Below are 144,179 nucleotides of genomic sequence, written 5' to 3'. Positions count from 1 at the left end.
CTTCCTCATATTTATCGGGGCCATATTTCGTTGTCTGGCAACCGTCTATTATTAAATTTGTGCGAGGGGAGTAAAGTGAAAACGTACCTCTCTGTCGTTAACAACCCAAAAGCTAAAATTGTAAATCCCACGCGGAAGTGGAGTTTATCGTACCATATAATATTTAGTTCCTAAATTGTCAAAAATATTCTTTTCAGCGTAAAAAAAACATTTTTTATTTATTTATTTATTTATTTTGTTTGTACGGACTTTGTTTTATTTTTTTTCCGCAATTCATAAAATCATAAATTATGCAATACTATTGATTTGTCGTTTTGATATTTTGAAGCTTATATCTTTACATAAATACGAATCATCGTGGACTTCGTGACGTTAAAGAGCATTTGATATGAAAATATGTAGACATATTACTGTAATATGGAATTATTATAGGTAATGGGTATATTATTGCGCACCTATTTATAACGTATGTATATTAAGTTATGTGGATGTACATAATGTCGACGAACGTTTAAATTGTCACTTTTATGGATTTAGATTTGAATATTTTAACAACGAACTGCAATTTCGTGGAATCATGGAAAAACACTTTTTTAAATTCATTTTTCATTTCTGAATTGTTATAGATAGGAATAGTAATGTGATTGACTATTGTACATATCTCAGTGCTCCGTATGTCCAATATAGAAATAATCCAATATAACTACTTATAAATGATAATACTATATAGTATATTACCATATTATTAAACAGTGGTATGTAAAAAGGAAGATGTGATAGTCAGTTTTGGCAGTTTTTTTTTAAAGATTTTATTAAATCATGTTTTTTTTTTTAATTAAAAGATTATCTATGTAATACTGTTCGTATTTATAAAAAAAAATGTAATTATTTCATTATAATATAAACATAGTGAATAGTGATAATATACGAATTTGATATATATATTATATGTAGTACAAGTTTTGTAGACAGAATTTTGATTTGCGAGAGGGAAAGAGTGATAATTTATTATATATGAAAGTATAATTAGGAACTTTCATAAGTTTGGTATGTTGAAGACATGGATATATATAATATTTAAGACTTTAAGACCAACTTTCATATAAATAAAACATTTTAATACAAGGTTACGTCGTTCGTTATACCATTTATTATAAATACTATTATACTACTGAAAAACTTGTGAATAGCGGACACTATCAGTCACCGAAATTTAGTACACTATTCGGAGGTGTCCCGTGTTCAAAAGGAGTGAATTTCTGAAATTCATAAAAATTATAATATTATTATTTAATGTTTAAATAATGAAATAATAATTTTAACATGTTAACAATATATATTTATTTAAATGTAAAAAAAACATTTAAAAAAATGAATGTATACATATATTGTAAACACATCAATTATAGGCGCAAAAAATCTGATCACGGAACGGAATATAGGTATGGCTGGTACAAGGTATATCTGCTATACTGTTATAACCACGATGAATGGCTCGTTATTTTTTACATGCCTTGGTCCGTTGAATATAGTTAATGTGTGCAAACTATTTATTATTATAATTTGTAGTTGAATTGTAACATTAATTGTCCGAATTATAATTAAGATCGTTTGTATAGCCATTTTATTATAGGTAACTCACTGTAGGTAGTTACACGTATAAATTATAATCAAGTCTATAGACACTGTTAAACCACTAAAAGACAGTCTGGGATGCTGTAATAGCTTAACCCTCTAGGCTCTACAACGTGTATTCGTGTATAGCACGCCGTGGTATAGAAAAAGTTGGTCTCGTCGTTATATTATTATGTTTTAAACGACTTTCGTCGGTAAACAAATTATGCATTACCATGTGTAGGTTTTATTTTTAAACTCGTATATTATTATTATTATTATTATTATTGTACGCGTTATGTTTACGTGGAATATCAGCTATTGACTTGCCACAACGGTGTATACGAAACGATTTCCTGAAACGATTATCGAAAGGCAAACACTCGAATCGGTTAGTTGCATGGATTAATTATTATACCATATATTGTATACGCTTCACCGGATAAGTGCGAGTACCTACTAACATAATATTATTATTATTATTATATGCTTTGATACTTGTTACATGCCTAGCCACTACCTGGATACCCACGTACCAACCTGTATACACTCGTCGAGTGTTGAGTGAAATTCTGTACATCTAAGGTACCTATAGAACAAGCAACAATACAATGTAATGGTTATAAATTGTAATACATATTATGTTTGCCGTGTTCAGATCAAACGCGGATTACAAAACTGTGCTGGGCAAAGGGTTCGCAGAAAAACTCGCATGCGCCACGAAAAACGAATATTGTTTTATTTGTATCGGGTTACCATTAGTTATAGAAAGTAAATTAGTTATTAAAATTGGATATTATTTTAGACCTATATTTTATATTTGATACAAACCAACCAATGGAATGTATGTGCATTTTAGATTTAATGGAGTTTGAGAAAGGGTAAAACCATGAGCTTTTAATTTGTCGTGGGCAATACCATACAGGACTTCAAATAGAATTTTAATAATATTGTGGTTTATTGCTATATATTATATTCGAGTAAAAGTTGTACGTTATTTTAGTTAATTTTTCAACTGCACTCAAATCGATCTTTGTAATGTATTATTATTGTAATAAATTGTTTCCGTGTGACATGTTTTTATTATTTACGAACGATAATAATATTATTATTGATTGTTGTTATTATCATCGTGTAAACACACGATAAATAATAGTTATGTTAAAGTGAATTTTATCGCTGGAGATGCTCAGATCGTTTTGATCGAATAAAACGTATGAAAAAAAAATAATTAATCATAATATTATATATTTAAATTTCACTCACGTGTCACGCGTGCAATTGATGATGAAAGTCTTACGCGGTTGATTTAAAATACTATGTCAAATAGATATCGTCGCATATACTTGCGTATACACCTATAATATTTATTATTTTATGATTAAAATCGTCCAACTAAAATTAAGTTTTTAAGTATACCTTAAGTTTTTTTTGTTTATTGGCTGTTATGCTAACTTCTATTTGACAGCATAAAAAATAGTATTTTTTTTTTTAACATTGCGACATCGCGATGCATCGGTTCATATTGCTTCTTTACGGTACTACTACCAGCGTTAGATAGAATATGAAATAAGTATGACACGTTATCAAACAATACTAATAAATACCAACTAGGGATTTAGTAGCAGCAGATCAGAGGCTGTACGAAGAGAAGTAAAAAAAAACCTGTACTTCTACTTAGCACATATCTATAATAGGTACTGCTTAAACTGGCTATAAAAAAAGACTGTTAATGCTAAAAATCGAAAAGTTATATTTATATTCAGATTTATTCAGATTTCAGAGGCGTATTTATGTCATTAGCAAAATTACTGAATATATGTAATGTATAAATCATATTATGGTTTATAGTAATTATATATCTAGTTTTATGAAATGAAAACAGTTATAAGGAAAAAAAGCAGTACCGTGTATCATGTTTAAGTAAGAAAGTAGTATATTATAATATGATCAGAACATACTACATTTTTGTGATGCATTTCTGTGTAAACGTCTTTCTTAATTCTCGCTTAGAAATTATTGAAAGTTTTTACAAGTAAGTAACATTTTACATAAAATTGTATCATCAATTTTTTTTTATCTATATTCATTATTCAAGTTCATGCATTAAAATTATTTGTATTTCGTCACATAACCGGAGAGAATTATTTTATTAATATTGGTATATTTAGTAGGTAAATACGCAAGCAGTAGATAAAGTATTTGATCACACTGTTTTTTCAAGGAAATAAATTTAAAATTATATACCCTATATACCTATATACCCGGTTTTAGTGAAACTTTTAACCTGATGTTATACATCTATTTTAAATCGACGTTTAATTAAATTCTAGTTATTCGTTCTGCTTAAAAAATAATGTAGAATACATTAATTGTTTTAATTTAAACATTTGATCAAATTTACAATTTGTTAAAAACAAATTTGGAAAAATGTAATTTTCTTTTTGCTACCTGCCATATGACATAATACAATTTTACCGTCTTTTTATTTACTATAGCAGGGTATAAATGGTATATTTTCAAATATTTTGTTATTAATATTTTGCAGGTATCGCCGAGCTCCTCCGGTGTATTAAACATTCCACAAACGATCAGAAAAACAACCATAAATATCACTATTATAATATTCGTGTTCAGGGAAATATTTTAATCGTGGAGATTGCTCGTATTTCATAATAGGGATTTCCGGAGGATATATTTCGGGCTCCACGAAACATTCGTCGTTTCGATCACGCAGCATGGCGTTATGCGTTTTTAACGAAAATTCTGGCGAAACAGTCGTAGTGAAAGGGGCGGCGGTGGTGGCTATTAAACGAGATATTCGCCAAACAGTCTGTACTCGGTACAAGACGTGTGTGATGATCGCGACGACAACAACAATAACAACAACAATAATAAAACTATAATAAAAGTAAAATAACGATCAAAATACCTATTACTATAATACGACTCTCAAATGTCGAGACGCATGCGCGTTAGGGGTGTTTTCATTATTATTATTAAAAATGTTTGTTGTTTCGTGTTTTTGGTCTTCTCTCCAGCCAAATCATGTTGACCTTGGATCGGTGGTGGTGGCAGTGGCGGCGTTCGGGTGTGCCAGTCGAGTCTTCTGTGCGTAACCAACCAAATAATATTATTTATATATTTAAGACGCAGTTTTTTTATTTCTCAAACACCAACAACAACACTGTCGCCGCCGCAGCCGCCGCCTCCGCCTCCGTGTGGTTCGTCGTGCGTATATCACCGCCGAAACGTGCGTGTGTTGACGTCGCACGTTTTTAGGGATTACAAAGTTAGTTAATTTTTTTTTTTATTATCAAAAATTGCCATTTGTCATGATTTTACGATCGTCGACAAGTCATAACTCAGAAGTACAAAAGGCATAATTTTAAAACCACTCTTGAAATAGAAAAAAATATGATATACCACAGATGCAAGCGTTTAATTACCGACATTTTAGTAAATCCTATTATATTTTATTTATTTCTAAAGATACTCCAGGTCCTTCATAAATACGACTAATAGTATACCTACACACACACGAAGAAATGTGAAGTTATCCAAATTGTATTCTAATACTGCATTAATATGTAAGAATTTATCGTCGCCCGTAAAACTATGTATAAGTTAACGATGAAAAAATGACGACAGTCGACAAAATCTGTTTGAGTCTTTGAGGTGCATAATGCACAGATCGATGCTATTATTATATTATAATACGTGAACATTGAACAACGATTTACACTGCAGCAAATCGGTTCTCGTGTTTACCGTCCGATTTGTTTGTAATTTCCGGTAAACAGTACTATTGCTACTGACAGGCAACTTATTTTGGAATATTGAATGTGAAGCGGGTTTGGGATTGTATTTCTACATAACCTCCACTATAGCTGTTTTAGATTCATCGGCCATGTATTTAAATACACAACAGAACATAGTTCTGAAAAATGTATTACGAAATTTCTCGTTTTATAAATTGTGTAGGTAAGTTTTAAAAAACGTTTATAAAATATTTAAATGTTATTGTTAAAAAGTTTGATTTATTTGATCGTGAGGTTTCTGAGAATAATCAAACCAAGTTATCACCTCCACATTCCGTAAATATATTTCCGTATACTCTTAATATATTTCTCTACAATAGTTAGGTCAGGATATAGGTACATACGAAACGCAGTGATATTGATTAAACGAAAAAGTAAGTTTAATAAATACCTAGGCACGGTTATTTTACATTATCCATTCTGTAATTAATAAATATCCATTCTCCGGAGTCCAGTATACACATTCATTATCTGTATGAAATCGCTGTAGTTTCGCAAGTAGTTTTGAGACGTCGTTTATCGCCATAAACGTAAAATAAAATTGCACTGATAACCGTTTACTATATATTTTGACATTTTGCATATGATAGGATAGGTGATAACACCAATTACATAATTTAGATACTTCGCGTTATTATCAATTCTGAAAAAAATTGTCAATTACTATGTGATCCCATAATATAAACTAGAAAATTGTTTACACTCGGTTACTCCTGGTGGCTGTTAGTTGTAAATACAATACAGCTAATACACATTTTAATATGGACGTAAATAACTATGTCTTATTACCTATTATTTTATTAATTATTATCAATTTATCATATTAAAATCTTCAATAATATATCAAGAAAATTATTCATTGTTTAGGAAGAGAAGGCGTTTTAGATAGAGTACTCTTTTAATTCACAACGACGTCTATTAAACGATTCGAAATAAAGTTAATACGTAAAATAATAATGATGGAGATATTATTAATCAGTGACACTATAATATAATGATATGATAATCAACGATTTTGTATGTAAAATAAATAAAAACAAATATTCTGTGTGTTTTGGAGGCCCATCCATACCCCTTATCGGCCCCACTGCGAAATGTGTTTTGGTCGTAGAGCACCTGATCGATGTAACGCAGACAATTATTAATATAATTATATCTGATGTGCTGAAATCTAAATAATAAACTAGTTTAATATTGTGTTGAGTATAAAAATTATCTTGTTTCAAAAAGTGCAGTAAGAATTGCATTTTTTATGATTGCATATTTGCTGCGCTATATGCAGTACCTAAATATTAAAGAGAAATTGTGAATTTTTGAAATACCTATAGAACAAATTTTAAATTCTAAATACTGTTTCAATATAATACGCATTTAGCAACTTAATAAAATATATTTAATATTAATATATATATTATATAATATATTTTTGATAGTTAAGTATTAAATTTATTTTTAGTTATAAAATAATTTAAAAATAATAAATTTTTTTAAATAATATGCAAAACATGCGGTGTAACAATAATCTATGCTGTTTATAAATATTAGTCTTAACTTGTAAAAAATTGTATTTATAATAAAATATATTTTTATGATGGCTATACCTACGAGTTTACGATAAGTGTAATTACCTGATAATACAAACATAAGATGTATCAGGTAAATAAGTAAACTACCTATTTAAATATTATTTTTAATACCTTTGAATTTAATTTTAATAAAATGTTTAACAAACTACCTAATATATATATATTTTTTATTATTATTTATTTGGTATAAACAATCTATACAGTTTATTACAATGAACTTATGTGATAAGAGTAACAACAAAAAAAAAAAAAATAATAAACAAAAACATTACGTGATAGGTATGATTTAAGCAGCCACCCCCCATTAGTGGCTCTTGACTTAATGGTTAAATTTTTTTTTTTATTACATTTTTTTTTTTATAATTTAGTTTTATTGTATGAAAAAGTTAAACATTAAAGTTTTGTAGAAGATCGCGTCACTGCACCTAATATTTAGTTAAAAAATTATTTTTAAGAATAAAACTTAAATATTACTACCTAATTTTATTCTATATTTTCACTTTAATTTTTTTAGTTGTATAGTGTACATATGATATTCATTTATTTTTCAATTGTCATTTTTTTTAAAAGTAATTTATGCGATTTTTCGATATCTACCTCCTGGGTTTCTCTACTCTCAAGTATGTTTCCATGGTATCGTTTACTGTAGATACTGTTGACAGTCGTATACATTTATGGTGTTAATACTAGGCTCAATGGTTAAAAAATGTATTGATTGAACTTAAAGGAATCGCATTCATTAATAGAAACTAAGTCTATCGAAGAGCTAAGAGGTCAATAATTATGTTTTCTACATTACAGCACTCACTTTTATTGTATTTTCCATCGTGTATCAGTATCATAATCATATTATTTATAATTTTATGTACAGTCATTGCTACGTACACTGGAAAGGATGTATGTGTATAATACCTGTATAATGTATATATATATATAACAAATACCCATAGGTTAAACTGCAGTAGTTTAAAATTTCTCCGATTCTTTTCTCCGTCTTTCTTTTTTCTATACAATATACTTGGATTTGTTCGTGTTGATTAATAAATTAATTATTTTTCTTAAATCAATAAATTACTTTAAATTTGCATTACTAATCATAATTACCTATATTATACTTTACCTATATATTAACAAAATATATTATATTACACTCAAAACTCCTTAAACGTTATTTTTTCAGGTTTCTTTACATTGTATACCTATTTGTTATTTACTGTATCCAATGTCCATAATATATAGTATAATAATTATAACCTTATACTATACAACAGCGCGCCACAAAAGTATCTCTCTAATTATCTCTGTATTAAAACAATATATCTGATTGCGGGCTTTTTAACAGTAATCTATAGAATATGCATATGTTTAAAATTTAAATTTAAATTTTCTCGTCTGTTGAAAAAACAGCATTTAAATTTATTGATGTGATATGGTGTCATACAGAGATAGGTACTTGGGCAGACAATTTTGAGACATATTTTGGACTTTTAAAACTTCGCTGACTTTATGTTACCTATTTATCTATAGTCTGAAACTAACAAAAAGCGAAAAAGCAGATTTTAAAACAAATAAAGAATAAATTTTATCTAAACACATTAGAGATCTATGTAAACATTATTGCATATACATTTTTTATCGTTTTAAATGGGATTTTTTAAATGTTTAATTTTTAATTTTTGTATGTATTTACCTATGTATTATCTGATTTGATAAATTGTAAGTTTATAGCAGCATTTATGTAGATAGGTTTTTATGGTGTAGATAGGATCATATGTTTTCTAATATTTTAATGTTAAGAGAATAATGATATGTGTCTTAATGATATTTTACGGTTTAATTACAAATGACAAATGACAATAGACAATAATTAATGTATTCTGTATGGATTTCTATTATATGATGTATATTGTATAGTGTATACACGTTCATCGCAAGGCACTGTTAAAAACATTAAATCTTTCTTTCTACGATTCGTGACTGTGGTGTGGTATGTTATGTGCATTTTATGTATATGCAGTGAATTTTCGTGAAGTTTCGTTTGAAATATTATAATATAGTCGATACATTCATATTATGTTACGTGTCAAAATTGAAATATTATTTTCGAAAACGCGTGGATATACGAACTACGATGACTGAGTGGTATTTATTATAATATTATTTTATATTTCGTAATATAATATTGGGGTAAATTATCTAATTATGCATGATTGGGATGTATAAAAAATTATCACATGGTTATTTAATAATTAATTGTATTATGACTTAAATTTATTAGATTTTGCACTCGGGGGAGAATTTTTGCGCAGATATGAGTTAAAAATAAAAATTCGTTTGATATATATAATTTACATTTTTTGGGTCCATGCCCGTAGCAATTAAAACGTCCATTGTGTATTATAATTTATTTTCTATTGAAAATAAAATTAAAAAAAGAAGTGTATCTAACTATAGCTCATCGTCTCGAACTTGAAAACGTTTTGTGGTTTATACACCGCGTCTAAATACAATATATTATTATATAGGTATAGTGTTTTCTTAAATATATATATATATATACATAATATTATTATTTATTCTTATACATTACACCTGCCCCAAGTGTAATTTTTAATTAACAATTAGCGATTATTGTACCTATAAACATTTTAAACTGCATTACATAATTATTTGCATATCTCTAGGTGACCTAGGCCGAGTGTCTATTGCGGAGTTCATAACAAACCGAAACTGCAGATGCAATCGCAACCGGTTTTGATTAAATTTGTAATTTTTTTAACGACATCCAATTCGTGAGTAATTTACTAAACACGTTTGTGACAATTATAACAATTAATTTATTTTATTTCTACAACTCATCTATACTACTAATTAGATACCTATCCCAGAAAATAACATTCAAATAATAATTTCAATTTTTACAATTGGTGAAAAATTAAAATCGGCATTTATATTATAATGTACGCATATTGCATATAAAGACATATAGTATACTTATAATTTACTATACTTAATATAATCGTTAAGGTGAATATAATAATAATAATTATTTAGCTATACGTCAGTTGCGACACAAAAGTACTATTATTAAAAAGTTATAAATTATGATATTCAAAACAATAAGGTTATTTGGTGTGGTGGTGGGTGAAATAAATTTGAACGCCGTTAAATTAGTAGTATAAATTCGCACTACTGAATATAGTGTAATGATGGTACTATTGGTATTATAATCGGAACAGGAAAATCTTGCAATTATTAAATATAATATATATATCTGTGTGTGTGTGTGTTATAATATTATCTATTATTATTTATATACACCATGTTATTTAATGCAAATAGTTCACGAGGTTTAAGTCTTGAGGTCGTATAGGTACAATGATCAATGATAATCATATTTTAATATTATTATGATTTGTGCAGCGTACGATTATTATAAACTATCAACGTTGTAGACCAATTAATTAATATATAATTAATATAATAATTAACATTCATCGGGTGATATTCAATGATGACAAATAATCACAGTGTTACAAAGAGATGATTGTAAATTAAATGGATTTTTTAATATGAATTCCACACCGTAAAATTATTTCAATATTATGCATGACGTATCTACTATATCTTTATCTATAATATACTTGCTGAGTGCGGAGCCGCTGCACCTAAGCACCTGAACACATGATATTATATAGTGAAATATCATAAAAATATTATACGACGCATAAAATACGTGCATTAGGTGCCAGGTACCACAATTGTATATAGATGCGGTTAGTGCGGTTATAACTATTTATAATATGTATGTATGTTTAATATAATAATCTATTATTGTAATTTTATAAGACAAAACGGCACGCGTTAATGGAAATCTAAGTGATTTCTAATCGACAACTATACCTATATATTATTTATTTATTATAAATATGTATAACTTCCATACCATTATAAACGATTTTAATAGACAGTTATTGTACTCAACGAGCAAACGCTACTATATTGTTATTAGATCTGAATTGCTTATATTCTATACTATTATTATTATTATTATTATTATTATTATTTATTAGTACTCTATAATATGAAATATATTATTCTATTAGGATTTTGTTTATATTTAGTTTTTTATTGACATTTTTTTTTAACAATGATCAATTTCAATCGGTCCGTTTACACTGCAATATATAATGCAAATGTATTGATCTGATGTAAGTAAGTATCCGAATACCGTTACATTTTTAAACAAAAAATACTTTTTTTCAAAACTGTATGTATATATTTTTAATACGTCTTAAAATAATAAAATGTATTGCGCTTTTATGTTCTATGTTCTATCGACAATTAAATTTAAGAAACAACTATGAATGGATAAGGGAAAATAATTTTTCATCAATAATTTAAGTTGGTGTATACTATTACTATAAAAGTATAGTCAGTACTCAGTAAGCACTTCTTCTGGCCCCCTCACCAGTAAACGTCAATCGCTGTCTCGTCAATTTTACGCCTATCACGATGTTGGGCTCGTACATAGTATAGGTTTATCCATTGCATTAAATAGTATACGTACTGTAAAACCGGGTACCGAGACGAGAAATGTGCGAATTGCACGCGTTGCGTATACCGTATACCTATAACGGCTATAACTAATAGATTTTGAGAAAATTATTTATAAATTATAATACAATACCTACGCGTTTTTCTACCTATTCGATGGCCATGAGTAGCCGATGTTTTTCTTTGTCGAAATTAATGAAATTAAATCATGTATAATATTTTGTCGACTAAGTTTTTTTTCCGTAAATTTGTTATCGTGGGTTCACGTTTTATCTCTAGCACGCGTTTATATGTGTAGTAAAATATATAATACTAACCGTAGCCGTCTGAATAATATAAAGTCTCGGATGCACATTTGCAGTACACAAAAAAACGCGACCTCGACTGGTTTGGCCTTTTACTTTGACGTGCGCATTTAGTACAACATTAAATAATAAATATATATTGTAATATACATTTAGTATAATGCACAAAAGTCCGCTGACAAATACACTTTATTTCATATATAATACCTCCGTATTGTAGAAGATATTTTTAGGTACAACTCCGTGATTTGGTGCACGTATAACGATTTTGAAACCGAATATTTCTGGGAGATAACACAAATCGAACGATAATAATATTATATATATTTTACTTCCTTAGACGTAAACCAAAATGGCCAAAACACCTCGTTGAACGTCATGTAGAACGACTAATTAATTAAAACGATTATAAATGATTAAATACATAATTATCACCATGAGTATTTAATACATTGTATGCAAGCCACAAGGTGATACATTGAAGTGTATTTATTATTTCGAAAAGTTTTAGTATTTTTTTTTTTTTTTTTTATAATTTTATATAATTTCAAAACAACATTTTTTAAAAGAATTAACATTTTTACAACTTTGTATCATTATAATTTATTAAATGTTGTACTTTTTAAAATGACAACATACATTTTTAATTTCATGTTCCTAAACAAAATATGTTAAGATAAATTTCAATACCTACATAAAATTTAATTTCGAAAGAGTAATTAATTAGTTAGACTTAAAATATGAAATTAAAAAAGTAAATACAATTTAAAAAAAAATAGTAAAACTATAACTATTTAACAGAAATAAAAAAATATTTTAAAAAAATGGTATTTTTCAAATAATAATAAGTGATAAATAATAATAAATGCGTCGATTACCTTGTATATAAGGTAAGATTTATAGGTAAAAAATGTTTCCAAAACAATTGACCCAAAAGTGACATTGGAGTTTCTCGTGCCACTGAGCCATTGCATGGATATAATATAAATATTAATTATACTATACATTATTCATATGCAAAATGTCGTGCAGTTTTCGGTATTTCGATTATATAGTATTCTATATGAGAGGCGTGCTGCAGTGTATTGTTGTTTTTGTCGAATGTTAAACATATTATTCTTACATTTTTTATTTACTATACAACTAAAATAATGATAATATAATAACGGCTATGGGTACATTCGTACATTAGTATTATTATTATATTATTAAATTAACAATTATTGTTTACAGACATATTATTCTATGTCCGCAGTGTACTTGTAGCGTGTGCGGTTGCGAAGGTCTTGAATATAATATAGAATTTAGATGACACCAACGACCAGTGTTTGTAAGCATCATGATGGTAGAAGTTTTAGTTGTTGTAGTATATTTGTACCCGCATAGATGAAGATGAACGGAAATAAGTGTTATGTTATAAACCTAGTATAAACATATTACGTTTATTACGTGTATCCAAGTTATTTATCGTGTACACGACGTATGCTCACTATAATATTTGCGTCCTACACGTCGTATAGGTGGAACTTGTAGCCAAATATGAAATATTTTCACATCGTATATGTTAGCTATTCGTCTGCAGAGAGGGCGGCTTAAGCTCCAGTTCACACTCATCTATTTGATACATCTGTATCTAGATGCGGAGTGTTCGATTTTATGCGATGACGTGGATCTTCGATAATTTTTTTATAAACGTATACGTAACGCAGCAGCTATTACGATCGGAATAATAATAACAAAAATCGACGCCCGAAACGAAGACGACGAGTCGGTTTCGGACATTTCTTGTACATATAATATTATACACTTTATACGTATATACTCCGTACATTAATTATATACGTCTCGGTCGCCATCGCGATGTATATATACATATATATATATATACACAAAAAAATACGCAAAAAGAAGTACTATGTAGTGGCACAGTGTTCCCGTACATATACGCTTATTATACATATACCCATGTGCGTGTACACTCGGAACGAAGGGGAAATACACGAATCTCGTTCAATGTCAAGGACGCGGCCATATTGTGTACTGCGTACCTCCGTGCGGATGGACACGCATCGATCGGGCGGCGGCGGCTGTGTTTTTGCGCGGGACGGGCCGAGCGGGGTTTTTGCGTAGTAGCCCGAACTCGGCGGCAACCACACGAGTCCGTCGTGCGCGGTTTATTATAATAATACTCTAATAGTACTATCATGTGTGTCGTATACTTGTATATATATATGTATTATAATTAATTATAATTTATTATTTAGGTATACGGTGGACGCGGAAAAATATGTACGAAAAACCCGCGTTCGTATGTTAAGCTGCGGTTGCTGCACCATCGACGTGGCAAACGTTGTAATAATATTAAATTTATAATATTGAATATTACGGATATAATATTATAATGTGCATAATCATTGCAATTTAAATATTATAATATTGTAGTTCCGATCGTTTAGCTAGCGCGCGATGTGTTCGCTTCGCGCACGTTTTTAAAGGTATTTTTTCGTTCGGGCGGGGTACTTATATATATATATTATGATTTGTTGTGAGGCGTAGAGATGAAAACGGCGTGAAAACGATTTTTGCAATGCAGACTCATCACCACCTCTGCAGTATTACAGTATAATGTATAAAGGATTTTCAGTTATTTGATACATAAAAAAAAAAATTGATTCCCCTCGAATTTCATGCGTAATGTACGCGTAATATCTGCTCAGATGTACGTTTTCTGCATATTATATTATTATTAAAAGTAAAGGTTTTTCGGTGCGTTTGGTGTGTTCCACGGTTTTCTTTTGCTAGGCATAAGCGTTTGTGTATAAATTTAAGTAGATTTATTTACTTTTTTTTTTTTTTAATTTCAGTCTATTTATAATACCAATTGGAAATTGGCAACGCGAGCTGTGATTGTATAATATATATATATATATATATATGTATATTATAATTTATAATGTTTTTATTATTAAAAAAATAAATACACCAATAATAAACAAATATAATTAGGCTCTATAGTATTTTTAGTTATTTGAGAGTGCAGGAATAGAAATGTCTACCATGTAGTACTAAACAACTAAAAAAATACATAGACATCTAAATTAATTAGTAGATATAACCTGCATCGCGTGTTAAGAAATTATGGTGGTTTATTTGAATTAGTAACGAGTTTCGTCGTTACACTTATTTATAATTTATAATGGTTATAACGCATTAGTAGTGGTTTTTTATGCTTCTTGATTTTGTTATGATTTAATCATTTTCAAAACTCAAATCATCGACTATCGTGTATCGTAAGTCATAACAACTATTCATGAGCCAGTGCGAATATCGTTATGCTACACTATCTATTCATCAGTCGCCCGTGGCGTATTGTACATTCTGTTACGGAAATAACATAACCAATGTTTAAATTAAAATCAAGCGCGGCAAATAGTGCGCGCGAAAATTTTACCAACCGATTTTGTTGTACAAAAATCATTATAATGTATCGAAACGTTGACGATTTCAATTCTGTTTCGGTATAACCGAAAGTCATGGTTTCGAACTATCCTGAATCTGATACTTTCTTCTGTGTAATATTCTATAATGAATCGAAATATACACCATCTAAGTAAAATTGTTTGGAAGAGCTATCGCTTGAACTATTCGCCTTATTCACTCGTAATATTATATTACATGTCACGATAGACTAATTGAATCGGCATAAGCCATATTATCACCTGTCCTATATTTAGATACACATTGCGTGATAGACAATTATCGAATGTCGCGTTTTGTAATGATAAACGCGATAAGTAATAAAAATGTGTAAGGCTGTAGTGAATAATAAAACCGAAGTATGCGTTTTCGAGCACAAATTGTACCATAATCTTCGGACGCGATAATGTCTAGTCGGTTGTAAAAAATTATAACAAATGCATGCACGCAATGGTTAAAATCGTTAATGTATCGTCGTTTGTACTTTTTATAATTATTTTAATATGTAATACTGTAAAAGTACAAGTAAAAAAAAATAATATTAATATGAATTAGTCGGCCAAAATAAAATCGCAATGAACGGACGAGATTCAAGAAAGAAATCATTAACTGCTATGAGTATTGAAGTTATACGATGACGTAAAAACGAAAATGAAAATATAAAATTTAATTTCAATGACTAAAATATTTATGTAAGGGAAATAATTTTTCGAAAGGTTTCCTTTCTATTTATTTGAAAACTATTGTAAAGGTATATATTATATCCATAGTAAATGTGTACAACTGATTGTTTTTGTAATCTCACAAATGGAATCGAATTTAAACGTAGAATTGTACTATAAAGTATATATTTGTGGACTTTTATAGCAAAGTTTATGGACATTGAGTTTATAGCGATGAGTTTTGTCAAAGTTTATACTTTTATTGTTGTGAAAATGTATAACTTTATTCGCATTATTTTTAAAAGTAAAAATTCATCGAAAAGACTTGAAATCAAATAACAAATAATTTTGAAGTCGTTTATAAACACAACAAGAATTTTTGTCCACGTTTTCGTCAGTTATGTTACGTAAATATTTATTGCTTTACTGTACCCGTGTAAATACTAATGTAAATTATTATTACTTTGCACAGTTATACCAATAAAGCTAATAAAATAATAACATAAATACATAATAATAACACGTTAGTACTTAAATTAAATGGTTCATAACAATTATTTCCTGTGGTGCGATATATTTAAAGCGACCGCGACCATGAAAACGAGGAGTACAATCTAGGCAATTTACGTACACTTCTGAATGTGCAATTGACAGATAATTATATAATACAAAAAGCACTTCTATAAGTACATTTATCACTTAAATTCGATTTCTTTCAACACGTTTAACTATACATACAAAAATAGATCAAACGCAAAGTCATACGCTGATATCGTTCAACGTATACTATAATATTGTATCTACGTTTTTTCGCACGGTGAATAAACATACAATGATACAAATATTACCTATACACTTTATGGTAAATAAATATAGCAATTTACAGATGCCAAAGTTTTCAACGATACATTTTTAATTTGCGGATGTTGCGTAACAACAATGTATGCTTCGATCATTAAATCGTTATCCTTTTACAATCGTGCATATATATATATATATATATATATATATATATATATTATATGTATATATAGATTATAGACCACCTACGCGTTTTTCTCCGATACTCGACGAAAGAAATGATTTTAACGAAATAAAAATACAAAAATACTCAGTTTTTAAATTACATTAACTAACGAGATTCCCTTTTATTTTCAATTTCAAGGGCACGCATACGTCTATAAGAACTGTTTTATACCATTTGTCAACAATAAACAAAACTAAGTGGCGTGACACGGAACAGTGCTTCGTGCGTATTGCGTTTATAATATATATATTATAGTCTTTGTGCGTGTGCGTGTGCGATGAGCCGATCGATATTCTGCGACTTTCAGGCGAGTTTCCTTTCGGAAACAAAACCGTCTGCTGTACGAGTCTTACAAACTAAAGTCGCTTAATGCGTAGTAACAAATATATAAACTATACAAATTTTTTTATTTTTTATTTTTCCCTACAGTAAGCTCCCAGACACGATTTCACATTTTCGTTATTAAATTTCTATCAAATTTTGTTATAATATCTTTGAATAATTTCAAGAAACATTAAGTAGGTACACAAAGTAATAGTAAGCGGTGGTGTAAAATTGTTATTCAATAGCTCGAGTGCAGCTTTTTCAAACTTTTTGCATAAAATAGTAATAGTAATAAGTTATAAAACGTCTCTACAGTTTATTTTCTTTTTGAACAACAGATACGTGGTAGATGTATTTTGTGTGTGTTTCATTGTTCTACGAAATTTTCTTTCATTTAGGCAACACCGCGGTGTCTTTAATACAGTAATGTGTGAGTTAGTAGTTATCTATAATATGGTTTGCTAGAACAACTTAAAAGAAACGATATAAATAATATAATAAATTATTATCGGCGTGTACGCTGCAGCCCGCAGTGTTCGACGTTGCAGTTAGACGATCGGACTATCATCCGGGAGGTACCCATAGGTGATACTGTATAATATATATTTATATGTGTACATAATACGGAGTGGGCCACGGGGTCTGCCGCCGGTTTTCTGCGACGTTCGTACATAAATCGTTTAGTCGCATACACCGAGCGCACGATATTATATCGAGTGATATTGTGTTATATTATATTATATATAGTTGTAAACGCGTGCACTGGAAAATACCGTTGCCCACACCCTGTATGGACGATGTGCGAATAGTAAAGGCGGCGTGTATACCTTATACGACGAAGGTCACCTTCGTGCTCGATTACAATAGGTTCGCGTGCGTACGTGTATGCAGTGTATGAAATGTATATATATAGCGACACGCACTATACAGCGCGCGCGCTTGTAAAATGTGTGTATTATAAGTCTTATATTAACGCAAGCGAGCTTGTCACTGGTGGGCGGGTACGTTAGTTTTGGCGAGCTGCGATACGCAACATAAACAGTTGCAATTTTATACGGCTGCAGCGTGCGTGACGTATGTGTGATAGAGCTCGAAATGGACGAAAAAGCTGTCGGTGGTCCCGGGCCTGTGTGAGTTTCGGGTGGCGGAGAGGGAGGGACAGGAAAAAAAATCCGTCTCCCCGCGCGGTCGAACAATTTGGACCGATGTCAAAAAAACACGTTTTCTCGGGCGTCACGGCGTCAGTATATATCATCATCGCGTGTGTGCATATATTTACTGTATTACAATAATCACACCCACTCCCGTGCCTCTTATATAACGGCGACCGAAAGCACACCGCGGAAATAGTCGCAGCTGCGCAGAGGTCAACTACAATTTCATCGTATCGCGGCGAGCGACGTGGACGTTACAGAGATACCTCGACATTATGGTGTGCGGGCGTTTCCGAGATGATTATACCGATGTTTTTCACTCTTCTAAAAGTTTGGGATCGAGCATCGACATTATTAGTACGATGCAGGGCGGACGACGATATTTTTTGCACGTATTGTTGATTTCGCACCGGACCGATACGTTAGGTTCTAGCGAAGGGGCCCGCAAAAATGGCACCATTGAGCCCAATGTAGCAGGTCCGTCGACGATCAATATTATAATATCGTATTCGTATATTTATTATTATAATCGCTTTTTATTATTGTTGTGCGCAGATCGAGAGTACGCCGAGAGCAGGCAACACAACCGACACTGACGTATAGGTCAGTGTCGTAGGTTACTCGTCAGGAGAGCGGTAAAAATAACATATTTTTTTTAGGCTCGTCACATTATCATTCAACATAAAAAGGTGTTATGGCCAAGGAGGTCAAGGGGGCGGCAATCGTCTCGACAATTTAAAAACGCTCTCGTCGTGTTCTATATTACGTTACACGCGACCGTGTATTGAAATTTGTAATTTGTATATGAAAGTGTTGTGCTGCAAATGTTAAAACGTTAAGTACTCGCGGAATCAGTGAATATCGTCTATTTACGCAACTCATGGCGATCCTTCTATTCGAATACGGCCAATATGAGCGCGATGTAATAGTATAACACGGTTCCTAGAATTAATCGAAGGTGATCGACAAATGACAATGATTTTCGTCGGTTACGCTAAGTTCCTACACGATGCCGTCTTCGAAACACCGACTACGCGCAGAGCGAATAAACAGGAACCAATAACCTGCTGCTAGAACAGCGATAAATTTGAAAAATATATCGATGTGTGTGTGTGTGTGCGTGTGCGAACGTGTAAAAGAGTACTTATAATGAAACATCGAGACAGCAGGTTGTTATTATTTCCGCGGGTCTGTAACGATAATAATAACGATATTATAGCCCGCACGCGTAAACAGTCGTCAAGGACTCGCGGGAGACTGTACAGGACTAGGTACGCTATGATATATCGTCGTACAAGCGCAGCTGCTACCGGTGCATAAAATACGGCAATGGCCGACGCTAAGTGTACCTACCAAACCTCGCGCAGCGTTTCGGCGGCGTGTCTTCATTATGTTTTGTAAAATCACCGATACTGTCGTAATCATATCGGTGGTTCTCGCTTGTGTCGCGCATTCGCCCCGACCACTCGGCTTGCGACGGCGGCCCGAGGAAACGCGGTTTGAAATCTTGCCAGATCGTTTTTACAATATACGCGATCCGACGCACGTATCCTGTACAATTGTAGGGGGGTGAATACGCGCGCGAGAATCGGCTATTATGTTTTTCGGAACCTTGGACGATTTTCATATCGTCGTCGCGGGACCGTTGTTCAGTCCCCCCCCGAGAGATGACGACCGTGTTCTTATTCACGTGTCTATGAAGTATACATAGTTGTTTCTGTATAGCTAACAGTATCGGCATGAGCGCATATGTAAGGAGGGACGTGATGGGGTTAGGTCTTCTACGGTTAAATTTTTTCAAAGAGACATTTTTTTTTTTTTTCATAAAATAATACTGTTATGTGCTGGTTATACTCCACATTCGTAGAAATGAAGAATTTATTTCATTATCATAAACGTAGGTACCTGCTTCATATCTCATTTAATATACACATTTAGCAATTATAGGTAGGTACACGAAATCGATATTCATAGCAGCATCGATTGAATGGTATTGTGTAATCAATGGTAATGGGTACCTTCGGGTTCTGGTACTTAACTTGTATAGTACAACTGAATTAGTGACAATTATCTCACTGCTGAAATGATAGGTGGCGGCCTATGGGTAAATATGTATATCTGAATTGGGTACTAAAAATGAAAAAGTATTATAGCTATTTTATACACATTTATATTAAGGCTGTTTTATTTCTAGAGGAGACAAAAGTCCATCAAATTGGCACTTTGCTAGGTCTCCGGGGGAGGTTCCAACAATTAGCATCAGCAGCGACGCACTGTCTGAGTCTAACTACTAAAAAATTATGCCAATTTATTTAAACAAAGTTTCATGATATCGATAGTACCTCTGTCGTTTCATTAGGTTTATCGTATATGGCATTTAGAATTTGTGGTCTGCGATAAACGATCTTTTTAAGTATTTATCCCATTGTTAGTGTTTTATATTTTATACCCGTAAATAGTACTCAATTATCGTACCGAGTGTTTTGGTGGTGTACCTAATTGAGTCGAATATATATCAACTTTTCTAGTCTTATACTCTTATCATATTATTCGTGTAATTAAGTACAAATAAGCAATAGTCCATAATATCATCCATACTACGATTTTACTTAAATCCTATTCAATCCCATTATAAAATATATTTGAATATCTTTAGTCACACACACACACCAAATAATCCAATCAATTTACAATAATTATTTACTTAAATTGTGTTCTATGCACAATTACGAGTAGGTATTTGTATGTTGCTTGATACTTTTATATTATTTTACGTGATTTATTATGTCTTATATTACGTTTTAGCATTGATTATTTTATTTTTTTTTTTTGATAAATACTAGTGTTTATAATCAATGGTTTTAGTTATTATACGTACAATTAATAATGTAATCAATTACTAAAATTTCTTTATGCCTTTATGGTAGAAATTAAAACCATAATAAAAATATTATTTTTTTTATAATGTTACTGCCTTTATTAATAGTTTTTAAAAGATGAAAGAATTTATTAAAAACAAAGATGTGTTTATTTTACACGTACATATTTTTTTACGAGTGACAAATGATTGTGGGTCAAAGACCGTTTAATACTCCAGTGTATTTTCGAGGCGTTTATTTTCATGTTAACATCAAATGCCGTTCAGATCATCCTAAAACCAGGGTACCATGTTTCTACATTTTCTGTAGGGAACAATAACAATTTAAGGGGCATCATAGTAATCCTACACCTTGAAATTCAAGCCTAAGTGATTTAAGTGAGAAAATTCCTAGTTACATAGCAGTAAAGCATAATGTGCCGGTGCCAACTTGATGGACATAAAAAGAACTGATGACCTGGACGGATGAATAAGGCTAGGAGGGAGAGGTGACAATTTTTTTTTAAATTTTCGTTGATGAAATCTTTTCTTAACTATGTTGACTTATTTCTTATGAATTATATAATATTTCTGTATTTCAAAATTTATTACCTTAATTTATAATACAATATTAATCATCGAATTGATCACTATAAATTATGATAGTATAATATATTAAAAAATTTACATTTAGGATCATTTTACTACAAACATTGTTTTTTTATTAGTTATATACAATTTATTCAAAGGTGAATCTGAGTATTTTATGGGGGGGAGGATACTATGATAATGTACTTTATACATTTATCAAACACACAGATATTTTAGTAAAAAAAAAAAAATGTTTTAATGCACAAAAAACAAAGTTAACACGGTTTAGGAGAGGGGGATATTATAAGGGTACTCTATTTTTACGCAAAATTGATGTTTCCATTTTTTTGATAGTAAAGTAATATTTATTTCCTTTTCCTACGTGAAAAATGTCAGTTTTTGGATTTTTATAACTTCTTATAGAAAAAAAAAACATAAGTGAAGCACTCTAAATATTTTTTAAATGTAATTTTCTATGGTAAATTGGTAAATAATAATAGACTTAATGATAAGTTTCAAGTCTAAACAAATATGAAATATTTTGTGAATTACAATTTATTGACTATAATCATATTTTTGGTAAAATGTGTACATCTTGAACTTGATATACTTTATATTTTTCACTCCCTATTAGTTTATACTTAAGACTGTTGTCTGATAGGTTTTAAGTTAAAATAAACAATGTTTAACATCGCTTTTAACGTTTAAGTATTAACAATACTTTGTAATACTATCAAAATGGCATTACAGAGAATGTGCTATGAATGGAAAACAGTTATAATAATAAATGGTAAATGAGGAAAAAGTTATTTTCTAAAAAATTTCTAATTTCTTAGTAATGCAAGAACTCTGTAGAGGTTTAAGAAATGAAATGAAAAATAAAATAATATTTTTTGTATAAAATTAAATTATTATAATTTATTAAGTGCTTATAATAATTTAACAATAAACAGCATATTAAACAATTAAAAATAATAATACTGTGATGTTAACATTTAAATTTAAGTAAAAAAATTCAAAATGAATAAAAAAAAACTGATACAACTTGTTATTTTAACATTTATTTTTTAGTATATTTATGAACCATACCACCATATCTAACTATGAAAGCGTTTATGTCAAACTTTTTCTTGCATCCTGCATAGTTCATATACCTAATTTTTCCAAAAATGTCTCGTTCTCTCCACCCTTGATCATGAATACCACATATTGACCACATACATCCAACAAACCCACTTGGGTCACGACCATCCATGCTATACTTGTCATTGAGATAAATTGCATCGGCTAATGCTCTTTCTGGAGTATCAGTCCATTCAAGTATTTTTTTTGCCCAGTACATGCGAAGGAAACCGTGCATTTTGCCTTCCTTTACCAACTGTATTTGAGCAGAATTCCACAGATCATCATGCGTACGTGACTTCTCCAACTCTTCTCTGGTATACACAAACATTCTTTTATCTTTTCTAAACAAATAAAATACATTTATTATGATTTAAGATAGAAAGCAGTGTTATGCATAAGTTAAAAATTACCTATGATCATTTAAGGTGGTTTGAGCCCAATTTGGTGCACCATCAATCTTATCATACTTTGGGTTGTAGAAACAAAAATTGTCAGAGAGTTCTCGTCGAACAATCGCTTCTTCTCTATAAGCTGCCACACTTTCTGGGTACTGTTTTGTTAATTTACTAACTTCTAAGATACATCTTTGAGCTGATATCTGACCTGAATATTATGTGTTAACTAAAATAAAATATTTAACATTATGTGTCTGTTTTTACCAAAATGCAACCAAGGTGACAATTTGCTAAGACCATCTTTGACTGGATTGTTTCGATCTGTAGAATATTTTGGCAATCTCTTTTTCAGAAAATTTTCTAATTCACTCATACCAGCTTTGAAACCAGCAGTCAGACCTGGCACGGATACAACGCTACGGTCTACTTCCAGGGTTTTATCAGCTTCATCCCAATTTGTTGGCTAATAGTATTGAATTGAAAACATACAATAAGTTATTTTATTTAAAATAGGTATTTTAATAAATTTTATTATATACCTGAGCTTTAAATTTACTGTTAAATGGATGTTTGATCACTGGTGGGAATTCTGTTAAAAACTCTGGTAATTTGTTATTGATTTTGTTTCGTATTGTTCTAGCAGCATATTCTTGTTTGTCAGATGCCACCCAACAAGGAACAATGTTATGAGCATCTACCTGTATTACTGGCACTTCAGATCCAATACGATCAGCTAATTGTTTAGTCCATGACATATGTTCTCGTACAGGCATGAAATCTACAACAATTGCACCCAGTTTGTGCTTCTTTACAAAATCTGGTAGTACGTCTGCTGCACAACCAATTAAGAAATGAAATTGAATATTTAATTCTTTACAACCAGTTTCTAATTCTTCCAAGCCTATTAAGAAAAATAAAAAATTAATACATGATATTATGATGTTTCAATTTTTTGTTACAGAAACAATATAGTTATAAATTATAACACATTATTAAAAGTATAACTACAACTTAATTAATTTCATAATTTATTGATAAGTTTAGTAAATTTAGTTAATTATTTATTGTGTAATTCCATATTTTTTATAAAGACAATGAAAACTCTTTATAATGGTTGGTTGTCTTTATAACTCACAATAAGTAAGTTAATTTACTAAAACAAAATAGTAGTAACTCTCAATAATGAAACAATGTTTTTTTTAATTTTACATTTATTAATATAATTTATATGCTATTGGTATAGATGCCGCAATTTCTAAGAACAACATTCTTTTATTTGGTTATTATTGATATCATATATAATTTTATTACTAACATAATTTCTGACATTAAATACATTACGCGTAGATTATGGCATTAATGCATGTGATAGAAAATTGTAATTTATTTTTTACCTATTATTATATTATATTTGTTTAATTTTATTAGCTAAATTTATAGGTATACTTTAACATACAAATTTATACGTAGGATGAGTATAATAAAAATAATTTTAATATTAAACATTAGAAATTAGTTTGTTTTGTATCCAAATAAAATATAGTCATTGTCTTACCTTGAAATATGTGTTTATAATGTCGTAAGCTACAGTTCAAGAATTGTTTTAGTCTACAAAATGTTATATGTAATGAAACTTTGTTTTTGATTGCTAATTTTTGTGCATATAGCAATGCCCAATTATCTGAAAAAAATTGAATTAAATAATATGATAGATATTATGAAATTACATCAAATATTTCATTTACCATGAATACGTTCATCTCTGAATGTCCAATAAATAACCCCTTCAGCCCATTCAGGGACTTCTTTCTGTTCAGATAACACACGCACACGTTTCTTATTGAATTTAAATTCCATTATAGAAGGAGCTGTCTGTAAAAATAAATTTTGTTATATTATATGTTAATACATATATACATAAATACATATATAAGCTTACTTTCTTACGCTCTGCTTCTACATCATTTAAAAAGTTACTAGTTTTGGAAGTGCTAACTTCGGAACTTGTTTTCTTAAATTTTTTGTTGGGTGGTGAATTACTAGACATTGTAGGTATTATGCTAAATAAATAAACATTGGTTTTTACATGTTAGATTATGTTATTTATAACAATTTAATCAAGTAGTAGGTATCTGGAATTATTAATTTTATCGTTGATCATCATTCACAGTTGTTATTGTCAAGTGGTATTTAATTGTTTTTTGAATTTATATGTTTATTAATAATATCCCATGTAGTGATATTATAATGACATATTATAGAAAATTCTTAGATTCGTAAATATATGAATGAACGATTTTCAACATAATTTCAAACTAATAAACTAATAATTGGTATAATGTACCTACCTGTATTTTATATTAATATTTTTAAGCTGCTATAGTTAGATATTTCAAAGGAAACTGCAAAGTGAGATGCCGTTAAGTAGTAAGTAGATGATTGTAATATTCGTAATTTTTAAATTCTAATAATCTATATTATTTTGTGTTTGTTTATGATTTATAAATAAATCAAAAAAATTAATAATTATAATATGTAAAAGTAAAAACCGCGATAATATTATTGTTATTGTTTATATCGTGGTATTAACGTGGTAAGAAGGATTTGATTAAATACAATTTTACATTAATTATTTGGAATTTTCCAAAACTACCACTAGTTACCACTGATAAGGAATTGGTTGATACTGTGAAGTATAATAAATTGCATATACATAAATATTAAGGAATTATTTTAATAACCAAATACAATTATTATTGTATAATATAAGCCAATCGATATGACAATATTTTGGTGATTTAAGATCAGTTTTAAAATGTAAATGCACATTAGTGTGTTTGAGTCTAATCTGAAATTTATGTTACGGAAATGTATGAATGGTTTTAACCGGTGTATTTCTCTGTATACATATAATATGGTACGTCGGTAGTTCAGATAAAGAAGTAGACACTATTTAGTAAGTATTGAATACCTCGAGAATTGTCTTTGACAAGCATAGTATAGGTTATATATCCGCAGTTATTACATATATAGTGTTATGTACTAGTTACATAAAATATATTTAGTAATATAGGCTGGCATAGTGCCAATCGCTCGGTACCGTTACAATGATTTATGTACATAAAGGTACATTATTATAATACAGTGGCTTATTCAATTATACACTCGACGACTGTTGTTCGGCAAAGCGGTTGCCTATACTTTTCTCCCTTTTCTATTTATCGTTGCCATATTTACAGCTGAACACGAAATATATTTACTATAGTTATTACTGTTATTTACATTTTACTCATCAAAATTTATCACAGTAAATACTAAATTTATTCACAAATTTAAACACTTAACATATAACCCGTGACTTGAACACATGCCGACGGCCCGTAACAACGAAGATTCACTTAAAGGAAACGGTGGCAAGAGATCCAAAAAAGGCGTAAATGATAACTTGTCGTCGAGTAATGAGACGGTTAAACGAAAGCGAAAGGTCGATCCGGCCGGACTCGGTGGTCCGTCAACCGTGAAGATTGTTACCGCAGACACATCGGGTGTCGGCGGTGAAAAGTCGTCCAAACAATTCAGGGACACTAAAGTTAAGTCGTCAAGCGGAAAGTCGAGTCGAGACAGCGGCAAGAACTCGGTCGGCACTTTAGAGCAGGCGATCCGCGAGAGAAACATATTTACCGCGTTCGCCAAGATGCCAGCCGAAACTCAGATGACGTTGATCAAGAATGGTTGGATCGGAAAAATTACGTCCAACGACAACTGCGGTTTCGGTCGGAGTGGTGAGTATCTCCTCGTTGAACTGAATATAACATAAAGAATGTGCACTGTATAGGACTTAACACTGATCTGAATATTATATTTCAGTTCATCGGTACCTCCTATGTTTTATGCATAAATGGTCCATAGTGAACAGAAAATACGCAATACCCTTAGTCAAAAACCATCCAAAAAATATGTGGTTTTTATTAATGTCTAAAACGGTTCTAATAAATTGTTTTCATACAATAATTATTAACAAACCAATTAATTTTAATCGAATACTTAGGTATTAATTATTTTGTATGAATATTTTTGAACAGTTTTAACACATATATGTTTTTGGGTTAGGTATATAAATATTTGATTTTCCGACTAGAACCAATTTTGGGTAACTTTAAATATCACTGTTTATCATGTTAATTTACCTGTACTTATTATTTTTTAATAGTTCATATAGTGATATTTAATAATAAATAACGATTTATTATATTTTTGGTCCACTTTAAAAATTTAGGAACCTAATGTAAGCTAAGATACTTTAGTTGCAAAATAATAGCAAAAATCCAAAAACATATAATATAATATGTGATTTCTTGAGGTTGAAAACATCCAACATTTTTAATAGAACACCACTAAACAATATTATAGATTTTAGTAGACCGAAAAATCGGTACTTATTTAAAATTGTTATCGCTTATTGTTGTTATAGTCATGAATGTTATGATTTGATTAGAGGTATTAAGTAGGTTAACCTATTCGTTTTGATTGATTACCTAGTTGAAAATTCTAATAATATGAAAATTGAAAAGCATTACATATAGTACGCACTACGACTTCAGAAATAACACAGGCTACACCACACGAACTGATAACTGCAGAGTTAAAAATAATAAAGGGGTAGGATAATATTATTCTGGTTTCATACTATAAGGATAAAAAAATATAAACATATTATTTAAGAAAAAGAGAAAGATTTTTTAATTAATTTTAATATTTAAATATATTAAAAAAATTGTTATCATATCAGTGATATAGAAATTATTCAATTTACGTATAAAAAATAATTAAAATAGAATTTGTACTAGATAAATAAAATTGTTAAATATTATAGGTTGATATTGAGATATTGTTATAATATAATGAAATAACGACCAAATGATTGTTATAATAGTTAATAGTACCTAATTAGTAATTATTATATTACATATTACAATATAGAGCACCGTTTAATTTCGATTGGATCATTTGAACTGGTTTAATATGAATATACTTTTTATAATTAATTGCTAGTCACGTCCGTGGTTCGATTTTGACGTAACAACCATCAACTAATTTAAGTGTCATTAAAAACATTAATTTTAGGTCTTCCGGTGTTGGACATCTGTCAGACGGGGAAAATTTTATTTTTCTCACTAGTGTGGAAATTACAGTTTTTATTTGAAGCATAGCATATTTGATTCCGATACAATTTCTAAGCCCCGCACCGAATGGAATGTATGCATACGAATGTCGACTACCACAATTTTCGGGCAAGAAGTTGTCCGGGTTAAACTTTTCTGGATCTGTGTAATACAATGGACTCGATTGTAAAAATATTGGGCAAATAACTAGGGCAGCACCTTGAAATTTGTAATTCACATTTTTTTAATACACTGTAAATTTATATTTGTTTAAAAATTACCAGCTGGGCACATGTATTCTCCTATTTTCATATCTTCATCTAATCTTCTGCCGATAAATGGCAACGGAGGGAAAAGTCGCAGTGTTTCTTTGATTACCATTTCGATGTATTTCATTTGTTGAAAATCTTTATAAGTAGGTGCTCTATTATGATCTCCGTTCAAAAATATTGATTGTAATTCCTCAAATACCTGTAACTCAATCAAATTAATGGAATTTAATTATACGTAACGTAAATACTTATTAGTAAAGTATAATATATTATGTGCCTTGTTTTGTACGTCCTGATGATGAGCTAACATGAAAATAATACAAGTGATCGCCATAGTGGTTGTTTCTTGCCCTCCTGAAATATCATCAATGTTATTTCACGTAGAATGTAAAATTTTATTTTAGTTTATATAAGTTATGGAAGGTCTAATAACAAATTATTATTAAATAATTATCATTTATGTATAATATAAATACTTTAACATTTTAAAGTACGCTTTATACTGATATATAATATATCCATATATGTAATTAATAATTATATGTACTATTATTAATTTTTTTTAATAGTTAATACACAATGGCACAGAAATTAATAATTAATATGAAAAAATATTTGAAATTTTATAATTTATAAAAGCGATTAGGTTAGACTTAGTAGAAAGCTAATTTATTCATAATATTTTTTGATGTCTAATTTCATGGAACAATAATAAATACGATTTTGAACTAAATATTTTAATGTATTTTAATATTTACCAATCATAACTGTAACAATTTCGTCTCGTATTTGTCTGTGGTCCATTTTATGAGAGCTTCCTAAAAGAATTTCTAGAACAGTTTTTGATTTTGGGCAACAGTCTTCATCATCTTTTTCTATTTTTATCTGACTATTGTTTATATTTTTGGTGAATTCAATGATTTTTTTTTTTATAATTTCATCTGTAAATTCGTTTATGATTTTTTGACTTCGATCGTGTTTATGTTTCACTGATGAAAATCGGAATAATGTGTTGTTTAAGTACCATGGATGTGTAACTCTATACTCCCACGCCTAAATAAATTAGTAAAAATAGTAAAAGAATATTATCATATAAATAACTGAATAAGTATCCGATGAAGTAAAATAGCATACATGCATTGCAGTTTGTAGGTGTTCGACAAATTGATTGCAGCCGCCTGTTTGAGCATTAAATGTTATACCTAAAGCTGTTTTTCCGATCATTTCCATTGTAGCCATACTAACAGGACCATTAATATTACACTCATTTGATTTTAAGACACACTTTTCTAGGAGTATTTCAGCAAGTACGTTTGCTTCTTGGTAAAATATTGGTGTAAACGAATTTGTAGGTGTAAAACTAAAACCTCTAATTACTATTTTTCTTAAACAATACAGACAAAAAAATATGTATTAATTTCTGCCGCATTGTTTAACTTAAAACAATTTAGTAATGTTATTTTTAATTAACTGTAAATTCAATTACTGCATAGTAAATATATTATAATTTACCTGTTATTTTTCCATTGTTCAATGTCGTCAATAGAAAATATTCCTTGGCCCATGATGGATTCTTGTAAAACCATATAATCTTTAGATTTTCTTAAAAATTTTGGGTTACCAAAAACTAATTCTATATCCTCAAGTCTCGTAAGTACAATATATAAATTATTAAAAAGCCAGAATTTAATTATATACTTTTCATATCTAAAATAATTTTAAATAAATATCTAAAAATTATACGTACATAGTACCTACTACTCATTACACATATATGTCAATTAAAATAGTTTAGTATTTAATTTTGGTTCCGTATATACTTATAGTAATTGTAAATCATACAATTTTATAATTGTGATTTCATATGGACGGTACAATAAAATGTGCGTTTAAAAATAAATAAATAAATGTTTAAAAAACTAGAATAATTATTTTATAAAAGTCTAAACTTACTTTCGGTATTCTCTTAACAAATTTTTGATTAATTTTTCTGGTCCTTTTAAGAATAGTGGTAGCATACCAATAAGAAACCATCCGTTTGGTCCTGGTATTCGATTGGCTAATATTACATTATTTCTGCCTTTAAGTATTAATATCAATATAGTTATTACCAGAATAGATAAAAGCATAGTAAAAGTTAGATATTCCATATTTGATCGGCATTCAACCTGCAAAAACATTTAAATTTTTTTTAAATTATGTTTTAATTGTAATAATATTAATTTTAACTGTGGTATTTAGTTTAGATAACTAAATAACAAAATGTCACATTTGAAGTTAAAATTAAAAATACAATTTATCAAATACACGAATATTTAAATGTTATTTTTAAAGTTCTAACTTGAACCAAATAATTTAAAAATTATATAAACTTAATTTTTTTTTATAAAAATTTGAAGTTTAAATTTAATATTTACATAAAGAATAATGTTTTTAGTTATTTTGTTGTAATTCAACGATATTTTTTATGCTATTGCTTATTTGTAGTTAATATCATATTATTAATAGTAAAATGAATTAATAATAGGTAATATATACTTATATGATAATAGATTCACAGACTGTCACCAATTAAAATCGTTTTCGGAATGCAAAGATTTATCATTGAATTCAAATTTAATTCGTTCTTTCAGTTCCTATTAAATGGGGAGATTAACGCAACTCCTACTGTACAGAAAACCGGTTGCCTACTTCCTTTTTTTAAATTTGGTTTTATTGTGATTTTGCAAATACACATTATTAATAAATTTAGCTAATAAATTTAGCTACCTGATAAATTTAATAAATGAAGACGGTATGAATTAGAGCTGTGAATTTAATATATTTGAATATTTGTCGGTTACTTATAGAAGAAATTAAATTTGGTGAAATTTTGTTTTACACTTACGCATAATATAAAGTAGGTACACGTATACCAGGTTTACAAACGTCTCGACTCTCGACGAAATTGATACCAATAAATTATTAAATTATAACAAAGCTAATTGGTGATGTAAAAATAAATAAAACTAAAAATTATCAATAAACTATCTTGACTTCTGGTCACTTGAAAGGTTTTTGCCTGAATATTATGCTCTAGTAGTGACAGCATAGTAATCAAAAAATTACTTGTCGTTTAGGTAGGCTATAATATGAGATTCTACTTAACTCATATTTTTGCTTCTGTTGCTATTTTTTTTTTGTCTATATTTGATAATATGTTTGTATGTCTACGTGACCTATTCGTATTAATATATTTCTATAGCTGAAATATATAATAATATTTTGTCAGCATTTTATATTTTATTTACCAAATAACGATCAAAACTAAAATGCATATGAACATATTATGTTTGCTTGTAGAGAACTGCCTCAAAGACCAAAGTCTCTTATAAGCATTAACAAAAAATAACTATTTCAATCTAACATTTTGAAAATTATATCTTATATTTTGAATCATCATTACACTTTCTTTTTTCTTTTTGCTGAATAATGAATATAAATTTCGTTACCTATACGGCTATAGGTATATTAGACTATATAATAATTAAATTTACTTGTTATATTCGTAAATTTTCGTCTCTAAATTAGTTTAACCCTAAGATTATAGGAATGTATTGCTTAATATAGTCAACTTAAATGAGGTCACACGCAGGACAATATTTAATTTTATCTATAAACTATCTATTTATACACCGCAATGACTGTAATTTTTATTTTATTTTATTTTTCTTATTATTATGCTTTAGTGCTATTCACTTGTATTTGAATAGTAATAATTATTATAATTACTGTAATAACTGTAATAGTGTAATTGATATAGATGTGTATATATATATATATATATTATATTTGTATTATACATGTGAGTTAACCATTATTTTTAATTATTTAACCAATAAACAACGTTTGATTATATTTTTAAAATATAGATAATATTTTTAAAGTTTTTAAACAAAATTGGTACCCATTTACATCAAAATTAGTAACAACACAAAATTTAAATGGCTCATTAAAATTAATAAAAAATTGAATGATTATGCCAAATTAAGTCAAATATGTTCGGAACTTAGAAGTATGCAAATATGTGTAAAATAGAATGTCGTATTACATTAGACCCTGTCACTTTGAAGCGAATTCGATGTCACTTGGAATAGTGCGACCTTGTAACATTGATTGGATTGTGTTCATCATTTGCACAATTGATGAACTAATAGATATGTCGATAAGCCTTGAAAAATCAAATTCTACAAAATGACATACTACCAGTGGCGTATTTATGAGAGGGGACTGAGAGGGCTTCAGCCCCACTCCAAAATCCAGGAAATATTTATCAAGTCTGCTTATTATTTCCTATCATATGTAAATTGTAGAAGTTCAATATAAAAATACCTCAGCCCCTCCCAAAAAAAATTTCTATGTACGCCCCTTTAGCTGGTCCACTACATTTATTGACATTTATGTGCGATGGTTTTGTAGTGTGCGATCTGTCATTTTCATTTTCAACAAAATCGGTTTGTGCCGCATATTTATAATATGAATATTGTGTAATATAGATGCCACCGTCGAGGTGATATCGTTGCATAATAACGAGGAGCGTGTCAAGGGAGTCGCCAAACGTTACGAGTCTGGTCTGATGTGGATGGACGCGCACAGCGGCGGCGTCGACTGGATGACGCTGCGCCCGGACGTCGTGGTCAACCGGTTTCCGCGGGACGCAAACGCTTCTTTGAAGCTTTGCGGCCACGCTTTGGCAGGTAGATCCGAGTTCGACGGCCACTATCCAAGGACGTACCCCGCGCGCACCGAAGGGATTCACGCGGACAGCTTCGTCGCGGACTACTCCCTAACCGCTTGCGTGTCGTTACTGCGAGCGTTCGTGGACGGTGGTCATCAAAACATGTGCGCCAAAAACGGTCAAGTGAGTATACCTATACTAGCAAAACTGTTTCTGCTTCTATTATTAGTTAAGGTTCATTGCACTCGTAATTGGAAATAGTATAAATAGTAAACGGTACGTCGTATACTCGAAAACTACTACATTTTTCTTTTTTAGTTATCGATATATTTTTTTTTTTGTCTATTTGGTTTGTTCGTTAATTTTAAGATTTCAACAAACATATTCTTGTAACGTTCGTTGTGGTTTTTTTGTTATTTCGTTTTATTGTTATACTGGATTGCTGGATAAGCAGAAAATATTTTTCAGAATATTGTGTTATTTAGAACACGGACTTTTTTACAATCCACGATTATATTATTTTTATTATCTTTTATATATAATTTATGTTAGGGTTTTTCAGTTTTAGAAGATACGATATTATATTACTAGATTCAGGGAAATTGCCCCCTTCCCTCCCTCTGTTCACAAATAAGTATCATGTATTCCTACAAAGTTTTTTTTTTTGAAATAGATGATGACCTTTTTTTAGTTGATAACTAACAAATTTCCTCTCCCCCTGTTTAGGACCATCGTATCCACCATTGTTAGTATGAAACACAAATACATGATCACGCATATTTACAATATCAGTTTTTCATCCATAATATTTATCTGAAACGTTTCGACAATACAATTTTCCATACCGTGATATCGCAGGTTCCTCTTTCGGCACTCAACTTCGCCGCGTTTAAATGTCACCAATACCTAACGGACGACGGGTCGCTATTTCCGGTATCGTTTCTGGGCAAGGGCGGTGCCTGGGAAACGTTTTTCCAACATTACTATAAGATCGTTCACGACCAGCGGAAGTTCACCGTACCGGTCGACGACGAGGAAGCGGCGCTGCGCTTTTTGACCGCGTCGAGCGCACTGCTGGTCCATCAGCTGACCGAGGCGAGGCCGCAGACGGCGATCGACGGTTATCAGAACGTGTGGATCGTCAAGTCTACGGCCGCTCTGCACGGCGGCCGTCCAGTGATGTCGAACAAGATCGACGATCTGATGGACAGCATCGGCCGGTCGGGCGGCTCCGACCGCGTGGTGCAGAAGTACATCGAGACGCCGCTGCTGCGCGACAACGTCAAGTCGGACGTGCACACGTGGATCGTGCTGTCCACGCTCGACGGCCGGCTGACGGTGTGGCTGCACCGGACGTGCGCCGTCCAACCGTACGCGCATCGGTTCTCGCTGCACCGGGAGGCCGCCGTGTCCGGCCACATCGACCGGGCCAAGTCGCACGGGCTGCACGCGATACTGCGGCCGACAGCGCTGACTTGCGGCCTCGACCAGCTGGCCAGCACCATGCGGCGTAACGAGACAACGGGCGAGCAGCGGAAGCGACTGCGGAATCGGCAGCGGCGACGGTCGGCCGTCGAGGGCGGCGGAAACGACGACGAAATCTACTCGGCGATTCGACGGTCCGTCGTGTCGGCGATGACCGCGGCCGCGACGGCCGGTTCGCTCGACCTGCGACCGAACTGCTTCGAACTTTTCCGCGGCACTTTCGTGTTGGGCGACGACACGCGGCCGTGGCTGATCGACATCGTGTCGGATGACCCGTGTCTGGACGCCGACTGCAGGCACAGCGACCGGACGGCGCCGGCGGCCGTCGTGGCCCGGAGTGTGGCGCGCGGCGTGGCCAAGATATTGGTGCGCAGCGGTCGCGGCCGCGCCACCCGGATCGGCATGTTCGACGTGGTGCACGAGTGCCCGATGCCGGCCGGCGCCGTGTCGTATGCGCCGCGGCCGTACGCAGAGTCCGCGCGCGCCTCCACCGCGTCCAAATTGTTGGTCAACCGCAAGATCGACCGCCAGCGCGGCCACGCGTCCCAAAGCGTCCCGCCGGTCACCCGTCACCAACGTCACTGGTGGGACGACAATTCCATCAGCACGTACGTGCAGACCGTCACTGCGGACGACGTGCTGCTGGAACAACCGCGGACGTCCACTCCGGCGATCGGTGTGCAGGCGGTGGTGGACGACGCGGAGTTGAGTTCAGAGGTGATTGCCGCGTCGACCGAAAACATCGCGGACCTTTGCGTCCCGCTCGAGTCCCGTTCGCGTTTGCCGCTGTCCGAAAGATGCAAGACGAAGTTCTCGTCCGTTCAGAAGATTTGCAAGTTCATCATGCGCCGAGGCCTCAAGAAAAACAAGCGTAACTCGCGATGAAACTCGTTACAGATTCCGCGTATGGTTATCAGCGGCGGATTAACCTTCACGACGCCCCGGGACACGCTCAGTGTTCATAGCCCCCCCCTTTTTTTTCAATACTATCCAAGAAGTGCAGTTTAAATGGGCTAACACCCACCGAAGAGTGACGGGTAATCGGGTATATTCGCAGCCGCCCCGGGAATGACATAAATATAGCAATGGTTCAAATTTTTTTTTATAGTTCATTTTTTGAGAATAAAAACAAAATAACATAACAAATTTGCCGCTCCCAACGAGCCTCACGAGCCCAGCGGTTAATCCTCCACTGATGGTCATTAATATATTAGTAGGTATATATATATTATATTATAGTTTGGCTTGGCAGAACTACTCGGGGTGGCCCGTTAAGTGTCGTGTGCACACACTCATTATTTCGAAAAGTTTTTAATTTTTTTAACATAGTGTTTTTTACACAATCATTTGACTACGTCGATATTTTATCGTTATTATTTTTTAAGTTTTAAATTCTGTGTGGTTCATACATTGGTTTTCAGATAAACTTTAAAGCATGTGTGTATATTTTTTATAAATGTATTTTTGTGTGTATCGTCGTCTTTCGAAACAATAAAAATGCTTCAATAATTTACTTTGAAGGTTGTTTGTAGTAAAAAATTACAATTAGTTATGGTACTTTTAACTACATGACTTTGAGTTTAAGATTTTTCTAGATTTCATATAATTTAAAAAATACCTTGTGTTAATTACTGCGCTGACACTTGACATATTAGAATTTTTTCGATTTATATGTATAATAAATTTATGTTTTTTTTTTTGTAAAAAAGGGACGGTATCGTGAAACCTGAAATATGGTTTTTAGTTGACCCGACAATCAGTTTCACAATCATTGTTGCCACCGCAGTTGTCAGTCAAACCGAAGTTGTAGAGGATCCTCCATATCATCCACGCCGATTCGTCTCGAATATTAAAGAAATTGATTTCTTATAAAAAATATATTAGTACCAAGCACAAAGAGCAAGATCAGTCAAAATTAACAAACACAGAAACGTTAAATGTAATTTCTTAATAAAGCATGTGAAAAAAAATTGAATTCTTTAATGTTTAACTCTGCGTGTTTTTGAATGTGAATGCATTTAAATAGTTTTTTTTACTACAAGTAGCTTCGATTTCGGTCAGCAATAAACATTAATTAAAGCATGCCGTTTCTTCAAACATGTAAGCTAGTTTTGAAATTTAGATAATAATTCTTTTACTCGTCAAATCAAAATTACACAAATTTGACAGAAATACGTTTTTCTAGAAATTACTTAGTACCAATAGAGATTTTCGATATTTTTTTTTACGAATATAATGTACAACGCTCTCGTAACCTTAGTTTTTGAGTTTACACGACAATCTTTTACCCCGTAAATGTATGTAAAAAAATGAAATATGAAAATTTAAAAGTTATCAACAGGTATAACAAGTATGTATCGATAGAAAATTTAAAGTATTCGATAGTCAAAATATACTTAATCTAATTTTTTTTCGCCAATAAAAAGCACACTGTTCTTCTAATCATGCGAGATTAGTTTTTAAATTTAAGCGTTACCCGAAGAAACATAAAATTCGTTAGTCGTTTTAAATTCAACCTCCAAATGTGAGGACGTCTCCAGTGGTGAACCAAGGATTTTAGTAATGTGGGTCTGCCTCACTTACGAGAGGTTACTGCGCCACTGTTTAGTAGGTTCAACCAACTCTGCATAGCAAAGTCGCTCGCTGCGCTCGCAATTTATAGTATTTACCTTATTTATATTATATTTTAATATCAACATTTAATATAACTATAAGCGATAAGACATAAGTTACAACTAAGTTTTAAGTAAAATTTAAAACTTACTTACCAACATTGATATTATTAATCAATTATGTTTTTATTTGTTGCATTAAAATTGATATTCATTTAACAAATTTACCTGGAATATTTAAATAATTTTGATATTTTAGATTTTGAGAAGAATTTATACATATTTATTATTCTATTAATTGTATACATAGTTACAGTATATTTATTTGATTTTAGTTTTCAATAACTGTTTTCGTTTTCACAGTAGAAGGCAGTTCTAAATTCTAATCCAATAGAAAAATTCAATTCAATTGTAATATGTATATTAAAATAAAAGTAAGAATAGTAAAGAATATTGCAATGATTTTCTGCGCTTTTTCATTAATACAAATGTACTAATTACGTTATAAAAATTGATTGTGCTATGCTGCTTTTAATGCTCAATATTGCCAAATTTTAGCTGGCTAAAACTTTTCTCCGCAGTTGCACTTCCGATTGGGGGGGATGTGTATAAAATATTTTATACAAAATATACAAATATTTGGATATAAAGAAATCACGTCTCAAGATATCACGAACTTTTACACTCAATTTAATTTTAATGGTCAGTTTTACTATAAACTTAAGTTGACGGTAAGCCAGACAAAATGAACGATATTTCACTTCTATATCCATTTCGTAATTAATAATTTGTATAAAAATCGTCTTTGATAGTGAAAATATAAGGACTAATAAAATAACTACTAACAAGTTAGGGGATATTATTTTTTCAAAACTATTGTACTACTAATACTTTAAAAAACGTCAATATTTCTTGTTTCTTGATATAAATAATTATTTAATTGGTGTTTAATGAATGCTTTATGTAAGATACTAAGGTAACACTGTTGTGTAATTTTCCTCACCACCTTTAAACGACACGCAATAACATCTTCCGTGTTGCTTATGAGGTATTACACGAGGCGCGTTTTTTTTATTGTGGTGTCCCCAGCAGGCCTAATCCACATCGTAAGCGAGAATGCGCGAACGTCGATCGACTTTAATAATTAATGTAGATAGGCAGATTAGTAACTCCACTTTCTAGCGTATAAAATGCGTGTTGTATACCGATATAAGTAATGCATAATACATAGGTAATATAAACAAATAAATATCGAATTATACGTTGAATAAGAAGGTTTTAATTGGTTTAAATTTATAATTTTAGTTTTGTCGTAGCACGGCATTCGCTCATTTTCAGATTACTAGTGCTGAATTTAAATGCGTGTCTGAACTTCTAAAGAAATAAGTGAGGCTGTAGGTGCTGAGAAATTATTAGTCACATCGTATTAAAAGTTTTAGGGAGTTAAAATGGGTTAAGGTTTTTTGGGTACCTACTTAATGGGATTTTTTTATTAAAATCCGGGTAAAAATGTTATGAATTACGGGTTTTTTGTCTGTAATGGGGTATAATTGTTTGTGAGATAGGTGTGTGAGGTACAAAAGTGGGATAAATCGTTTATAGGTTGTGGATTTTGCGTTCAAAATCGGGAAAAAAATTTGGTGGTTTATGTTTTTTTGGTGGTTTTGCATTCAAAACCGGGTAAAATTGTGGTGGCTTATGAGTTTTGCGTTCAAAACCGGGTGCAATTTTTTGTGGGCTAGGGTTCTAGGGGTTTGAGGTACAAAAGTGGGACAAATCATTTAAAGATTATGGATTTTGCATTAAAAATCGGGTAAAATTGTGGTGGTTTGTGAGTTTTGCGTTCAAAACCGGGTGCAATTTTTTGTGGACTAGGGTTCTAGGGGTGTGAGGTACAAAAGTGGGATAAATCATTTAAAGATTATGGATTTTGCGTTAAAAATCGGGTAAAATTGTGGTGGTTTGTGAGTTTTGCGTTCAAAACCGGGTGCAATTTTTTGTGGACTAGGGCTCTAGGGGTGTGAGGTACAAAAGTGAGACAAATCATTTAAAAATTATGGATTTTGTGTTCAAAATCGGGAAGAAAATTTGGTGGTTTATGTTTTTTTGGTGGTTTTGCATTCAAAACCGGGTAAAATTGTGGTGGCTTATGAGTTTTGCGTTCAAAACCGGGTGCAATTTTTTGTGGACTAGGGCTCTAGGGGTGTGAGGTACAAAAGTGAGACAAATCATTTAAAGATTATGGATTTTGCGTTCAAAATCGGGAAGAAAATTTGGTGGTTTATGTTTTTTTGGTGGTTTTACATTCAAAACCGGGTAAAATTGTTTATGAGTTTCTTATCTGAAACTGGGTAAAATGTGTGAGCAGTGTGGGTAAGGTGATGTCGCTGTGTAAGTGGGTTTCAGGTGTTGGATAGGGAAACATTTTTTGTGGGTTACCCTTTTTTACTCCCTGAATTACTAGAATACTAGGACATAGAAATTATGAATTACACATTTTAAATAAATGATAACTAAAAATATTAAATTATAAATTTGCATAATTTACATACTTAAATGCATACATTGCAAGTTTTTGTGTTAGTGAGAGTATAATTTATAGAAAAAAAATATGTTATTTGAAAAAAATAATAATTACGTTACGTAAAAGATAATACCTATCCTCCGGTTACTATTATTTAAATTCAACACTTTTCTTATTCTAACTATAATAACTATAATAATTATTTTAACTATATTTTAACTCTATATATAATAATAATAATAATAATAATAGGTATATAGTATAATATAAATTAATAATTAATACAAGTATCTATGATATAATATTTTATTGTAAATATTTAGATTAGACAGACAGCTATTGGAGTTGAATAATTAAAACTACAATATCTACTTAGGGTTTTTAGTCTAAAACAGTACAACAAAAATAAATAAATATTACTCACAAAACGATATATGTATATATATATATGTCTTACAGATTCTAGACTGGTCAGCTTATCCGCTTGATCCTATTAGCTATATAAAATATTAAAAAAAAAATCTCACGCACAAGATAATAGACATATTACAAATATGTAGGTGATGATGTGGTACGCCGTACACCTTGTATAAAATACAATAAATTTCTTGGCGTTTTGCACACATAAAATGAACGCATTAAAATAATTTAAAAAAATATACAACTTAAACTATGTAGTACCAATAATACAATATATAATTTAGTTAAATAAAGTAACTTAAAAATAAAAATACGATTTGCGCTGCTTTACAAACTTAACACTACACTGCATATAAAATATCGAAAAAAACGGGTAATGTGTATTATATGTGCGTCTGTTGCCGGCCGGCCATAGTCGATGTGTTGGATAATTGACCGGTGAGCGGTGCAGCGTAAGGGGGAGACAACTAAATAAAATAGTAATAATATTATAGGTACCTACGCGGTACGAATAATGTGGGGATGATGCGACACGAACAATTATTTCAATATACTAAATCGCCGAAATCCGCTGGTCATTGAATTATCATCTGTTCCAATGATAAATGATTCTCTATCCGTAAATGTATTAAATAAATGTAGGTAAAGCAATTAAATTACTTATATGTTATATACTACGTTACAACTACAATAAATACTAAAAATAATTTAATAAGTCATACATCTATACATATTTTTACAAAATAAATAAAATTATCTTACTTGAATTAGGTGCCTATAGTTTAACTTAGCTGAACTGATCAAGACTCAGGTCCGTCTCATAAACTTTTAATATCAACAAGCAAGTCCATCTAGTAGTCTTCATTTTTCAGCTTTTAACTCTTAACATATTTTCGGTTAGTGGCTCCTTGTGACTCGAACGGCTCAAAATTGTTTTGGCCCATCAAGTTTTACTCGGAAACTCGTCGAACCAATCTGGTCCTGCCAAGACTTACATAAAAGTAAAATAAAATTTCTTACCACCATCACACGGAATCCGTTATTAATTTAAAATTGCATTCATTGTTGATGTGTGCATCTACGAAGCTAAAAGGATGATATATTTATGATATATTTAGAATAAAAAAAAAAAAAAATATTTAATTGAATAAAAAGAAACACAGAAAGTTAAAAAGAGTTGCTGAAATCTTTTAGAAATTACAAATAAGAAGAGTAATCGAAGAAACATAAATATTATTTACGAAAATAAAAACTGATGTTTATTATTTGAACGAAATGAAAAAAATAAAAACAATAATAAGAAATAAACAGATTAATAGGTATATAGTTTATTAGTTTCTTATATTTATTAATAGAAAATTAATAACAAACATTATTTAGCCAGCATATTATTTTATTATCATTTATTATAAATTATAATATAAAATATGAATAAAAAATAGTTTACGTTTTATATTATGTCTATATAGCCAACACACGATAATAAAAAATAATACTAATCACTAAAGTACATTAATTAGGTATAGCCAATGGCGTTAGGGTATGGCTAAGTGTGCCTAAATATAATATTTTTATTCCACTTTCAAAACGTCATATTTTTATTATACATTTTGAAATGTGTATGATTTAATTATGAAGTCACGAACGAAAATTCCAAATTATTTCATCAGTGTTTCGTTTATTATTGTTATCGATGCGTATATTGCGTAGGCACATTTGCCAATTTTTTTAATTGCTAAAAAGGCGGTTTTTTCTAAGATTGTCGGGGCCCTAACCAGAGGCGGAACTTAGATTTTTTACGTCCGGGAAAAATGTTTAAATTACGCCCAAACATAGACCAAGACTGAAATATCCTTTCCTACAGTTGTTTTTTAATAGTTGGAATTCAAATGACAAAAATACTATTTACACACATAATAATGTTAAGTAACAAAGTTAAAAATATCAATCTACCTAGTTCTTATTCGTAGAACCGTATTATATCTACTTATGTTAGAATAATTAAACTAAATAAAAGTTATTCTGATTTTTACACAACTATTTGCTAACTATTAAAATTAGTAATGACAAACTTATTTAATTAAATGAAAGAACCTTTTGATAGAAAAAAAAATGTTAAAATAGAAATCTGATATTTAAAAATGCTCGATAGTTGTACAGTTTACACACTTAAAAAAAATGTATATCAAAATAATATAATTTTTTTATTTTTATTCTATTGTGAAATTTAGAATTTAATATAAAATAGAGTATTATTGTTTAGACTAGGGCCCCTCGTCAGTTCCCACCTTGCCTATCCGGTATTCACGCCACTGACCATCAATACATGCCTAACTTCACTTAGAATCTTAATTATTATAGTAAATACCAGTATGCTATACCTATATACGCATACTTAAACGAATCTAATCATAATCTTACCGTTAACTAGAATGATGTCCAGATCGATAACCAAAATGGTGAATCCCGAATCTTATTACAAAATAACGACAACGTAATACGAGCACAATGACCACGAAAAAATAAAATAATAATTTATTTTGCCATGACTACGACATAGGTATTAAGTAATATAAATGAGATTAATTTTGTACTATGATCGATTACAAAATATATTTTTTATTCATACTTTACGTTCTTTTTAATTTTTATTACATATTTGTCTGCCGACTGTCTGTATGTAAATATGTTGTATACACTGTCGTCTGTCGATTGTCGACGTACGCCGATCGCGCGGCTACGCGCTCTAATAATAATTAATAATATAATAACCATTAAATTATTTTACGCTGTGTGTGGTTTAATTTTTTGTTTTTCATTCCTTCAAACGCGGTCATCACCAAATCTTAAACAAATTATGTGAAATAAAAATAGTTTTTTTAACTTCTAACATCAAAAGTCAAATAAAGGCCAACAAAAAAATTACGCCCACTACGATGTTACACCCGGGGATTAATCCCCGGCTTCACCCCCCCCCCTAGTTCTGCCACTGGCCCCAACGAGTCTTCCCACGCGACTGTTTACCATGACCTTTGACGTAGGTTTATTATTTCGAATAGGTATATGAAATATAATAACAATAATAACAGCAGTAATAACAGTAATAATAATAATAATAATAATAATAATAATTATAAGTAATAATATTGATAATGTGTTTTCGACCAACATTATACACATCGGTTATAAAATATGGCAGCCACTACAGTGTCTGTTGGTCACTCCAGTCCCCGCGGTTCGACTTTGACGTAACAGCCGTCAGCCAGTTTGAGCGTGGTCAAGAACATAAGCCGCAGTCGGTCCGGCGTCGGACACCTGTCGGACGGCCGGAATCTGTGGTGACGGACCAGCGTGGATATGACCGTCTTCATCTGGAGCATCGCGTACTTGATACCGATGCAGTTCCGGGGCCCGGTGCTGAACGGGATGTACGCGTACGGGTGTCGCTGGCGATAGGCTTCCGGCAAAAAATTGTCCGGGTTGAACTCGTCCGGGCCACGGGCCGTGTTGCCGTAGTGCTGCGGGCTCGAATGCAAGAACAGCGGGGTGATGACCAGCGTGGCGCCTGTAAGGAAACATCCGTGTAAAGCGATATTTTCGTTTCACTGTAGAATTAACGAATTTTTCGTATACCCGCCGATTTCGTATGACGCAGCTTCCGTCCGAAATTCAAAAACGGGTTCGATTTTTGTTTCCACCAAAAATTAATCTGACACAAATCGTTTGAATGCGATTTAGTATGTTCGTTATGTTCGTAGTCATTACACACATAAAGTCTCGTGGATTAAAGCGGCGGTTTTTTTCTGGCAAAATAATTTTAAACCCGTTTGCGGTAATCGGTCTAAAATTAGTTTTTAAAATTATTATTTTGTGGAAAAAAATCAAACCATTTTAAACGGCGGCGAAAACTGCGCATGGTGTTTATTAATTTGCCCCCCTCTCCCCATTTATAACTTTTAGAATGGCGTGCCGTCGCACAACCACGGGAGTTCGATTAAAAAGGCACTAAACGATATATATTTTTTTTTCAAAATTGTATTCTTTATTTGTTCAACGTAATCTGTACGAGCCTTTCAAATGAATATAACACAGCCCGCGGGCACATGATTGTATCTCATATAAATGTATCTCTCATTACGTAATTGAATATAAACTTTTTCCATAGTATACACAGATCGTCTAATAATTTATTAAGACCGCTAACTAAGCTAAGCACAGTGTACAAAGTCCCCATCCGCTTCGTCTGCACTGCATCGTGTGCATCTGTGTATTCTGTGTAATGGGACCCTTCTAAAACCGTTTACCTACGACCTACCTGTAGATAATACGGTTGACAGAAAATATTACTTCCTCTAAAAGATGCGGCAAGGCATAAATACGTATTATATGGACACCGTCACTCGTTCAGACGTATATTATATCATACCGGCTGGGCACAGGTGATCTCCGATTGTCATGTCTTCGGCCAGGTCTCTGGCGAACACGGGCAGCGGGGGAAAAAGCCTGAGCGTTTCTTTGATCACTCGTTCGAGGTACTCCATCTGAAGCAAATCGTTGTATGTGACCGGTCTGTTACGATCTCCGTTCGAAAATATCGATTCCAGTTCCTTGAACACCTGTTTTACACAATATATACAGAACGAACGTGTTTGTAAATGTGTGCACAATTAACACGTACATCTCATGTCAGATTTCCACGGGTGTAACTATAGATTGTTATAAGTCGGGAAAGGATTTAAATGCTCTAAAAAACAAGAAAAAATGACCTAAAAAAATACGATTTAATGCATCCATAACATGCATTTTTTTTAAAAATGCTCTTAAAATTATTTTGTACATTGAAAAAATTTGTTTAATTATATACATTTTTATTCTTAGGTATTAATTATTCGTATCATTTTAATCGTCTTATATTTAGTCCTATTTACTTTTTACTCTGAAAATTATTTCCAAAAAAATAATATACAATTTAGATAGATGCATTCGTTACACTTTTACCTTGTATTTCTTAATATCGCTGTATTATCAGGTGCTGCTTAATTTGTATCGAATTTTATTAATTCCCGAAATAAAATGACTTAAAAACATAAAAAATTTATTAAAAATGCCGAAAAATGCTAAATTAAAGTTAAGTTTTTTGATTCTTTGATGTATGAAATGAAATTTGTGCTTGGAAAGCAATGTTTTCGGGAATTCAGTATAAAATGTAATTTGCATTTAAATCCGTTCTCTAGTTATACATAATCTTGCTGGAAAGGTGGGGGAGGGGGTGACGGCTAGAGTGAAATTTCTAGTTTACAATACAAAATATTATATACTACAGTTGCGTGTAATTGTGTACACGCGTGGTCTTCTTTCAAAAAAATATCAGATGTTTATTATAAATTATCAATCTATTATTTTAAAAACAACGTATTTAGAAGTTCAAGTACACCCCTACGGCTCTTACCCACTATTTAATATAAACAGTATGTACATGTCACATTTATATATGTATTTACCTTATCTTGTACGTCTTGATGATGGGCTAACATAAAAACCACACAAGCGTTCACCAAAGCAGTTGTTTCTTGTCCTCCTGTAATATATTACGAATATAAATTGTGTAGGTATATTATTATATATATATAAAAAACAACGTCGGTGATATTTATTCTTTTATGTACTACGATTTATTAATTATTTAAATTTGTATTGAAAAATATAATTTCCAGTAACAACCGAAATTAATAATAACGCAGCACCCATTTTCACCGTAGAAAATTAAAAAAAATATTGCTTTGGGCTGACCAAAAACATATTTGTTCAATAGTAATAATAACAATACATACATGCTGGATTATTCTGTATCGATACGAGAAACACTTAAAAAATATAATACGAGTATAAAGCATAGTTGTACAGTGAAACTGTAGTCTGTGGAACAGTTCAAACTTGGATGTACTATAGTATTATATATACGTATATATAGGTACTTGCCGATCATTAATGTTACGAGTTCGTCTCGCATCTGATCGTGAGACATTTCATGAGAGTTCTCCAGAAGAATTTCAGTGAGAGTTATCGTTTTTTGCCCAATGTCTTCGTAATCGTTGTGGTCTGTATTCATGACATTCTCGCTTCCTGATTTATTTAACTCGATGATTTTTCTTTTGATTATATCATTGGTGAACTCGTGAATGATTTGTTGGCTACGATCGTGTTTTCGTTTAATTGACGAAAATTGGAATAGTGTACTGCTCAAGTACCACGGATGCGTAATCCTATATTCCCAGGTCTATAATATTATTATAGATACATTAAAAAATGTGTGTAGGTATCAAATAATCGAAAAAATTAGTCACATGTTACAAAAATGAAAACGAATCAATCATCAAAATGGTAAACCATGTAAATTTATTTCTTTATTACTTAAATTTTTAGAACCAAATTATTAGATATTAAATAAAAAATAGTGTTTATCTCTCATTGAACTTTTGTTATAACATTTTTAATATAATTTATCATAACTTTGGACTTGTTTATAACACAGATACTTAATAAATGCATGTCTTTATGTACATAATAGGTGATAAGATGATACTAAATGTTCGCGTTCTGAAAAGTTCAATTTTACTCGATCGTACAGTATCTGCGTTTCACATTTATAATTTTTTGCTGTAAAAAGTAGAAACGTACTAATTGTATAAATTATTGTGAATATGAATTGAAACATTTTTCGTGAAAGTATTTTTTAATTAAAATTTTGTTCAACGTTTTAAATGGAATTTAAATATATTGAAACCTATGACGAGAAAGTAGATAACAATTTTGCTTCTCGGGAAATATACGTAAAAATTTATAAAAGGCAGCTGCTGGTTAGTTAAACTTTTGTAATTATACATGCCTTTACTATATCTATAAGTATAGTGGTGATTTATGCGTATCTACTGATTTTTTAGAACTGAGTTCCGTTTATTAAAAACTGTATTTTACTTTAAGTCGACCATAAAGATGTTTGTATTCTCATAATTACTATAGTAGTGTCTACTGTTTACCTAAAAGTGTATTTAATTCCGAAAGAGTTAAAAGTTAATTATTTATTTTTTTAATTGATATTTTTAGTTTTTACGTGACAAAAGGAATATTTTGGTACATATACAATATATTAAAATTACTGGTATCTCATAGTATATTATTATCATACGTGCATGGCTGTTAGTAAATTTTCGACAAATCGATTGGAGCCGCCCTTTTGAGCGTTAAACGTTACGCCCAAAGCCGTTTTTCCGATCATTTCCATCGTCGCCATGCTGACAGGACCGCTGATGTCACATTCCTTCGATGTCGAATCACTTTTGTCTCGGAGTATTTGAGCAAGGACGAGTGCTTCTTCGTAAAATATCGGTATAAATGCTTTTAACAGTTTAAAACTAAACCCTTTAGTTAACAATTTTCTGAAACGTTATAAAAAATATTTTATCGTCTTTTAATCTAACGTGCAGCGTGTGTTTGATTTACAAATAGATTTTGGTAAACTCGCATTCATAAACTATGACTAAAATAGCATCTATAGTGACACAATCGTACAAAATGTTACGATTTAATATGATTTATTACCTGTTAACCTTCCATTTCTTTATGTCGTCAATCGTAAATATCCCTTGTCCCATGATGGACTGTTGCATGACCTTATATTCCTTGGATTTTCTTAAAAATTTCGGATTTGTCAGAACGAATTCAACATCCTCGGGTCGTGTAAGAATAATGTATAATTTATTTAACAACCATGCTTTAAATATAGATTTTTCGTATCTAAAACAATATTGCAACTAAAATAGGTTGATTGGTTAATTAGAAACCATTCGGGAACACTTATGAGTTACGTCTAAAACAATGAATATAATATTACGTACAATTATTATACATTTATAATAATTATAACTAGATATGCAACATTTTATCGGTATGATTAAAAACATATCATAGTAAAATCAATACATTCAACGCTCAGAATCTTAAGTATAAAATAATCTAATTGATATTTAATAGAATAACTACATATTAATTTATATTATTTTGCAAATTTCAAATATAGGTTTGTAATAAAGAATATTTTCCATTTATATGATCGATTACCCAATGAATTTGAATACAACTAGACTTTTAATTTAATTAAAAAGAAAAATTATATTTCAATGTATTGCTAAGAATAATTAATAATAATACAGCAGTGTATAGTTTACTAAATTATTAAATAAGCTGTTTTATTTCGATACGTTATAATAAAAGTACAGAACTCACGTTCGGTATATGACTTGAGCATTTTTGATTTTGTGTTCCGATCCTTGTATGGCCAACGGTAACATGCCCACTAAAAATGATCCTTCCGGGCCTGGTATTTGGTTACCTAACATTCTTGTTCTTCTACCTTTGATTCTTAATATTATTGAAGAAATTGCCAAAACGACTAAGAGCGTCGTGAAAATCGAAAGCCACATATTTGTGCGATCAATTGTTAAAATGAATTATTTAATTACCTGTAAATGATAAGCGCATTACGATATAATATTATAATAATGTTTATTCTCGAATTAATCAATATCGCGTAAGTTAGCTTTTACTTATAATATATTTTAGTTTGTCGCGCTTTAGTGAAATCATTATTTTTATTTTGTTGTAATGTATTGAAATATTTCTGTTATTTAAATAAATATGTTAAATAGTTTTTAATTTTAATTTTAAGTTACAATGCAAAATTAATTCTATGATAAAAATAATTGAAGAATGAATAAATACGTTATATATATTTTTGGTAATACATACAAAATTATGTACGTCATATTTTATCCTGTTTTTTGTAAAATGTTATTTCTGCAAATATGTCCCTAAACAGAATATTTGTGTTACGTAGCTGTAACTTTTAAACGCTATTTATCTTTGATACAATTTATTGATAAAAGAAATAGGAAGGAGATAATAAATTATTTTTTTTCTCAAATAAACCAACCACAAATCCACAATTTAACGTGTATTAAAATAAAATACAAATAAAATATATTTTACTTTACCAATAACCCGGTAGCAATAATATACGGGGCTAACGAAGAGACTGCATCGGCACGCGTATTTATGGCAGGTCAGAAAATTATTATTGTAAATAAAGTGAAGTAATCAAAAATAGTTGGATGAGGTGGACTGTGTAGTAATACAGAATATTCTTATAAGATTACACACACATACATCTTGTTCTATATAATGTGTACCATAAAAATGTGATGTGTTTATATTAGGTATTGTAAAATATAAATACTGTAATGGGGGTTCATCACCATTACACTTGTCTTGTAGAATATTAAATCACAAATTATAACTTTATTACTTAAGAACGGATAAGTGCAGATGTGTTAATATGTATTATATTATGTTTACTTACCTTAAAATGTTTGATGTGTTGTAGAATATGTTTGTCGTATATTTATTCAATATGTATTTGACATAAAGTGTTTATCTATTTTTTGGTCGTTAAAAATATAAGCTCCTTTACTTCTTATTCACACTGAACAAATTAATTGCTTAATGTTTATTAATTTCAGAGCCTCGTGTACCTACTCGAGAATACGAACTGAAACTGAATAATTAAATTTGAGAATAATTTTGAAGTAAAAATTGAATATAAATTACCATCATGAACTAGAGAGAATATTAATTGGATTCAACAATATTCGTAATGAATACCTAATAATTAATATTGTTATTTAATAGTTTGTATTAATCATATGATGCAACTATATGGGAAATTTTTTAAATAATATATTTTATTGACGAAAATTAATTTTAACAGGTGAAATTCTGTTCAAGTGTCTTGTGGAATTCATCTTAAAAATATTGTTCATGATTATGTTTATTTGAAGTATTTTGAACACGACTAAACTCGGCCTGTTTAAATTTTAAAATACAATAGGAATCAATATGTAGGTACAATGGTTATATTACAACTACTAAGTGTACGTATTTTATTCTCATAAATGTAAATTGCATGCAATCGTAATGGTTATATTAACGATAAGGATCAAAGGTTTATAGAAGATGGCCTAATTATAAATAGTGTCAATAAACTGTTTTTTGTAAATATGTTAATAGTCGTTATATTTTAGGCATAGATATTAGTTATAGACACGCAGAGTGCGCAACCAACCACATACAATTATACAACTTTTAAATTCTTTAGTGTAACAGATAATGATTGTTGACTGTGTATGTTATAAAATTTGGAAGCAAAAAAAACAAACGCTTTAATTTTAAATTTTGAGTATCTACCTATTATGGTTTCTAGTGACGTATTTGATTAAGTTTGTTCTTTTAAATAGTAAAAGTATTAAAATCTCAGTACTTTTCAATATAATTAAGAAATCCTAAATAAAATAAGGAAAACAAGGATATTTACAACAGTTTCAGAAAAGTTCGATTTTTCACCCTGCTGCACTGTAGGCATCAAATGTATTTTGTCATTGAGTAAGCTACAGTAAATGATGTGTTAAATTAACTTAATATATACTTACAGTAAAACAGTGTAAAGAAAATATAGGTTCGTGCTAAACAATTCCATACTTCAATAAATTAAATAATTTAATGTTTTATTTCTATTTCTATAAAATATTTACAATCTGTTTTACAAACGCTGATGGCACTATCCAAAAAATTAAAACAAATTTAAACAATATGGAAAATTTTATTGTGTGTAGTAAAGAATAATAATAATAATAATAATTAAGTTATTAAAGTAAAATTTTAAGTTCGTGCAAATGTTATTTTTTTAAATTGCAACAAAGTAACAAATTTCCTTATTTTTTGTTTAAATATCTAATTTTATGGAATTTTAACTTCAAATGTCTATAAAATAAACGGTGCATGTTTTATATTTTTGAAATTTTTAAGTTTCTAATTGCAAAATTACCAGGAGCTTTGTATTGAATGTCCTCTCCTTTTGGTAATATTAAAATGTTTATACATTTTTAACTATAAAACTGCAGTTTACAGATTTTTGTGATTTTGACCAATTTTTGTGAAATTTGAATGTACATTGATAATTAATAAAAAAAAAAATTTAGGATGTATATTTTTGATATATTTTATTTTTAATATAACAATTTAGAACCTTGTATTTAATTTTCAAGATTTTTTACTTAAAAGCAAATATTTAATCATACGTAAATTTAAAATATTTTTAAAATTATAAGTTATAAGTTATTTCTAATTAATACTTGTATGAATACTTGGAGAAAATGGCATGTCTCTTTTTTAACAACTGTAAAAAAACCCTGTTTTGTAATTTTGTATAAAAATATACTTTTATTGTTTTTCTCGATTATTTTGAAAAGTACTGAAAATTTAATTTTGACCTTTCAAACATCAACTAGATCCAATTTTTAGTTCACTGTCGACTTGAGAATTTCAAGAAGCGAGTATTGTATTCCTTTCGACCCTAGATAAGTAGAGGTCCACAATTACACATAATTCGATAAAATCTCAACGATTGCCGCCCATCCGTCGTTATGCTGCTACAATATCCTTACACGCGATAGATTTCCATTTGATTATAATATTTACAATATAATCGTGTAAAATGGAAATCGAAACACACATTAAAGGGGTTATAGGTTAGATTACGAAATACAACACAAAATGTTCATTGCACGTTTATATGTGCATGTGTTTGTGTGTGTGTGTAATTTTTACAAAATATACCGGAACATAAATTAAATTATCGTCATGTCTAAATGAAAGCGACGGTCATGCAAATTTAATTGCAATATCGTAGACACAATAATAATAACGATAATTATTAAGTAGCCACTATGAATGTTTTACCGTTTAAATCCGTGGCCTATAGTACAAATATGTTGGCTTGTACTTACAGCTTATAACTATACGTTCTATGCACTATTTATACCGGTGTAAACATTTTTCCACGTTGCATAAAATATTGTTATGCATTTTACATTTATGAATTATGTTAATGTATTCAAAAATTTCGTTGACAACCAATCGGACTATTTTTTTTTATTTTTCAGTAAAATCCGATAATTAAATAAAAATGTATAAAATCTTATTTTATTTGACTGTTGTAAATGTGTTAATTTTAAGGTGAAAAATTACACACTTAATAGTTTATTACAGATATTAAGAAAAATTGTTTCCTTCAGGATAAGTGTTAAATTGGTTTAGGATGCGTAGGTACTATAAAAATATAGAAAATTTTTATTTAAAAAAATAATTTTAATACATATTTTTATTACTTATAATGTAATATTTTATAATATGTAATATAGTCCTTAGAGCTACTCATCAAATAATTAACATTCCAAATTTAAAGCAAAAACAGCGGTGACTAACGTTGGGAACAGGCAACAGACACATTACAGTTGTCATTGTAGGCTTACAGACTATTTTGTATGGATTTGCACAATACTATATTCATTTATATAGGCGTTGTCATTACGAACGAAATCGTTTTTAATATAATTTTTAAATTCAAAGCGTGTAATCGTCTTTTCCGAGCATAATGACATGTTAATTTTGGCAGTGTAGATCACAACAATTGGGTCCACGCCATACGCCTCGCCTTCAATCTTAGCTTCTCTGTCCCACAGTCGTTACTGCTTAAGATTAAACTATAAACGTCACGCCAACACGTTATATTATGTTTTATTGATGCGAAGTTGGAAAACAATACAATTGGTGAATTGCCGTCCTTGTATCGATTTTGAATTACCAGGATCCAAACTGCAATCATATAGGAGAGATTGAACACGAATCGCAGTTATGAGATACGTAAGGAAGACGATTCGTTCTTTTAAATTACTATTTGTACGTTATACATCAGTGTGTGGTCTTAGGACGGCCGCAGATTTATAAGTACCTATTACAATATGATTATGTATTACTTTACGTTTAATAGGTCGTTACACCCACGTGTGTATTGTTCCACATTACAAACGTACAAGTTTGTAAAATTGTGTTCAGCAAAACCAACCAGCTTTGTATTGTTAGCTTTAATATCAGAGCGAATAATTGACGTATTATCAAACTCGAAAGTAAAAATATTACCTACGACAACTCGTATGCTTTTATTTGAAGTGCAGATTAATTTATCATTACGATGTAAAATATTACAATCTTAAAATGTTTATAAAATTATAACTCTATTTGAGATTGAAATTTAAATAAATCCATGAGGTGCCCTTACCTTTAAGATTGATATTAGATCAGTTCATTTTAATAAGCTAATAATACATAATTGGTTAGGATTTCATGTTGTACGTTTGTTGATAAATTGGTCACAAAATTGGTTTTAGTTCGAACAATATACATTATATATGGATAGTGTCTGTGATTTTAAGTGCACGGATACTGCAGTATATTGAACACAAATTTTTTTTTAATTTAAAAATCTATAAAAATAATGATCATTTGGTTTTTGACTCACTTTTTTAAGGTATTTTCCCCTTTAAAAACAATATTTATTGCAGATTATATTTTATTCGGTGTTTATCGAATAGATTGGTAATTTATAAAATAGGAAGGAATTTGAAATTATTTCAAAATACTCGAAAAAAAAACATTAAGAAACATTATGTAAAAACAGATGATTTATTTATAAATATTAAATAACTATTGTGTTCTACAAAATACAATTTTAATAATAATCATAATAATAATAATAATAATTACACAAACATTGCAATATTAATAATACAAATATAAATATAGAATTAAAATAATCTTTGAGTGTTTATTTCAAAAGCAAAGCTTGTGCTGAAACGAGAGTTCATATGATACAGTTTTTTTTTTCAATAAGTAAGAAAATTTAAAACAAAAATAATATAAGATTATACTCACATTAATTTGAAACAAAATGATTGCATTTGCCAAAAGTGGTAAACACAAAACAGATTTAATATTTGATTTTTCTCTACTCTTATAGCATTATATATTTATGATTCAATTTTATATCATTTAGTTTAGTTACTGTTTCTTTATACTTAAATTAATTTACAATATAATATACTAGTGTGTATAAAATTTTATGACGTATATAATATAAATAGAACGGTGAAAGACATGGATACTCTTCACATTAAAAAATCACCTAAACGTAATTAAATAAAATTGTGTGAAAAAATATATTCATGTTAAGCATTGAAAAGATGGATAGGCCATTCACATTTAAAACGTTTGGCTGGATTTTCTAAAAGATGGTTCGAGGCTATTGGCACGATGTTCCGTTTTAAAGTGGAGGCGTGAGCACTACTCGTATCTATCAGCTGTTTGTCTTATAGTATGTGACTTTTAGATCATTGTCTAGTGCAATATTGGTAACGTACCAAAGGGAATTGTCATGTACAATCAAAAAGTCACGAAATTTATGGTTTATAGCTTTCGTCGATCACGTTATATTTAATATAAATGTTAAGTACCTTAGTTATTTATACACAATTTATGATTTAATGTAAACATTATTTTAGGTTTTAAAGCTTTTTTTTTATGAAAATAAAAAAAATAACTAAAGATATTTTTATAAAAATGTTTGAATTTCTTGACATCTCTCGTATTAAAATTGTTTCGTCTATTAGTAACTATAATAGATAGCTGAAATGCGATTGAGATGAAAGTTAGGTCCGTTTAATTATTCGTTGTTTCCGATCATATATGATATTTAAAATAAATATAGGAAGTACCTACCCATAAATCTCGGTAATATAGAATGCCATTGTTATTATAATATTTTATTATTTACTAATAAAGAGCATGTTATGTGCCGAATGGAGACAAACATTTTTCGATAGCTGGCCTGATACTTTAATACTAATTAATAATTAGTAATAAGAAATCTAAGTAATACATAATTGAAAAATTATTAAAATTTTCATGTGTAGGACAGTCACCCCTTCCAAAATCATTGCATTATTTTTATTGGGGACATGGGTGGATAGGCCTACCGGTAAACCGGGAATTTTTCGTTGGGCCCCCCTTTGTATTTTGGTGATGGGGCCCTTTTTAGACTTTTTTTTTAATGTGGTGGCCCCTTTTTAAAATTTCCCAGTAGGCCAAAAATGGCCTATCCGCCCATGATGGAGGAGTTGCTTAGTTTTTACGATAAAATATTTTTAATATGGTCAGAGAATATATATATATCTTTTTTAATATTTTCTTCTTTATTCACACTACTTTTAGGCCCATTGATACATGTGTTAGACATGTACCTATATCTATACATAATACATATAACGTTTTGTATAATATATTATTATTATTATTATTATTACAACGTATACGACCGATCAAAACAATAATGGGACATGGGTGTTATGGAAAAAAATAATGTTTTTAGTCTGTAACCACGAATAATTAGCATAATATTGTCGCGGTATACGATCGGACCGGCGTTATATAAAAACGCGTAGCGCGGGTATAACGATTAATATATACCGCCCGATCGATCGCGTTTGTTACACTTGCACACATAAACACTTACACGCGTGCACTCGCGTGTTATCATGGTAGATACGTGATTGATTCGCGATTAATATCGAGACTATCCGCAGAGGCTGATTTACACGTTGCTGACCACAGCGCAGGAACTTCTGTTCGGCAAGAAATTGTTTTTCGATTGGCAGTTCGGCGACAACTGGGCGTTGAAGAGCATGGAGATTTTGGACAAAGAGTTGGCGGCCGCCGAAAAGGACCGGAAAGACGTCGATGGCCAGCAGCCCAACGACCCGAACGGGTCGGAGTACGTGTACCGTAGGCAGATCGTCTGGTTCAACACCATCGGGTTCCTTGTGCTCCACTTGGGCGCCTTGTACGGTCTGTACTTGTTCTTGACATCGACGATGGTACTCACCATGTTGTGGAGTAAGTCTAATGAACGATAACTAATTAGTACACGTATACCTAGTATAGGATCTAAGCTCAATCGATAACGTTGACCAAGTGATTCATATTCTTATAGTTGATCATACTCCTTTTTAGAAAATAAATATTTTCGCTAGTTAGGTACCTATGTCCTATTTCTTATTTTTGTGATTTTGTGAACTTTTTCAAAAAAATGTATTAACGAACTAAATTTTTTAATTTTATATAATCTGAAGTAGAATATCAGAATATAATTTTTTTTGTTTTGTTTAATAAGTTGGTATTTTAGACTAATTTAGTTCGATTTGGTAAGGCATATGCAGGTACTCTGCAAAATTTGTACGCGTCTAAAGTTTAAAGTTTAAAAGTAGGTATTAGTAATAAAAAACAAATAAACAAATATTAAATAAATAATATTTGTTTATAAAAAAAGTATTTTATACCCGATTACGAAATTAGTGATATGTTGTATAAAAAATTTAAAATTTAAAAAATATCAAGATGAATTTAAATATAGGAAATTTCTAAAATTGCGTAGATAAAAATTTGACAACATTATAATCTTTTTCGTACTTGATCGTGTTGTATTTAAATATTTAATACTAATTCCTTAATTATTCATAGACAAATCACAAAAATAATCTAAGAAAATTATTGTCGTTAAAGTTAAGATTATCATAGTTTACTCGTATATTGTCTGCGATTGTTCTATTAAAATGTATCGAATTATTTTTCCTACATTTTATAGCGAGATAGTAATAATGAAATTGAATTTATGAGCCTATATTCCTAAACAAAGCAAACAAAGTATTTAGTTTTGCGAGTGTAATTTTTAATTTGACCAATGCTTTAAGCCATAGATATTGTCTTATTTTGAGGATAATACTCGTTTAAAAGCAATAAAAACCAAATTTTAAAAATCTCAACTTTTATAGTACTCCATAGTCTATATTATTAAGTACTTTGTACGAAAATTATTGAAATTGCGTTACCATTTTTTGGTTATTATGTAAAATGTTATGTTATTTTTCTGAATTCGCATATGAATGAAGTGCGCAACAAAATGTAATTCTTGTAGTTTGCTTATCAATAAATATATCGGTTATGTTAAAACAAGTTATAATTAACTAATTTACTATACTTTGGAAATTTAAATTTAAATATCACGAAATACTTTAAGAAATATTCTGCTTAGAAGTATGAAATTAAAAATGTAAGTCTTCATTAGCAAAAATAAGCCTTAAATATATATACTATATAATAAAAATAAAGTTGAAAAAATTATTTGTGAAATAATGAGTGTTTTACATTAAAAGATACACTCGATCTGTACATTTTAAATGTTAAGAATTTAATTAAAATGTTTTGATATATTATTTAGCATTGCTGGTAGCGGGCGCAAGTGCGTTCTCCGTCACTATGGGCGCTCATAGGCTATACACGCACAGGACTTTCAAATGTAACGATTGGGTGAAAGCTCTGCTGGTGTTCGGGCAGACGGTCGCTGGACAGGTAAGTCTATATAATACAATATTATTACAGTTTAATATTTTTGAGGAATTTTGTCGACTTTTCGCTCTTATTTTATTTTTCTTAAACACGTTCTGTTGTTGTTCCTCAGAATTGCTTGTATGTTTGGATCAGAGACCACCGACAGCATCACAAGTACAGCGACACGGTAGCCGACCCGCACAACGCGTCGCGTGGTTTCTTTTTCTCGCATATTGGATGGTTGATGGTGCGCAAGCATCCGGAAGTCATTGCAAAAGGCAAAAAGATCGACATGACCGACATCGAAATGGATCCGTACGCTATGTTTCAAAAAAAGTAAGTTTCAAACCTATATTTTCGATTAAAAAGGCACCCATATATACAGTCACTTTATTTCTAAAAATTACACGTCAATTGTTGAGTTTAACAAAATTCGATTTTGCCAAGTTAAAATAACGTTTCATGGATAGTCGTAGTTAAAAAATAAATTTTCATTAGTGGTGCCTTTAAATTGAACGTCCGCGATTATACGCGCTCATTATAAGTACCTACCTATCTTTAATACCGTTTCTACACACAGATATTACAAAATACTGTTCACGATTTTGGCTATGCTGATGCCGATGGTCGTGCCATTCGTCCTCTGGGGGGAAACCCTGTGGAATGGCTTCTTCGTGTGCTTCCTGTTTCGGCTGATGACGGTTTTGAACTTGACGTGGCTGGTCAACAGTGCTGCGCATCTGTACGGCAACAAACCATTTACCAAGTGAGTACCTACATTATTCTATGTGGTGTCCTACCGTTTACTAAAACCGTATACGTAACGATTTCATATTCTATCGTTATTTTGTCACGCCGTACACGCGGTGATTCGCTTGTAGTGAAATCGAAAGCTTTAAAAACAATCATTGACAGTCATATCCCTATCCGGTCTTCTCCTTATAAATGTACTACTACCTATACATTATATCAAATGTATTTAAGAGGATTATTATTTTTGCTAGCGCACTAATTGTTTTCTCACTCTAACCCACAAGCAACAAAGAAAACGTTCGTTCAGTAAAATTGATCACGTATTGTTACCTAGCTTTAATATTAGAGAAAAATGAATGGACAACCTCCACAACAGAGGGCGATGGGATAATGTTATTTTTTACATTTCATTGTTTTAACCCCGTCATGGGCTCCAATTCTTTATTTTCTATAATAAATGTAATATTTTATACGATTTGTTACTATAATTAATCATATTATTTATCATTATAAATAGCATACATTTCTTGGCAGCTTTAAAAATAAATAAATATCGAAAGTGATCTCTAACGTTTACCATCAATTGAGATAATATAATTAAAGAATTTTCCGTCAAATTTCAAAAAGAGAATTACATTTTGTTTAATATTAATTAATTAAATCATTATTTATTGTATAATTACTTTCTTTTTTTCTATAATCAAATGGTTTTTTGTCCCCAAATTTCTAAACAATGTCGTGATCAAACTTATAGTAAAGAATATTATCTGTGTTTGTACGTCGGTTTTTACGATATTTAAATTTTTGCTGCGGCACGTGAAAATATTTCGTATCGGTCTCAAACTTGCACACAATTGAAATACCAAATTGTCAACGTGCAAATACGATAACAAGTTCGACAATATTATAGGTGAATACACTGTGTACGACGGCGACGACAATACGTATGTGTTAGGTTATTGATTACAAATGTATAGCATATTATGTATTATTGATTATTGTAATAATATAAACGTTTTCGTCGGTTCGACGGCGTGGACTCAACGGTGCAGTGACATAATGCCCGTGGAAAACGTTTACGTGTCCATGTTCGGGCTGGGCGAGGGCTGGCACAACTATCACCATTCGTTCCCGTGGGACTACCGGGCCGCCGAGTTCGGTCAGTACTTCAATCTGACCACCATGCTGATCGACTTTTTCGAAGAGATGGGCTGGGTGTGGGACAAGAAGTACGCGACGCCCGCCATGGTCCGGAGCCGGGTGACCAAGCGCGGGGACGGCACGCACTGCAAGTACAACCGACCGCAGTTGAAGGAAAGCGGCGGATCGTCCGAACCGGTGGCGGACGACGAGACTTACGAGGAGCTGTTCTGGCTGGAGGAACGGACGGCCGAGGCTCAGAAGGGCTGATCGTTGCCACGCCCGTCAACGTTATTAAATATAATAAACTATATATTACTTATATCTATATATATTTATACATTATATGATAATAATAATTACCATTATTATTATACGTCACCAGAGGATATTTTTTAAAAACTTTTTTTTTCTTTTATTTTATGTATGAGCTTTTATAATATTATATATCAATTTACGTATGTCGGCGATTAAGTGCCTCTCTCTCACTTGCTCTCTCTCTTTCTCTCTCTCTCTCTCTCTCTCTCTCTCTCTCTCTCACGCTCTGTGCATGTAATATTTGCGTTACTTGACGATATTATTACATGTATGACGAATAATAGGAATCGCGAACTAAATTAATTATAATAAATAAATAATAATAATGATAATAATATATGCAGTACTAAAATTGGAAAAAGGGAGATTTTTTTGAATTGAAAAAAAAATTAGCATCATTCAAATTGCTTAACTCAATCTGACTTCTGCCCCTTCCTCACGGCATCACACCAAACAAAATCACCAATCAACTAACAAATATTTACAACACACTAGAAAATCAATAACAATTATACTTGTAAGCAATTAAAATAATTTTTTTTGGACAACAATCATTCATCTTTATCAACTATTAAATGTATTATGTATGCACTACAGCAGTGTTTCCCAACCTCTTCTATCTTGCACCCCCTTTGTAGGTTTTCAAAAATCTTGCACTCCCTCCTAGACATTGAAAAAAATTATCATTTTTTTTTTATTCATTTTCCCTATATTGTAAAATAAAACTAATTTAATAAATGAAATTTACTTCGTAATGACTGCTTGTGCTTCCCCAGCACAAGTCTATACCCCTAGGTCGAGATACACTGCACTACAGGTATATTCATTTATACTTTTTTAGATTCAATACGATAACTTTAATGCAGTATCATAATTATAATAAATTAAACAATTTTTTAAACTTAATTTGAAATCTTATTCAATTTAATTTTATAAAATACAAAATATTAAAATTATGCTTGTAAAAAACCTATTTTAAAAAAACAAAATACCATCTCTTCTTTTTTATAAAAATAAAATACTGGAGACCTTTATCAATTTGAGTACTGAATATACATATATAGCGTATACATCGCTATCTCATTTTATACTATGAAATTTTGACTTTTACCATTTATTTTAATGCTAAAAATTATAACAGCTAAACGCTATATAGGTTTAAATAGAGTAATGAATAGGTACTTAATAATATTCTGCAGTCATTATCCGAAAAAAATTAATAATATATACATACTATATATATCATAATGTTAATAATCGTTGTTGTTGTTATTTGAAATTATAAAATATGTAGATCGTTTAATAGTAATATAGCCATTTTTTATGTACATGCATGCCTTTACGCGAGTATTTGTGTTCTTATACTAACGGACGTATCTATATTTTTCTTTTGAGAAATACGTGCTCCATAAAGTCTATAATCATTATATTATTATTATTGATTTCCCCGACGGTCGTATCTACGCATCCGGCGTGCAGGTGTTCTGAAAAACTTCAGTTTAGATTATTTTATAATATTTTGTTCTTAAATTATACGTAAATACGGGTTTATTATGAATTTGAAAAAAAAAGTTTGAATTTCGAATACGTGATACACGGACAATACAGTAACCATAAAAACGTCCTGAAAAATAGAAACACTCTGTAACCGAGAAAATACAGAACAAGAATATTATTGTCAATTTTATAGTTTTATGCTGTACGGGAACGAACCATTTAGATCTACAGTATTATATATATATATATACTGCATTGTTAACGATCGTGGTTGTTAAAAAAAATGTACTATAATTTATAATCAGTACCGGATCTACAAATTATGTGACCCGGGGCACAACATAATATTACCGCCCTTAAAAGTCAACAATAAAAAATGCATGTGACCTAAAGTGTGTCAAAATACGGACTATTATAGGCGATTTAATTAATCTCCAATGATTTTCTTCTAATTTTATTTCATTTTGTAATTATATCAATTCCTTTACCTTCACAAATTTACATTTCAAGCATTTTTCATGAACAAAAATACTTTTTATATTAGAATTTTCATGTTCTGGTATTCTTGCTGACACTTTATTCCAATTAATAAACCCATCTAATGTCAATTTTGACATATTTTTGTCATTTAAATTTAAAAACAATTTGCATGGTACACAAAATAATGCATTTTTTGATTTGGAGTAGCTAAGCCAAGTTTGATGACTTTGATTTCCATTAAAAAGGTTTTTGAAAAACCAAGAAACATCAGTAGATAGCCCTTCTCTTTCAGATCTAGTAAGATCCAACTTTTTAATATAGTTCATTCTCATTCTAACAATATGAGTTCCTTGAGAATCTATTATTTTTTCAGGCTATGTATCAGTATCACAATCTTTGAAATCCAAAGTTTCATTTTCACTTAATTTCAATGACATAAATTCGAACACATTTAAATTTTTATCTTTGTTATGATCAGAATTGATCTCGTCGACAATTACCCCAGAACCACATTTCTCAATATTCTCATCCTCTTCATTATCTGTCCCATTCTCTTAATTTTCTATAAAATATTAGATATTTATTGTACTGTATTATTTCAATAAAATATAGAAATATATTATTAAAATTAATTGACACAATTTTCCGAAAACTATTATTTTAGAAGTTATATCTGTTTCAAATTCGCGGTTAGGTATTAAATTCTAAAATAGTACGTATTATATTAACACCGATAGTAATAAACTAATAAATAATAATAATATTAAATCACATCATTAATTATTATAATACTATACAGATCTAATAATTATGATATAGAATAATAATTATAAATAATTTCTAACCTCTGCAACATTGTGTATTAGTATTACCCAGCCAATTATGAGAATACGCCAAAGTGCGCTTATTTTCTTTTTTTTTTTTCAAGAGCTTTTTTTCGGAACTCACAACCAGATAATTTTTTGACGAATGTCTTTTCTTAGTCATTACCAGTGTGACTATATTGAATTAAAACTATTTAATTCGAAATACTTGTGTAATTCGAAACAAAAGATTCAATATGTGTTAAAAAAAAATTAAAATGTAATAAAAACTATAAGTTTAAAATTTGAAATTTGCGCCCCTCTATGATTAACGTCCGGGGCATGGGCCCCGGATCATCCCCCCTAGATCCGGTGCTGTTTATAATCAATACTACATATGGCCACGAGTAGCGTTGTTCAAAAGATTCTTCTAAGGATCACAATCTCGAATTCAGTGGCGTGATGAACAACAATTTTAGAGGCAATTGTCTCTGAGATTTCTTCTAAACAGGATGGTGGCCGTTTGGTCGAGTAGTAATTTGATTTGGTATACTAAATAGGTTAATAATGATCTGAAATCATATAATTAGTGGTATTATTATATTATAATGCGTATTATTGCATTTACGCATATCTTAAACATCAATATCTTAAACATTTAAAGGATGCTTTTGCTTTACAGGATCTTTTGGAAGGCCCCTCTCCCCCGCTACTTACTGTTATAATAATGAGTAGGTACTTGAAGTATTTATAACTTGCCTCTGGAAAATTTTTAGTTCACCATACTATTGATCTCAATTGCGGCCAATCAAATATGTATATGTATGCGTGTAAATTCTCAGTGTATAACAACGAACCCGTAAAATATGATTTCGTTTCGTGTTCGATAATGTAAAACCATATAATATGTTAATTCATTGTTTGCGCGCTGACGCTGTACGATAAGTAGGTACTTGAAAATCACTTCCTTTTCCAATTATAATATTAAACCCAGCGTGTATTACATATAATATTATATGAAACATAGCCGGTTGTTTACGTTTCTAAAGTGTATTATTGTTGGTCAGTAATATTCAGTCGGTGTGCATATTAATACGTTTAAAAAACAATACCTCACGTATGCAGCAATCTACGTATATGATTAATACCAATACCGCTCATAAAAAACACTAAAGTTTGGTTAGTTTTCAAGTTTGTAAAGATTACGTTTATTTGTATTATTTGAAATTAATAAATTTCAATAAATAAGCTTTACAATTTGTAGATATTAAACTACTAAACACTAAGGCGTTAACGATGATTGGTGTTAAAACAGGATAAAATATGACTATGAAAAAAATCATTGGTACCTACCTACCAATAGATTCTTCATAACATTAAGTAGTTAATTCATAGTCTACTCTTCGAATATTACGAAATATAATTCAAGAAATACAAAAAAAATGTTACGAGTTTAAATACTATATGCCATGTATAGTGTTCACTTACTTGCAAGCAAATCTATTCACATAATGCGTAGAAGTTAAATGTTTACATTAGTGGATGCAGCTAGCGAAAAACATACACACTGGTTTACCGAGCTCTGTGGTCTGTTGAAGAAAAAACAAACCCTTACAGGAACAGGGTGTAATAGAAGTTATTGGTTAATATTATATCATTTATATCATTTATATTTGTTATATCAATATTTTAGTTTATGTTAGATTAGTGGCGGCTGTATGCAGTATGCTGTATCAAATAACTATTAATTGTTGGTACTTATTAAATGGTCGGTGGTCATGGTTGACTATTTAGTATACCAGTTGGACGTAACAAATTAAAAAGTAAGTTAATTTGATAAGGAATTACAATATGTAATTTGAAATTTTGACGGCTAAATAAAGATGTTTTGAAAATGGCTTAGACTAGATTAGGCTGGAGTTATAGGACGTGTGTGAACACGGTTCTGTTTTTGTTACAAAAAAATGATGTACAGATTTTTAAGAAAACACATTTTTTCGGGTATAAAATAAAATAAACGTGATCAGTGTGAAATAATTTCAATTATTGTGCCAATCGATCAAGAAATAATAAATATTGCTGTGGACCAATTATTCTTGCGAGCAATCGACCGGTTCGCAAATTCTTGATAATAATAAATTAATAACGTTAATTTTAAAGTTTATTAAAACGATTGCATTCTTGTGTGTGGTATCAGCCTGGATTAATATAACTATATAAAACATAAAATACACGTCAAAAAACGTCGGTGACGACGAGAACAAATGACATCGTTTAACGCGTGCTAAAATATTTAATAGGTAAGTAAAGTACTAACGTTATTCGTCATCGCGCCAGCAAAGTACACGATATCTATTACAAGCATTTACCCCGTTTCCGATTTCTAATGGTTAGGCATTACATTAATTTACGACAGGTAAATGACAATGCACTGTATATAATATTACAATAACGTAACATTTCGATTTTACTGTTTAATGGGTTATTAATTGCCGACCATTACGGTCGTCGGCATTGCGATGACAGCACCATACGTGCACCGCATTCGTGACTTACGGGTTAGTCGCCACTCGTGCGAGCGTTTGGCAGTTTCGCTGCACTATAAAATAGGTAATAGGTATTATAATATGTTATGTAATTTTAGATTGAGGTTTATTTATGACGATAAAAAGATGTATCGTCTGTACAACTGTTACGATCAGTGTGTTGTTTGATATGTACAATATATTATGATAGACACTCGTGATGGAGCTATCGCTGCAGTTATTGTCGTTAATCGCATCGCTGTTGTGTCACCCTGTCGTTTTGGTGTCCACCCGACGGAACATCACTAGACATGTAAGTATAAATAAACTATGAATAAAAAAATCGAGTGAAATAATTGATTTTGAGTGATGGCAAATCGGCGAGTGGGTTATACATTTTTAATGCTTGGGGGTGACGAAGGTATATATATAATATATCTCATTATTATATGCGTTTTAATTGTTTTAAGTAGCACCTACGTGTGTCGTTTCCGTCTGATAATAATAATGTATTATAAAAAAGAAAATTAATAAATAATAACGCCCTTTAGGGCACAGCTGGAGTACAGATATATAGAGTAAATACGGATAACATAAAGTAAGAAATTTAGATAAAAATCTCAATTAAATACATATTAAATTGAACATAAATGTTCAACACATAATATTGATATGTATATAAATATGATTATTTTAGAACATTTTTTAAGTTGCTTGGTGGATCAAAAAACATATTAATGAAATTACTATTTATTAAAATTCTGTTTATAGGAGCATAATGACTGTAGTTTTGGTTTTTTGGTTGTACATAAAGGTATTTGCAGAGTGGAGAGTGTGGAGTGGGAAATTCAGTGGAATTTATTCTAAGAGCTCAGGACAACCAATTTGGTTATTTAACAATTTTTACAGGAAAAAAACATCGTTATTAAACCGCCTATCCGCTAGGGAATGATGATTAAGTTAATTAGCTAATTCAACCGTCGGGGAGCTAATTTTACCAAGTTTGTAGCGCATCATATGAAGAAAACGCTTTTGAATCATATCGATTTTAAAAATAAGACCAGTTCAGTAATGACTCCATATAATTTAACCATATTCAACTAATAAACAATACAATGTTTTTAAGCAAGTTGGATCTTTAAATTCACTACAGTGAGCTTACTTATGAACTACAACATAGACAATTTGCGTTCAGCTTAGAACTCATTATGTGTTGTTAGTTTTAATATTAGAATTAATTGAACTATGATTAAAATTACAGGAAAAAAAAAATTATCAGTAATTAAGCAAGATAGTATAAATATACAAAATACTGAAAATGCTCATACGTAACTTAAAAATTAAAATATAGAACAACAATTAACGCCTAATCGCTGAGAATTTTTGAAGATTTTTTTATTTTAAAAATATTATTGATTTTATTCTCTGGCCAACTAAAACAAAATTATGAAGTAAAGGAAATAAAGATTATTAATTTGTGACATTTATTGACATCGCTGTAGTATTTTATATTTTTGCATAGTTTTTGTATAGATATTATTATCATAAATTATAATTTATAATACATGTTTTAGTTTTTTAATATAAAATATTATTATTATTTTTTTAATATTATAATACTACTTTTTTATTGCATCACTGCATCAGTTAGAAAATAAATGATCAATCACTAACATTAAACTATAATAATATATTTTATATTAGGCATATTATACATGTAATAATCAAAAACTAAACACAAACATAAAAATATAATTTCCATCGTAATTCTTAAGACACACATCATTGGGAGAATTAGTTAAACATTCAATGAGATAAATGCAATTTTTTTCTCCTTTAACTATAATTTTTGATTACGCCAAATATGCATAATTATACAGCTGTTCGAATAATAATTTCTAATACCTACAATCTACATGACACATGTTATAAATGTACGTAGGCACATGGAGCCAATCTTCTATTTGACGTAGCAAAACGAAACTTAAAATGTTTGTGGTGAGAGGTGAAACAATTAGTCGGAGACAGACGACAGTTAAATATATATTCATAGTACATGTGCGGGAAATTATAGTAATTTATCGTATTATCGTTATTGCGTTTTTCAATTTTATATAAATATAATACGTAAGTACGAATCTATGAAGTCGGGTTCCTGCAATTGGTGTACTTCCAACTATTTACAGATATTCGTCACTTGTGAGTTATATGTGATATGCATGGACACTTGTCACTTGCCATGCCGGCGAACGATCCATTTCTACAGTTATATTTTGTGCGAATATAGTATTATTATTATCTATTATAATTATTTTATTTTTACAGGTGTATTTTGGTCATGGTAGCCAAAAGGTCGATGGCGGAGCGGTGGATTCCAGATGTCAACCGTGTAGTGAGATATAAACTATTATAGTATTATCCTTAAGAAGACGGCATGTTCATAAGTGGATATTTAATAATACTCGGAGACGGGGGGTTGAAAAAATAAACATGTATCAAAAACATCATAATTGTGTTATTATTAGTGTTACAGCCATTACGGGTGTACTTATTTAAAATTTTTATAAAGGTGCTTCAATCCCTTAATAACCATTTATACGAACACAAACATTTTTTTTTTTGTCTCTACCTTATATTAATACAGTAAAATCAGGTTCAGCAGAACACGTTTCATTTGTTTCAAAATTTCAAAATATGACCATGTAATTCTTGTAATTTATCATCACTTATTTATCAATATTTTAATTTTTAACCGCGTTATGAGCATTTATAAAACTGAATATATTACACACGGTAACATTCTTATTAATTATTTTACAATTTAACTTTATGTACATAAGCACATTTATTTATTTAATTACTGCTCTCGTGTTACGAGTTAGCTAACACGGAGACAGCAAATGCAGATGTGACGATCACTCGACCACATACATCTCATATCATTAAAATAGAAATGGACAACAAATATTCGGCGTTCAGCTTAGAATTTTCTTTCAAAACGCAAACATTGCGCTCTTTGAGTTTGGCAACGTGGATTTTCTAGTATACACATTATCGCATTATCTGGAAATCCGAACTAGCTTGTCATACTTATTTATTAAAACTGTTGCGTTTATTCGTATTATAATATAACGTATTGTACGTAGCGTGCGGTGTTGGATATCCCGGATCGAGGATCGTGGGCGGTAGCGAAGTCAGAGAAAACGAATATCCTTGGATGGCATCGCTATGGAATGTCAAGAAGAAGTTCTTTTGCGGTGGTTCAATCGTCACCGATCAGTACGTACTCACGGCCGCCCACTGTTTTAGGTAAGCGATTTATCAGCTGTACCAAATATGAACTACAGAGCGTGGCAAAACTCCCTCCCTAGTTTATAATATTATGTACTCTACATAGGAACTATTAGGTAAACTAGGGAGGGTATTTTGTCACACGCTGTATATTATTGGTGCGACAACCCCTAAGAGGAGGGATTTGCAATTTCTCGCCTTAAAGTATATATCCGTACCAAAGTGTATGCATATAAATAGTTATACGGAAAAAATCATGATCATTTGAAAGTCCTTTTCTTATTTTTCTATAATATTGTCTTTACAAAATAAAATATTTTTATTACCAGTAAATATAAGGTGGATATCACAACTCTTTGAGCTAATAACTTTTGATTTTCCATCCATTCAAATTATTAAATGAATCTTAACTTAAAAAATAATATATCACATAGTTATGATAAGTCTAATGTCTTAAACCACATGCAAATATCAAATCGAAACTATATCTATACAATAATAACAAATTATAATCGTGTACGCATCAAAGCGAAGTGCCGGCGACCAATTATCGGGAGATTCACGTTGTGCTCGGGCAGACCAGAAGGCCCGGCAGACTGTACACGGGCGGTCCGCACGTCATCCGTGCGTCGGTAGTGAAGATACACCACAAGTATAATCGACTGGGGGCGAACGTGCACGACAACGACATAGCGTTAGTCAAGATGGTCAGACCCGTGAAGTTTGAGCGTACCACCCAGTCCATTTGTCTGCCTATGATCAGTAAGTGAAATATTTCACAACATTTTACTGTGGAACGTTTATCGATAATATTACTTTCATATACCAACTTAAATTATTCAATAAGTTGACTTTTCTTACGGTAATTAAAATAATAGTGGATACCATATTGTACATATTTTTAATATTTGAAAAAAAGAAACTAGAGTTGTATAATATCAATTTGCTTGTACAAAGCACAAAAAATATACAGTTTTAACATAAATAATAGGTATTTATTCGATAATATTTATTCAAAACCGTGACAAATATGTATAATATTATATGACACATCCTAGGGGTGGGGGTAACTGGATCTGTGCCTACAATTGTTATGTACCAGTCTAAATGACGTTTGAATTTTACGTTTTTAATCCTATACGGAATTGAAAACTCCTCTTAAGTCCTAATGGAGTGACAAACAAAACAGTTAATTGTCCTAAGAAAAGATTTAGACTAACTACAAAATAAAAAGTAATTTTAGTGATTTCTGCAATGCTTTGTATTAAAGTTATATTATTAAATTAACTTAACTCGTATTACATTAATAGGAAATTAATAGCTTGGTATCTATAATATGATGTGAAATATAGTTATTAGTTAATGTTAAAATTCGCTATACCTTCTGCAAAGGCTACAAATCAATTATTTTCGTGTAGCTGATACAATCGAACAATACTAATTACGTATATACTAATGATTTCAATCAACCCATCTATATACTATATATTGTACTATCCAAAAGTGAAGTGATTCCGCGATTCCTACCTTTTTATTTTCTTGGTGCCTCGACACAAACCGTTTAACTTCGTCACGATTGTATGATCTACGCTCTACGCAGGATACGACTACGGCGGGCTAACCGCGGCCGTGGCCGGTTGGGGGCAGTTGAGCGAATTTAGCAGCACGTCGCTTAGCCTCAGACACGCCACGCTTCCCGTTTGGACCGAAAAGGAATGTGCCGCCGTACCCGAGATCGAGAAAACGGGATACACGCCCAACATGATGTGCGCCGGGTTTCAGGAAGGAGGAGTGGATTCGTGTCAGGTACCTATTATACATGGCTGTATGTATAAACAAAACAGTTAATAATATTAATATATATATATATATAAATCAATAATAGGTAGGTTATGGTGTGAACCTAATAAATGATATTATATAATTAATATAACGTATAAGGATACACGGAATACAGGCTGCTGCAGACATTTGGAGGTGCATCAGTCACAGTGTATTTACTTGGAAAACTTTTGTACGGCGAATCGGCTAAAACCTAACCTTTTTATAGTGCTTGGCGTTTTGAGAATCAAATATTATGATACGTATTATTAGCAAAGGTGAAAGGATCCGGTTAAGTCTAAAGCTCGTCTCTACTACACCGTGTCGTGTCGTATTTTATATAGGTAACAAAATGTCGGTATAACATGTAAATGTAAGACTAACGAGTTGATAACCAGTAGAGTATAATATTCAAAATTATACGATAGGCACGGTACATGCGTGTATATAGTAGTCAATGGTCATATAACGGGAACCTGACTTTATTTGGAGATTGATTGATAATATAAACACAATATAAACGAATAAAATATATAAATGAGGTCTGAAGGACGGTGTTTATAATTTTTGAGTCGATTGCCAAAAAAAATAATATAGTTATTATTTAATATTTTAATACTTATTAATAAAATAATAACTAATTAAATACGGATATATACGTGTGCATTTTACTGCAATTGATTTTTTTCTCGTTAATTATTATTGTAATATTATTGTTGTTAAATTCCTCGACTTACAGACTATCAATAATAGACTATACCACTGGTTTATATTTGTAAATGAAATTAGTCATCTCATCCTATGCTGTACCTACTTATTATGTATAGCACTATAGCCAGTATTAAAATATGACGTACATAAGATAACAAAAGAAAAATCCAATAACAACTAGCCTTATATATCTGAATCTGTGGGAACTGAAATCATTAACTCTTAGGTCAAGTGGACGTTTGATATGCGGTGGTTTTATCGTAAAGCCGCTGCTGTCAAAAATTGACCAATCTCGAGGTCTCTGTAACCTATATATGCCTTTGCACATTGGTCACAAGAGATTGAACAATAATCCTTTTATAGGGCGACAGCGGTGGACCTTTGATGCTTTATGATAATAGCGAAAAATTAACAGTGGCAGGTGAGCTTAAAGCAATATTATTTTATAATATCTAATGTCCACAACAGGTGAATACGTTGGTGGTCGTGTAAAATTATTCATTTTCCAGGAATCGTATCTTGGGGTATCGGGTGCGGAGCTCCAAAACTTCCTGGAGTGTACACGAGGGTTGACAAATATCTGGGATGGATAATGAGAAACACGAAGGATAGTTGCCACTGCACAAACTGAATCCATTTTTCATGACTGTTGTTTATGCCCACTGTAATAAAAATGCGAGTTTCTATTGTTTAAATGATATAATACATTTTAATATATTATTTATGTACATACTTAAATAGTAGATTAGTACGTATAATATAATACGAGCTGACTAACACACGACTTTGTCTGGAATGAACATCATTATTATCCATTCACACAAGGGAAAAAAAATAATAAAAATAACTGGGCAAGTCAGTTAGCTGTGTGCCTGTTTTATCATTGAGTAAAATGCTATCGAACGTTATCATTTTTGGTCGAACGATTGAGAACACTTAAAATTAATAAAGAATTTACCGCTGACCCCCAAAAAAATCCAAAAATAATACGATTGAGAACGAATTTACGTGCAATAATTGCCATATCATTTGTTTAGCTATTAAACGATTCAGTAATATAAACATGAAATAAATATTCTTAAAAAAGTCAATGATTATAATAATCTTATACAAATACACGGGTATCTGTCATCTAATAAATACAATTATTCGATACAGTATCCATGACTATACCTCATAAATTACGAACTATAAAAATGTGTGATATATATCATGCATAAAAAAATGTAAAATATTTAGGTAGTAAAAATGTATAAAAAATGTAATAATATGACATGTGTAAAGACAAACGAGTACCTATATCATATCGAACCTGGTATTTAAGTTACTAATACATCCGGTTAATCCAATAAACATCAACACATTATCGTGCTCAAATTATCGTTCGACAATAATTATTAAATTCGGCAACATTGGAAAAAAAATCAAAAAATCGAGCGTTCTCAATCGTGTTAGGTACATATCTAAACGTGTCTCAACGGAAATCACGGATGTAGATAGTAGATACTGGTACCTACCTACTATTTAAGACTATGGCTCACGGCAAAGGGAAAGTGTCGCCTCTATTTCTTTGGATATTCATACTTTATTTATTTATTTCGCCTACCCATATTAATATATTACTATTATTTATTAATTATTAGTAATATATTTTATAAGATTTTGAGTGGAGCGATGAGTCGATGAGTATATTTATTTTACAATGATATGTTTCTTATGTATATATACACGATACGTAGTCGATGAAAAGCTTTGACTTTCAGAAATGAGAGTGGTTCCTGGTAGAAAGTTGAATTTAGTTTGACTTTGAAGAAGTCAAAATCAGAAAATCCCAGTACTTTTTTAATAATTGGGGAAAATTGAAAAAAAAAAACGAGAATTTTTATGTTAATCCAATTTTGACGAAATCGATTTTGGTTTTTTGATGTACATAATTCGAGAACAAATAAGTTAAAACCGTAGATGATAGAATTTTTCACCAAATTTTTATATAATTATTTTCTACTCATGACAAAATGATTTAAAATTTATAAAATATTTTGACTTTTTTGAACTATTATTAGAAATTTTTTTCCTATAAATGCCGATTAAAAATTATTCGCTGGGTAGAAATACTTGAAAATTTAATACAAAGCTCTTAACTTGGAAGAAATTTCTATTTTAAACGATAAATAACGATGTTAATTATTTTGTTCTAATAATTTAAAATCATTATTCATGGAAACTTAAAACTTTTAACGTAGGTCGTACTGGTCGTAGGTATGTTGTATTATTAGGTACATAAACTGTATTATACGTACATAATGCTATTTTTGATTTATTTTATAATATTATTATAGTTATTTACTTATTATTATTAAAAAAAAAAAAAAACATTACAATTGTAGAAAATTAAATTTAAAAACATTTTTGAATTAATCATCTTTCTTTATGGACCATTAAATGCTAAATGTTTTGGTGCTATTAAAATTGTAGGCACCTGCCTAATCCATATTCTTAACTAACAATATTATCAAAATTGTTTTCTTTACTAAAATATTTGTAAAAACCAAAAAGAATTTGGATGTTATTGTATTATTATAGTTAGCAGTAAACTATCTATTCAAAGTAATAAAATACAGTCGATTGGTATTATTACTTTTTAGTGTATCATAATTAATATTTCTTATGCTACTACCATAGTATAAATGAAATTTCATTTATTTTGTGCTACTACTAGGTATCTACTATACTGAGTAGTGAGTACTCTACTTTAATAACTTCTATAGATACTATATTATATGACTACTATTGTATATTTGTATACTTAGCCACTTAGGTAGGTAAATATACTTTTTATAATAAAAATATAATTTATGATCATCAAATAAATCGCTATTATTTTATATCTAACTCTTACTGCGTTTAGTGATGAAAGTGAGTATTACCTATGAACGCACTATAAGAGTATCAATACTCAATAATCAACTTATAAACAAAAACTTCATTACAGTAGACAATACTTTAAATACCTACCTAAGAAAATATAAACAATTACTTATATTAAATTTATGAAATGAGAAGTTATTTAAATTATGAATGAAGCATATCTAGAAGACATATACATATATGTTCATGCTCTCAAGATTGTTATTTTTTTAGTGAGGGGTTATTTTAGTTTTTATGATAATAATATGGTTTGCAACATGAAACTATCCCTCAATTTTTGTCCCATCTACTTCAAAATATATTAATTATATATGTCATATTATTTAATAATTGTTAAGTGATGTAAAGAAAATTTATGTTAAGTTTTGTATTAAATTTTCAAAATTTTTAACTTATAAATAAATATTTTATCAACATGTATCAAAAAAGTCAAGTCTATAACAATAGCTGCAATATGTTAAAAATTATATTATGACCAAAAAAAAGTTAATATAAATTTTGATGAAAAATTTCAAATATCTATGATTAATATTTAAATTATAAAAATATTATCAACATTTATAATGTTGAGTAATTTATATTTTCAATTTTGTCAGATATTTTTTTTAGTTTTTTACTTTACCCGCAAATTACAAGCTAGATCTAATTTACTAATAGAAATTCCCTTTAAAATTGTAGTTTGATTATTTCTACTTCAGAATGCGACGAGAAACTTAAGTCTAAAATCAATACTATATCAATAATCAATGTATACATATTACATATATTATTGTGAAATAATTTCATTTATTGGAACACTCAAAATTTAAAAACGACTAATTGATGAATGACTATGAATGTTCTATTAGTTTATAACATAAATGTAATTAATTTTTTTTTATAAACCTTCATTTTTGGTTTTGAAATTAACAAAAAATTTATTGTAGGAAATTGAGTATATTTATTAAGATTTGGAATGAAAGTATAACAGATATGTTCATATTATATAACAAGTGTTTCAATTTGGAAGGATAAAGATGACTACTGTGTTTGGAATGATTAATTTTAATTTGTAGGAGTACATTAAGAACAAACATAAATAAGTGATCATTTTACTTATATATATTTATATATTAAGTATATTATGTGTATAAAATGTTCTTATTTTTTTGTTAAATAAACAAGACAAAACTATATTTTTATTACAAATTTAAGTATTTATGTCACTTTTTTTTGGACAGTTAAAAAGTTAAGATCAACAGTTTGTAATGTTTATAATTAATATCAAAATAAAAACTAAAGGTTCCTAAAAAAGTTGTAAAATTTATATATACATGTTGTAATCACAGAGTTTTTTCTAACTTATTAAAATATATCCCATTACATATTCAACAATTGTTATAGGAAATTCTTCAATCAACAACCACTCAACATCACAACATTGAGAGTCTACAACTAATTTTGTTTTCACAATAGAAATCACTAATCACTATTTCATCAAAATACAGTCGATCCGTCATCAGTCTCTACTTTTGAATAACTAGCCGTATTTGGTCGTCTTCGGTGGTTTGTACTTCGCCGCCCTTCAATTAAAAGCGCAATTATCTGAAATAAGATAGTATAAGATAATCTTATTGTTAAATAAGAATAAATTGAAGAAAGAGATGAAAACATTAATATAAACATTTTTATTTGTAATACAATATGTCATGTCATGTATTTTTGTTTATTTGTTTTTTAATTTTTTTTTTTCAATTCACAGAAAATAGAAATGAATTCAAATTGAAAAATATAGTTTTAAAAATTGTATGCTTACTTTTTTCTTATTGTATAAAGCTAAATAAAATAGCATTGATAGTATAGTCATTATGCTGAAGTAGAAAAGGAAATGTGAGTCTTCTGTATCGCCAAACCCATGATTTGTAAATATAGGTTTTGGACCTAATCTTGATACACTTTCTTTAGTTTCTGCAAAATCATGATATATACATTATTTTTATTTTAAAAAGTAATATAATAAAAGTATGAACAAAATATTAATTTTCAGTTTGAAAAAAAATATTATGTTTACCTGTTTGGTGTATGGTACCGTCGTCCTCTTTAGGATAATCAACACTAGATTCTAAAATAAATAACATGTTTAATATTATATAATAAATATTACATAAAATCGGAGATAGTTTTAGAGTTATGGATGATAGGTACTAACTTGAATTAGGTTTCGAATCAATTGGAGTTTGGGTCTCTGTTTCTTCAACTGGTTTTTCATCTTCAACAGTAGTTTCATCATCATCAAAGTTTATATTATCCTTTGGTATTTCTGAACGAAGTTCCTCATCATTATTATTATTATCATTATTGACTTCAACTATTTTTTGAATATTGTCTACCTAAATAATATTTTAATCAATTATTGATATCACTTATTAAAATATAATAATATATTATGTAGTTATACATCAATAGGTAACAAGAAACAGCAGGATAACGAGTTATACAAAAATATTCACTTTTAAAAAACAGTATCCAAATACATCTTGTTTCAATAAAGCATTGATAAAATTGTATTTCACTGATACACATTGTTTGGAGTAAAATTTGATATAGGGTCATTAGTAGTAATTTTTTTTATGTTAAGTTGTCACTGGATTATTTGTTTTCTGTCTGACCCATGTGTAACATAGACAAAACATATTAAATCAATTTTTATTTCTAGCATTGAATTAAATAACTATGGAATTAAATCACTTATTGTAAAAATTATAAAGAATTGTATTTTTGAGGGTTTAACATACGTTGTTTAAATATTTTCTTAAAAAATTTAACATATAATTAAATTTATAATTATTATTATATAATTAAAGTCAAAATGTATGCTCAGATAGTAAGTAAAATATAAAATCAAACTTAAAATGTATTATACTCTCTAATTTAACTTTGAGATTACTCAAAAACCATAAAAGATTTTGAATAAATGTGTTTAGAACATGAATTTGAGAGAAAACAAATATTGCACTAATATAATAAGGAGGAAAGAAGGTAACTACTCTGCTGTACATGAAGTGTCGAATGTATTTCCAAGTTATTAAAAAGTATGTATTAAAATTGAATTCTAAGATAAATTATTGCAAACAAAAACAATTTTGAGCGAAAATAATCGATCAGCCTATGTTACTAAGTTTATCTTATGATATATTTATATTGTTATTATAGTTATTTATTTATTATTAATATAGTAGGTTGAATTAATTTCTGTCAAAAACATCGCACTTGGAAATATCATATACATGTTAAAAATTTGAAGTTCCTACAAATATTTTTAAGAAAAAAAAATACATATTATATGTTAACCTTTTAAAGTTTCAGGTAAAATAATATGTAACTATTTTAAACAGTAGTCATAAAAACTAAAATAATGCTAATAATTAGGTACATACATTATATCCATAAAATTATTAGTTTATTTTAGAAAATGTGATGTTATGAATAGTTGATTTGGCTTTAAAACACAGTAAATTAAATAAAAATATTTTATTAAAACAAAGCTATATATTATATACAGAATACAATACAACTTTTAATAAAAATTTTTTAATAGAATGGTATAACTTTAAATTATTCCATTTCAAAAGTAAAAATAATTTATTAAATACAACTATAATAAAATACACCTGCAAGCTTAATGATTAGAAATTTCATAAGATGGGGTTATTTTTTACAAATCTTTAAAAATAATATACTTAATATACTTACAGTTTTTTCAATTTCAAGAGATTTATCAATTTTAACTTGAGGTAGGTCCTCAGGGGTTTTCAGTTCTGCAACAACGACACTAGGAACAACGGGTTCTTTAAGGTTTTTTGATGGATTCTCAATATTTTTTTTTATAGCTAAAAGCAAATTAAATACAGAATTGTACATTTATAGTGTACCTTATAATATTACTTACATTTATTAGATTTTTCTAAACCGCCATTGATGAACAGTAACACCTCTACATTTAAAAATTTACAGTATGTATGCAATTCATTCTTTAAGTTATAACAGACCTTATTCCATTTGTCTATACTGTTCAACGGATCCATTAATAACTTCATTGATTCGGAGTTTTTGGTCATGTTTGTCCACATATTATACATGCTTTCATCATTAAATTTGTGATTATTAGTTATTAATTTTGCAGCTTCAAAGTCTGTGGCATTTATGAGACCATATTCAAATTCATTGCTAATATTGTAAATTACCGTACAAAAACACGGAAAAGTGTATTCATTTTCTACCCTTGTAAAATTTTTGACATCCAGTAACGGAAAATTGCAAAAATTGTCAAGATTCAAATCTTTGAAGTAGTTTACCAAATTGACTTTTCCAGATGACATCATAAGTTGACTAATAGTTTTCTCAGTTGGTGCCGTCGACACATTCCAAATTTGCAATGTGACGACGATCAGTCCAGCGAGTATCAACCGTCTCCCGACTGTGACCATGTTATTGTTTCACTATTATTTTTCGTTTAGTCGTCCAAACGTACTCGATCTCACATCATAGACAAGTAAGCACAGAGTTCCAAAAAATTAAACAATGCCAAACACAAACGGAAATCTATGAGGACAAGTTCATCACACTCCACAAATCCAATGTCAACTAGTAATAATTAAATTCTGAGTCGTGAGTCATAAATTTACTTGAAAAAAAAAAAAAAACCTGTACAAATACGGTTACCTACCGAGTTAGGTAAAAAATACAAAACACACAACTCTCAACAGTACAACACAGTTACACACAACAATAAACTGAATAAACTGGAATGCCGAATATTTTATATTATCATATTGAAGTTACTGAAGTTGGTAGCAGCGCTCATCGGTCTTGTTATCAGTATTTATTTTTGTTTTTACGTTCATGCTAGTAAACATAACCTTTAATCATCTGGACGGACAAAACTCTTACGACGGGCGACATTTCAATATTCGATAATAACACTATGCTAAATTTAAGTAAACACTACGTATAACTGAAACTGATTAGCCATTAACAGAAACCAGAAACATCAGAAACAGAATAACAGAAGTAAGAATAAGAAACTATTGAAGTATTGACCGTAATGTCCAAAAGAATTTTTATTGTTTAATATTCATTATTTATGTTAGTTCAAATATATTATTAAATAAAAAATAGTTAACGAGTTAGTCAAATTTAAAAAAAATATAAAATGGTAAAGCGCAAGAGTGAAGTAGCTCTGGCTGACGCCGAACAGAATAAATCAGTCAGAGAAAAGTATTTGAAGACCGATAAGGTAAGTCCAGTGAATCTTAGTAGATTTGGCCGTTAATATTTAGTTATGTTGATTTTGTTGAATTTAATTCTGTTTCGTTTACTGCAGTCTAATGTCCGCACATCGAGTCTGTATATGCCTATTATGGCACTGGAAGGTCACGATGGTGATATATTTGCCACAAAATTTCATCCCGAAGGGGATTACCTGGCGTCTTCGGGTTACGACAGAAAAATTTGTGAGTACATGTTTGCCATTGTATATATTTATTTAAATAAACAACATGTTTCAGTCATATGGAGTGTGTATGGTGAATGTGAAAACTTGGGAGTCCTCACTGGCCATTCTGGAGCTGTTTTAGATATGAAATTCTCCACTGATGGAACATTAATATACACAAGTAGTACTGATATGACTGTTTCTTTTTGGGATATTTACAAGGGTCAAAGAGTCAAGAAACTTAAAGGTATTCTATGATATTCATTTGTTATTGATTATTTAATAAGTAATGAGTAATTTCAATATTTAGTATCTATATTGGTTTTTGGTAATGATCTTAATGCATTTGTTTAGTATGAATGTACATGATACGTTGATTAATTTACTAATAAGTAGTTAGTTTTTTTTTAAGTGTTAAAAGTTTAATAAGAAAACTCGTATTTTAATATATATTATTCATGTAGCCAAACTCTTAACAAATACATAACTATTAATTTAACATTTCCTAATCATAGAATTGGAAATAATAAATTTATAGATTCATACCAAATAATTGGCTAGTACTTGTTTCTATCTTTTATATTTATTTTTGTTCCCATTTATATACAATATATTTTTTATTTGATTGAATGTAAAATATTTCTTTTTAACATAATTTGTTTTTGTAGGACATACTGGGTTTGTTAATTCCTGTGATTCTGCAAGACGTGGACCTCAGATGATCACAAGTGCTTCAGATGATTGCACCATAAAAGTATGGGATCCTAGAAAACGCGGAGGCGATGCAGTAACTACATTTAATAATAATTATCAAGTGATGTCTGTATGCTTTAATGATACAGCTGATCAAGTTATAACTGGTGGTCTAGATAACGAAATAAAAGTAATATTATTATTTATGTATTTTAGTATTACTAATATCTAAAATGTTTAATATAACTGTTTATAATAGATTTGGGATTTACGTAAAAATGCGTTACTTCATCGTTTACCTGGCCATACGGATACAGTAACCGGACTTGAATTGTCACCTGATGGCTGTTATTTGCTATCTAATGCAATGGATAATAGTTTGAGAATATGGGATGTGAGACCTTATGCACCTGCTGATAGATGTTTGAAAGTCTTCTCAGGGCATACTCATAATTTTGAAAAGGTAAATACATTGAAAAGAATATTAAGTATACATTTATTTGACTAATTTTATACTTATTTGATTTTAACGTGTTTTTTAATTTTTGTTATAAGAACTTATTGCGGTGTGCATGGTCACCTGACGGTTCAAAAGTGTCAGCGGGCTCAGCTGATAGATATGTGTATATTTGGGATGCAAATACTCGTAGAATATTGTATAAGTTGCCAGGTCATAATGGAAGTGTAAACGATGTGGATTTCCATCCAAAAGAACCAATAAGTAAGTAAAATGATGAAGTTTATAGGCTGTTTTATTAGGTAGTAATAGCATAGCATATAATTGCAAAGTAGGGCAACTTATATAATGCCATGTTTATATAATTATTTTTAATAATAAGTTTAAGAATTTTTAATTACTGTTACAAGATAAACTATCATTATTTTAATAGTATTGAATCTATTGTGAATGTTTGATGGTACTATAACTTGTCATTTTACAAATTTTTAAAGAGTAAATATTAAATTAATAAATTAAATATTATTGTAGTAATAGTAAAACACTATTTAATTTTAAATACAGATTTTTTTTTTTTTAATATTAAGAAGCGTTTATGTGAATGCAGTAATTTTAGAGTTAATGTATGATAAAAATAGGGTTCTTTCTTTTAAAATTAGTCTTAACAAAACTATTATCATTTTAGAAAATTCTTGCAAGCGCCATGATTTACTTAAAATGAAATAGATATTTTTTCACTGCCAACTATTTTTGATCGAGTAAGACATCCCCTACCTCTTAAGGGATATTACTTATACTATAATCACTTGTATAAATGAGAAAAGTATCTTTTGTGTTAATTAATTAATGATTAGAAACAAATTAGTTAGTGGATATTGAGTGAGCTAGATGAAAAACAAAAAATAACTTAGATCAGAAATGTTTAATGTTGATGTTGCAATCATTAATTTAAAATTAAATATTTAATCAATAGTCATTCAAGTATAATTGACTGGTAATCATTGTCTCATTGTATCTTATGGCAATATGTCACTAATGATTACAACTTTAAAAAATGTACATGTAAATAATTAATATAACATGTCATGTGCATTTATCAATGAAATTGTTTGTTATTTATGATTTTTATTTTTTTAGTTATGTCTGGATCCAGTGACAAAGTTGTATATCTTGGCGAGTTTGATTGAATCCATTTGAAACTGAACTGACCCTATTGTAATTTTAAATTTATATTAAGGTATTTAAATTTTTCACTACTTTGTATTTATACAATTAAATTCTGTCATATAATAAAATGTATGTTTATATTTTAAATTTTGATTTTAGTATTTTATGTATATTCAAAACCCACAAATAATGAAATATGTATACATTTTATATTGAGAGTATTGTTTATTTTTTAAATTGTTCTTTGAACTATTTGATTATAAAATATTTTTAAGATGGAGGAAGTATAAAAATAAAAATAATTTCATGAAGTTTGTACCCTTTTGTATAACATACTTTTTTTAAGTATAACAATCATTAATATATTGTAATGAGTGAATAATAGTTATTCACATAAAATGAGGCAAATCTTTATGAAATTATTTTTATCAAATACCAATTTACAGATTTTTAATAACTGTATACTAAAAAATAATTTACACTGATATACTATAACATTAATTTGATGATTGTATTTAATATTGACTTATAATTCAAAAATAAATCGTTATTTACATAGTTACATAGGAATCGTGAAAAGTTTTAATTAATGATCTGCCTTGTGTAAATTGTAAAATAATGGTTTCAAGACTTTAAGTAGAATTGAAACTTTTACATTGGCCTTAAAATTACATTTTGTTAATCATACAAGTATACATATGTATTTCAATCTTAACTTAATTGACATTATAATGTCTACGTCTTAAATTATATAGTTAAAAATAAATTGGGTATAGCTTTCATTTAAATAGTACATTTTAAACTATTTTAGATATAAAATACTTTTACTTTTTTTTTATATTTTTAAGTTTCTAGTATTTATTCAATTTACCAATTTACAATGTTTCATGTATTTTTTCTTCATTTATTGAATAATATAATAACAAAATTATTTTTTACTTTTCTACAATGCCCACGTTATTAAACATACTAAAGGATTTTAATTAATTATAGTTAATAACCCTATTTTTCATGATGCATGTAAAAAATAAATAGAAATTTAAAAGGGTTATTGACTACAATTAATATTACATGCTGTATAAACTATGTAAGATGTATCATGAATATGTTAAAAGACATAATTAAATAATGTAATATTACAATTTAAATCTCAAATTGTCAGATGTGATATGTCCATTATCCACGATGTACCAAGCATATTCTATATTTCTATAACTCTTATCACAATCATTAATGATAGTTACTATTAAAATATGATAACTAGATAATAAGCTTTTAACAAATAATAATAAATCATGTGTCTTCGTTCAAACATTATACTACTGTACTAGATAGGTATATTATGTGTTATTTATAGTTGTATACAGAGTACTGTGTCATCATTCTTAATCATTGTGAACAATAGCATCCTTCTTTGGAGTTTTCTTTGATCCAAGACAAATATTTGGCAACTCTTGTGTATACTCCCGGATATCCAGGACGTGCACATCCGTGACCCCAGCTTACAATTCCTAAACGTGTAACAAATATCATATCATTATATAATTGTTATATATTTTATGTCGTTTATACAGAATTCTGTCTTATAGTTTTTGGCAGAAAGTATATTGTATGATATGCACGGGTAAACGTTAAGGTAATAACTTAAGTATATAAAACCTATATAGCAGATTTTTAAGTCAATCAAGTTGGTTCTTTGGTGGATTAAAAGTAAAAAAGTTATTTTAAATACTGACAAAAAATAAATATAATGGAAAAATTGTGATGTTTATGTTAAACCAGTATTTGGCAATATTATCATAATAAATGTAGTTTAAATTTTGACTCATAAAATGATGGTTTTCTTGTTTGCTTTTGGTGGCTTATAAAACGAATAACTGTAGATACTTGAAATTTTCATCTTAATATTTTGTATCTTTTTTGGCTATGTATAAACATTTGAAATTTTCATTTTTTTTTTTTAGTTTTTCTTTTGTGGGAATTGTTAAATAATACAGGTTAAGTAATAGCCAATAGATACTTACACTATATAAATTAAATTAATTACAGCTATACCTAGGTACTTAATTTAATTCGTGCAGCCGTGCAGGTCATTGACACTGTGTAATATATAGTTCGCAGTAACGATACTTAAATCTACTTCTGTATAGTTATGTTATAATATATAATTATTATCGTCCACATAATAATTGCCGACGGCAATCAATAAATAAATTAATAATAATTATTATCATTAATTAATTTGGTACCTACTTAAAACCCTATTATTCATAAATAACGTTTTGTTTATTTTATCTTTTAGATTTTTATTTTTAAATATTTTAAAATACAGATATTAAATCTTCGGGTTACGGGTGCGAAGCGGATTGGGGGCAGAGCGCGCTAGTTATATTGCCTATAATATAGGCAATATATTACTATGGTATTATTTATTCATATTTTGATATTATCTGTTGCATATTACACCACGTAATAGCACTACTAATAGGTATAAACCGCACTACTGCAGTATAAAATAGAATGTTATGCATTTTTTAAATTTATTGTCAAAATCCCGATCAACGTCAAACATATACTTATTGATTTGTATAAATTCATTAATTATCGTTTTATTGTTGCAAACCATCATTTAGCTCCCCCGAAATCCGATTCCGTTGCGTTATCTGCCTGTAATATTATATTTCCAAAAATACATCTATCCGCAGCACAATAGTAAGACGCATATTATTATATGTATAATAAGTACGATAATAATCAAATGCGTACCGATGATCTCGAACCGTTTGTTGTCCATGAGTCTCATCAGCGGGCCGCCGCTGTCGCCCTGGCAAGAGTCCTTGCCGCCCATTTCGTGCCCCGCGCAAATCATGTTGTCCGTGATCAAATCGCCCGTGTAATTGGTTTTGGCGCACTTTTCGTTGTCAATGATCGGCACGTCCACCTGTCTCAGGTGACACGACGGACTTCCGTTCTCATACAGCGTACCCCAACCCGCCGCCTTTCCTATACCGTTGCTGTATGTGTCGTCTGTAACATTATTCATAATATTGTCGTATTATTATTATATTTTATCATCGATAGCGATGTATATTACTATAGCATTATAGCCTACAAAGGTACATTGCAGAACGACTTTTGATTTAGGTATACCGTACGCATAAATCACAAGTATAATATTATTAAATACCATATTTAGAGACACTTGAAATTTATAGCGATTTAAACGTTATTCCTTTATGTTGAAATAATTGTACATAGGTATTTGTTTTCTGTGAATTGTCAAAGCTTTTTTTTTTGGGGGGGGAGGTGGGAGTGGGGGTTGTAAACTCGGCATTACTACTACATGGAAATTGATGAAAAATGAAATTTTAAAGTCAATCATGGTTTTAAATTACATAGGTACATATAGGTTTTTTTTTTTAATTTCATGAAATTTTCCAGAGAATGTCCCTCTGTAAAATAACCAATGTCTCGGAAAGGGATTCTTTCGTCGTTAGTCAATAGTTTGCCTCAGACTAGTGGTCAACATACAAATTCAGGAATTAGGGCCATTTCTGCAATAAATAATGTAGGTATATATAATATATGTATTGTGTTTATAATATTTACAATACACACCAAAACAAATCTCTGAAGAAATTGAACGTCGGTCGAATCACTATAAGACTATACAGAGCAACAGCGTATTCGTGTATATTTAAACCGATATCTGACTTGCAAGCCTCAAGCACACGAATAATTGCGGGACTGACAATAGTGTTTGATGCATTGGACTTTTCACGACCTGCACTGTTGGTGGTTTTCCGTGCGTTGTATATATTATACGCGTAAATATGTATTACTTTGTTGGATGGTCGCTTACGCCCGCGTCAATGATGCGTCATTGCTATGAACTGAATACATTATTAATTATGAAAACCGATTTTGTAGAAAGACTAACGGGTGCTCTGCAATACTGTGTATAATTTAGGTACTTATTTTAAATCAACTGTTCATATCTTATATTTAAAAATTTGTTTATAATTAAGGGCCCCTTACGGGTTTCTCGTAAGGAAAAAATTAGGCTTATTATTGAGCAGGTTTCTATTCATCCAGATTATTTTACTCCTTGCTGACGAGTGGTGGAAGAAAATATTAATAAAATTTATCCGTTTTCTTGATCCCTAACATAATATGTGTCTAAACTTAGTCAATATATGGCTGAGGATCATCTGCAATATTGTTTAATTGTTATAAATTCGATGATTTATATATTAAGCCAATGTTAAAATGTTACATTTTTCTTTTTAAGGTAACATATTATATTATTACTAGTGTACTTACTACTTAGCCCTATTTTTATTGAGTGGGGAGAGGGGGAGAGCTGAGAAATTGTGTTACCTTAACTAACCAAAAGTATTTCATAAAAAAATGTCTACCTTAAAAAATTAGTCATGGTGGGGTTATCTCTACCAAGTTTGTACGCCACTACATCTTGCAATAATTTATAATATGAAATATCTAATCTTTAAAAAACCAGTTAATTAAAAAGACGCTCTCAAGAATTTTTTAAATAAGAAAACTATTAAGAAAATTTCTTACTTTGGAATATGAAATTAAAAATACAAATTAATGTTTGAAAAATAATTGTTAATACTCGGTGTAGGTACCTACTCTGAATAATGTACATTATATGTAGGCGGAGTATTATAATACTATAATAAAGTATTAAATTATAATTTAATGAAAATGTTTATTTAACATTATACGTACTTGCATCAGTCGGTAAACAAACGGGCTTTATGGTCGCGGTCATCGGCACTCGGTCATTGAGTCTTAACAGCGCCAAATCGTTTTGGAAATTCAGGTAACTGAACTCACCAACGATAGACCTCAAGACGAAACGGGTTTCTGGTTTTCTGGTGGCATTGCAATAATCGTGTTCGCCAAAGGTGACTTTGATCAGTGGCCAAAAGAATCTATAAATAAGAAATTATAATTTATATATATATATACCGCGAACGGAGTTATTTGGTTGTAGTTATTGTTATTTGTACACATGATAATAATTTAAATAGTCAATCGACGAAAAATTATAATAATCATGAGTTCGGAAACATAAGTTATAAATTATTCCAATTTTTATTTACAGTTTATACTTTACCAATTCTAAAATTAATGTTTATCTTAGAAGAAAAAATAATATTATCAAAATATTCATTGATATTCATTTTTATATTCTTCGAATAATTTCTGAGTTCAAGTTTTGTTTAGTTTAGCTACTATTTATTTTTTGTTTATAGGTAATCTCGTTGTGACTGGTAACTAAATATAACTAAATGAGACTTTATAAAAAGGATACCAGAAAAGAGAAAACTGTACGGAGAGTAAACTAAAATATGTATTGTGTATTCTATCTCCGCCTTTTAATTTTAAAGGGATACGAAACAGTTTTAAGTTTTAACGCATTTAAGAATTTTCTTACATCAAAGAATTATATTTAGGGTTGAATTTTTGGTTTTATAAAACAAATAATGAGGACTCAAACATGTATGTAAAGTTTATTTGTTTGTTTGCATTGAACTCGAAGTGAACTTTTCTGTGTTTAATGTTTATTGTTATATATATATATTATGTATAGGTATATTGATATACATTTAATAACCGAAAGGCGAATACCAATTTTTGGAGTTTATTAACTTCGCTTTCGGAATGTACATTACAACAACACAGAACATAAAACATAAATTTCTCAAGTTATTTCAAACCAGAGAAATAGTATGTAGCAAATTAAAATAATAAAATGCACCAATATAAATGTACGTACTTATATGGCTGTACATAATATGTAAAAATAATTTTAATTTATCAATATTCTGTAAATCACATTAGTATATTATTATCTAATACATTATAATCATGAATATTAAGAATGTACGAATCAATCATTTAACTATAAAATAGATTGTACATTTTCGAGATTTTAACGAATTTCTTAAAAATATAAAAAACTTAAAAAAAATTATGAGTAAGTATGCATTTTTCATATTATTTACCTAATTAATAAATGAACAATTTACGAGGAACCTTTTACTGAACTTTCGAGCATTTTATCCAAAAACATAATTTTATCATTTGCAAATTAAAATAAAACAAAAACAAGTTGAAAATTTAAAACATTTATGAATAATTCAAAAAGAGCTAAATTATTTTGTGTTTATAGTTAATGCTAACATGAATATTCAGTGAAAATGTCAAGTCTTTCGAACACGAGATTTAAGATGTGTCATTTGCCCATATCGTATACTAATTACTAAATAGTGAAAAAAAACCTGTGCTTTAAATCTATGAATTATACAAATCATCATTATCGTCATTGTACAAATGCAGTTATAATAGGTACCCTTTGACACAGTGAGCGGCTGTCAGCACGTATCTATCGTTGATCAGTGTACCGCCGCAGTAGAATTGATTGAAATACGACAGACGGACCATCCAGGGGTATTCGTGCACGCCCGATGGTTCGCCGCCCACGATCTTCGTGTCGACGTTCGGAGATCCGCAACCTGTTTACATTTTTCGCACAGAACACGTGTAGGTATTAAACATTTTATAGTTTAAAATAGCGAGTGTACATAATAAAATGTATATTGTCGAAAAGAAAATACGACTTTAAAATATCGTATGAAAGCACATTACCATTGAATAATATTCTATGATATCGTGCACGTGTAGTGTGTCTAATAATTATACGCCAATTTTATATCAATATATTATTATGATAAATTGTGTTAGGTACGATGTGTGTATTGCAGGTTTGAACTTTGGTTAACAACTTTTACAATTATTTATCGAATACTTCGTTATATTTCTCTTAGATTAATTTAGTTTAAATAAGAAATTATATTATTTTTGAAGGATCAAATTTCTTTGTAAAGACTTTTCGGTACACTTTTACGGAGAATTTTTTCTATCCTCTTTACAATATATTATACAATATGGATAATGGACGATAATGTACCTGACAGTTGACTGCACGTTACACAATGGGTATAACGAGGCTTGGTCACCAGAAAAGAGGACAATAATATAACATTGTAAACGGGTGCTGTTACACCAACTACTGTTTTTTAATACTTACACGTCTTGAGAAAAGAACTTGTGTAATGAGTACTTACTTATTATACTCGTATTTTAATATATTAATATATATTTTATATTTATAATAATAAATAATATGTATAAATATATTATAAATTTATTTCTTATATTTTAATATAATAATATAATAGTTATTCAACCACATTTGAAAAAAATAGGTATGTTTAAAACTTTAAATTATTAATAATAAATTATGAAACCGTTATACCACGTATAGTAATCTACTGTCATGTGGTAAATTACCATATTTTACTGGACTCGATGCGCAGAAAAAGTATTATTATAAAAGGTACATATTTGAGTACTACTATTAATAATATTATACGTAAAAACTTATTTATAACGCATAATCCTAAGTTATCACATCAATGACCGTTATATTTTGATCGCATGTCATAATAATACGGTTATTAAACATCGTGCCGACACGGGACGGTGGCTTTGATTAAATAAATGTCAAAACGGTTTAAATACGCAGAGTTCAATTTCGTAAACGTCAAAGTCAAAACACTTTATGTATTAAAATGAAAATTACATTTACTCTTGGATTGTTGTGACGCCGAAAATAAAATTAACGTTAATTATTATCAGTTCTCTGCAAAGTGGTTTATCCGACAAGTTTTAAAATTTTATTTAGCGATCACGATTTTTAACTTCATTTTATTGTTAAGCTTTGCTATGGAACATATACAACTTTGTATGTATTTAAAATTTGCTTTTGTGTTGTAAATGATAAATTACAAATATTTTCATCGTTTTCACAACTCAAGCATGTGTCGTGTACCTATTTTATATTTTTATACTTACTGATTGTTTTTATTTTAAAATTAAACAGATGACAAGTTTTTTTTTTATCAAGTAATATGTATACTCAGTTCACAATTTATTTTAACCGTCAACTATGCGTAATAAAACGATTCAGTTATTATTTTTGCCAAGTTTTAAGTCATATTCTAAAAAATATTATATCTCATATAATGTACAGTATACATAATACATTGTATAATATAGAGTAAGATAGTAATATATGTATAGAATATACCTTATTACCTGTTTTATCATCCAGGGGCTAGAATATACTTGAATCTATATAAATTAAAATGAAATGCTGTTCGTTAGTAAGCGTATATATAAATGTATAATTTGAAACTGATGGACCGATTGGACTCATTTTGGTTTTCAAATGTTCGTAATAGATCAAATAAAGTTTTTACAAGAAGAAGAAAATGTTTGTTAATCGAAAATTGAAAAATTCTGGGAAAAGTGTAAGAAAATTTTGAAAAATTAAGATGTGTCTTTTAAATTTTTATAATATATTTGATAGACTTATCAGTCAACTAGATAAAAATCTTGTAAAAGAAATTAATATCGTAACATTTTAACGGAAATTATGTAGCTTTTAAGGTTAAGTTCTTTGGTTTTTTAATAATAATAATAATAATAATAATAATAATGATAAATAAGTAAAATGTCACATATATACATAAAAATCATTAGCTATACCTACTATCATATTCTTGAATTTAGACAAGTATTTTTTTTTATCTGAAAGAAGAAGACATTTAATAGTCCCCATTGAACTCTTATTCTTTAACTTATTACAAATAATGGTATAAGCACTATAAACAAATTTGTAAAAATGCTTAAATTTTTTTTATAGACATACTATAAAATTTGAGATTAAAATATTAAAAACGGAGGTAAATGTAATTTATAGAATATTTCCCTCTATTGATTAAAAAAATAACGAGATTTGGTCGATTCTACAATTATATACCGTATAGAGTATATTTTTGAGGAAAAAATGATATCAGCGTCGGGTGCTTTGCCACTTATTTTTATTATTTATGGATTTCTTTAATTTTAGTACTTGACATTTGTAATATTTTATTCATCGTATTGGTATCGTTTTCGTATAGTACTATATGTTATAACTTCTTTACATTTTGTGAAAATCTTGAAGATTTTTTAGTGAATTCAAAAATTAAAACCTTTTAAGTATATCAATTATTAGTTCTAACGATATAATGTGTAATGGAGTATTTATAATTTCTGTACTCGTTAAAAGTAGAAATTTGATTGATATCCTTTGAATGAATTTCTTTTTATGTCTCACTAAGTTGCATTAAATTATTTTATATAATATTAAATATATATTAAACTCTACTAATGAAAAAAATCTGAATAAATGTAATACAATTTAAATAAACCTACTACATTTGGAGTTTACCGAAGTCGTTTATCGGCAGATTTTGTTTTATTAAAACGAAAAACAAGTTAAAATCAATTATTCTAACACTATTGTGATTATACCTATACATTCAACACGAATTGATTTTATATTGAAATAAAAGTCGTGCAAGTCTAAACGCAAGATGGATATGAATTATGTGATATTATTTGAATTAAATACAACGACCACGGCCATCTGGTACCTAGAAATATTCATGTATACTTACTACAGTCGCATTCCTGGCCGTTTTTGGTGATCAAATCCACGGCCACTTGAGGCGTAGGTTTGCGAAAACCGAAGTCTGTGAATACGTTTTTCAAGCCAATGCCCTGCGCCAAAAATCGCCGCGAAATATTAGTGGAATGTCAACGCATTGTTGACGTGTAATATTATCATTAAACACGCGCAATGCGGAAACCGAGGATTGATAAAGCATTACGATATATTATTATTTTATGATATTTAGGTACTTGCCTGTTGCGTTGCACATGCTATTACGAGCAGAACGCCCGCGAGAAACGAACCTTGGCGACTCGGTGTCATGACTGTGACCCGTAGCGGCCGCAAGTATTATACGTTTAACGGTATCGGACATCGTTAAAATTTATACACACAAATACACTGAGCATACACACACACACACACACACACACACACACACGTCTTGGACATAACAAACGGGAATCCACTTTTCTACACGCCAATTCAAGACCGACCGACGGGTCCGGTAAAAATATATATATATGTATATATTGATGCGCGTGTGTGTGTGTATTATATTAAAACGTGTTCGGATTGTGTAATGCGTCCGCGAGGCTAATAGACACGTTGTGTGCATTTTCTGCGGAATTTCAGAAATGCGTCTGACGGAAGTACCTGTCATACATATTATATTATATTATATTATATTATAAACGTTTACACGTCAAATGGGTACGCCGCGAGGCGGTGAAAGAAGATGAAAATAATATGAACGACAGAAACGATGACGACGAGCAACGCGTAACGTATACTCTTATACACTATACGCGAACACGCTGTGATATCGCAGAATTGTACATTATTTTACAATGTACACCTACAATGTACACCTAACAAAATATAATATCGATTGTATATTGTTCGTGATAATTTACTATTATGTCGTCAAAACTTGAAAGTGAGACGACGCGGCAGTGACGTTTTTTGTCTGCAGACGGTTACGTACGAGCATAAACGAAATAATAATAGACGGTTCGCACGGTGACGTGTATATTATATTATACAGTAAGTTTTATATAACGTTTCATTCGAGTTTTTCTTTTTCCAAACAAAACGTTTATTAAATGATAGTGAACACGGGATATAAAAAAATAAAAAAAATACAAGATCAAATAAATAATTTAATTTAAATACTTAGATATTAAGTAATAATACGATATAATATGTACAATACATTTATAACACTCGCAGAGATAAATTTTATACATTATTTTCCATTAACATGCCATTGTTATACTGCAATCCTGGCCGCTATCTAACGCACGCACAGGTATCTCGCATGTTCTTTTGGATCCAATCCAGATATTTGGTAACTCTGGTATACACGCCCGGGTAACCGGGTCTACCGCAACCGACGCCCCAAGACACTATGCCTGAAAAAAACGATACGTTATTAAAAATGACGACGAATAAAACACGATTATGGGTAACCGATTGTTTGACCGAATTTAATATTGCCGTCTATACTGAGTAAGTCATTGAACAGTGGACATTCGTCATCTCGAAAAGTTTTCAAGTCTTAGAAAATATTTTTTTTACACAAATCGAAGTCATAACAAAATCAATTTTTTATTATTTACTGCTTTAGTAAGAGCAATTATTTTAAGTTTAAATACTTACAAAAATTAACCACCTGCCCGTTGGAAATGAAATATTTTCAAAATTTTAATATTTATGGAAACAACGAATGTTTGCTATTAAGAGAATCACCCTCTGTACAATTACGGTTTATATAATATGATATTATATTATACTCACCGACTATTTCCAACTTGTCATCGACATCGCTGTTTATTAACAAAGGACCTCCACTGTCGCCCTGCAACAACAAAAATTAACATTATTGAATACGCCTGTACATAGATTGGTGGACGACGCGAATGTGTCACAAATCGTGAGTAAGAGTGTTGACAATTTTCGGTTTCGTGTAAAAAAATGTTTAGATTATTTTAGTGTTTTAAAAAAACAGTTTCAAACACGTTCCACCTTCCACGTGGGAAGTACATAATAATAGATAATTATAGATAAAATATGTGGATTAATCAATTGAAATATATTACATGACGATGACGCTTATCAAATACTACGAACGCAGTTATACATTAGAAAGTTCCCGGGTTGCTTTTTCTAGAAAATAACAGGGTGTTGATGTTATAGACGTTAGATTGAGACCGGAAATTTTGATAATAATGATATGTATAGGTAGTGGTTATTGTGACCTCGCTCGTTGCGTATAATTTTATATTATGAATCATGGTTTGTCAGAAACGGACGTCTCATTCCCGGGACCACGGTCTTTAATCGTCAGACCGGATTAATATAACAACGATGTAACAATTTATTAATAATGGTTTTTTAAAAAATGTTCGAAAAAAGATACACAAGTCGAATATTTAGCCGAGTGTATTTATTTATATGTGAAAATAGGCATAGTATGTTGAGTTGCTGGAGTGTTGAATTTGTGTATGTATAAAAGAACTGGAGGTCAAAATGCGATTATTATACGCAAAATTCAAAATATTAACTAACCTGACAAGAGTCCTCAACTCCCTTTCCGGCGCAAATCATGTTGGCTGTGATCCTCTGTGGTCGGTATTTTGAAGCCCTGCACTGCGCCAGCGACAGGATCGGTACTTGAACTTCTTGCACGACGTCCGCTAGATTTCCACCTTCTGACAAACGTCCCCAACCGACTACGGTTCCCACTTTTCCGGACGGTTCGCGAGCTACACATAATATCAATTATAACGATGGTTATTTAACGGGCTTACGATAAGAGTTTGGAAAAGTCGTTCTATAGCGATTTTTCTGATTTATTATCGCTATCGTTTTTGTGCAAACCATAATAACGGACGTACGGACGTATACATTGTATCAATGAATATGTCATGGATACCAGTTTGCTGGTTATAGGTAGTAATTTTTTCGATTCCTGGATTTTAGTGTGTAATTATATTGAAAATTTCGTTTTTAAATTTTCTAAACTCTACAGTTTTTTAAGTACCTATAGTTAAAGTTATCATTATAAGTTATCATTAAGTTATCCATAAAATCATTATAATGTAATATTCATTCAAAGCAGATCATGAGGAAAAGACGAAAGAAAAGTTAAATTATTTTTCAGGCATAAATAATCACATTATAATACGAAGAAGGTAGAGGAGTGAACCGTTATTGAAACGTCCCAGGGCAAGTCGCGGGCAATATTGTAGGATATAGAAAACGATAGACAAGGTGTGTGGGATTTTCAAAGTTTATTATTATACCGCTGGCAATGATTTCGTCGCACTCCACTAGGTTTTATTAAATCGAATACAGTAAGTATGTACTTACTAGCTATCGGCAAACATATCGGCCTCACTGATTTGGTGAACGGTACCGCCTTCCGCAGCCGCAATAGAGCCACGTCGTGGTTGTACGAGTTCACGTCAAAGTTCCGATGACGCACGATCGAAGATACCATCCTGGTGATCGTTTCACCGTCGTTCGACGTGCTCTGGTCGTGATCGCCGAATATCACACGTATACGAGATTTTTTCAATCTATAAATATCACCATTCGTTACATTATATATTTTTATATACAGCCGTTATTGCTTGTTAAAAGACGATAATATATTTTATGCATAGCACGACGAGAAAGAATAAAACGCCGAATCACCATGTATAATAATATGCTAATATATATCATATAGTATTATGCTTCGGTTAATATAACGATGATACGCGTGTAGACAACTACAAATGTTATTCCATTAACAGTAAACTGCAGTCCAGAGGAAAATAGAAGTATTTTTTCTTTCTTTAAATTTATGGATCTTAATCATATGATATACGCCTGTTTATCATTATAATACGAAAACAAGTGTGAATGTGTGTTTAACTTTCTCCAAGTCCTCGATTAACAATAACTGGTACAAACTCGAAATCACGCTGCCTACACACACACACACACACACACACACATACACACACATATATATATATATATACATATTATTATGTTTTATAACGAGTACCAGTAAGAGTAAAAAAAGTAAATACTCAACCGAATGCGATTTTTTACACCGATAAAAGCACATCAAACGTTTAATATCGTATTCAATGGTATGCGACTAAATTTTTAATTACCTATTGTATTCGATCTAATATAATATAATTTTATAATATGTTTTGTAATAATAATTTATAAAATGATATCGTAGAAGATATACCGATCGCAATCGCTGCTATGTGTACAACAGCCGTAGGTACGTTTTAAATTTTAATTGACAAACACGCGGAAATACACATACGCGTGTGTGTGTCTGTGAACGATGTTCGCGTTTTGTGAAATGAAAATATGTACGTTTCGTGTATTCGAAATTGTTTTTATGAATAATTTCGCAATGGAAAGTTATTATGCGCGCGTGTTATAGGTACCGCGGCTATCATATCTATTGGATGCATATTATAACCTCGTTGTTTACTCCACGCTGGTAAAGCAACAATTTAGGACGAAATCTCTCGGTATGGCGACGGCCAATTGAAATACAGTAGGTTTATAAACGTATATAATATGTAATGACGGTGCGAATCGATAGTGGAAATGCAATACTACGCGTCGAATATTATAATATTATACGGCAATATACGGGTATACCGTAATCGGCCGATGCAAATACAGCGGGTATCATCTACATACATACGTAGTGATTCGCATATGTGCCATATTACCTATTACTGTACGCTAATTTTCACAGTCGACTTATATGTTTCTGATAAATACGCAGTTTTCGAAATATTATCATTACTACCTAATACATTTTAATGCAACTTACACATTTTTACAATGGCGATTTGATAAAACTCTGATGCAAAATAATTACCTTGAGCAGTTGTCCTGTACATTTCGGATATATCTATAGGTACTTAAGATATAACTCGAGATTCGATGAGCGATGCACCTACTATAATATCTAGTACATAGACCATTCACTGAAGGACTTTTAGTCAAGCCATCTATAGAACTGTCGTAAATATCTGATTAAGCGATAACTATATTTAAACGTAGAAGTATATAACACTTTTAGAAAATCATTTTGCTTCAGATAATTAAATTAAAAATAAAGCAGTCATTGAAAAGACTAAAACGTCACGATCGTAAAAAAAGAATACCATATAAGTCATTCTCCAGACTGTGTATTTTGTTTTTGAAAAATAAAAACCGATTAAAAAAGTTACTGACGATACTTAAACGAATCAACTCATATACTGTACTACTGCAGTAAATACCTTCACATATCTGACCGCATGCGTTTGTGGTTTTTTTAAGTGATTTTTACGGTACAATACAGGTGCCTATATCATTATTACGTTAACGGTTGTTCCGAAATCAGAGACGAACAATAATGATGATGATGATGATGATGATGATAATAATAATAATAATGGATCGGTGTCACGCATAGTATGTAGTATGGGTTCATGATGTATTTACAAAACGCGCGCGCCAACATATTATATATAAATAGTGTAAGACCGCTTCTAAACATCGATATCCATGTGTAATGTGTATGAGTGTATAGAAAGTTAGAAAACCCCAAATTCGTGGTCTGTACCGATTATTGGTGGTATCACGACGACGATGAGGCATTCGAGTACCGTATAACGTACCGATAATCGGTCGTAGGTAATTAAAAATTAATTTCGTACAGCGTGCAGCGTGTACATGTTATATTGTATTATTGTAATATCGTAATTAAATGTTATCGACTGCTATTGGCCACCGCTGTACAACGAGTTGAGGGTCTTAAAACTTTCTATGCATAGAAGTAGACTCACTAGTTGCGCGTATATGAAAACGGCAACAGGTCTTTTTATCTCTCTCTCTTTCTTTGGTATACTCGTGCACACGTGACTATTTATTTAAAACGAATTGCTCAGTAATTTACCGTAATTTGGAGCTTGAGTACCTACCAGACTTTTTAAACAATATTTTCTTGTATCTTTGTTTTAGAAAACCAGATAAAAATAAATAATAATATTTTTTCTTAAACGAAACACTATGTTACGACCCTCAAAATCTCCGGAGACGTAAAATAGCCTAATTATTATAATAAATTATCTACTTGAACCATTTTTTGACCGATATATGTGATTATTTTAACGGACACTCTGTCTTATTGGTGCTCAGATTACACTACTATTATCTAACTCTTCTCTCCTCATGCAACACCCGGATCCCGGGTGTTATGATCATATAGTTAGTTACACGAGCCTATAAATGCACAAATATAATGTTAATATTTTTATATATTTTATCATTCACTACTATTTACTTATTGTATTAATGAATTATAGTTTGAGTGAAAGTGATAGATTTGAAAAAAATAAGCATTCGGTTATCATTTATCGCTACAATACCATATATTTATATATTATTATAAATTTATCATGACTGGTGTGTACTACAGTCATGTACTACAAGTTCATACATGTATATGTATGAAAAAAAAATATTAAATTAAATTAAATTTTACCATCATATGGGTTGTATTGATGAGTATTGAGTATAATATTGTAAATAAAAGAATATAGTTTTTGTTTTCGTTAAATTATCTTTAGATTTATATTTTTAATGTTTTACATTTAAATAACCAGTAAGTTATTATAATTATAAAATATTTTTTCAAATTACCTTTTATTAGTATTTAATAAAAATGTGCACTCACTTCCGAACGCAATGAGCTGCAGTCAGTACGTAATCGCTGTTGATGAGTGATCCACCACAGTGGAAATGACCTTCATACACGAGTTTCGCTACCCATGGGTACTTGTGTACCCCGGTGGGGCGACCGCCCACTATGCGGATTTCTTGATTGGGCACTCCACAATCTATACACAGATAAACGTTTTAAAAGTCGGATGATTAAAAACAATTATACTTTATAGAGTGCTATGGAAGCTATATAAGATATTTAATCAGTCTCGAGTAAAGATACTAGTAGAAGGGCGGCCAATATCACCATAATATTTTTTCGACCCTTTAGTTTTGATAATATGGTTTGATTCTCATAAATTTGGAGAAGACCGCCATATTTTATCAGAATTATAATAAACAATAAAAGTACTAAAATTGTCGCTGTATCTTTGATAATTTTAAAACATAAATAATATGATTTATATGCGTTGTAGATATGAGTAGTGGTTATTTAATTAAAAAATGGGTAGCTGTAGCGGGTTTTATATGACGATGTCTTTTGTCTTGCCGACGAACTCTGTAGGTATACTGCGACAAAACAAAATATAATATGCACATAATAACACAGAATCCGAATAAAAACCAACTCGAAATCAAGGAGTGACTTTAACAACCGTATACAAATCATTGTGATGTCATATAAACGACCGAAAAAAGCAATGATAATGCTAAATGAAAATCCGTCTGATGAATGTACGTGTGTAATAATTTAAATTTATAAACGTCATTTGACGTGGGAGATATTGACGTGTGATATTATAAAACGATATAATATATCGAAAGCGTTGGTGTCGATTGAATAAAACCGATTTTATACATTGTGTGGTATGCGCGAAAGAAATGGGGAACCATCTTGTCAGGAAGTATTTCGAATGCTTTCCGTTACGAATTTAAAATATGCATTAATATATATTAAACGAATTTCGTCGTGACGGTAAAAGTATGATATTATGTATTTACATTCTGACCCGAAAACCGAGTAGCGCACTAGCGCCACTGTAGCCGGTATGGGAGGAGTTTCCGAAACACGTCCGGAAATCGGTAACCAGGTCGAACGGCGTCCCTAATAAGATTTTGACACAATAATATTGTGTTTATGATGGTTTATCGTGTCAGGTTAATATTAATATGCAATAACTAATAATGTAATCCGCAGGTAATATTAAATTATTATAAATATTATGTACTCACTGCAAGTGCAGTTGGACACCGGTAACTTCTCCTCGGGTTCGTAGCTGACCGAACCGAATATATCGTCGAAGAATATCCGCTTGTCGTCCTGCCTGTCTGGTCTGGACGTGCCGTCACCGTCGTCGTCCTGTGTAAAGAAAGTACAAACAATAAACACACACACATACTCATAAAGGATAAATAATCGTATATTCCAAAACGACCTGACACATAGCAATTTCTTCTCAATAACTTCTTTATAAAACCCGTATGCATACAGATGTCTAGGTTAGGTATAGTAGGGTGGGTCACGTACTCACGCGACATCGGATTGAAATTTAAATAGGTTAGGTTAGGTTAGGTTAGGTGTAATGATAGTAATTTATTTTAAGCGTTCGTCTCATAAAAACGTTATTTTGTTATTATAATTTTCTTTTTCTTAAACACACAACGTATATTGTTTTCTTTCTTTCTCGGCTGCAGCAGAGCTACTTTTACCATAGAAATGTAACACACCGTCCGGCGTCTCGATCTCGAACCAGTCATAAGCGAGAACGACAATGACGGCGATCTCGAGACGTGATTATTATTGATTATTCATAATTAGTGCATAGCCAATAGCCATCCTAGAATTGGTTAGGGCTATTGGAAAACGAATTATCCCCTTAGTTATCACAGCACGATATCATATAAATAATCACAGAGATTCCCAAAGTTTTAGTCAATTTAATCCATCGTGGTCACTTAGTTTCATGATACACCTAATAACACTGTGGCAACTATATTTGTTGTTCGATACTAAACAATAACAAAAGAGAATAAAAAAATTAGTTAGAGAATATCGGACGTTCAATACCTAATTGTAAATGTCGGTTAATAACTAATAAGTAATAAATACAACAACTATCAGCCTTTGCCGTGTCGAAATTTGCAACGGCAAATTTCTACGAAAAATCTGGATTTTTTTTACCGTTAATCCTCGCCTCGAAAATAATAAATTTACAGTTGGTGCGATTTCAGATAGCTGAAGACTTAGTATTGTGCTTACATGTGTGATATGAGATTTTCAAAATATACCTATACAGACGAAATAAAGTCGTATCACGAACAATGGGTATAACAACGTCTTATAACTGTCTCGTCACCCGCCTCTCACCACCCCGAGAGCACTGACATTCGTGTACCGACGAGGCGCGTTACCCCGCAGAAGCTTACCGTGGACGGGGTCGCCGGGGCGGCGGTGGCCGAGCCGTGGCCGACGGTCGAGGCGACGGCGGCGGTCAGCATGCACACGTGCACCACCATCAGCTGCAGCTGCTGCGACCGCATCGTCGACGGCGGCCGAGCACCATAAACGCGCGTTGGCCGCGGTCTGCGCGTCCGTCCGTCCGTGCGAGCGAGCGGTGTGGTTGTCGAGTGCGACGTGCGGCCGACCCAGCAGCGATGTACGGACGTTACGGCCGCGACGCGCGTATTACACACCGCGGGTAAGCGGTTACCTCCTATGCGAGCCGTGTGCACACACTAAACCGAGTTATCGCGTCGTACTGCGCGTCGCTGCCACTGAGACGGAGACGGAGACGACGGCGGCGGTGGCGGCGGTGGCGGCGGAAAGAAAGTGCACCCGCCAGCGGACCGGACGCGAGTAAAAGCGGACGTGCTCGCGCGAGGTACCGGTAGCTGCGTAATATCGTTGGTATTGTGGTCGCGGTATGTACCATACACGTACGTTTTATATATTGTTATATTATGTACCTGTACGACTCTGTCACCTACTCTCACTTTCTTGCGGACGCGACGACCTTGAAGCCGCCCCGCCACCGACGGCGGTCGACCGTGGCCCGAACCCGCAATAATATAATAAAATATGATAAATCATAAATTCGATGTATGTAATGTATGCGTATTATAATACCGTGGACGAATCTCGACGACACCGATTGTCACGAGATCGAAAAATTTCATTTCAAGCGACCGCTTATCGTTTTATATTCGATAACCTAACCTAGGGGCGATATTTTTTTGACGACACGGTGGCCATCGATTCGATAATTACCGTTCCCCCCTCACATTATACATAGGTACTCACACTTGGGTTTTACGCCCAAATTCAATTTGCTGTTGATATTAATTACTTTACTTAGTTAAATCATTTTTATCTATCAAATTTATAACTTGTCAAGTCGCCTAAAGGTGTCACTTATTTAGAACAATAGTTCTCAGTTTGTTTTCACTATTTTTTTTTTGTTTTAACTCTTTAAAAAACTGTTTAAATTGTTCCTAAATATTATTCAACATATCAGCAAGTAATTTATAGTGTTTGTTATATTGATGGGTCCGTCATAGGCCCGTAGACCCCCTCCCCCTTTAACCCAGTCATTGCCCCTACTAAAAATAATTTTTTTTGATATTGTTTTTATATATGGTGCCCCACCTGAAAATTTGGTCTGGCTACGGGCCTGGTCTATCATATCAACTCCAATAATGCGTTATCTTAGCATTTAGTCAAATTTTCTCACAAAACATCACTCACTTAAATTTTCTATAGGCAAACGTCTTTAGACTAACATGCTTATATTCAATAATAGACGACAGACATTGCCTCTCACGTAGAAATTACTCGTAAAACTATAAACAGTCAATAAACAATTTTTATAAAAAAGTTCCAGTTCAAGTTTTTAAACCACTTCAATTCTCTCGTTTATTTAGATATTTATGTCTCGCTACCTCAAAATATCCATCGTCGTTTTAAAAGAAAATGGTCGAAATACGTTTTATTATCAATTATCATAAAAGTTTAGTAAGACTTCTATTTTGAAGATAAGTGTTATTGAAATGAAATGTCCACTTTTCACGTGTTTCATGTCTATTGTAATAGATCTTATTTATCAGTGTTATTGAATGATTATGTTTAATAGATATTATTGTGATATATTTTAAAAAATAAAATAAATAATAAGATGTCAACGCAGATGTGACTAATTACTGTGAAATTTGAATGACATTTTTTGAGTGAAATAAAAACCTTTAAAATATTATGAAAACTTATTATATTTTGTTTAATGAAATTCTTTAATTATTGTTATGGGTGCTTAGAGTATTTAAAATTTGATTATGTTTATCCAATTAAAGGTAAAAGTTATAAAGTATATTGAAAAAAAAAGAAATAACAAGTTATGGAAGTTAAAGTATCTTCTCATTAACCGGAACTTAAAATCACTTAGTTTGAAAAAGAAATTAATCCTATATACGTATTATAGTAAATACATTTTATACAGTTAATTAGTGTACTCTGTGTACCTAGTGGTTCTTGGAACGAATTTTAATTTAAGAAACGTTTTATTTTATTATGACACCATATAATAGTATTACTGCTCACCCGTACAACAAATGTCAATAAGTCGGCTAATTTAAATTTAAACAGTTTTTTTTTCATCACGTGTTTAGGATACAACGATTATAATATATTATGCGCTATACTAGTTAACATTACGTGATGTTTTTTTTTTTTTTTAACAATTAATCTATTAATGTATACTACAGAGATATTTTATGCTATCGTAATACCGTAGTGTGCGGAATCACTTTTCGTGTTATTAAACTATAGTTTCGTAAAAGCTTGCAGGGTTCGTATAATATATAAAACGATAATACGTATGTTTATAATATATACATTATGTTCGTGTTATTTCGTCTTAATGCCGTTGAAAATTAATTATACAAGATATGCGCTACACTTATATGGTAAAACATTATTAACCAGTGCGAAATTTTAACTGGCTTTAAATTTTCAAAGACAAAGCTCCGTCATGTGATAATAATTATAAAAATTATATAATAACACACTTTTAGCGTGCTATAGGTACTACCTGCTTACGCGCGCGTATAGAATAATATATACATTAAGTTCGACTTGTACAGTTTCCAAAATAATTTTACGCACTCAACAAATGTAAAACTAATAACATTCGTGTTTGTAGCTCCCGTTGTGCCTTATACTATAGCGTGTATTATATGTATATACAAGCACCAAAGTTTTAATGTATTTCGCAACAATGAAATTCGACGGAAATCAAGTTATTGTACAAATGTCACGTGCACACTTTTCTGTGAAGACGATCGTCGAATTTTGATTGACTTACAACCAGAAAGTTAGCCAAAGTGTATTAAATAAACGTACGTTGGCTTGCAGCAGCCCTGCCCTGTATTCCTGCCTTTTCTGCCTACCTACCAAACTTACACGATACAAGCTTACTATCAACTGTTTGCTAACGTATACATTATGCCAATTTATGCGCATATAATATTATGTCGTTACACGACGTGGAATGACTTTTTGGTCGGTTTGAATAATTTGACGTAAGGGGAGATCGGTTAAAAACAGACTAAAGCAGCATTATTTTTATTGCCATTAAATAATTATGCAATGAAAATTATATACAAATAAGATTCAAACGAGTAAAAGTGAGTTATTTACTTCCGCCCAAATTATTATAAACCATATCTACTCGCTATGTATTTCATCAATTTCTGCTTCCAATTATTATAAATTAAATTATTTAATTACGATACGTATGGTATGTATATACATTATTGTGCCTAATGTGCTTGTATATTTTGTGACATTAAAACTATTACAATCGTAAGTTGACAAATAAGCAGTGCTATTAAGCACTATGTTTTAATTTTATAAGTTATTTCATTGCTTTTTATCAATTAAACTAACTAAATATAATATTTATTTTTGATTTTGACAGTAATTTACGTAAGACGTGTGAATTCGGCAACTGTAAAGAAAACTTAGTTGAACAGATTCATTTAACATTTTATCTTGACTTGATATATATGATACAGAGTAGCGATATTCGTATTTTTATAATGTTTTCATCGATTGCTCATCTGATGAGCAACTAAATACTACGGTAAAAACATACACGGGCTTAAAAAATGTTTTAACCAGGTAAATCAATCGTTTCTAAAATTACATTGCATAATAAATAAAGTTTGTTATTAGCGTGAATAATTTCTGTTATTATAATATTACACGTTTTACGTTTGAAGACGATTAAACGAATAATAATATTATATTTAATTATATAAATATATTTATGATACACGAGTGTAGTTGAAAAATGAAAAAAAGAAAGCGAAATGTATTTGTATAATGATAGTAATAACAGAGTTGTCCTATTCGAGTTGAAAAAAAATGAAATAAAATTACACATTTCAATATTATTGTATCGTACCCATTACAATTAAACTTCATCACGAAGCGTCGAAAGTTTTAGATCATATCACGCAATCTTAATTTTGCCACACAATTTTTGTTACGCTTCTCCGTTTGTCTGAACTCAAAATGCTGATCAATTATTAGAAATTACAAATATTTAAGCGTCAACTATTTTAAGAAATACAAAATTCTTTGTTGGACATTTAAAAATTCATACCAAAAATAATTAATTAAATAACTGTGTATCGTTATAAGTAATCTATAATTTAACTAAATTAATTTTTTTTTCAGAATCACAAAAATCGATTGATAAAATTAACATAAGATTATTATCCTGTAGACTATGTTTATTTCTTTTCGCAGAAATACAGTTTAACAATCAACACAAATTGTATCTCCTTTTAGGCGTATTACTTCTTATACCTTAAGTTAGGTATTAACCGTGCAGTGCAGTAAAATAAACCGTTCATGGTTTACGACAGTTTTTTGATATACCATAATATATTTATATTATAATACATAAACATATTATTCTTTATAATTAGCTTCGATTTAATTGGAAATCGGTATATACTGTCATTTTAATAGAACGTGATAATGGCGTCAGACCGGCTTTATGAAAGTGAAAATGTTTACTTTTCAGACAGTGTTCGTCGTCGGTATAAGTGCGTTTACTCAAATCAAGACGCACACTAACATAAAAAAATCGTATAAAAACCAGCATCGACGATTTCTATGCAAACCACAAAGTAAACACGAATCTTTAAAACCATTCATATATACACGTATGATGATAGTATAATATAATATAATATATTATTTGTTAGTAATATTATATTATTTATAATCTGGATTAAAATGGATATTTTGAGTGGTGAGAGGTGAAATTTCAAATTAAATTCATTATAAGAAAAATAAGAATAATATTTTAATACAAATTTTAAAATATTCACACAATTGTAAAAATTAAATTTGACTATTTTTATTAAATTATGTCAAGATGATGAACTAAAAATAATTGGTTGGAAATAGCACAGTGATTTTTGTGATTCATTTTACACAATTTTGGTTTAATGTAGATACTTTCATTTTAATTATGATTTAAATACACACAATAATAAAATAAATAGATTTAGTTTACTTTAAAAAGATTTTAGAATATATTTGATCAGTTCTATTATTCTACGACGTTTCAGAGAGCTAAACCAGAAAATCGTTATTTCCGAAAGGAATGAAAGTATAAATATTTAATAGAAGTGTGTGTTTAAATTCCGTGTATCAGATGCGAGCTTAGTTCAGTTGGTATACGTATCAACTCTAATTATTATTGTATTAAAATCGAATGATATAATGTAATTATAAAAAAAAAAAAAATAAAAATAAAAAATAATAAAATGGATTATGTAAGTGTAGTTGTACCTTACGGTTACGAATTTCGAATTATAAATTTATTCACATTTGCCTACACTTGATAGTGTATTTAACATTGTGGATTTGTGGTAACGTTTAGAATATCTTAATATTGTATCTACACAAATACGTATAAAGTTAAAATATTCATTAGCGTTGAGTTTCGATCTTTTAATGTTCCATATGTATTATGTAGGTATAACCCGCAGGTTTTTGGTTTCTGTAGGATATGATAATTATTGTTCATTTAGAATTTTGTTTGTTATTCGAGTCGTAAAATCCCCTAGATACCCACAGATAATTATAAAACTTAGGAGAATAATGTATGGTGTACAGGAGGGAGTATTATAAGAGGTATTCGTATCGCTTTGCTTATAATCTATTATGCATGTCTTAGCATATAGAATATCGCAGGATAACAGCATTTACAAATACTTATTAAACTGCTGCAGCAATAACTGTAGTGCGTGGGCTGTGAGTTATATAAAGCTCAACACGTCATACATATAACTTTGACATCGAAACAGAAGTTTAAAATAAAGTTGTCTTTATTTAATTACTATGACGAGCATACACGCGCATTTCTTTGGCAAAACATTAAAATGTTATTTTGTTCAAAAATTAAACAGTAAATGATTGTGATGTATGAGAATAATAATAATAACAGTAATCAAAGGATTTTTTTTCCTATTTTTTACGTGACAAATTTAGTATACACAAATACATAAATATGTATAAACATATATTATGTAAAATTTTATAACTCAGTTATTGCGGTTACGCCTCAAGCATTTAACATCAAACCACAGTTTTAAAAAGAATCGGAAACGGTTTTTCCACGTAACGGCTGATATGCATTTTATTTGAAAAAAAAAACATATTTATATTAATGCTATGATATAACAAATTGTGTTGTGCATTTGTGCGCGTCTTTTCCGCGAAATACGACTTCAAAAGCTGCCGAGCGCGTTACAAAAATCCAATTGAAATACTGAAATACTAAATATGGTTTTGTATTCCCGGTATCAGTACTGCCGCATTGCCTTATTATTGTAAATATTTTTATTATTATAATAATATGAGTATATTTATAAACAATATTTTAATTGCATTTATTATATTGTATGTTATTAATAATAATTTCTTAGTACTACACTGCGAAATAGAAAAGAATCCAATAGAAACGTTTCATCTTCTTCTACCCTTCTCGTAATAAGATATTGAAAAACAACATTTTTCTCGTTTTTGCCCAGCAACAATAGGTAATTGTATATTTTCTTGCTGACCTAGATATCCTGTGGTTCAAACTCTTAAATTGCTCATTTATGAGACAACGGATATTCTATAGCCAGAATATTATGTAAATTCGTATAGAATAAATATTTAATAGAAAATGTGTACCTGAACTAAGTATAAATGGAGGTAACCATAGAGAAATCCGAAAAAGAATTGATACAGCTAACCGGTGCTTCTTCGCCTTAGAACCTGTTTTCATTTCTAAAAACATAAACAATATTGTACAAGGTAATGATACGCCCAATAAATTGCTTAATATGCGAGTGAAACATGGACAATTACAAAAGCAGATGAACAAAGAGTAGCTATAAAAGTTCTTACGAAGGATATTCGGTCCAAAAAAAGATCATTTAACGGGTCTGCGGGAACGACGGACCAATTTGGGGTTTGGGGAATTATTCGGTGAAGTGGACACATTAATAGTAATATTGAAGAGTAAGCGTACATCTGGACAGGAGATATTACACGGAGAGCATAAGATCAAGCGATCCAAGAAGTGACAAAATAGATCCCAGATATGGGAGAAGGGTATTAGAACGGCCAAGACAAAGATGGGCAGACAGAGTTAAGAGTCACCTGCAAATGCTAAGAATTATTAACGGCGAAAAAACTAGTTAATGGTAGAGAAGCATGGAGAGGAGTGATTGCGGCCAAGGGTCTAATTAGCCTATACCAAGCCAAAAAGTTTCTACGCATGTAAAAAATATTTAAAATGATTAATCTATTCTATTTTAAGAATGCAAATACAAAATTTATCCGAAAAATAAGCATCATTAGTTATTAATGAACGTAAATTTACTTTCACCCATAAAATTTAACGGTAAATTTACCGAGCTCATATCGGTACATGTTTCGCTATATTTACAGAACTCGATATGTTAGTTATATCACAATTTGCAATGCTGATAACTATCAATCGAACAATTTTATAACATGTTGTTATTACAAAACATTGTATTATTTTGCACTGTAATTAAAATATAGGACGTGTCAAATAACATGCAACGTTTATCTTTGCCAATGAATGAGAATAAGTATAGATACTGGAGAATATTTGTATGATGTTTTGTTGTGTACACTTCTATTGTATTTAAATAAATACATTTCAACTATAGAAAAACATATTAAAACTATTCTATATTATAGTGTACAGTAGAGGGTATTGGATAGTTAAAAATTCATATTAAAAAAAAAAAAAAAACTATTTAACTTTATGAGTTAGTTAATATTCAAATTAATTATTGATTAATCGCTATAATGTAAAGGAATGCTAGAAAACTTTTATTAATAATAATATTTATTTATACGAATTAATTAACTTGTTATTATTAGCTTATAAAGTAAATTCTGTTATTTATGTAGGTACATTATATTATAACATGATAATATGGTACTTGCTATTGCGCATATACTATTTATATATTTTAATACAACAGATACCTACCTGTTATATTGTTATAATTATTACGGTTTGCAGAGTTTATGCGCACATATTACAATGCATACTTATTACTTATACTATTATAAAAAGACGAGATATCGTTCGTGGAGTGTACAACCCGCATTATTTGCAATACACCCATTCGATATAATATTATATTATTATCGTTGTCGTACATCGTCGTCGTCCTTTGCCTGTATTATTATAATATTATATTTTGTAAATTATCCGGAACATTATAATTTATATAATACGTACGTATAATGTATGTATTTTTAGTGATTATATTATAGCCGTTACCCGTTACGGGAGCACAAATAATATTCTATCGAAGAAGACCGACAGTTAAAACGGAATTTACTGTTAAATATTATAATCTAATACAATTTTGTGTTAGATTCCGTAACGAATATATTCGAAAATTAATATTTTTAGATTCATTAATTATATGCTTTAATATTCATATAATATAATATGATGTTGTGGCTAGTAAACGGCTTGATTATTGGCTTACAATAAATTAATGTTCCAATTAATGTCTTACAAATTTAAGTGAAAAAAAGGGTACCGTTTTGTCCGTTCTGTTATACAGCAAGTGTTGAGTGGGTTACTATAATCATTATACCAACGATATATCATCGTAACCAAAAATTAATTCTGAGCAAAGACTGTTAGACAGCCTATATATCATAATAAGTACGTTTTCATGATAATATGCTTTTTTGATATTTCTATTAAAATAATTTACTACGAGTATTTCGATAGGTTGATTTAATTTTTCCTGAAAATATTGCATTTATTATATTATGAATGTTTAATAATAATATATTTTTATACCAAATTATATTATTCTTAATGACTATTGTGTCAGTACTATCTTACCGTTAAAAATTGTGAATGGTAATGATTTAACAGGTTATATCTTAAAATAAAGCTACTAAAATAATATTATTTTTGAAAATTTAATTTCGTAAATTATACTTCTTAATAAATGTAAAAGTTTTAAATTTTCATAGATAATGAATTTGACTTATACAACTAATTATCATCGTTATGCATCTTACTTTATACTTAAAACTTTATAATTTATAACGAACCACCTTGAATTTAATTGTACAATCATAGGGCGAATATTAAAATATTTTTGATTTTTTAACTATAAAATAATTTTATAATGTATACGATTACGATGAAATTTGATTAAATTTTAAATTAAAATGCTAAAGCTTATGAGGAAAACTTGTTTTAATGTTTCAAAGTTTTTACTTAGTGAATTTTTTTTTATTTTTTTTTCAATATTAATTATTAATAGAAATAAAAAAATAAAAAAATTTAAAATTTCAATTGTCTATACATAAGTAGTTCAAAAATAGCCAATTTATTTTGAAAATCATATTATGTGAGGAAAATAACAATATAATAACTTTTTGTGAAAGTTTAGAGTTTTTGAATTATTGAGTAATAAAAAAATAAAGAAATTAATATTGTCGAAAATTGGTTTAGCGTAAAAACTATCGTTTTACCTTAATTTATTTTTTTACAATTATTAAGAAAAGTATTTAAATCTTTTACTTAAGATTATCGATAATTTTTTCCTATTCACTAACAGAAACTACCACCAAAGACGAAATTCAAAGCATTTTTACAGCAAAAGGTAAAAACATAAAAAAAAAAAAATCATTGTAAAATCAATATAATTATCACTCAGCTTATAAAAGTTATTGGAAATAGTTAAATTACCCGTTATCATTATATACTTATATACCAAAGCTAAACAACATTAAATCGTTTTATTTGATTGTATGAATGAAGCATTGAAAAACCATTGATTTGTCTGGGGGGAGGGGATGTGTGCATTTTATTATAAACATGTATTATATACTATATTTAAATATATAAAAATGTCTTAAAATGATTTTATGTATTACAGTTTACAATGTTGTATTTTGATATATTTTGAAAAGATTTAAAAAAATAATATATGAAAAACTAAAAAGAAGAAAAGTATATTAATTGTAATTAATACTAACATTTTATTTTCATTATAGTTTATTATATTTTTTTAACTCACGGATTATAGAACTTAAATGTAAAGAACAGATAAGAAATACGAAAATAAAATAAGGTAGCTTTAAGTAAGTTTTTTACACAACTGAATAAATTGTATAAAGGTTTAAGCAAGGTTTATTAAGCAAAATTAAAACTGTATTATAAAAGGTGAGATAAGTTGAATGAAAAAATATTACTTTTCATTATTATAAATTTGCAACTAAATTGATGAGTTATTAAATTATAAGTTTTTAGAATTTTAAATGTTGTTTTAGTATACATGGTTAAATATTTAAGGTGTGTGATCTATAATTTTTTTTTTTTTTATATTTAATATTAAAAAGCCAAATTACTAAATTTTATCAATGAAATTTAAGACTAAAGCCTTTGGATTTTTATACTTAATTGTTAGCCTTTCTATGAGTATTTTTATGAGATCACTATCATTATTATACGTAAGATACTGAAAAAATTAACCCATGGCAGTGCTGTAGCGAAATAGCCTATCTATAACGCCATGTGAAGATGCGATCATATATTTTTTAGTTTGAATGCCAAGTATGGCGCATGATTAAACCTAATATTTCATGATTTTCATAATTTCGATACAAGTTTTGTCAAAACCATTAATTTAATATATTTCACAACAAATTATGAATGTGTACTATAATTAATAATTGTCATACCTTGTTCGCTGTTTGTACTATATTTTGTATTATACTGTTAATAAGTTGGTCCTTGCTTAATGCTATTTAATATAAATTTTAAAAAAATCTGTTGAATAATTTCAGATGTTGATACCTCTTATCTAATTACTTTATAATATTATTTTAGTAATCATTTGTTATAATTTACGAATGTGTTTAGGCTTTTACGTTTTCTATGAAGCGCCTAGACGGGGCTTTTAGCATCAAACACTATGCTGTGGTATGGTCGGTATTTACTATTTACCATAATTGTGATGGTGCACTTATCCGACGCTGCATAAAACTGTAGGCCACTGCAAGTTTTAAATTCGTTCAAAACTTTTTCCCCCCTAAATCAAATTATGCGAAGTGACTAAAAATACGTATTTCTATCTACATCCCAGCAAAATTAAGTGTTTTAAAATTTTTTTTGACAAAATAAATAATGTATAACGAGTCCGAAACCATGCAAGCTTAGTTTTGAAATTCGTACGATTATCTTTCCGCTGCAAAATGAATAGCCACAAACGAAATGTCTGTACGATCATGTGTTAGTACTATTTATTATATAATACAGTAGGATCCACTACGTTCTAGGAGAGTCGATCTGAGAGACGATTGTCGACAAATTAACAATACACAACGACATCATCTATCATAGTTTCGCGCACAATAATATAATATACTTTCGTTGAGAGATATTTTGCGAAGACCGCAGGTACAGATGCGACGTGCGATGTTCTATACGTTGTCGCGAGTAAGACAATGGTCTCGCACGCGTTGAAAAAGACACATTCGATTTCTAATGACATTATAAATTGTAGTTATATTATATTGATGTATGTATATATAATACTGTTATGGGTACTCGTATATTATTATAATATATTATCATAATCATGTGAAAAGACCACTTCCGATACGTAAATAATAGCATATTATTATAGTATAATATCGGGAGGAAGACGACGATAGGGCGCGGCTCGTTTACACTTCACATTTAAATTATGTATAAGATCGGACGATAAGACAGCTCTATTACCATTATGACGGGACGAATTGTATGGCGGTGGCGTGCTGGGTGACGGTCGACGGGGACTCGGAACAATGAGTACACACGAGGCGAGTATAAAATAAAAACACTTAACGTTTCGTGGCGAACGCGTATAATGTTATAACGCAGATTATACAGTCGACAAACTTGACACGTTACACGTGTATCGTTATGTACAGTATAGGTAAACCACGAGTGATCCGGTTCCGAATCAGCCGGAGACGAATATATTTATAAAAAATATTTTATGTTATAATTTGTTTACGATGCCGCCGGCGAACCGTGTAATGTGTACAACAGAAATACGGCCGGCAATCTAATGTGCATTATACATTATCATTGTGCATACAAACCGATGTAATAATATTTTTTAAATCAAGAACAATAGTGATCCGTAAAACGTAGCGAGCGTAATATGTTGTGTTATCAGTGTAAATAATATTTGTGTCGACGAAACACATGCGTAATCTAGTGATATAACTATAGACGTTTTGTTTTATCCGAACAAGTGGATTCAACGTCGTTTACCTATACGTTTCGTGCAATCGACGAAATATCGGGCGAATCGCAGAGATTTGACGTAATGAGTTTAAGTTAGATTTCACTTAATTTTTAAATAATTGTATTATGTCGGTGGTAAAAATAGCTTACTGATTCCTGGTCGATCGCAGGTATTTCACTTTTGTACACGATTTGAGGACTTAGGCGTGTTATCACAGCCTATGTGCGCAGATAACATTTATTGCATATAATTATACCGTTTAGAGCCGTTAATCGCCGCGGAAACGCGGCTATGTAATATAATAATAGAAAATAAAACGGCTCGGTTGTCACGGTTTTATATCCGGAGTAAATGGCGCGGGCGCCGGCGCAACCAACCGATACCGGAAACCAACTTTTGACGCGTACGGTCATTATTGTACATTAGGTATAAGAAGGGAAGGTGTACTGTATAACATACGCATATAATAATATAGAACAATGTTAAAATCGTATTAATTAATGCTATTTAAAATTCAATATATAATTTTACAGCTGTGTGTTGACTAGACTTTACGTAATTTACATCGTATATATAAATTAATATATAACAATATTTTAAAATGTAGGTAATCATATTCGGTGGTTAATAACATTATAAGCTATACAGTAACATTATATAAATATAATATACGTTTCGATTTATACTTAGTTATGCACATGAGTGTAATAATAATAATAATAATAATAATAATAACAATAATAATTATAATTATTATAATAATTTTAAGTGTGGTATATTAAAATGTAAGTGGTGAAGTTGAGGTAACGAAAAAACGGGGGATCAGGAACTTTCTGCTCCGCAGATGCATTCGTCTCCCGTGTGATCCATAATCCAGTCCAGGTAGTTGGCCACTCTGGTGTACACTCCCGGATAGTTTTCTCTGGCACATCCTTTGCCCCAAGACACAATTCCTGTACATCGTAACACATTCACGCGATGGATTAGTATATTATATGAATTGCACGGTAACATATTATTATCATAATTATTTATATATATTATTATGCATACCGATGACTTCCATGATATCAGAAGAATCTAAACGTCTGTGCATTGGTCCGCCACTATCACCCTGCAAAAAAAAAAAATAATACATTTACGGTAACTAATTTACTCGTACTGGGTATTTAACATTTTCACGCGCACGGAGTTCCGAGTATCCGCAAAAAAAAAACAATTTTATCGGAAATTTATTATTATCAAAATAATACGGTTTATACCTGACAGGCGTCATATTGACCTTCCTTGAAACCAGCGCATATCATGTTACCGGTGATCTTCTCTGGCGAATATCCCATGTCCTTGCAGTCCGTGTTCGATATGATTGGGACTTCGACTTTTTGTAAGATGTTGGACGACTTTTTGCGTTCGCCCAATCTGCCCCATCCGATCACGGTTCCCTTGATACCTTCGTAAGACGTGTCAGCTGCGTGCGGGAAAATCCCGTTTAGTTGAGTTTATTTAAGTATAATATATACATATAAATTTAGATCACACCGCAATCAATTGCACACTGGTATACTGCTATTCGTTAAAGATACTTACAGGACTTGGGTAAGCACGCTACGCGCACCCACGGGTTGTTGAGGGATACGGCTTCACGAAGTTCTATGATCGCGATATCGTTGTCAAATGTGCTCAGTCGGAAATCTTGGTGCCGGTGGATTTTGGTTACATGGTGCACGGACTTGCGACCGGTATCGACTTTCCGGTCGTGTTCACCGATGGTCACGGTTAGATCTTTAGGACTGAAACTGGAAAAATAAGATGAATATTATTAGAAATAGCACTGCAGCGTGACACGAACCCACGGATAAAAAGTATCGATTTGGGATGATTTTAGATTTTAAAGAGCCCCAACCGATCGTATAATCATGTTTTCTGTATGGCGGTAGACTTAATATAATTGTGATTTATACACTAAGTATGTAAATGGTAGTTACTGTGCACTTATTACTCACTTCTCGACGCAATGGGCGGCGGTGAGCACGTGCTTCTTGGTGATGAGCGTGCCGCCGCAATAGAACTGACCGCGACGGGCCAACGTGGCCGCCCAACCGAATTCGTTTTCCCGCGTGTCTTTTCCGTTAACGATCTTTGCGAAAGCCGACCTCCGTTCCGGTTGGGCCCCGCACGGCTTATCTATTTCGAAAACGAAACCACAGTCAGACGATATTATAACACACTTAATGTAATAGCGGATAATAGACATAGACAATTTGGCTATAATATTATTATATCATTGTTTAATCTTTAGTGCACGTACAGTGATTTTTTTTTTTACACGTCTTGTGCGCTAATTTTTTTTGTTTTTAAAAATAATTAGCTACTTAATAAAAATAAAATGTCATATTATTATTATGTTTAGGTTCAAACTAAAAATAACAGCAATTGAATATTTAAAATGACCACTTCGGTTTACACAACATATACAATTATTGTACTGTGCAGCGGCTAAAACGCACTTGTGACGTAAAGTTCAATGTCGGAATAGAAAATATGCTACTCGACTAAGCGTTATATTTTATGTTATCATACATAATGGTTCTATAATATTCAGTTACATGAATAAATATTTTACCTACACATTTTTCTTTTGTTAATTTAAAACGAAAATTGTTTTCAGGCCTTTCAATGTGCCATAACTGGTACATCTGTTCATTTCTATTGTTGGTACATTGGTTTTTTTTTTTTACAAATTTAACCACTAATATGAATTTTACGATAAGTCGTCGCGCTGCTATAACTGCACAGGTATGTCGTATGACGACGAGAATGTCTGCATACAGGCTACAATAATTATTACGGTTCACGCTCGCACATTCTTCAAAATGGAAAACCACCATTATCTGCCGTTCTTAGAAATTAATACCTACACCGTTGTCGAAATAACAATTTAATAATGCGATATTATTATCAAAGTAATTTACGTTCGCGTTTCCGGAACATCGTAAGTAATATAATGTTTACACGGAGATCACAGTGCTCGTTGTTATACGGAAGCACAATCAATTCCGCCAAAATACCATCAATTAAAACGAAAACGGTGCTAGTCATACACGTCCATACCAGACAAGATATCGTTTGCCGAATCTATACGTGCAGACATGCTGTGCACAGCGTTTGCTCGGATTTCCCTTTTGGTCAGGATTCCGTGACGGATAACTCCGAATTAACATTATAATCTATCAACCGTAACATATTGTAATACCGTATTATGTATAATACCATGGTTATTTTTAATCGTCGCAGTCATCTTATTTTAATGAATATGTGTGCTTGTCGATTAAAAATCCGATTTTTTAAATTTCAGGGTACTCGGTTAACATTTTAGAATACTTTTAGTTTTTCCAGATAATACAAACATTTTTTTTTTTTATGAAACTATGAAATTCGCCGAACAAACAGTTTTGTTGTTGTTAAGAATATCGAATTATTACTAAAATCTGAATTTTAACGAATAATTTCTGAGTTATATACCATAATATACCGTATATTCGGTAATTTTTAGTAAGTACACGTGATGTAGACAAGCGTCATAATACAGCCGTATAGGTAAACGTTTTGTTGCAATCGTCGAAAACAAAACGGTTCAGTATAGCTATATGCGTATGACGTAAAATATGTTATCTTCGTGTACGACATAAAATAATAATAATAATATGTAATACGCGGCTGACAACGTGCTTTATGATATAGATATATGTGACTAAAATTATGTGCGTTCGTGTACAATGTATACGAAAATATAGAGGAATCGTTAAAATTAACGTTACAATGCGATTATGTGGCATATACGAGAAAATGGAACGCGCAGTTAAATATTATGCCGTTGGACAGGTGCAGCGACAACTGACGAGGTTTCGTGTTTCTTTTTCATACATAAATTACTTCCGAAACGATATATTATGTTATGTCTTCACTCTCTATTCATATTCAAATAATAAATGTCGTTATGTTATAGTGAAATACCGTTTATTGATTAAGTTGATCGAAGAAAATTACCGCATAAACGTTTTACATTATAATAGTGCGATTTCGGCGATCACTGTTATTCAATATTCGTAATCAGATTTTCATACACCTAACATGAGCAATATTGAAATATTGAAATTTTTATTTTTAGTTTAATAGCTATTTTGATTTATAACGACAATTTTTAAAAATTGTTCGGTATTTACGCGTATACTACACAGTAATAACCTTGATCCACGTATACAAAACATCGATAATATAAGTATAGTTAATTGTTATTGCACGTGTGATCTGTTGTGTACACTGTATGTACATTAAACTTTATACTTTATATTATTTTATAGCATTAATTATTAAAAACAGTCTAATGTACCTGAATCCGAAAGTTAATATGGGTAATAACTAAATTGAGTGTCGATTCAATAAATAAATTATCAATTGACGTTAGAAGATAAATGCAATTATTATATTAAAATATTAACTGTGAAGCTTGGAGTAAGTGAGAGGTATTGTGGGAGAGGTAGAGCGGGAAGAATTCATAACTTTAGTGACTCATCTCTTTCAAAAAAAATTATTATTTTAATGCACACATTCAAAAGATATTCCAAAAAGTAGGTAAAATAAAAATGTTCAGATCACAATTTAATACCTATTTATTACTATTTGATAAATTTTAAATAAATCAATAATAAATAACAATATTATGACAAAGTTTGCAATAATTAGCGAAGATGGGAGTTGTAAACATTGTAGTTCAACGTAGTATGGGTATACTATTATCATGTGGTAATTACATTTTTTTTTTTTTGGAAGTGAAAAAGTTGAAGTTTAAGAGTTGAAAGTCGTCTACTGAGTGTGCTGTTACAGTACCCAATGGATAATTAATCCAGTATTGTTGTTCATATACGACACACACACACACACACACACACACACACACACACACACACACACACACACACACACACATAAAACGAATTTGTGTATATGTTTAGTTCGATAATAAAAATTCTTAAATCGATTTTAAATGATATTATTATATCGACGGTAGCAAAGCGCATTTAGTCGGTACCTTCACTGATTAACGACATAATTAATAACCGAAAGTTTATGTACACTCGCTTACAGTATCATAGTAATTATAATGGTAGTGATGTATGCCACCTAACCATAACATCGTAACTCGTAACTACGCAACTAAGGATTATGTACAATTATTATTGCTTATAGTTGGATGTATTATATTACCATTATTACATATTTATTCTGTGTACTCGATAAATCATGATTAAGAACGATTTACCGTTATTTAACCCTTTATGCGCATGGATATATTATTACTTATTATAGTTAACCTAAACGGCAAATGGCAAAAATAAACATTATGCGTAATAATATTTCCAAACGTGATCATTGAAGACTAGAGAGATTAAGCAGATTTGACGTGTATCCTCATTATTATTGATGATAAACATTTACACGACGAAGAAAATCTTTTGTTAAAACAAAAAAAAAGGATATTAATAATAACAATAAACTATTAAAAAGAATAATACTTTTAGTTTAGAACTTGACACGAATTCAATTAAAAAATATAGGATAACGAATTTGTGTCGTTTAAGTTTGTTTGGCTCCACTTAATAATATCTACATATATTATAGTTGCAGATAGTATATACATATATTATATTATATATTATCTGGTTAAATTGTAAAATATAAATTAAATATTGTGCGTATCATATTATATTTAAAAACGTTCTCAAGTTAAATGATCAGACGTAGTGGAAAATTGTGAAATATGTTCGTGAAAAAATGAAATAAAACAAGTATAACGAATCTTGTCAAATTATTCGTACTACACACTAAATTCTACTCTACTGATAAAATCATATTAATATATTATTATACTATTGTTATTTAAAAAGTTTATGAAACTTTGGAATGTAGACTTCAGAAAGTCGAGTACATCCCCGCTGCTTATACATGTTTTAGGATACAAAATGTCGTTGTTTGTCGTAGACACCAACTGTCAGATGCTGAGCTATAAATATTTATATACATATATGGCATATATTGTGGAAGCCACTGATAGGTATTAGCATTAAAACACCAAACTAATAAAAAACATGTAATATCTACTAGTTACCAACTAGTACCACTACACGTTTGGAAATTCGAAGGGTCTATAAATAATAATTTACGAAAAATGTATGACAGACAGGCGAACAATTGTTCGAAAATCGTATCTGGGTTAAGGTTATATGTATAATAATATACAATATTTATGTATATGGCCGCCGTTCGGGTCAATTAAACTGCGATGTGTACGAAATTCGATTTTGAACGGTACTCGTTCGATTGCGCCGCGGTGTTATCGTAACGCGCGAAACGTTGATTTGCAGCGAAAACAGAATGACACGTGCCGGCGTTTGCGTGTTGTAAATCGATTTTCGGTCTGTTTCGGAGGTTTAAGGGGACAGCATTTTATAAGATAAATATATGTATATGAAATGATATGTTTTGCTTTTTCCGTTCGGTCACAAAAATAACAAATTTGCTTCAATAGATCATAATTGCAGCTGAAGGGGAAGGACTAAAATAATATTATTTACCAAATGTAAACGAAAACAACACTACAATTCTTTTATATTGTTTAAACGTATGTGTGTCTACTTAGGGCCGTCGGATTCACGTCGACTGGAAAGCGTCGTGTGTGTGCGCTATGGTTTTGCGTACTTAAGTACGGCCTTAAGAGCCGGCCGTTTAAAAACAAACACAATTATTGTCCGAAACAGCTGTACCATTATCGAAATGTCTCAATGCCTCTAGAGATAAAGCCGAGTGCTGACGGTATAGCCTTTTATGTTTCGTCCGATGACGATGTCCCCTACTTGTGTGCAGAAAACAATACGTAAATATGACGTGTGTTTTCCTCCGTGACGTGATTTTCATGTTACCCTGCGTTGCTAGTGTTTACTCAATAATAATAGTTTTATACGAAGCAGAGTAATAACCGAGCATGCTCATCCCCGATTTTTCTTTTAATAATGTATTTTTACGATGAAACTTCTGTATTTCAAACGCGATCCCTTCTTTTTTATTGTAAATTATTCAGTGGATATTTTTTCTAAAAACTTTGTTGTATTTAATTCAAAACTCCAACGAGTAATTCCTCAATTATTAAAATTAATATAATAAGGATGATATTGTAGTATTACATACACATGTTTTTACAAAAATATAAATTAGATTTAATATTGGATTTAGAACTTAGGCTAATGAAAAAAAAAGTTATAAAAGTTGATAGAATAATATAAATTACTAAACTTTCAAATCACTATAGCTTCCGTACATCCTTTATCCATCAACATGAATATTTTATCCTTAATATACTAAGCTAATTAACCAAAAAACTACTAGTTTAAATTTTGATTTTGATACGTCAATATTTTCCGAAAATTTATCGACTAAATAATTTAACGCGGAAAACTTTTCTCATTTGAAAAACAGAAGTGTATCTCCAGGAAACGTAATATCTATAAAAAAATCTTAAGAATAAATATAAAAGTATGGCCTTTAAGGCTTCAAGTATAGAAATCCTAAAAATCCGATTTTGAATAACTAAATTATTGAACCGCAGTATTGAAAAAAAAGGAGGCGAGCATACTTGGTAAATCGTCCTAAAGACAATACTAATATCTTATAATGCCGTTGCAGAAGCTTAAATCTTCAAAAATGCAATCACTTATAATAAATCACATGTGCCATGTATAGTGTAGTATGCTTGTTTTGGAAAAACGCAAAACAATATTACATAATGTAAACAAAAAAAATATTAAGAAATAAACGTTGCTTCCAGAAACTCAAGCGCTTATACTCGCACATAATATACAATATATATATTTTTTTATAATATAATGATTGTACTCGCGATTAGTTTCGGTTTTTATTGTTATATATTTACCACACGCCGCGCAATATTTGGTTGGCCGTTCATCCGGCACCTGTTCATCCCGGTAGTCGAATAAATGATCCTGAAAACAAAACGTACGACACGTAAATCAATTCGATAAATTTTAATATCATATAGTTTTCAGCACACCGGCTGTATCGCATGCGATACGACTCCCGGGTAGGACCTTATGTGTGTTCGACGAGGTCGCGATCGTAATAATGTCATTATATTATATTATCATGTTATACTGCTGCAGTACTATTAATACGCTACGGACCCTGCCCGCGGCCGCGCAACAGGTGATTTCGAAACGGTCGAATTCGAATAGCGCATAGGTACACAGATTTGGCGATTCGTCAATGTGGAAAAAAATCGTCTTTCGAAACCCGTCACCTCGGGAAAAAATAAGTTCGCCCATTATCAATATTCGCTTCCCGCCCACTTTTCCAATTTTAGCTATCCACTAACGGGCAACAGTTAAACACTTTATAACAAAAGTAATTTTATTTAAATATTAGTGTATATTTTTGCATGTTGGAAAGTGACCAACATCGTGGTTATCAATGTCGTTTGCTTATTTTTTGTTCATTAATTTAATAATTAGTCCATGTGACAATCTGATAAAAATTTATTTGGGTGCATAATTACGACATTTCTTATACCTGATTATAATGTTATTAGTCATAGACGTCATTAGATACAGAAATAATCCTGAAAACGAGTCAATAACCGTCGGACGGGTAAATAAAAATGTATACATATATTAAAACGTTGGTGACTGCTCATACTGTATTGTTTTCCCGGGAACTTAAATAAATTAATGAAATCAAAAATTAGAAATTAATGCATACATTTGCAACCAAATTCAATCACTATCACCTCAGCAAATAAAATAGCTAAATACTATTGGAACCAAAAAAGGTGTCGCCGAAAAGTTCTCTACAAATAAAATGATATATTTTCCTGTCCCGGTTTAGATCGGAGGTGGTTACTTGGGTTAGGTTCCAGTTCTAATTCCGGTACCCGGTGCCCCGCTATAGAAACATATTATAATACACGAAACTGTTGGGCGGCACTGCCGAGTGCTTTCCCCGTCATCGTATTTACCGCGTAATAAAAACGATTTATTGTACACTTTATTTCCCGTAACGTACGGATCGTAATAATTTATTGAAAAATAAATAAATAAATAAACAAAAACGGACATAAACCGAGTAGGTACGCGTTGTCGTGTAATAACATACTGACCCATGGCGTGTAGGCGCCGGCGACTTGAACGACCTGAACGGCGGCGATCAACAGGGCGGCGGCAACGGTCGGGTGCATCTTGCGGTCGCTGCGGCTGGTCTATACCCAAGTCCTGGTTCTTCCGACGATAATATTGTATTTCGCGATATCGCTATGAGAGATTTAATAATAACAACCGTATAATATTATGTGGTCGGCGGCCGAGTTGTCGTGTACGCAATAAAATAAATATTATCGACCAAACACCGCGGTGGGCTGTCGGCGGCGTGTGTGTGCGTGTGTGCGCGTAAAGTCGGATCGTTATTATACGGCGGGCGGCGCACAAGTCGGTTCGTCCCGGCGGAGTCGGTCTCGTCTGCGGAATCGGCGACGGCTGCTGACGGTCGGCGGCGACGGCTGAGACGCGCGGATTACGTGACGAGAGGACGAGACGAAGCGGACCACGGGCGCACAGGATCGGCGGCACCGGTGTTATATACGCTCCGGCCGGCCGTCGCGCGACTGTTGGAAACGCGTTAGCGCGCGCGATAACGCGACCGCGGAGGAGAACACACACGCGCGCAGCCTTGAACGGACGGCGCCGGCCGTAAGGTTACGCCGCCGCCGCCGCCGCCGCCGCCGTCAGATATTATTATTATTGTTGTTACCGCGTCGTAGGCGCGCTATAATATTACAATTATTGTTGTCGTTATTAGTCCGACGTGCATGCGCGCCCGCCCGCGTATTATCTAATACGTATAATAACGATGATAGTAATAATACGTAACAATATTAATAATATAATAATATGGTTAAACGATATTACGTATTTACGTGTAACGTGTAGGTACGTATGACATTATATTGTGTGTTTTTTTTTATTAAAACGACACTGGCCCGCGTGCCTTTGTAGGTCAACCGTACAGCGGCTCGGGTGTGCACTGTTTATATTATTATTATTATATAATAACATAATATTTCAGTAATTATTGCCGATTTGTATTCATATGGTATTTGCTCTCGGCCCCTAGAAAAAGTCATACACTACCTTTTCGGCGCATAAGTTAAGTTCGCGTAGTTAGTATGAGCGATGAAACGAAGTAGTTCGTTGGCAATTATTGGAAAATAACACAATATACTTACTGCTTAGGTATCAGTTGATACTCATTTGGTATGTTAGCGCAATAGTGTAAATATTTTAAAGTTTTCGCGTAAAACCGTTGGAAAATAAGGGTTTTTAAATGTTATTATTTTTTATTTCGGTTCAAATTTGGTCGTGCATAGCTTACTAATGGAGCAACGGACTTTTTTCACCGATGTAAAATTGTAAATATTTTTCAAAAATAATTCTTTTCTTTTATTTTTTGCGTGTCTTTCAGTTATTTATACTTATGATGACAACGCGTGCAAATAAGTGTATAAACAGCATCCTTTTCTGATCAAAATTTATTCTATTCGAATTGATGTTAGTTATTGTAAAATTGTGTGTATTAAAATACAGTGCCACCTCGTGTTGTCCGTAGACATAAGAGTCACTAGGTATACACCAGATTGACACTAGGTATAAACATAACACAAGTTTTCAAATATTATTTTAAACTCTTAGATAGATATGAGAATTGCAACTTACGGGGATAATACCTTGTATTACAGTAAAAATAATTTAACCTTTTTTTCTACGTCTTTGGACGCTTCCTATCGTCTGTTTGTAACGTGTTAAATGTGTCTCAAGAAACAATTCTAAACTTCGTAGTAAGTTTATGTACTTCGGTACGTAGTATTAACAAGCTGATCTGAGAAGCTTTTTTTTATTTTTATTTTTTAACAATTACACATTATCACTGACTGTTGTATAAATTGTAGAATGGTTTAGTTACTTACTTGCTTGGTTGACTATTAGGAATTTTGAATTTTCGAGACATCGCCTAATTTAGTAACACCATTAACTATTACAATAACTGCGAATGAGGGTTGGCTCTCTCGGAAATAATCTATAATAGATACCAATAATTTAAAAAATGCGAGACATTTTTTTTTTATTAAAAACAAAGTGGTACTTTTAAACTTTTACTTTTTAATATTCTGAGAGAATTGAGAAATAATCGTCAGTGTGTGTGTGTGTTTATTAAACAGTCGTGATGACAATATAATTGATGATTACGTAGGCATTTAGGAAGTGGATTTAATGATAGCCGCAGGGAGAATTCGACAATGAGTGTGCTGGACCAGTTTGAGTGCTGGGCAAGAGTGAGTTAAGTTAGAAATAGTGAAATAGTGCTGCACGGTCGAATATGGAAGCAGGTTTAATAGGTATACATCATCATTTCCGCACGGTCCAGGAAATAGTAACAATGTAATTAGTAATTAAGTTAAGAAAAAAGAATGAATATATTTTAATAAGTGTTGTTGAATAACCATAATTATTATACGAATATAAGGTAATCCGTATCTATATAGTGGTTGAGGTATACTGTACCGAATCGAAGACCATTTCTAAAATCTCGTTAGTAAGAAAATGTCTATAGAACATTCCGAATATTAAAACCAAAAAAAAAAAAAAATAATAATAAGATGCGTAAGATTGGAGACGTTACTGTACTATAAATATTTGGATTCTCGTACATCACGCTGAAATAATGGCTGATGTGTACCTATAATTGCGCTGTATTACAGGAATGACCAGCGAAAAGAGACTTGCACAATATAATAAAAACTATTGTTAAATAAAAAAACTTACTACAATTAGTAAAAATGTAATTTAATTATTATTTTATTTGCAGTTCACATTATCAGTGCAAGACCGTACTGCCTGTAACATATATTTGGCTAAGACTGTGGTGATTATCGTGTATACTCATAATATTCTTATCGCGAGTCTGTATTTATATACTTAAAACATTGCAATGTTAAAGATCAGTGAGCTAGCGCCGAGGTATCTTTTGAACGATATACTTTAATAATGATATAGATTGTTGAGTATTTTATTCCTGATTCGACAACATTTTGCGATATTGAACTACGAAAAGAAAAAATACATCTAAACTTTTTGCACCGCATAATCTTAAACCGACTTTTATTTGCAAGAGGATTGTATGTATTACTACATGATCTTCGTTACACATATTATCTTTTATAATGTATATATGTATGTTACACTAACCGATAATTTATTCTCCGATAGTTATTAGAACAACATATTATATAGTATAATTGTATGTTACATATCATAATCAGTATGTTGCAAATTTTAAAACAGTTATTAAATATTTTTTTGGATATTTATAAAATTGCTGACCCCGTAAATATTGCAAAAATATGTGAATCACTTGCATATCATTACTGCGAACAGTGCTGAGTGTGTGATTATTATTATCATCCGCATTTATGCGTTCCATCCATCACGAATACAAATACAAACACTACTAACATTACGTATGCAATCATACGGAGTATATTTGTGTAAATATAATAATAATATTCCGTTTTATAAATTTTTATTTTATACTCTGATCGTGTCATTTTTTTTTGTCGTCGAAGCTTTTCCTTTACAACGTTATTTTACTATTTACATTTATACGGGTTTTAATCAACAAACATTCGCAAACATTTACATTAAAATGATATTATTATAATAAATTACATTTCATTGGCTCTATACATATATATATATGTATAACCGAAATAAATATTGTGATACTATTGGCGACCATGAAAATGAATTACTACCTGTTTACGTACCATATTGATATATTTTGATACTATTTGGTATATACATGTTATAATATAATCGTAGCAAACTGACATTTTCGCATTGTACAAAATAAGCTAAAATGATACCAATTTACGAATCATCTATGGGTTTGGATTATAATGATTGATTTACATATAACTATAGTGTTATTTCTACTTAATAAAAAAAAATATTATAATATAATAAATAAATGGCATGCACATCAAAATACAAATTTGGTAAATTTACTTAGTACTAATAAATAAAAAAATATAGAATTGAAAATAACGTTTCGTGTTTACTAATATTGTAAAAATAATTTTTATGCATTTAATCAACTTGATACAAGTTTTACTATGTAGAAATCTCAAATGAAATAAACTTAAAATATGTTATTATGTTTTTTATCTTTTTTATCATCGTGTATATAAATTGTTTTTGAGTAGGATTTTAAACCAGTTTTTACAACACACTAGTTAAGTCTCCCGATGCACGAATAAATATATAATATGTATATATATGATTAAATGTCGGATAGATTTTAATGGATAGATTATACAAAGTAAAAAAATCATCGTCCGACGTTACGAGAGAAAATCATTTCGTGTATCTAAATCTCCTGAGTAAAAACCAATTAGCTTAATAATACAACGGCGGTAAAACTTTTTTTTTTGTTTCTGAAGATTATTTGATAAACATAATATTAAATATTTAAGTTTGTATTTTTATATTAAATCCGTAAAATCATTTTGGTAATGAAAAACTATCAATTTGTATTTCGTATGTCACTTAATATCGATACGACCAAATATAAGTATATTATAATACGAAATATCATAATTCATAATATTAAAATCTTCGATTAGCATTTTATTGTAACACACTGGTCCGGTCTTTATTACGTAACGTAACATTATAATACATAATATAACATAGTAATATGCAACCGATGGATTACCATTTATAATACATATAAGTCATATGATAATATTAGTATAACGAACGCGACTAGTTTGAAATAGTCAATTCGAAACGTTAATACTTATAATTCAAAAGACAAAAACGAAAAACAGTATCAAGATAGAAAGTGAGAAAAGAAGTTTTTTAATATCCTAAAAATACGAGAATTTCCCGTTGTGACATAAATTTAAGGACAGATTCGGTTCGAATCTAATGTTTTACCAACATATTTATATACATATATACACGGATCTCGGTTCGAGATTTATGGTCCGTCGGAGTCGGCTCGGCCTACGCTTACACATATTAGGTACGTACATAGGGTGTTATGTTCACAGGCGATAAATGCAATTTTATTTGGGGGCGCAAAATGTCTTAAGGCCGAATAAAATAATGTCCCAAGGGAATTCGTTCGATTCCCTATTATTAGTCGCCAGCAACCCTGCACACACATATACGTATAGTCATGTAGCCACCTCACATCGTATAAATATACCTTAAGTCTTCTCATGTTTCATGTATATTTTTCGTTACTATGTATGTGTAACATTTAATATATAGACTACTTGCTGCTATGTATACGCATTATATCGGCGAGTTTCCTTCCGGATGACGTGACATTTATTTCAAACGTGACATGAAGTTTTCGATAAAAAAAAATATACCAATTTTGCCAGTAGCGACAAACTTCAGAGCTCTTTTTATATCTATAATGTATATATATATTGCATTTGACATATCGACGGTTTTTATTATTTACAAAAATATGTAATATAATAACTCTTTTGAAGTTATTGCTGGCTTGTATATTAACTCGATTCAATATCATTCTCTGCTTTAGTGACATGATTAATCTGTTTTAATTATTATTTTTCATGATTTTTTATTTGTTCAATCCTTTTGATGTTGTAGGCACCTATATTAAAATGACCTCGACAACGGAAAATAATATTAATATACACGAGAGCGTAGATAGAATATAAAATGCATTAATACGAGTATATAGTTATTATTATTTCAATGTTTTATTCGTACACTTTATAATGTACATAATTAATATTATATTACTTAATTTTGTTTTAAGAAGCCGTATTTTTTAAAACCTCGTTAAAAAAAGTTATCGATACAGTAGCACGGTAGGAGGTACTCGCCGCAGTTATATCTAATTAAACGAACGAATTCAAACAAACGTTGAACCGTCAACTCCGTCTAAAAATAATTTGATTTTTTTAATATAACCAAACAAGTGCGCGGCATTTGTGATTAACCTTACGGCTACTAAAATAAAATATTTATACATTTTTGAACGGATCGTCGTCGTACGTTTTGTTTGAAATGTAATAACGTGGCGATTGGATAAGTCCACCCAATCCGTTAGTATAGCTTAAACCTACTCGTATATAGTAGAATGATACTGATGGTACATACTATAATGGTGATTGATCGCGCACTGCTGTTGTAGCTTCCGGATAAATTGATTTCGGAGCGGCCGGAAATTGTATGGCTCCGGGAGATATTTTCTCGACCAGCGTGTAATTCCGGTCAGTATAGGTTAATCTCGTTATTGGTTCGAAAATCTCGTATACTGATTTGATAATGCCTCCGTGCGGGGACCCGAAGAATATCCCGAAAACCACACAACCAGCGGCAAACGTATATCCGGATCACTTTTTTTTTTTTTTTTGATTAAAAACGCCGTATATGTGCGATCTGATGTATTTACTGTGTGTAATTAAATTCGGGGTTTTATAACCGTAGCCTCGTTGTCGTCGGGTCAATGTTGAAAAAATTCGAAAATAATCGTATTATTAATCAACGTAACACGACATAAATAATATTATTATACGTCCCAAACAACTGCGAGATGTGTCGTTATTTCGCACACTCCAAATATTTTAGCCTACCTAGGTATATATTAGACAATTTTTACATATAAAATGTACAAGTCGATTTTAAAAAAAAACATCGTTTGTCACAAATATTAATTGTAAGTAGGTATCTATATAGTAATATGGTACGTCCAAATAATCTAAGTGAAACGCTATTCGAAGTATTTACTTAAAATATATATTATTACGAAATTGTAGGTGTATTCTATTATGTCATTCTTAAAATCTTAATAATGTAAACCTAACTTAACCAGAAAAAAAAATCATACGAGTCGGGTATTTCTTTCATATGAAAGAGGGTGGTGGGCTGGAGCAATTATTGACAATTCTTTGTACTTTTATTTTACGATAATACATAATCTAAGTTTAATGTTTCATAAGTTACATAATTTCGGTATATATAACTGTAATTGAATTCAATACAAATCTGAGTATCTTTCCGTTCTTAGTATATAATATCTTATTAGTCGTGTGGGCCATGGCTGTGAATGTATGATGATGGACAATTTTACGGAGTATTATAATTTATAATGTTATATTGATAGGAATTTCAATCGGTTCATTGCTCAAAATCAGTTTATACACATTATAAAAGTAATACCTATATTGATGGTTCATTATTTCCTGCGATTAAGCGCGCGCCCGTGTACCGGTTTTAGTTTTATTTCGAAATACCAGCAGACTGCAATACTGGTACTAGCTGCGTACATTATACAAACCTTAATCGTGTCCAACGAAAATAAGAAATGTTTTTAAAACGAAGCAAACCGCGTTTTTCCTATGGGTCCCACGAACTTTCTTAATCTGAAATTAATTAGACAAAGCGACATTCGTAAAATATTACCGATTGTATTATTCGTTTGTTCAAAAAAAAAAAAACCAAAATGCGGCGGTAAATGTAGGCAGGTACAATATAATTATATATTCTTATCGGATTTTTTTTTTAATTTGGGGGAAATATTATTAAGTATATCTATAAGACGGTATATTATTATACTCGTAACATGATGCTTACTAATATGTAAATGTTTTAGCAACCATTAGTGTAACCGAAACACGCATAGATTGAATTTTTAATTAGTGCTCGTTCGTAAAATACGAGTATGTTTATTCATCTACATATATGTGGCAAATAAATAGTATTATAATATCATGGTTTGTTGATTTTGTCATCATTTTTTATTACTAGACACCGTGTTTTATATTATATTTTGTACACTACGAGGGGGCTGTAGTGGCATTATAAATGAATACGTCTTCTTAGATTCGTTGCTCAAAAATCTAAAAAGCTAATGTAATATTTTACCCGTAAAAAAGAATAGCAATATACCTACTTTTGGTTGATTTTCCAATAAAATGTCAAAAGTCCATATATTGAATGAAAAAGGATCTATATATATATGTATTCGTTGAACTCGTATAATGGAAAAACAGATTGCTTTTTAGGAATAACTATAGCAAGTTTTTGGGGTTTCTCAAAGAAAATCTCGTTACTTTTTTACCTTCGACGAAATAAATACACAGACGTTTCAACAGTCAACAGTTATTATATATTCTCGCATAAAAACGCACGAAAGCAATTTACCGTCAGAATCACTTCAAAAAAATGAAGAGAGCGACAGTTATATATACATAAAAAAAAAAATATTTAATTGAAAAAATATAATACATTATAACTTATTACACGTGAACTGCCGAATTATTACTATTGTTGTTTTTAGTATATTCACAATTGTATAAAATATGCGCATAATGTAAATTATTTCCATGTCTTTTTTAGGATATTCACGACCAATCTTACTTTCTTTTTTGTTTTTAAAAAATAACGTAATATTTTAGCGTAATACAAAAGACATATGATATTCATCATTCGTATTTATGAGTTGATATATTATTATACAAATGACTCTTCGTGACAACGTTTAATACTTTAGATGGTACCTATCGACAAACTATTAAAGCACGCCGACCATTTGCTTACTATCACACGCCTTAAGTTACACTACCATAATCACCACACAAAAGGCCAACACGTTTTTTTCTTTAGAATTGAATATATATATTTTGATTATTGTTCATATAATTTTAAAATACATATGTTTATGAAACTTGACAAAATAACTTATCATAGTTACAGATCTATTTATAACTAATAATTGATTAGTATGTGCATCACAGTCTTTAAAAGTTACATTTTGGCAATGGATGAATCATCCACTTGTACACAACTGTAGTAAGCCCAAGTGATTTTTTTTTCTCTTTCATTTCCAATATTAGTTTTTTTCCTGTAAACTTAAACACTCTTACACGTATTTCACTTATAACTAAGCCGAAGTAAAATAACAATAAGTAATTTTTACGTATACAAGTTTACGGTGCAATAGTTTCTCCAAACAAAATGTCTTCTTTTAAGTCTCGTTAGTGATTGAAAGAGCTTTAGAATTTATTTATTTTTTCCGGCGGTTCCTGCATGAAAATAAGGACCGTTACGATTTTTTTTTCAGTAATGGTATTGTTGTTGCTTGGATGTCTGTTCAATTTTAGTCGATTTGACGTATTATAAAATTATATTTGTCGAAAAGAAATGTATTTTACATAATGTACTGGCGTACTGCTAAAGTAGCGGTCGGGCGGACGGATTAAAATGTCTTTATACACATTTTTTGTAGTTATTGTTACAACAGCCGTATTATTGACTGAAAAAACTCGCTTCGGAAAACATTTCGGCGACTCTTTGTGTTCTCTTCGATTCGACAGCGCACAAAGGACCGCCGACTTATCATAACTAAGAGCAGTTTTCGCTCGTCTCCTGTACAGACATTTTCAATTATTGTAATTGTTGTCGCATAACACCGGCTTTGCACGTGCACAGATGTGCCGAATATCTGCGCAAAGGTTATTTACTTGTAATCGTTCGTGCACTGGTATTTGAGCATAATATTATGATAATGAGATATTGTGACCCGAACGCTATAATAATATTATTGTCATAATATTATAATTGCGTATAACGTTAAAGAATTGTCGCGACTTATTATAAATATATTGTATGGAACTACCTCGTCGCCATTCTGTATTGTTCGTCATCACCGACGATCTTCTCGTGGACATTTTAGGGTAGAGAGGAGGGGTTGAAATAATGCTCTTAACATTATGTTTTTGTCGTCTTGTCGTTCGAGAATTATAAGCCGATTTGTTGGTGGTAAATTCTACGCACAGTACAATAATATAGTAATAGGTATACTTATCAGTCGAAATTCGAGTACTTATACCATATTATGGTCTCAGCTTGGAACAAAATATTACATTGTATTACATTATGTTTAGGTATAATGTGGTGACAGTGGTGTATTTTTCTAGAGTTGGTTCCAATTTTCAAAACTTAGTTTTTTTTGTTTTGAAAATGTATTATTACCTACATGTTTGTAGTATAGTTATTATTGCTAACTAGAATAAACACTGTATCTATCTAAAAGCCTGATGTAACTTAAGCAAAGGTCAGATAAAAGTAAGAATAAAATAATGGTTGAAAAATGTATAAATTGTTTTTAACATAATAATTTTGGCTAAAATTAGCAGTAAATGGTTTTACAAAACGCACAAACTTAAGATAAGTACATAGATACTCATAATATCAATAATTATAACGAATTAATTATTATTTATATATTCATAATTACCTATATGAAAAGTTAACACGTAATTTAAAATATTGATATATAAACATGAAATATTGTAAAATCTTAGACAAAAATTATGATCATGAATTTTTATTTTTTTTTGTTTTAAATGTTGATTCCAATTTTCGAATAAAAATAAATGGATAAAATAAAATGATTTATCATTTTTATAAGTATTTCGTGCAATCACTTTTTTATGGCTTGTGATCGACAGTTATCGTAATCAGAATATTATTATATTTTAAAGTACAGCTGTGGTATAATTTATACATAGATACTTACACACAATAATAGAGTGTATTTTTATAATTTTAAATTTGATTCACAAAAATAAAACGATATAAAATGACTGAAACGGTGGCTTCGATTTGCATATTATATGTAGTCATGCGATGTCATACCTGTAAACCCCGTGACTCGTTGATTTCTGTGTAACAATTCTTCCTATCCGTAACCGAGCAATGTAATGCAATGTAATTATTTTAATAATTATAATTAATAATAATATTATTTCTAATAAACACCTACACAGATGCAACATACAAAATAATAACAATCGAAAGGTTGAAACGATTAAATTTATTGGTCTCGGACCTTGGAACAATGTGAAGGACATTATATATATATTATTTTACGAAATTCTTAGAAAACGATTTTGATAGAGATTGATTTGATATAGTTTTTTATTTCTTTACCGAGTCAATAATTTTAAATGTTTTGTATAATACTTTTTCATCACCTTCTTCGTCCCTTGCCTATCATACTTAATTTATTAATTACTGATGCCTATCAGGTATATTTTAAATATATATTTAAATAACAATATGGTTTTTAGAATAATGAAAATAATATACAAATTAAAAAAAATTTACTGTTATTAATTTTTACGAATGTCTATCTGATAGTATACTATTTTTCATATGAAAATCTATACCACGTGTGACGACAAATTAAAATTTACAATAATTCAATAATTCAATACAATTGTACAAATCATCGTTTATTAATTTAAGAGTACACTAAATATATATGATAAAAGTTTCTAGTTAAAACAAAAATTAAACATTCTATTCATCAAGCAATGAATTTAATTTATAATACAAGCTACATAATATTGAAAAATATATGAGAATATTTATTAAATTCGTTCCTTTAAGATCCAAATTAGGTTTTTTATAATAGCTCTACTGAATGAAAATTGATTACTATTTATTGTGATAAAATAAAAACGGAAATCGTAAAATAGTGGATTATAGACGTTGTCATTAGGGATAGTAATTTTGGCCGTGGTTGAGTAAAATTGTGTTGTCGTTACGTCATAATAGTATTATGTTTGATAGTGATATAAGAATTAAGTTAATATCCCTTCTCCCCCTGAAATAAATAAATAAATAAATAATTAAATTATTCTTTCTTTTTGTACATGGTAGACGTTTTCTGAATTTAATTAGTCAGCCCCTCTATCACTATTTTGAATTGTTCATAAGTTAGTTTTGTTTATTTATTTATTTATCTAACTAGTGGGAATATTATAAAACTAAAAAATAAGTTAATTAGGACTTAATTCTTCAAGTATAGTCAATATCGACCCTTACGTGCTGAGGCTTAAAAAAAAGCTAAATCTATTAAATCGTTACCCCAATTTTGAATGAGTTTTCATTTAATTACTTAAAAAAAATAAAATTATAATGAAATGGTTATATTTAATACGTTTTATTATTGAATATTATAGTTTTGAAGAACCCGTGGCTAGTATTTTTATATAACTATATTATTGTAACACACTGTGTACATTGCAATAAATTGTTGGTTGATTGACTGTATCCGTGCGCTATGCCCCGCCAAATGATCGGAGCACATTAAATGTCACCGTGTACTGTACGTATAAGAATGTTTACCAAAAAAATAAACAGTATCGTCGTAAAATCAATAACTCCAATGGGTAGTGACGCACGTAGCCAGAGAATTAGAGCTTCAGCGCAAAATTTTCTCCATAGCATTTGGCCGGGAAATCCAAACATCACCACATATTAAAAGCAAACAAAAATCAAGTAAATATTTACAGAAGACACACACTCACATATACCATACGAGATCTTGCCTACACATAAACTAAGGCCGTAAAAATTATTGAAAAACCATTAGTTCAAACAAGCGTGTGATATCATACTAAGGGACGAAATATTTGGTATGTGAAACACCGTAAGGTCTTAAAATATATTATTATACTATATTTTATCAATAAAATGAGATCGACAATATACTCACCTCCCTCTCCCCCCCTCCAAAAAAAGCGTGTCGACCCCAACTATATTTATTGTATTGCTTGAAATTTACTTATACAGTAAAACTATTCGCTCGAATCACTAATCAATGTAGTAATAATTGATTGATTAAATTAATGAATCTACTATGCTGTTTGATGAAGTAAAATATGTTTTGTAGTGCTGAACTGGTAAGGAGAGCTTATTATTTATAAAATCGAATCAGTTGGTAAAATATATAATATATGTCTTATTGCCACTGAATTCGTACTATTACAGTGTTGACGTTATAACTGTTACTGTATATATACAGTACACAATAAACATTATACATAATATGCGTTTACACTGTTTATAGCAATGACTGGTAATGTAAATCAACCCGTTTTTCATTTACAATATATCTACCATACCTAAGCACCCGAATGTATATTTTAACATTTTTACCGGGCGATATTGATTCGTTGAGAAATGTGTATGACGTGTTGCATGCAGCGTCGTATCACCTACGCGTGTACAAGAGCATAATATGATTGAGTGTAAATAACACGATTCGAATCGAAGTCGAGGACGTGAGGTCAATCAAGTCGTTATATTATTATGTATTATAATACGGTAAGTATAGGCACTATATTATAATAATATGGCCCTACTGGATATAATAATATATTTTCGTGTTTGTCTTATTATTATTATTATATTTATGTTATGGCCCACGACTCGAGTTTTTTCACTTCCGTCAACTACAGTACGGTTTAATAAATATACAATTAAAAAAAACATCAGTTTCGACATAATATTATGTTATTTTACATTATAAGATTATTTTGTTTTTTTAGCTTCCTACAGTATTTTTTTTACAATATTTAAGCATTATTATAAATACATAACCAATAAATATATCAGAAGTCAACAGATGATTAATAGCTGCAGCAATGTTAGTTAGATGCGCGCGTACAAACCCGATTCTATTCCTATATCGTTACGTGTAGAATAAATGCAAGATATTCAGCAATCGTTCTTTCACATTAATTTGTTGAACGGGAGTATAATATCTTTTAATAATTATCAATTACCGGCGATATTTATGGTCCAACTTTAGATCATACACAATAGTACATATATATTCGGGTTCGGGTCCGATGCGTTACGCATTATTATATATTACCAATTCTCGTCGTTTCGTTTTTGTTTTATATCTTTGGAGCAAATCATCAATACAAAATTGCGAGTTCTTGTAATTATTCATTTTGTTTTATTATTTGCGTAAATTAGCAATTTATTAATTTATTAGACGGTTTTAGTTGTTGGGACAGAAGAGTCGTAGAGATTTTATATTATTATACATTGCGCGAAAGATGCTATTGTATTATATTTATATTTTTTATGGCACGTGAACGCTAAAGTTTGTGGCATTTATATTGTTATTATTTTATATTACAATTTTGATTGAGTGTTATACAGTTGGTCTCTTGAGAGGAAATATAATAAACACAGGCATATGTCGGAGATACGTCAAATACAGGATATAATATATCTAATAATATTAACGTGCCATCGGAGAGGACGAAAAACATTTCCGAACCCGAGTATAAATAAAGAACGCATGGGGTAGATCTGCTATAGCACTATACGATGTCTATTCACGCACCGCATCACGGGTTGTCACCACGGTGGACACCGGATATCAAATACGCGGTAATTCCGATTGCCAACCGAGTTTAAGTACACAGTATAATAATACGACGGCAGAGAGCTATCTAATAATATATATAAGTCGTTCTACGCGGACTGGACACATATGCCGCACACATACGTTTACTTCAATTAAGAGTTTGTGCCGACTATTGTTCGACGTTAATATCGTATTACGAGTAGTTCACATTATATACCGTTCAATCATATATATATATAGAATAGTGATATAGATGGTCGTTATTACATTACTATAATATATTATTATAATGATACAATGCGATGGCGGGCAGACAAAAGGGAAGATGAGCTGGCGTCGCAGAGTCGTGCTGTAAAATAATATTATTTAATACAACGATTTGATATCGTAACGTTAATAATGCGACGGAAGAAAAAGAATTATATGAGGGTGATGACGATAATCATAGCACGACCAGGACGATGGAGATAACAAATTGTGCGCCGGCGTCTGATTACTCCTCGAGGATGTAACACACAAGTTGTCGTCGGAGCTCTGCAGGTCATCCGTACGCGTTTTGCTGCGAATTTACAATATAATAATAAAAATAACAATATGTGGGTGCTGGTCACTGCCGCATAATATAGTATATGGGTGTGGCCGTGAGGTCCGAGGGGAACGATCACAATATTATCTCTGACCCACTTTCTACACGCACTCGTAATGCGTACTTAGGCGAATTGTAATATGTGCATCGTAGGGAAAACGCATATTAAGTATGTGTATTACCACCACAATTATATTATTTATGTAATATGTCAGCATCCTGACCTATCTCAATACATGTAATAACTCATAATACGTCGTTCATAGGATGTTGGTTTTCAATAAAATTCTATGTACCTACAAAAAAAGTTGAAATTAAGTAATACCTGCATAACAAATTATGTTCTCTATATTATACTTTAAGCTAAATTATTTTTTTCTGGTAGATAGAAGTTTTTGTGACTTTAGATAGATAGTCTTATAAAATATAATTTTATTATTATTATAAGTAATTAAATGAAAATTTAGACAATTACAATAATTGTTATTATAAATTACAATTTATTATATAGCCTAATATAGATGATCTAAATGTTGTAATTAGAACATATAGAATTTATGTATAATTAAATACGACTTAAACGCCTTTTTGCTTTTAGCTCGGTAAGTGTGTACCACTTTGTTGTACATTAGGTATCGAGTGTGTCACTATTTTGGTCGTGTTAAATGTGAATTCAATGATCTATCATTGTGTGCTAATGACGATTCTTAGCGGAGACTGTCCGTCAGTTCTTACCAAAAATTATATTTCACGATATTTTTGAAATTTATAGTTATTACATTAATTTATTTTAGTTTTAAATGTTTTAATACCATAGTAGATTCATAAAATAAATATAATATAGCTTAAAATGGAATTTTTTTACAAAAATTATATTTTTTTATTTTTTTATATATACATTTGAAGTAAGAATTTTGACGAAATTTGTCAACATCGAAAACAATTACAAACTATTTGTAGTTAAAATTCATAAAACTTTTATTTTTATATCCAAGTTTAATTTAATACACGATTCCTCATAAGTAGTTCATATTGGAACCATAAAATCTAAAAAAATGTTTAAAGTCAATTATTTTTTATACACATTTTAAGTTCAATTCGAATGAAATTACTTATTTAAACTAGAAAAAAAGGATATTTATTATTTCGTTATAATTTAAAAATATTATGAGTAGGAACTTCAACTTTTATGTATTTTGTTGTTTATTTTATTATGAATTTTTCTATACTTAATAATATTTTTGATTTATTTAAAAATAATACCTATTTATAAATACTATGAATCTATTTTTACTACTTTACATAAATAAGTTATTAAATTTTAAGTTATATAAGTTGATATAATATGGTATAAATATATTAAATTATTATAATGATTAAACATTTATAAGATAATAAATTCAATATTTTTGGAAAAAAATTACATCTATCTACTATAGTACTAAAGGTAAAATAAATTACTTTAATAGCTATATCAAAAAAACATTATCATTGGTGATATAGGCTGATATATCGTTTATTCGATTGCGCTCGGAATCGTCTTACATACACAATGAGATATCATTAAATACAAATTTAACAGATCTATAATAAGTAATTAGTAACTTACTTGACACTTAATGTACTGCAGAGTGGTATACACTCACCTACCTTTCTTTTGAATACAACAAAGTATCAACAATTTGTTTGAAAAGAAATAATTATTTTACTGGTGAATACTCAATGTCATAAAAATTTGAACTTCAAATACTTACAGACATTTATTTGGATTTCCAGTAGAATTTTTTAACTAAAAATAATTTTAACAGTTTCGAGTTTTTGACGAATTTTGTGGCTGATTTATTGTGAAATGTATATACTTTGTATTTTAGTAAATTGCTGATTATCAAGACATCTTATTTTTTGATCATGTCCTGTTACAGTTTTATTATAAAGAACATCAACACATACACAATATTACAAACATTTTTTTTTTTAATTTTATATTATCACCTACAATTATTATACTTTTTTTAATTCAATAGGCATATATAATTGAAAAGAGTTAGTTTTAAATAAGTTAAAAAGACTAACCAAAAGATTTATTGGCATATTAAACTGGTAAATCATAATTTCTAAATTTTCTTATAAGAGTGATAATTTAATTTAATACTATTTAGTTTTCGTAATAATGCTTATTTAATTTAAAATTTAGAATTCTGAACTAAACAATATAAAATAATACGATTATGAATTATGAATTATATGATAACAATTTTTTTATAAAAGTACCTTACTGGTAAACCACCAAATTCTTTATAATTTCTATTCGTAGATCCTTTAAGAGCACATTTATTTAAACAAATACTAACAATATTTTTTAATTAATTATTAGTACTTAATTAATATTTATTGAAAATTAGAAGTATCTATCGATATTTTTTTATTGAATTACAATGTAAAAATGAATTCAATTTTTGCTGTGTATAAATATTCCTGTTTTTTATTTAAAATTATTTAAAAATAATAAGGAGTTGTTCACGCTCGACAAGCAAAAATTAGAAATAAGATTTGAATTATTGTAAAAAACTATATTTAATACTGAAAAATGGGTCAATTTTTCTGATATAAAAAGCGTTTTTAGATACATCCACATAAAAAGACTCTTGTTGCTGTTACTACCTATCCATAAATAAATACAATTAAGCAGTATAATTTTTTAACAAGGTACATATTATATTAATAAAGATAGTTTTATAAATTAAATCTTGTAAATCAAAATTGAATTATATAAATATATTAATATGGTTTTAAATGATTATTATATAATATTATACATAAGTATATTTGAATTCAAGATGTATAATAAGTAAATAAAATATATATTTTATTTATTATATTTAATATTGGTAGTATACAAGTAGATATGGTCAGTTGGTACAATACGATGTAACAATTATGTTATTAATTATGTAAAACTGTTTAATAATATTGTTTGAATACATTTGAATAACCTAACTCGCCTAACCATTCGAACACAGGGTGTGGTCGCCCCTCAATGTATCTATGTACCAACCTTTACCGGGTAGGGATAACATAATTTTCTTTAAATGTGTTTTTAGATATCTATATCATGAAATTTAAATTTAAAGTAATGCGTACTTATATATTTTGTTAATAGACGACCGCGATATATGACGTATTATATTGTTATTTGTTCCGCATCAGTATAATATTATTACTATATAATAACAATTTCGCGATGGAAATTCGGTACGAGAACAACCACGTTTTCAACGTTAAACTGGCGAAACGTGTAGGTTTATACCAAATGTTGGACCCCCTAACCATAAAATATCGAGGTAGGAACGTCTACCACATCGCCGTGACATCCGTAGTGCTGTACTTGAGTGTCATTGCGACGATGATGAATGTCAGCGGTGTGTACTACTGGAAGGACAACATGCCCATAAGCATCGATTATTTTTGGAAAGCAGAAACGTGGTTGTTCGTGTTCTACAAGACGTGGATCGTCGTCTACCGCTCGGACGACGTATGCGACTGTTTGTCGATCACGTTGTACGGTTTTACGTCGTTCAGCCACCGGAACACGCGTATACTGAACTGTTGGCGAGAACATTTGGTGTGGTTCACGACCATGATTACCAGCATGTACTTGTCGTCGTTGGCCTTTTACATGGCCGGTACACTGGCGTTCAGTGGCGCACACAGGGAGAGTCAGGGTTGTCAACTGACACCCCTTAGAGAATTGGTAGGTGACTAGTGCTGTGTGAATTGTGAACTAGGATGAATATTTGTATATATAATTTTATTTTTAGTATCTTTGTTAGTAAGAAAAAACCAAAAACACTTAAAAATAAGAGTTATACTATGCCTTAACTTAGATTTTACTGGTGCGGGTGGGTGGGTACCTCGAAATATATATTATGAAGAATTAAAAAATACTACCTTATGTCAAATAAAATAATATTAAATATCAAATTTATTTAGTTTAGTAATTCAAAACGATACACATTTAAAATGTGACTTTTTATTTATTACATGATGTGGTGCCTATAATTATATATTATATACCTATGGGTATAAATAAGGACTTATTAATGTGCATAATATAAATGTAATAATACTACTTTCATTATAATGAGAGAATACGACATAATTCACATTCGATCAAATAGAAATTATATATTAAGATATATGAGTTTTGACTAGAGTTAGAATTTTAGTTAAAGTTTATAAAGAAAAAAAATACTTCAAAATTTACTCTGCTAATGTCAACAGTCACATTCATTTAAATGACAATGGTCGTACATAATGGATTATAATATGTTATACTGCGGCGTCTCGTCTGTTAAAAAGTCTGCCGCGATGTACGAAAATTCTTTTACAGTTTTAGATATTTATTAAGCCAAACATTATGTACGTAAAATATTATATCGTACGCATAAATGTACGGCCGCATAGGCCGTCGTCCGTTGTAATACTATTTGTGTAGAAGAAAGAATAATATAATTAATTTTCTACAGGTTCGTTTTCCACAAACACGTTGTTGTTGTGGTCGTTGACAAAACCATTTTGCAATCAATGACACCATTAGAATATTATAGAAAAACCTCTTTTCTATGAAGTAGGTAACCCTAAATTTTTTTTTAAATATTATGTATTCATACAGTTCATACTATGATTAGTACCATATAGTATTGGAATCAAACGGAACCTCTTACGGTGTAAATTGAAGCTAAGTCCGTGTGACAAATCATTTCACACGTGTACTTTATAATACAAAACTCAATGCAGATTGTTTATTTTAAATTTAAGTGTTCTTTTCAAAATAAAAATTGTTAAAAAACTTTTTTAAAGTAAAAAAGTACTGGAAATTTTGTTTTTGAACTACTTAGGAACCGAGTATATTTATTCTAATGGTGAAATTCGTTTTAAAAACATCGCTTAATCGTCGGTTGTGCGTGTTATTACGAATAAATAAATTTGAATAGAAAAGTCAGAGATAAAACCGACGGAATAAATTAATACTAATATGCTGTTGGGTCAAAATATCTCTCGCGAAAATATCTATATAGAAAATAATATTTTATATTATCAAAAATACCTCAAAGTCGATAGTCGATACAACTAAAAAAAAAAAAAAATATATATTTTTACTGTTTAATATTAATTAAGGTTAAATAATTAAAATAAAATATTATGGTACAATATACATTGATCGTTCCATATTGTACTATCGAAGAAATGTTACACTGTAGTCTTTGACTAGAAATTATTGATTAAATTACTTATTATGCAAAAGATATTTTTGTAAGATATATTTTAACAGCGATGTTTTGACTGTGGATTCTTTGACCGGTCATCGATGTTTAAAAACTTAAAAGGATTTGTTGAACGCTTAAGCCACAATAAGACAAAGTGTGACTGGTGTAAGCCATACACGAGTAGCATGGTATCTTCTAGTACTACGATAATGGCGTATGGACACGTGAAACGAATTTCTGAAAAGTTTTTCAATCATTCCGCTGCACAATCGTAACATCTGCCATTTGTTGCTATCCGTACCAAGTGCTACGATATCTGATAAAAGGTAAACACACACATCTCTGTATGCGTTCCAGCATAATACATAATATAATCATATAAATCCATATGTAATAATTAAGAGGCTAGGGCTGGGCCTGGGAGGTTGCTGTATGATACTCATTGCCTGGTTACAAATCTATGAAGTGTACTTTTGAATGAGAATAAGAAAATTTATTTTGCATATTTTGACAATTTTTGATTTTAACTGTCAATTTCTTTATTTTTTTTTAGGGAATTATAGGGTTTTTAGGTCATTATTAGATTTTTAGGTCCAAAATTCAAAATTGAAATTTTGTTTTAAGATTTTACGCGATAACGCTGAGTTTTACAAATTTTTTTTTGTTTAACAAACAATAAAGTTAATTAAAGGAAATCATTGATTTTTTTTCAGAATCAAAGAAATCCAAGTGGAAGTTTATCCTATGAAAAAATGTATTACTTTTATTTAAATTTTATTAATTTAATCAAATATTATTTAAAATGTGCACTAAATTTATTAAAAATAAAAACAATTTACCTGCATTTTTTTAATTCATTATTTAGAACTGTTAGAGCATTAAAACATAATTTTAAGCTCATTTTTAGGGTTTTATAGGGAATTCATTTTCAGCCCCAATAATAATAATATGCGACGTTTAATCATCGAATGCGTGCTCTAAATTTTCATTACTCCGTCCTGAAGTGAATTTCAAAAAAATAATGTAACGGTGGAATTTCTAGAACCGGTGGTAACGAAATTATATGTAACGATATATAATAATAATATTGCATTATGATGTTTGTATATTCTATATAATATATTGTAAGTAATACTATGACAAGATTTACTTATTTCGTGCATGGGATCGATTATGTTGTTTATTTGAATAATATGTGATAACATTTAAAAGGCCAAAAATATAATAATATGATAGGTATGAATATTATTTATGTTGAGAAGTATAATATTTTTATTATCATTCAAAGTATGTAAAGAATTTTTAGGCTCGACATTACCTACCGTCGTATTACACTCGCTCACAACTTATACGAGTTTAGTATCCACCAAACGAAATATTCTTCATTCCTGAAATTTCGCAGCTCTATTGTATACGAATCATCCACAATCCGTTATTTTTTAAGTATATAAGTTATTTTTTGACGGCGATCTAATAAGTATCGCTCACACTGTACGTTTATAATAATATAATGTTGGTATAATGACTATAATGTGATATTAAAATATACCTAACAACATCGCGATTCAATCAATTAGATAG

The 144,179-nt window shown here is 30.4% G+C and overlaps 10 protein-coding genes across 16 annotated transcripts; 4 read left to right on the top strand and 6 right to left on the bottom strand.

Moving 5' to 3' along the window:
* Window positions 1–22,952: 22,952 nt before the first annotated feature.
* LOC113549017 (deoxyribodipyrimidine photo-lyase) lies at window positions 22,953–26,037 on the bottom strand. The gene is made up of 8 exons (XM_026950159.1): window positions 25,844–26,037; window positions 25,435–25,555; window positions 25,241–25,367; window positions 25,051–25,176; window positions 24,035–24,396; window positions 23,760–23,958; window positions 23,511–23,703; window positions 22,953–23,441 (listed from the first exon to the last, which is right to left on the bottom strand). The coding sequence occupies exons 2-8, from the start codon at window positions 25,540–25,542 to the stop codon at window positions 23,036–23,038; spliced, it is 1,521 nt and encodes a 506-aa protein (XP_026805960.1). The 5' UTR covers window positions 25,543–25,555; window positions 25,844–26,037; the 3' UTR covers window positions 22,953–23,035.
* Window positions 26,038–26,862: 825 nt separating this feature from the next.
* On the top strand, window positions 26,863–36,016 carry LOC113557870 (protein monoglycylase TTLL8-like). The gene is made up of 3 exons (XM_026963441.1): window positions 26,863–27,277; window positions 33,465–33,829; window positions 34,505–36,016. Exons 1-3 carry the CDS (start codon window positions 26,863–26,865, stop codon window positions 36,014–36,016), a joined length of 2,292 nt encoding a protein of 763 aa, XP_026819242.1.
* LOC113549019 (cytochrome P450 4C1-like) lies at window positions 28,548–31,079 on the bottom strand. The gene is made up of 7 exons (XM_026950160.1): window positions 30,883–31,079; window positions 30,442–30,636; window positions 30,064–30,313; window positions 29,688–29,982; window positions 29,207–29,283; window positions 28,939–29,128; window positions 28,548–28,876 (listed from the first exon to the last, which is right to left on the bottom strand). The coding sequence occupies exons 1-7, from the start codon at window positions 31,077–31,079 to the stop codon at window positions 28,548–28,550; spliced, it is 1,533 nt and encodes a 510-aa protein (XP_026805961.1).
* A 7,766-nt stretch (window positions 36,017–43,782) lies between the features above and the next one.
* Window positions 43,783–50,621, bottom strand: LOC113549016 (cytochrome P450 4C1-like). 5 transcript variants are annotated; one of them, XM_026950156.1, is made up of 9 exons: window positions 50,351–50,618; window positions 50,103–50,297; window positions 48,971–49,206; window positions 48,287–48,481; window positions 47,874–48,123; window positions 46,667–46,964; window positions 46,189–46,265; window positions 45,114–45,303; window positions 43,906–44,252 (listed from the first exon to the last, which is right to left on the bottom strand). In XM_026950156.1, the coding sequence occupies exons 3-9, from the start codon at window positions 49,165–49,167 to the stop codon at window positions 43,906–43,908; spliced, it is 1,554 nt and encodes a 517-aa protein (XP_026805957.1). In that variant the 5' UTR covers window positions 49,168–49,206; window positions 50,103–50,297; window positions 50,351–50,618. The 5 variants fall into 5 exon arrangements, 4 of the variants coding, with proteins under 4 accessions (XP_026805959.1, XP_026805957.1, XP_026805958.1 ...); XM_026950157.1 differs by having other exon boundaries at window positions 50,103–50,291; XR_003404907.1 differs by adding an exon at window positions 44,321–44,528 and having other exon boundaries at window positions 44,115–44,252; window positions 50,103–50,621.
* Window positions 50,622–53,322: 2,701 nt separating this feature from the next.
* On the top strand, window positions 53,323–61,498 carry LOC113550275 (stearoyl-CoA desaturase 5-like). Its single transcript, XM_026952008.1, has 6 exons — window positions 53,323–53,500; window positions 56,275–56,584; window positions 57,966–58,096; window positions 58,206–58,411; window positions 58,656–58,841; window positions 59,881–61,498. Exons 1-6 carry the CDS (start codon window positions 53,492–53,494, stop codon window positions 60,236–60,238), a joined length of 1,200 nt encoding a protein of 399 aa, XP_026807809.1. The 5' UTR covers window positions 53,323–53,491; the 3' UTR covers window positions 60,239–61,498.
* A 2,976-nt stretch (window positions 61,499–64,474) lies between these two features.
* On the top strand, window positions 64,475–72,417 carry LOC113547883 (transmembrane protease serine 9-like). Of its 3 annotated transcripts, XM_026948446.1 has the most exons (9): window positions 64,475–64,708; window positions 64,760–64,889; window positions 65,711–65,904; window positions 67,917–67,983; window positions 68,738–68,900; window positions 69,412–69,644; window positions 70,483–70,688; window positions 71,778–71,835; window positions 71,924–72,417. In XM_026948446.1, exons 3-9 carry the CDS (start codon window positions 65,812–65,814, stop codon window positions 72,043–72,045), a joined length of 942 nt encoding a protein of 313 aa, XP_026804247.1. In that variant the 5' UTR covers window positions 64,475–64,708; window positions 64,760–64,889; window positions 65,711–65,811; the 3' UTR covers window positions 72,046–72,417. The 3 variants fall into 3 exon arrangements, with proteins under 3 accessions (XP_026804247.1, XP_026804250.1, XP_026804248.1); XM_026948449.1 differs by lacking the exon at window positions 64,475–64,708 and having other exon boundaries at window positions 64,722–64,889; XM_026948447.1 differs by lacking the exons at window positions 64,475–64,708; window positions 64,760–64,889 and adding an exon at window positions 65,573–65,624.
* Window positions 72,418–75,424: 3,007 nt separating this feature from the next.
* LOC113548149 lies at window positions 75,425–79,073 on the bottom strand. The gene is made up of 6 exons (XM_026948871.1): window positions 78,271–79,073; window positions 78,075–78,211; window positions 76,531–76,711; window positions 76,393–76,443; window positions 76,138–76,289; window positions 75,425–75,926 (listed from the first exon to the last, which is right to left on the bottom strand). The coding sequence occupies exons 1-6, from the start codon at window positions 78,806–78,808 to the stop codon at window positions 75,819–75,821; spliced, it is 1,167 nt and encodes a 388-aa protein (XP_026804672.1). The 5' UTR covers window positions 78,809–79,073; the 3' UTR covers window positions 75,425–75,818.
* A 460-nt stretch (window positions 79,074–79,533) lies between these two features.
* On the top strand, window positions 79,534–82,279 carry LOC113548419 (U5 small nuclear ribonucleoprotein 40 kDa protein). The gene is made up of 7 exons (XM_026949285.1): window positions 79,534–79,617; window positions 79,705–79,834; window positions 79,889–80,062; window positions 80,484–80,698; window positions 80,768–80,971; window positions 81,064–81,229; window positions 82,103–82,279. The coding sequence occupies exons 1-7, from the start codon at window positions 79,534–79,536 to the stop codon at window positions 82,150–82,152; spliced, it is 1,023 nt and encodes a 340-aa protein (XP_026805086.1). The 3' UTR covers window positions 82,153–82,279.
* A 777-nt stretch (window positions 82,280–83,056) lies between these two features.
* LOC113557777 (transmembrane protease serine 9-like) lies at window positions 83,057–101,349 on the bottom strand. Its single transcript, XM_026963355.1, has 13 exons — window positions 100,893–101,349; window positions 99,699–99,825; window positions 98,479–98,641; window positions 95,100–95,308; window positions 94,296–94,492; window positions 93,525–93,585; window positions 93,027–93,139; window positions 91,980–92,075; window positions 91,732–91,834; window positions 88,515–88,677; window positions 86,885–87,090; window positions 84,899–85,159; window positions 83,057–83,643 (listed from the first exon to the last, which is right to left on the bottom strand). Exons 1-13 carry the CDS (start codon window positions 101,004–101,006, stop codon window positions 83,522–83,524), a joined length of 1,935 nt encoding a protein of 644 aa, XP_026819156.1. The 5' UTR covers window positions 101,007–101,349; the 3' UTR covers window positions 83,057–83,521.
* A 12,536-nt stretch (window positions 101,350–113,885) lies between these two features.
* Window positions 113,886–123,053, bottom strand: LOC113549863 (trypsin-like). Its single transcript, XM_026951347.1, has 7 exons — window positions 122,569–123,053; window positions 121,330–121,399; window positions 115,349–115,529; window positions 114,933–115,141; window positions 114,608–114,813; window positions 114,399–114,459; window positions 113,886–114,298 (listed from the first exon to the last, which is right to left on the bottom strand). Exons 1-7 carry the CDS (start codon window positions 122,644–122,646, stop codon window positions 114,168–114,170), a joined length of 936 nt encoding a protein of 311 aa, XP_026807148.1. The 5' UTR covers window positions 122,647–123,053; the 3' UTR covers window positions 113,886–114,167.
* Between the last annotated feature and the right edge of the window lie 21,126 nt (window positions 123,054–144,179).

The sequence above is a fragment of the Rhopalosiphum maidis genome, chromosome 1, assembly GCF_003676215.2.
Source record: "Rhopalosiphum maidis isolate BTI-1 chromosome 1, ASM367621v3, whole genome shotgun sequence".
Taxonomy (NCBI): domain Eukaryota; kingdom Metazoa; phylum Arthropoda; class Insecta; order Hemiptera; family Aphididae; genus Rhopalosiphum; species Rhopalosiphum maidis.
This window is presented reverse-complemented; position numbering and strand designations above follow the sequence as displayed.

Coding starts and splice junctions, on each gene's coding strand:
- LOC113547883 (XM_026948446.1), top strand. CDS start 65,812: ATGGAGCTATCGCTGCAGTTATTGTCGTTAATCGCATCGCTGTTGTGT. Junction 65,905..67,916: donor GACGGAACATCACTAGACAT/GTAAGTATAAAT, acceptor TTATTTTTACAG/GTGTATTTTGGTCATGGTAG. Junction 70,689..71,777: donor GAGGAGTGGATTCGTGTCAG/GTACCTATTATA, acceptor ATCCTTTTATAG/GGCGACAGCGGTGGACCTTT.
- LOC113549016 (XM_026950155.1), bottom strand. CDS start 49,167: ATGTGGCTTTCGATTTTCACGACGCTCTTAGTCGTTTTGGCAATTTCT. Junction 48,482..48,970: donor GCTCAAGTCATATACCGAAC/GTGAGTTCTGTA, acceptor ATATTGTTTTAG/ATACGAAAAATCTATATTTA. Junction 46,965..47,873: donor ATTTACTAACAGCCATGCAC/GTATGATAATAA, acceptor ATAATATTATAG/ACCTGGGAATATAGGATTAC.
- LOC113549017 (XM_026950159.1), bottom strand. CDS start 25,542: ATGTCTAGTAATTCACCACCCAACAAAAAATTTAAGAAAACAAGTTCC. Junction 25,177..25,240: donor CAGAGATGAACGTATTCATG/GTAAATGAAATA, acceptor AATTTTTTTCAG/ATAATTGGGCATTGCTATAT. Junction 23,704..23,759: donor GTCACCTTGGTTGCATTTTG/GTAAAAACAGAC, acceptor CATAATATTCAG/GTCAGATATCAGCTCAAAGA.
- LOC113549019 (XM_026950160.1), bottom strand. CDS start 31,079: ATGGAATATCTAACTTTTACTATGCTTTTATCTATTCTGGTAATAACT. Junction 30,314..30,441: donor GAACAATGGAAAAATAACAG/GTAAATTATAAT, acceptor GTATTGTTTAAG/AAAAATAGTAATTAGAGGTT. Junction 29,983..30,063: donor ACCTACAAACTGCAATGCAT/GTATGCTATTTT, acceptor TAATTTATTTAG/GCGTGGGAGTATAGAGTTAC.
- LOC113557870 (XM_026963441.1), top strand. CDS start 26,863: ATGCCGACGGCCCGTAACAACGAAGATTCACTTAAAGGAAACGGTGGC. Junction 27,278..33,464: donor CTGCGGTTTCGGTCGGAGTG/GTGAGTATCTCC, acceptor TGTGTAATATAG/ATGCCACCGTCGAGGTGATA. Junction 33,830..34,504: donor TGTGCGCCAAAAACGGTCAA/GTGAGTATACCT, acceptor GTGATATCGCAG/GTTCCTCTTTCGGCACTCAA.
- LOC113557777 (XM_026963355.1), bottom strand. CDS start 101,006: ATGCGGTCGCAGCAGCTGCAGCTGATGGTGGTGCACGTGTGCATGCTG. Junction 99,826..100,892: donor CCCCGGCGACCCCGTCCACG/GTAAGCTTCTGC, acceptor TTCTTTACACAG/GACGACGACGGTGACGGCAC. Junction 83,644..84,898: donor CAAACGGTTCGAGATCATCG/GTACGCATTTGA, acceptor TTACACGTTTAG/GAATTGTAAGCTGGGGTCAC.
- LOC113548419 (XM_026949285.1), top strand. CDS start 79,534: ATGGTAAAGCGCAAGAGTGAAGTAGCTCTGGCTGACGCCGAACAGAAT. Junction 80,063..80,483: donor AAGAGTCAAGAAACTTAAAG/GTATTCTATGAT, acceptor TTGTTTTTGTAG/GACATACTGGGTTTGTTAAT. Junction 80,699..80,767: donor GTCTAGATAACGAAATAAAA/GTAATATTATTA, acceptor TGTTTATAATAG/ATTTGGGATTTACGTAAAAA.
- LOC113550275 (XM_026952008.1), top strand. Junction 58,412..58,655: donor TACGCTATGTTTCAAAAAAA/GTAAGTTTCAAA, acceptor TTCTACACACAG/ATATTACAAAATACTGTTCA. Junction 58,842..59,880: donor GGCAACAAACCATTTACCAA/GTGAGTACCTAC, acceptor TCAACGGTGCAG/TGACATAATGCCCGTGGAAA.
- LOC113549863 (XM_026951347.1), bottom strand. CDS start 122,646: ATGCACCCGACCGTTGCCGCCGCCCTGTTGATCGCCGCCGTTCAGGTC. Junction 121,400..122,568: donor CCGGCGCCTACACGCCATGG/GTCAGTATGTTA, acceptor TTTTGTTTTCAG/GATCATTTATTCGACTACCG. Junction 114,460..114,607: donor GTCAATATGACGCCTGTCAG/GTATAAACCGTA, acceptor TTTTTTTTGCAG/GGTGATAGTGGCGGACCAAT.
- LOC113548149 (XM_026948871.1), bottom strand. CDS start 78,808: ATGGTCACAGTCGGGAGACGGTTGATACTCGCTGGACTGATCGTCGTC. Junction 76,290..76,392: donor CGGTACCATACACCAAACAG/GTAAACATAATA, acceptor ATGATTTTGCAG/AAACTAAAGAAAGTGTATCA. Junction 75,927..76,137: donor CTTTATACAATAAGAAAAAA/GTAAGCATACAA, acceptor ATCTTATTTCAG/ATAATTGCGCTTTTAATTGA.